Source organism: Hermetia illucens, chromosome 3 (assembly GCF_905115235.1).
Source record: "Hermetia illucens chromosome 3, iHerIll2.2.curated.20191125, whole genome shotgun sequence".
Classification (NCBI taxonomy): Eukaryota; Metazoa; Arthropoda; class Insecta; order Diptera; family Stratiomyidae; genus Hermetia; species Hermetia illucens.
The window spans coordinates 32,453,629-32,597,807 of record NC_051851.1 but is presented as its reverse complement, the minus strand read 5'-3'; the positions used below and the strand labels follow the sequence as shown (position 1 = coordinate 32,597,807).

The 144,179-nt window shown below is 44.4% G+C and overlaps 1 protein-coding gene across 1 annotated transcript; it reads right to left on the bottom strand.

Annotated features, from left to right (window-relative positions):
* Positions 1 to 45,063: 45,063 nt before the first annotated feature.
* Positions 45,064 to 124,213, bottom strand: LOC119651647. Its single transcript, XM_038055323.1, has 4 exons — positions 123,837 to 124,213; positions 123,593 to 123,735; positions 123,358 to 123,505; positions 45,064 to 45,322 (listed from the first exon to the last, which is right to left on the bottom strand). The coding sequence occupies exons 1-4, from the start codon at positions 124,058 to 124,060 to the stop codon at positions 45,085 to 45,087; spliced, it is 753 nt and encodes a 250-aa protein (XP_037911251.1). The 5' UTR covers positions 124,061 to 124,213; the 3' UTR covers positions 45,064 to 45,084.
* Between the last annotated feature and the right edge of the window lie 19,966 nt (positions 124,214 to 144,179).

The window sequence follows — 144,179 nt, the reverse complement described above, 5'->3', positions numbered from 1 at the left end:
AACGAAGACTTCTACTCATATATCTTGGATAATCAAGCAAGCATTTTTCTTGCATTCTTACTAAAACCTTTGCCTCATGGAACTATTCAGAAATCAATTAAGAAGAAAACTTTGGATTTTCAAAGAACCCATTTGCTACATACTTCTAATTTAGCGTTGCTCAATGTTTCCCTTCTCCAAGTAACCCCTATAAGAATTTCACTGTTACCTACAGCAACACACGTTCAATAACTAAATTCCTTAGCATCATTCCTTCCGATTCCTGTGTTTAGAACTAGGGGCAGACTATGCTTCTCAGCAGCGAACGCTAAAGAAGACTACTCTTCAAATTTTCATTAAAATTTTTCAATAATCATTATCTTCTCCTAAATTTAATTACTAAACGCAATAAAAGCTTAATCTGCAAATCTGAAAAAATTAAATTTTAAAGAGCATAGAAAAAATGGAAAAATTGTTGCCATGATATCCTTCACGGTCCATTTTTTTCATGACAAATAAGGGCTACAATTTTGAAACTTTCCTTTTTCATTTTTCCTCGGCCAATCGAATCGAGAATGGGAAAATTGTAATGCCCATACCCCTGTCCGGGTCATATCAAAAATGTAGCTATACATCAAACTTCAATCAAAGAATGTGATTTGTTGTACTTTGATATCAAGGCTCCTCTTAGCCCCTCCCTTCAAGCGGAAAGTCCATCTAAATCTAAACTTCAAATCTCATAGCGTGAGGTTTCTGGTGCCCGAGTGTCTGGAGTCTTCGGTATGACCTTTGTGTTGTTAAAAGGATTTTCCCTCGTTTTGTGGAAAGTTGAAGTTTTCCTCTTCCAAATCATGCAGGATAGAATATGAGGATATGGCGCTATGGCGCTGATACGATTTTAATGTGTTCCATGGCAGGGTGGGGTTCAGCGATGAGTAGAGAAACACAATGCAAGGACTCTTTGTCTCTGCTATGTTATATGCTATATGCATGCACACACTTCCTGCCTTGATAAAATATTTTCAAGGCTATTACTTATTCAGCGGAAGCTGGGATTTCCAGACTTGTCATGTGTAGAGCACATACATGGGTTGCATTCGCCAAAGTCGCCATAAATATTTGGTATTTTACTTGAAAATTTAAAATTTCCTGGTAAGCTAACGCTTCCAACCCAGAGGGAGTTCAACAACTCCGAACAGTACTGGAAATTGTTGAAACTTGGAAAAGTTAATGGAATGCAAATTCTACAAATCATCACAAAACGGGGACGACCTTAACGGTCTGGAAAATTTTCAGATCTAAGGAATATTTACAGACGAATTTGTCTCCACAGATTTAAGCACAGTTAAATGAGTTTGTCGAAATATGAAAAATTTCTTCTTGGCTGCATTGAATCATCGTTTAGATGTAGGTTAATGAAAAGCCAAGCAAATTTGGCGTGCGTCATAACAGAACTTACAAGAGGATCCCTCATGCTATCTCTGCAGGACCAACAATCTTTCTAGCTAGGCTTCCTTTTCAAACTCATAATAATGTTCATCCCCGGAAATGTTGTGAATTAGATATCAATTCTTCAGTAAGCAACTCCAAGGATGTGCCCGCCGGAGCACCTGTCATCATTAGAATATTCGGAACAGTTGCTTATATAAATGGATTAACCCGGCTCAAATAGGAGAATCCTTAGTCAAATGTTATTTTACTTAGTGGTGAGTGTAGTGGCCCCCACCTTGCTCGTTGTGTTGTCGAACAAGCACTATTTGACTATTACCGATATCTGAAAGTACACCAAGACCCCCTTTCCTCCTCCCTTTGCAAGAGCGCGAAGTTACGACGGTCACCTACAGAAAAAGTAAAAAGGACCACTGCCCTAACGGTGAAGGCGACTGGAACTGAAAAAGGGAGTGAAACCGTAAAAGCTAGTAGTGCTGGCAGCGAAAAAGAAGAAAGGCTGTCGAACTCGAGTTCGAAAAAGGAGCCACAAGAAAGGATGGCAAACTCCGAGCTACGTGGCTCCCCTTTGTCGGGAAAAAAGGATGACGAACTCGGGGTGGATGGGCTTCAGCTGAAAGACAAGAATGTAGGAAGAAAGACTACTCAACCAGTGCGAGGTGGACTAAGAGAAAAGGAAGGCTGCTACCATCGTCCAGCGAAACATCTCCTTAGATGTCAAAAATGGCGTAATGGAGATGGAAGAACTGCTGGACCGTATTGCACACCAGCAACTCCTGGATTGCAGCCAAAGAGGAGCTGAGGAAAAAACACATCGCTAGTGCAGCCTTAGTTGAACAAAGCACAATGTCTTCAGCCCGCTACAAGGAATCAAAAAATCGACAAAAAGAAGCGAGGAGAAAACAGTCAGGATCTGCCGACGAGGATGCAGCAGCAAGAATTCCACCAGTTGGTAACCAAACGCACCCGGCAGAGCCGAAAACAGGAGAAAACTCAGCAACTGCAATCTAAGTTCAATAGCGACAGCAGTAGCACATCAGCTTCAAAGAAGTAAACCACGGTCAAAGCGGATTCTCATTAATCTCTCGCGAAATATCTTCAAAAAGTATTACTACTTGAAGGGCGAAATCAAGAGTACATCTTACTTGATAGTCCTGGGAATTTTAGGCCCCAAAGCAGTGATTTCCAGCCTAGAACCCAGATGCATCTTTGAAATAAGGGATCTGGATTTTCTCAATAATACGGAAGAGGAGGAAGCAGTAAAAAGGGATTACGCAGATGTGAGCAATCTTAAGGTGGGAGTAACGTCTGTCAACTCTAAAGGACACAAATTGGCAAATTGTCACTGTCCCTGAAAAAACAGCAAGCCAACTTTTATATTGCAGGAAAATAAAGAGGGGTTAGATTATTTGCAGAATAAGGCGAAGGGCAGTTCCATCCCGATGCTTTCAATGCTGGCCATACCGACATATAGCAGGGATTTGCAAGGGACAGGACAGAAGCACTTTTTATAACAAGTGTGGCGAACTCGGCTACAAAGCGAAGACTTGCAATTCAGCAAAGTGCTGTATCCTTTGCGAGGACCGCGGTCTGCAGAAAGAAAATGTGGCTCATGGTCCCAGTTCTGGGCGTTGCCTCGTTTTCAAAGACGAGTTACAAAAAGCGAAAAGTGAAACACCATGATCCACATGCTGCAGACAAACATGCGTAGGAGTACAACCGCTCGCAACCTGATGGGTGCTTCCCAGCGAACAGTACCTAGATAGGAACTCACCATCCTTGTATTCAGATATATCTAGCACCACTGCCCTCTGGATGACAAACACAATTAACTTGCAAGTACGAGCCCATGATCGAGGAGACGACTTCGTTTACGTTCGTTGTGCCGAAGTGACATTTTTCGCCATTTACCTCACATCGAACGAATTCATATACAAGCTTTTTGAAATAGGCTCGCCGCCTTCAAGGACGAAATTAGAAACACGGCAGGGAGAATTCTAGTCGGAAGATACTTTGACGCCAGAGCCCTCGAATGGGGCATGCAACAACCAAATTCTTCAAATAGACAGATTTTGGAGATAGCCACTAGGACAAGACTCATTTTCCTACATACCAGTAGCGCTCCGACATTCCGATGCCCTGGTTGCGAGTACAGTATCACTGACATAACTTGCTAAGGAGCATTGCTACAGAGTATCAGCGGTCCAACGATGGAGGGTACTGGAAGATTTCATGGCCAATGATCATCAGTACAATTCCTTCAAAGTGACAAACGACTCTTCCCAATATTATGCCGTGCGGCAAAGTCCTACCGGATAGAAAACCGGGAAAATGGATTAGCAAAATTTGTCGAGGTTCTCTCAAGAGTGGTAAATAAGCGACAAGACTCAGGCGCAGATAGAAGAACTGCAACTGAATCGCTAATTCATTCAAAAATGAGCCTTATTACAGCAGCTCGGGAAATTACCCATGTAATAGTGGGCGGCCGAAATTGCAGCTATTTGACGTATTCAATGCATATTTGACAGCGTGTGTTTTCCTTCCCGCTGGAAGACTTGTGCTGATAAGCAAGGGCTCAGTATGTTGGACACGGCGGACTATTTTGAAAATAACATGGTTTGAGAGAGGGGCGATCCGCAATTGAGGAGGTGGTCCAAGCCATAAAACTTGCTGAGGCACACAGTCACTACTGTCGGCGAATGGTGCTCCTTGTCACCCTTGATGTAAGAAACGCCTTCAATTCTGCGAGGTGGTGCCACATGCTTGACGCTCTAGAGAACTATTTTTATACTCCATACTTGAGGGACTATTTAAAGGACCGTTCCCTCCTCTTTGAGACAGCGGCGATTGTAAGTGACATCAGGGGCAGCTCAGGAATCTTTCTTTGATCCGAAGCTTCCAAAGGTCTTGTACGATGGCCGACTACGACTCGAGGTGCCTAATGAATCGTATTTGGTCGGCACTGGTTACTGCACGCGCCGTTGAGCAAGTTCACCATACACTGGAAACGGTGGTGATGCGAGTAAGCAGATGAATAGATTCTCCCTCTCAAGAAAACTGAAGTCCTTATGCTGAACAAGGAGAAAATCTCCTCAGTCTTCGCTATTCAGTTGGGGAAAACATGGTTTTTTCGAAGCCCGCGGTGAAATACCTTGCAATCGATCCGCAAGACCGCAGACAAGGTTTGCGATTTGCCGGCTGATATTCAACACCGTTATCTAGCAAGTGAGGCTTGCTGATCAGTGTGGTTCAGTCCGTCCTCATTTACGGTTCCCAAATATGGACTGACTCCCTCAGTAAGCAAATGTGCAGGTACGAAGACAGGGGCTCTGTGAGTTGTGTCCGAAAATCGTACCGTCTTGGAGCCAGCTGTAATGGTGATGGTGGGAATTATTCCTATCGCTCTCCATACTGCCGAGCGGAGGCTTATATACATCAGGAAAGGCAAGAGAAATAGGGAAGCTGTCGCTTGTGAAGAGAGAACCCGTCGCGGCGCATGGCAGCAATCTTAGCAAACAGAATAAAAGAAGTGCGGCAGTGGTTCAATGGAAAACACGATGAGGTCAACTATTACCTAACCCAGCCGCATAGCGGACACGGGTATTTGTAATCTTACCTACAAATAATCGGGAAATCACGGTCACACGACTTTATTTATTGTGAGGACGTGATGCATGGTGCCTACCACAACTTTTCTTTCCACAGAAGGTGGGAGCTCCATCTCCATCACTTTTAGATACACTTGTGTCATGGGTACTCGGGCAGCATAATTAAGACCATGCTGCAGAGCAAGGAGACGCGGAGCAGAGTGGCATGTTACAATCAAGACATTCTTAAGGCGAAAGAAGGAGATTGATAGGAGAGATGTCAGGGTAGCTGCTCGCTCCTTGAATCCTCGGTGTTTTGCCCCTGTTCTATATAGGTCTGGCCTGAGGTAATGTGTCCTGGAGACTCCAGAAGGTGTTTTAGCCGATAATCTACCTGAGACAGCAGTTCGCCACTGAGTGCATAAATGCATTTCTTCGTGAAAGTAGGCGTAACCGTTTCTGAAAAACGTCCATATGACAGACAGGCAGACTTGTGAGGAGTTGGCAGATCTCCAGGTCGCTCCTGATACCTCAGTTTGCTCATCTCTGGCGCGTGGTCCAAAACGGCTAGGAGAAGGAGGAAGCTTATGGTGCATGGGCTCATGACCCCAGTACCGGCGCCTTTTGAAAGTGACCAAACTGGAAAGGTCTGGAGGGAGATTTCTTGCAATTACCCTTCGTTTAAGGGTCTTAGGGGGGTACGTCTTCACATCTTTGGAGGGTCAAGAATTAGAACACCATGAGATTTACCACACTGACAAGGACATTTAAACTATACCAAAAACTGGTTAACTTTTTAGACCAACACATCAACCTGGGCTGACTTCCATCACAAAAGTTGAAATATTGAGAAAGGATATCACTGTTATTAGATCATCGTTTGCGCGATTACTGTGAGCTTCTTGTCCCTTGTTGAACTCGTATCCTTTTCCAATTTTTTTTCAACATTATTTGCGGAAACGGAAACAGGAAATTAATTTGACCAAGTTCAATCTGAAATTTTTCAAAACCTACCTCACGTGCGAAGAACAATTCCCAGTTGACTAAAGTAGTACTTTTCATTACATTGTCGTACACACATATATGATAACATCCACCGCAACAAAGCCACATAAGCTTCCTTTCAATTTGGTTCTTGCTGTGGATAGTCCTGAATGGATATTCTACTTGGAACATGCCAATCGCTTTTAGATTACTTTCCAACTCATTCATCGCAATAAATCATTTTTAATGCCGGACTACTCACATCGATGGCTAGATTCTGCGTCGGTATCCGCTTTTTTTGCTTCTGATACACGAGTATATCAGTCATTGTCCTGACGCAGATGTATGTACTACGTCTGCACGAGATTTGGGCAGGATTATGTAGCTTCAAAGCTCACACCACAGAATTGCCGTATGACGTTCGAAATTACTGAGTACAATACTCTCTTGCTTTTAAATGGGAGGTCTGTTGGGTAGACAATTAGGAATTCTGAAGCTCCTTTTTGGCCGGCATTTCATTCGATAGCACAGTCTGGTTTTGTTCAATTCGATCTTAAATATCTTTATAAACGAATAATTGCTTTTAAATATATTTTAGTTAGATGAATGCTGCAAAGTTAGGAAAAAATAACCTGTGTAAATGTCCTGTGCTTCACAGAGGAGTAAACAGGAAATAAACTGCTGTTATCATCTTCCCGAGTAGTCCCCTTTTAGTTGTGAATCGTTTGAATGTGGTCAAAAATGCGATTCACACCAACCAATTCGAAATACAGCCTTATTTATGACCGCTGTCATGGGAGTTTTCTCCAAGGACTGCAAAATGTCAGAGGGAAAATTTACCATCCTTTAGGAATGCCTATGGAAAAAGTTGCTGCAGTTAACTCATGCTGAAGGGCTGCTTTTGGAGGCTTCACCACGTGCCCGTCCCCCAACGGAGCTATCCGTAGAAGGCCTGCTTTCGAACTGAATAGAAAGCTTGCTCGTCAACTCTCACTTCGGGAGAAACTGAAAATCAGACTACTGCCGGCACGCCGCGATACTACAGCTTAAATCTACCCGTGAACAGAAGATTAAGGTTCAGCAGAAGGGAACTTCCGCCACTAAGATGGTCTACCAGCTCAACCCTGCCCGTAACAGTTGTCTCTTACTCTTACCAGGAAGAGCGGAAGAAGCTGGTGACGCGGACGCTACTGGTTTAACGCCGGTATATGGAAATGAAGCTCAGTGGCATGAACACCGTGAATCTGGAAAGGCCCCAAGCCGGAGGCATGGAGAGGCGCTGTGGAAAATGCGGAGCACCCCGGGAATGAGGATGCTATAATGTTCAAAAATATCGGACGCCAGGAAGCAGAATTTTCGGCGTAAGATGAGGGGCAAACTGATAACCTCGGTGAGACCCTCATTGGATGGAACAGACTCCTCTGTCATCGTTAATGCGCGAAAAAGGGTAAGAACAGAAAATCCGTGTTTGGTGACGCGTTATTTTACTCCACACCTGGGCCTACATCTGCGTGTCCTCTAGGCATTAGGATCAGTGTGCCGGGATGTAATCAAATCAGGGCGAGACATCTTAACGAAGCTAATCCCTCCCACAGGAATACGGACACGAAAGCGGTCAGAGGGACAATTCACCATTCTCCAGGAACGCCCGTGGAAAAAGATGCTGAAAAGAAGATTTAACAATGAAGAGCGAAAAATAATGATGGTCACATAAGGTGCGCTTTCGCACAATGGAGCTGCGCACCGAGGATAATGCATAGAGGGGGGGAATACCCGTATGTTAGTAAGGGAAGCCAAAGAAATGGACAGAACTGACTTTATGCCAGTTTGTGCCGCGGGATCCATGCAAATCGCACACCGAAAACCAGTGAAGGTGTTAAATGGAAAACAGACGAAAGCTCTGTATGGTTAGATGAAACCATTCATGAATAACGACTTGGGAACTGCTGTAACTCCTATTGCGGCTATTCTCAAAGAGGGGATCATGTTCTAGCTGTATGGTGTGAGGGAAACCTGGTCACATGCCCACCGTGGCATACGCTTCTGTTTTCTACTACACATTAGACTAAGTATATGTCGAAAACATTAAAATTGGTCAAATTATCCTGCAGCACGTCGCAGTCTCCTCCTATCTGCTGGCAGCGTGACTGACAAGATTCATATTTTTCTGGTGCAAGACCCATGGGTTCGATGAATAGAATCTGTAGCATTGGATCAGTAAAAGGGCTAAGATGTTTTACGATGGAAGATCCATAAGACCGAGAGCTTGTGTCCTGATGTTACAATTGTTAGAGCAACCATGTCGAGACAGTTCTGTTCGCAAGATCCAGTTGCGTCACCTCACAATACCAGATAAATGGTGAGAGGAAAAACATCATAGTGTCCTCCACCGACGCAGAAACTAATAGATCTGATAGCGTGGTCTTGAACTCTAAATCGGTTGTGATACAGACGCTCAGCATATTTGTTGGGGCACTAGCAAGTGCAACCCTAGAGGAGAGAAACTATTCAGCGTGCGACCGTACATTCGTGGGACCGAAAAGAGGTGAAGTAATTGATCTAGCAGGGGCTAGACGAAATCTCCCTGTTAGATCATCGATATCTAGAATTTAATCTGACTATTGCGACCGAAAAGTCTTTAATACAAAGAAGGACCCCAAGGAAAACAGAGACAAAGTTCAATAAACTTCTTGGCAATAAAGTGCAGCTGCCTAAGCGACTAGAGGCTCCTTTGGTGGCAGAAGGTGAAATTGAAGCTCTGAATCGCGCACTTTTGAGAGTGGTATGAAGAGGTTTGTCCTTTTTCCCGAGGAACCACGAACTCCAGAAACTCAAGAAATCAATCAGGCACTATCAAATCGCGCTTATAAAAGCAATAAGAATTAAGACTGGTTAAACTTCTGGAACTCTCAGGACGACTATAGGCAACTCCTTAACTGTTCGAAGCGAGGCTCCCTTAGAGCATACCGTGAGGAACTGGAAGGCAAAAGAGGGACTTCATGCCGGTGCTGAGTTCTTGTGAAAGATAAGACGGATAATTTGGACTGCCTATAAAAACTCAGTGGTACTCTCATAAACATCAGTCTGGAATCATTGCAGACCCTCTTGGAAGCACACCATCCGAGAGAACTGGTGAGAGAGGTGGAAGGGAGAGAGTTGGCGGTTCCTACAACCCCCTCAACACGTTAGTGTTACAGGGTGAATTGAAACACTGCGAAATGGCTTGTTAGCTGCCATACTATCCTTTCTACACTTCAAAGTACCTGGCATGAATGACGTCTAACCAGCAGTGCTATAGGAAGGTATAGAGCAGTTAGGGCGACTCCCAAGAAAAATTTTTCTTTCATATCTTGCTTTGGGATACGTGCCTAGGTGAGTACCTTTCTCATCGACTTCCGGGGACTGAAAAATTAAAAACTTAATAGTCCCAGATAAAATAATCACCCTAGATTGCGAAGTAGCACGTAACCTTCGCGGCATTTGACTCGTCAGAGCAATGGCTAACTAATGCATTTATTTGGCAAGTGCAATAATCATTCAGCAACTTCTACACTGCTAGAGCTCGAAAATGCACTCAATTGCATGTTAATGAAAGCATATACATATCATTGGAAGGAAAATTATAAGACAATGTCTCAAATATATACAAATACGTAATTACCATGGCAACTATTTAGAGTTGAGGGAGATTTTGAATCAAAATTAAAATGGTTATTTACAATGAACATTTAAAAGGCCGTTCGTTTTTAAGGTTGTGCTGGCTGGAAACGATTCAGAAAACTGATGAAAAAGGAAAAACAATGTTCTAAATAATTTCTCAAATCAGGCGGACTCAAGGCACAAGGATGCATGTCCTGAGGCTGCGGGCACCATTATTATTATTCTGTTAAGGGAAAGTCGCACCGCGTCCTTGGAGAACTATTGTGCCCCTTTTACTGGTCATAGTGTACCTATTGATCATAGTATCTCAAGCAGGCCTATAACCGTTAGGAACTTTAGTATGTTCCCCACTTCTAGATGTTTCAGCTTTGCATTTGGTATTAAATGTTCTCCCATATGTCTCGACCTACTTTGCACAAGTGCCGGACACTGTCCCAGGACGTGTATAGAGGTTTCGTCGTACTCCTCACAAAACCTGCAGGCAGTGTACGTAGATATTCCTAGCTTCTCTAGGTGATAGTTCAGCCGACAATGACCAGTGAGAATTCCCACTATGATTCGGAGGTTCTTTTTGGTGAGGTTTAAGCAATCCTTTGTACGTATCGGTTCCTATCTCCCAATAAGCACCCTGGACTGCTCCATCCCTGGTAGGCCCGCCCAATATAGTTCCCTCAACCGTTTCTCTTCGTTTCTTAGATTCATAGCCATGAAAACGGTTCCGATTCCGCAAAAGGGTTCTGGCCCGTGTAAAGGCATCCCTGCTCCCTTCTTGGCTAGTTCATCCGCTCGTTGCCTTCCAACCCAGCATGGCCTGGAACCCAAAGTATCCAGACCTTGTTGGACGAGCCGAGTGTATTCAGTCTCTCAAGGCATTCCCATACCAATTTAGAGTGCACCTGGTTGGACCTAAGTGCCTTGATCGCTGCTTGGCTATCGGAATACCTATGCTCTGTCCCCTGTAGTTCCTCTGCAGATTAAAGGAGGCACATTTGTCTATGGCGTATATTTCCGCCTGGAATATGCTAGTGTACCTACCCATTGGCTCAAAGTACATCTTCCTTGGACCAATGACATCGGCACCCGGTCCCTCTGCTGTGAGGGATCCGTCAGTGTACCAAGTAATCAGTAGCTGGTTTAAGCCGTATGTCGCAGCCACGCTCTCCCAGTTTGCCTTGTTACTCCAACGTATTTCAAACTTCTTATCGAAGTGAAACCTCGTTGTCATGTTGTCCCTCGGTATCAGTAATTCGGGATACCGCGTAGAAAGGATATCAATCTTCCTTCGATTTAGGCAGTTCCCGGCCTCACTCATACTACCGGCCATCCTGAATATTGATCTCCTTGCCTGCATCTGTATGTGCAGATGGAGAGGGGTTAATCCCAGAAGGACCTCCAGGGATGCCGTTGGGCATGTCCTCATTGCCCCACTGATACACACGCAAGCCAACCTTTGGAGCTTATGTAATTCCCTGGCTTGTGTGCTGAGTTAGGTTCTCTCTGCCCAGATTACCGCTCCATATGTAATCATTGGTCTTACTATTACAGTATATATCCAAAGTAGTATCTTCGGGCTGCAACCCCATTTTTTTCCTGCTATGGATCTGCAAGTCATCAGAGCCCCCGTGGCTTTCCGACAAGTGTTTCCGACATGTGTCTTCCAGAGTAATTTTTGGTCTAGCGTGATTCCCAAATATTTGACCTCTGTTTCTCGTTTCACCTCCATTTCATGTAATGTTATGGCTTTCAGGTGATCCAGCTTACGCCTCCTAGTGAATGGTACTATGGTGGTTTTGGTTGGGTTGATCCGCAGTCCCACCTTCCAGCACCAGGCACTAGTAACCCTTAATCCAGTTTGGATTCTATCACATAGGGTATCTTCATATTTGCCCCTACAGATTAAAACAATGTCGTCCGCGTAGCCCTGGACTTGTATTCCAGTATTAGTTAACATGTCCAGAAGTTCATCCACTACCATACTCCACATCAGCGGCGATAGTTTCAGTTGACCGTCCTGCCCGGTAAGCGTGTTGACAGTGATGGAGGGGAATACGCTTTAGAACGTTAGTTCTAATATAGTTGTCTATGACCTTCTCCACCGTTTTGAGTACGAACGACGTTAGGCAGATTGGTCTGAAAGATTTAGGGTGAAAAAAATGCTTTTTACCCGCTTTCGGAATAAAGACCACTTTTGCTCGTCTCCATGCCCTTGGTATGTAACCCAGTGCTATGCTCCCCCTTACCACCCTCAGAAGAGACTCTAAGATAATTCTTAGGCCTTTTGGGATAAGTGTTGGGAAAATGTCATCTACTCCGGGAGATTTCATTGGTCTAAAAGTTCCCACTGCCCATCTTAGCCTAGCTTCTGAGCATACCTCTTTTGCTAGTTTCCAGCTCTCTTTCCTTCCCCTTTTATTCGTTGCTGGGATGTCAGGTAGATTGTTGTCGCCTGCCACCGAGGGGTAGGACCCCGGGAAATGAGTTCTGAGAAGCAGGTGTACCCTGTCCTCCTCATTTTCGGTGAATGTCCCATCTTCCTTTTTCAACCAGACAGAGGATATTCCCCCGTCTTTGGCTACCGCCTTGTACAGCCTGGTTGCTTCTGTGATCTGTTCAATCCCTTCACAGAATTCCCTAAAGCTGTTCCGTTTCGCTTCCCTGATCGCGTTGCTATACGCAGTCAGTGCATTTTTATACCACCGCCAGTCCCCGGTTTGTTTTGCCCGGTTAAAGAGTTTTCATACCTCTGTTCTCATTCTGGGTAGGTTCTTGTTCCACCATGGTACATCCCTTGATAACTTGACAGTCTTGGCCGGACAGCTGGCCTCATATGCGTCAATGACGATTGTGTTGAGGTTTTCCACCACCGTTTCTAATTCCAGTTCGCTCCTGATGTCACCGCCCCCTTGAAGGTGGGCAATGTTGTTGCTCAAGTGCGTTGTGTAGGATTCCCAATCCGTTCTCTTGGGATTCCTTATTATTCTTTTTATTTCGGAGTTACCCTGAATGTCGATTCTGATTATCCTGTGATCAGACATTGAGGGTTCATCCGACACCCTCCAATTCCTGACCATCCCGTTCATTAGGATATTTCCTAGAGTTATATCTAGTACCTCCTGTCTGGTGCTGGTCACAAATGTTGGAGTGTTCCCTACGTTGTATATTTCTAACTTATTACTAAGAATAAATTCGAGAAGGTACTGACCTCTACGATTAGTGTCGCTGCTTCCCCAGACTTCGGGGTGCGGGCACCATACTCCTAAAATACAAGATTTCAATTTCTCAAAAATTTTTGCATTTTTTCACGAGTTTCGGAACTTTTTCCACCATTTTTCGCCAGACTCTATCTACTAATGGGAACATCACCGTTAACAAGGTTTCAATAGATTCCTCCATTTTATGCTAATTGTCCAAACCTTCCAATCTGCTCCACAACCTATTCTGAGTAATTACTGCTGTACTCCTCACAAATTTACATAAGCAGGTAATAACGGCATTCAGCTGTCAGGAGTATTATCCAATTTCTTAGGAAAACATCAAACTAAGTTGGGGTACCAATTATGAGTTTAAGTACATAATATTCTATACGTCAAACTTAGGGTAAGCAAGGAGCATCTCCTAGGTGCAAGTTTGCTGGTGGTGCTATGAAGTTAAAAACTCATTTAAATTCCAGATGACTGGGAAGCGAAGTTTGATTAATGTGTTTCTGTATGTACAAATTCCAAAAATAAATTTCGAGAAAGATATCCAGGACATTTTTGGGCTGCCTATTCATGTTCTTTTTTCAAAACTCCTAGAAACTTGGAGTTTTTTCGTGGATGATGGAATTCAAATTACAAATGCAAATTGTCTCCCCTTGTGAATTCCACTGAAGCAGTTCTAACGAAGAAATAAACGGGACGAAGAGGTGTTGATGAAATTCTGTTTTATTGTTACAATTATTTTATGCATGAAAGTCCATTTGGACGATGGCATATTTCGAATACCTTCAGAATATAATTGTCTCGTTGACACCCAATTTTGCCGATAGCTCCCTTTTATTACAGTTTTATTGAAAACCAAACTTTATTAAAATGGTTTACTATGTGATAGTCTCTCTGCCTGTCACACGCAATTTGCTTGGAAACGATTGGACTTATTGACACATAATTTCGTGGGAATCTTTTGTAGCAACTGACATCATTCTATACTGATTTTGAGGGGGCTTTTAGTAGGACAGACCAAACGGCTCGTCACTACGAGATTTCAAGAACACATAAAAGAAGCGAAATACGGCGCAAGAAGAAGAGCAAATACAGTGGGATCGACGGTTGCTATGCACATTATCGAAGGAAAATATTTGAAAACACCAGACAACGTAAAATCAGTACGATATACACGAACCTTATACATAATGAAAGCAGAGAGCTTGAAAATATTGCCGAACCATCCAAAAATTTGAAAAAGATTTATCTGGATATACCGATGTGTCATTAATTAAGTGCTCTTGTGTAAACTGCATGTACTACCTGCCTAAAAGCTGTTGAAGTTGCAATAAGATATGATATATATGTGGTCGCTATGGATCGCTTCTGTCCTCGTGTCCAGTCCACTGAAATACACTTCAACTCTTTCCAAGATTTCCCAAGACCACGGCACTCCTCCTCTGTAGTTTCGCGTCTTGGTCATCTTGCGAGATTAGGTTCCCTATATGGCGTAGCCCGCAAAGGATTAGTCGCCTTTCCCTAATGCGTGACCTATACATTGCGACTTTCACCTTCTGACCACATCGCCCAGAGGTAACTGGCATGTGGGCTGACCAAGTGATTCCTTTCCAAATCCAGAGCCATTTGGCCAAGGTCCATAGATCAATGAGAGAGTAAGGAGATGTCATCTGCGTAGTGTAGGTATTTAGAGAAAGATGTCGTAGTTCATTAAATTCCCATCACATCCTCCGGACAAGGCAGTATGAAAAACTTCACCCATAACAGCCAAAAAAAAATAATATCGATAAGTTGCACCCATAACGGGCTCCGTTAAGGACTTTCAATTCCTCTAAAATTTTACCTCGATGTAGAATGTGACATTGTGCGGTATTATATGTCACTGTAATAATAGCTATTAGTCAGATGCACTCCCACTTCACGCTTTACACAATTTTCTCGAAATCGATGAAAAGCAATAGAACCAGAATCTAAACTTTCCGTACTGTTCCAAAATGATCCGCGGGATGCTATCGAAGTTTTCTTTGAAGTGTTCCAGGATTATTTGAGCTACAATTTTTGCGAATACAAAGACCTCTCCAATTGTCACCCTCAAAACTGGTACTCTTTTTGGAATGTTAACGACCATCCCTTTCTTCCACTCTATGGGAAACGTCTCGAATTCTAAACATTTCCGTTCGAGTGGAAGTGACGGATCTACAGTACCTGCAGTGATAAATAATTCTGGGTAGTGTGGAAGCGCTGTAGTGTGAAGCAGCTTAACCGAAATTCATCTGAACTCTACAACAAAGTAGCGCAACTCACCGCGACCGGAAACTCACCCGGCTGAGTGGCTCGCCTACTTGGTATGGGTCAATGACAGCCACTAGACCGGAGTAACCAAAAGGAAAAAAGTTTTTTCCGTCAAGAGAAAATAATTTAATTTAAAGATAATTTAATTATAACCATTCTCGAGAAGATTCAAATAATTTAATTTAAAATAATCTAATCACCGAATAAAATACAGAATGAAATTGGCCGCCGCCAGAGCTCCCAACGAGTTTGTAGCCGTGAACGTGCACAGGTCGGTAAACTTCTTTGCTAGAAAATTGCGGGACTTGTTGTGCCCCCGACGTTCAACTACCCGATCGCTCATTTCGTTTGGCGGACCGCGAATGATTTCGGAACCTACCTCCCGAACGTGAAGCTGCTACTATTGCTGCTTCCTTAGAAAAGGTAACTGCGAGGGTTGCTACCTTTTGCTGAAGCTCGGCAATTTGACCCATGGCCCCTTGCGACACTACACTTACCACGGGACGAGCAAACACCTCATCGATTTTGTCCGCGATATTCGCTAACATTTCCAAAGATCCGGAGTCCCTACAGGCCAAGATGGCCCGGCTGCTCTCCGGACTTCAGAAGTTCAACCCCAACATTATCCCCGCCCAAATGTTTCATCTCACGCAGCAGTTAGCTCATTGAGCGGTCGCCTAAGGTGAGCTTCGCTAGCAAGTGATTCAGCTTTGCTGACTCCGAATACTCCGAGTCCCATATTACCACCATCATCAACGGCGCATCCATCCATCTAGGCCTGCCTTAATAACGAACTCCAGATATCCCCGTTTTGCGCCGAAATCCACCAATTCGATATCCCTAAAAGCTGTCTAGTGTCCTTGATCTATGTCTTCGCTCCATCTCAGGCAGGGTCCGCCTCTTCTTTTTCTACCGTAGATATTACCTTCATATACTCTCTGGACTGGATCATCCTTATCCATACGGATTAAGTGACCTGCCCACCGCAGCTTGTTGAGTCGAATATTATCCACAATGAGACGGTAGTGGTATCACTCATAGATTTCACTGTTATATAGGCTACGGAATCGTCCATCCTCATATAGAGGGCCAAAGATTCTTCGGAGGATTCTTCTCTCGAACACGGCCAAGAGTTCGCAATTTTTCTTGCTATAAACCCAAGTCTCCGAGGAATACATAAGGACTGGCACGATCATGGTCTTGTACAGTAAGGGCTTTGACCCTATGGTGAGAAGTTTCAAGCGAAACAGTTTTTGTAATCTGAAATAGGCTCTGTTGGCTGCCAACAACCGTGCGCGGATTTAATCGTCACAGCTGTTATCGGTTGTGATTTTCGATCTTAGATAGAAGAAATTATCAACCGTCTCAAAGTTCTATCTTTATTGTTTTCATTTGTTTAGTGCGATTCGATGTTGTTCGGTTTGATTTTGGTTTTGGCGCTGACGTTACCACCATGAACTTCGTCTCACCTTTATTAATGTGCAGCCCGAGATCTGGCGCCGCCTGCTTTATCTGGATGGAGGTAGACTGTACATATCTGGTTGTTCTTCCCATAATAACAATATCTTCAGCATAGGCCAGTAGTTGGGTGGACTTGAAGAGGATGGTGCTTCTCGCATTTACATCGGCATCGCGAATCACTTTTTTCAGGGCCAAGTAAAAGAAGGCGCATGATAGGGCACCCTTTGTTTTAGAGCGTTGTTGATGTCGAGACCATTCGACGAGCAATCTTGCCGCTTTTATCTAGCCTCGCACATTTGTCAGGGTCAGCCTTGTCAGTCTTATCAATTTCGTTGGAATACCGAATTCTCTCATGGCCATGTACAGTTTTACCCTGGCTATGCTGTCACAGCTTTCGTATTGCGCATTATGTTCGGGCTTTTCTTATTGCGAAGAAAATTGAACTCGACCGGCGGAGGGATCGGACGGTAAGGGGTCCATGAACTAACAGCTTCCTTCCTCCGTTCCCCTCCCGTTGGTGAAACGAATTCCCAGACTTAAAAGCTCCAGAAGCCGGGAGAGCGAGAGAACCAATGTGTCAAATGGTTCCAGGCTAGCTCTGACAGGGATGACAGGGAGGTGTTTAGTTGGTAGTTCGACAACGTGCTGTTGTGGGAGTCCAACACTGTGTGCGTAAACGCATTTGAGAATATAACATTAGTCGATATCCAGCATTTTTCCATTCCATTGCTAGCTTATATTCATCGTCGAATCAGCCGTTCCGACTTTTTCTGTTTGTGGCCGTTCTTATGATAACGTTCTTCAGGTGATTGTGAAGATCATTTGCTGATGCTTCATCTCCAGCTCGAAAACATGCATCCCGTAACACCGCGATCTCTTCATTCCACCAATAGTTTGAACGCCTTTTTACGAGAACTCATCGGCATAGCAGCGTCGCATACTCTCGTTATGCGTCGCATCTCTACCTTTTCTGTAGCCACACCACCGGAATTTTGGCTTCTCAATATCATCTCTATGAATGCATCCTCTTCAAAGTTTTTCACCGACCAGCCTTGGTTTAAAGCTTCCGCATGGCCCATATTCGATCTGGGGGAAAATTGCCTTTCGGTCGCTGAGCATAATGCTCAGTGGCAAACCATGTCATTCTCCTCGCCAATGTGGTACTCACATATGTCAGATCGGCTATTGAGCCCGGCCCTGTCCCATGAAAAGTGGAAATATTTCCCGTATTGGCAAGCACCAAGTCTAGCTCCGCGAAATCCTCAAGCCGGATACGGCCCCTGATGTTCGTAGTACGACTGCCCCAATCTATGGCCCACACGTTGAAATCTCCAGCTATGATCTTGGGGTTTCGACTTCTTGCATCCGAGACTAGCATACCTAGCATTCCTGCGAATTCTGCTATCGTCGCGCATGGTGGAGCATAGGAACTATATATATAAATACCAGCTATTTTTGACCTGACGAATCCAACTTCTGGAAACTTCATCACTTCTTGGATGGCTTAATTTCCACACGCCCATATTACCGCCTTACCAGTTACATCTGCAGTCCAAACACCGCTCTTATTATTGCGATAAGGCTCGCTGATTATGGCAGTTTTCATTCCCTTCTCATAGATGGTCTGCGAGAGAAGGTCTTGCGCTGCGTCGCAGTGGTTGAGGTTGATTTGTATCAACCTCATTTCTTTACTGCATTCAAGGCTCTCCTAAACACTAGGCTTCTGCTGCTGCCTGCAACATGCCGATAGTCGACGTCCTTTTTCTCCTTGCAAAGCATACATTCAGGCTCAGCCTTGCACTCCCTGAACATATGACCTTCTCCCCCACATTTTCTGCGACTTTTTGACCTGTCACGGTCACCGGTGCATTTCGTCGCTTTGTGGCCAAATTCCAACATCAAATCTCCTTTTTGGGAGCATCTGATTCGGTTGACGTTTTCTCCAAGGTCCATCAGTTCAGGATCGGATTTGACCTTCCTGAGGATATCGGCGTAAGTCATATCACCTTTTTTGGAGATGATAATTAATTCGGGCTGTAATCTTCTTTTGCGTGTCATATTTTTCTATCCGTCAACCTTCGTCCATGCTTCTTTGGTTCCTTTTTGGGGCTTTGCCTCCCTTGGGTCGATTAAACGTTGATTTCGGAGGAGATCGCAAGATCGTCGAGCTCCTGCTAAATGGATCAAACATTAAGTCCTGCGGCATGTTCCGACCAGGTGTAGTCACCCCACTATGGGCTAATGAATGACCAGTTTGTAGGGCATTTTTTCGTACATTTTGAACAGGCGTTCTCAAGAGTGATATATTCCTTGTTAATGCCTCTTTCTCCAGGCTACTTTCTCCACCACTGAAGCACTGAAATCGAGGGATATAGACGGCCGGGAGCCTGCATGTCCACTCCCAAAAGTCGCCGGTACTGGGTTTCCGAGTCCCTGCACCGTAACTTTATTCTCCTTCTGTTCCTCCATGTTTAGTTTCATTTCTGGGTACCCTTCCCATAGCCAATTTTTATCCACGGATGGGCGTTTACTACCTACCTACCCGGCCTGCGCATAAGCATGCCCATACACGCACACCTCTAAATGCCTATATGCGGATATTCCCACGCATCCGCCGAGCATATCCTTATTCGCACGAAAAGACGCGCCTGATAGGAAATCTGACAACTCCGCACAGGCCGTCTGCCTGTCTGCCCCATCCGATTTACTCCGAAATTGCTCGACCGATTGTTACAAAATTTGATAATCGAAGGGACGCGCCTGATAAGAGATCTGGCAACTCCGCACAGGCCGTCTGTCCGTCCGTCCGTCTGTCTGTCTGCCCCATCCGCTTTACTCCGACACTTCTTGACCGATTGTTACGAAATTTGGTGAGAACATATGGTCCACACACATGGAGCAAGTAATGCCATTTTGTATTGAGTTTGAAGGGAAGCTCGCCATACATGCAAAAGGGGGGACAACATTTTTTTTTAAAGAATGTGGGGTATCAAATGAAAGGGCTCGATCAATACTTTCCGAAACGGATCTTATTTCTGATATTAGGTGAAACATAAGCGAGTGAGGACTAAAAAGGTGTGCCCCAAAAAGTGAAACAGGTCTCTAAAATTAAAGCTTATAATAGTATATTACCATATTTTGATAATTTACCGGAAACCCCCTTAAGTTAATAAAGTTATTGAAAGTCAAAGTATTGCACTTCGCGTAAATTTATTGCATTCTAGGATCTGATACCATCATCATATGTATAAAGTGAACTTATATGAACGGCGGGGTTCATGGTGACACTTTCGCTTTTCTTCTTTAGCTTTTTTAGAATATCAGTATCCATAACTGGAGACAGGCATATATGTGTATATGTATGTGCTAACATAATTTGCGAGTAGTGTTCAATAAGATGGACGGTGCTCAGAGTAAAGTGGAAATGCGTGAATATGAAAAACGTACATAGAGTGTTTCTCAGATAGATGAACACAAAACCTTTATATCTGAAGCGCCGTGGTTCCCGTATTCCAACTTGTTTTTTCAGTTTTTGTTACTTTGTTATTAATGGGAAATCATGTGAGGGAATGAAGTATCCACAAAAACCTCTCCACCCCACATTCTTCAACCGGGCTTACACAGAGGCAAGCAAGCTCGTGTCATCAAGAAACTTCAGAGACGCTTCGGTGTTTCTGGGCCGAAATTTACGGTCAATGTCACAATTTTTTTCTCTTTTTTTTTTTTTGGAATAGCTTTGCTCGCTTGGTTTACCTCAACCCAGTGGGATGGTCCTTGCCCATCGCTCAAACCATCAAATCATTACAGGCATAGAAATCACTAAGTTAACGGCGGGTACTATGAATGAAGTCCCACCTACCCTGACCATTCAGAACACTATCACTTTTGCTCTTCCACCGGACGTCCTTTGAAGAAGTTATTTAAATTTATGATATTTATGCGTTACACCTACACATCTATTTTTAATTACCTAATTTTATTAACTGTAACTCAACCGTATACCAGCTAATTAATGTACTTTTCTGTTATCTATTGACATTGCCTTCATTCCCTTGTTTTAATGCGGCGACGAGGACATTGCCGATATTCGTCCAATATTCTACCGTCGAAGTTTTAATTAACAAATTCCAAAAGACACTTAAGTTTCCGTCGAAGGACACGTCCCTCCCTCTGAAGTAAATACCAAGACATTTTTCTTGTATCCTTAAAAAAATAAACCAAGTGGAAAAGTAGCAAACCGCAAAAATGACCTCCAGCACCAACAACATAAACCAGAATTTCTTGCCGAAGAACATGTCAATCACTCTTTCTCTTTACGGTTCACTGGACACCATGATAGTTTGTAATTCCCTGAGCAAAACGTTACCCACAAATTAAGTGGTCTTAATGCGGATCGTATGATATTTTCTGTTTACGACCCCTGAGCACATGATTCCCTGAAATTTAGTGCTCGCTTGATATATCAGATATTAAATGGTGGCTAATTCGTAGTAATATTGTGGGAAATGGTTTAATGATGAAGAATATCTCGCCGGGCTATAACTGTCGTTACTACGTCGGGGGTAACTGCGAGATGGATATTAAGCAATAAAACACTTTCATTAACGACTGTCCTGTCGATTGAGGAAAAACTCCCATTCCGATCTCGTGCAGTTTTCCGGAAGTTTTGTGCGTGGGTGGAATTAACAGGAATGCGGCGAAACCAGCCAGTTCCCGAATTAGAATGATGATGGAATCGCGACTCATTGATTCCAAACTCCAAGAGCAGCTGGGAGCTTCTTAGCTCTAATTTCTGTTTATTGCTAATATATATCAAGAATTGTCTGCTTTCAATCAAATTGCACTTTTCAAGAAAATTGTTTTCATTCATTTCCACCGCCCTGAGCTCGCACCTCGTGTGCATGTTTTCTTTACCGCCTGCCTACCGCCGACTTTGATTGAGCCACATTAGAATGGAAATTGAGGGAGGAGGAGGAACTTAATTCATGTAATATCATTTCACAGTGAATTCAGAGTGTTTCCTTGTTTATATGGAAACAGACAAAGTGCTCGCCTAATTGAATAGCGGCGGAGAGAGGTTTATGGTATGGCCACCACGGAACGGCAGATGAAGCGTGGAGAAAGCTTTTATTGTAATTAATGGCCAATGTGTCCAAACAGATGGATGACGGCTATTTTTACAGCAGAAGGAACATGTTTCTGCTCTAGGATTTTCCACCTGATGATGACTTAAATATTTATGTAAGATGGATCTTTTCTTTGTGTGCCGGATAACTTTGATGTGCTAACATTGATGCCGGCCGACTTGTTGAAACCAGCTTTAGGCTTCTTGTATATGGACTGCTCCCAAGCAATATATTCTGGAATCCGAATAAATAGCAGGATCATTATTAAATTCATAAATCATGAATCATGGGCAATAATTGGAGTCGCCTTTGTTCTGCTGGTTGCTCTGATTTATAATGCGCGGTTCATTTTGTTTAATTTCTAATTAACTGGAATAAATGTTCTTTTGTCTTTTAATTGACCTCCAAGCGCTGATATCGTAAATGAAGTAAGATGAAGCAAAAGAAACCAATTCAAAGACAATTATCCTTTATTAACTGGAATTGTTTTCGCCTTGAAAAGATCACAATGATAGAGAGGACAGCTGATGTCCGAAATACAATTTGATCTCAAATTATTATCATCATCATCATCATCAAGGGCGCAACAACCGGTATCCGGTCTAGGCCTGCCTTAATAAGGAACCTCAGATATCTTAGGCAGGGTCTGCCTCGTCTTCTTTTTCTACCAGAGATATTGCCCTTATACACTTTCCGGGCTGGATCATCCTCGTCCATACGGATTAAGTGACCCGCCCACCGTAACCTATTGAGCCGCATGGTATCGTTCATAGATTTCGTTATTGTGTAGGCTACGGAATCGTCCATCCTCATGTAGGGGACCAATATTCTTCGGAGGATTCTTCTCTCGAACTGCTAAAACTGCTAAAAACCCAAGTTTCCGTGAGGACAGGCAAGATCATAGTCTTGTATAGTAAGAGCTTTGACCGTATGGTGGGACGTTTCGACCGGAACAGTTTTTGTTTGTTGAAATAGGCTCTGTTGGCTGCCAACAACCATGCGCGGATTTTTTCATCGTAGCTTTTCGACCCTAGATAGGAGAAATTATCAACGGTCTCAAAGTTGTATTCTCCTATTCTTATTCTTCCCGTTTGACCAGTGCGATTCAACGTTATTGGTTCTTTGTTCTTTGACGCTGATGTTGCCATCATGTATTTTGTCTTACCCTCATTGATGTGCAGCCCTAGATATCGCGCCAATCGCGATCTGGGCGAATGCAGTTTGTACGTCTCGGATCGTTCTTCCTACTTGTCAGTAGTTAGGTGAACTTAAAAAGGATCATACCTCTCCCATTGAATCAGCATCCTGGATAACCTTTTCCAGGGCCAGCTTAAAGAGATCGCATGATAGGGCAGCCCCTTGTTGATGTTGAATGGTCTCGAGAGTGATTCTGCTGCTTTCATCTGACCTCACTTGTCAGGGTCGGCCTAATCAGTCTTATCAATTTCGTCGAGATACCGAATTTTCTCATTTACAGTTTTACCTTGGCTATGCTATCGTGAGCGACTTTAAAGTCGATGGAAACAGTTGCAACAGTTTCCCATCATTTGTCACATAGAGAAAATCTGATCTAATTTGCCTGGGGTGAAGCTTCTTTGGTATGGGCCAATGGCCTTCTGGCCGTATGGTGCCATCCGACCTAGCAAGATAGCAAAGAATATCTTATAGACGGTTTTTAAGCCGAAGAATTGCGCGGACTGCTTCCTCTATTCTTGGTGGTTGCAGCATTTGTCCGTTCAATTGGTGGGACCTCCAACTCACCGATATTTTGGTGGAAGTTAATCAAAATACTCAACCCATCACTCCAATATGTACTTTCTGCCGAAAATCAGATTTCCCTCATTGTTTCGCCAGGATGAGCATCGAGGTGTGTAAGGCTTCATCCTCCTAATTTGTTGGTAAAACTTCCGCGCCTGGTGCACCTGTTGGTTCTCCCAGGCTTCCTTTTTCCATCTGCGAAGTCGCTTGTCCACATTTGTTCGCAGACCGCTTTCCTATCAAACCAGGTACTTTCAACAACCATTTCGTGAGATATTGCTAACCGACTAATCCCCAGTCCGTTATCTTTGGTATCCCTATGTAAGCTATGGAGCCGACGTATCGCTCAGATACCGGCTCCGTCCCTATTTGGCTGTTGAAATCTCGAAGTATGATTTAAATATCATACTAGGGACAGGCTTCGAGGGTCCGCTACAAGTATCTTTCTTCAACTCTTCAGTCTCCTCTGTAGGAGCGTGAACGTTAATGAGGCTTATATTTCTAAATTTGCCTGGCAAGCGCAGGGTGGATAGCCGTTCGCTTATGTTTTCAAAGCCTATAAGAGCAGGTTTCATTTTTGGCTGACTAAAAACCTACTCCGAGCACATGGTTTACTGGATGACCACGCATTTCATGCAATGCCGTTACATCAACCTTATATTGGGAGCCCACATTCCATGAGATAATGCGGAAATCGTTATTTCTTTGTCGTTGCCGGGTTCGTCGTTGTGTTATCAGTTCAGTTCGAAGCTCTTGTTGTGGCTTCGTAACAATTTGTTTTCCGTGTAGGGGTTCGTCGTTGTAAAGCCCATCCTAACCGAGGCTCCTTCTGAGGTTTCCTAACGTTGGTTTTCCGTGTACGGTTGTCAACTCTATCCACCCCCCAGCCTGGAGGACCAGTTCGTACAATTTGTTCCGTTTTTAAACTCGGGAGACTCGCCTTCATCCTTCTCCGTCTGTTGCTTTTCGTTAAGAAACAGCTCCCAGCTGCTTAAAAGCAGGACAAATTAGGATGGAGCTGCCAAATAGCTAGCCGGCACCCTGTCGCAATATAGGGCTGATGTAACAGCGTTGCAAGAGATGCGTTAGACAAGGACCGGTTTTCTCGAGAAGAGTCGCCACACCATATATTACAGTGGCCATCCAGTAAACCATGTGCTCGGAGTAGGTTTCTTAGTCAGCCAAAAAATGGAACCTGTTATTATCGGCTTTGAAAATATAAGTGGAAGGCTATGCACTTTGCGTTTGCGGGGCAAGTCTAGAAATATAAGCCCCATAAACGTTCACGCCCATACAGAGGAGACTGCAGAGACGGAGAAGGATACCTTCTACGAGGCAATTGAGCGGACTGTCGAGGCTTGTCTCAAGTATGATATCAAAATCATACTTGGGGATTTCAAGAGCCAACTAGGGAAGGAACCTGTATTCAAGTGATACGTTGACTCCCATAGCTTACACGAAAATACAAATGATAACGGACAGCGGATTATTCAATTAGCAGGGTCACACGAAATGGTTGTTGGAAGTACCTGGTTTGCGCGGAAAGCGGTTCACAAACATACGTGGGCCTCTCCAGACGGGACCACTTTTAACCAAATTGACCACTTATTGGCGTGGTGCTCCGAGCTCGAATAACAATACCACCTAGAATCCCCTCTGATAATCAGGTGAGAGTTAACACTGAAGCCATCCACAACACAGCCCTCCGCAACACCTGTAAGAGGGAAATGGCTGCCGCAATAACCGCATCAACAAATGATCTTCACAACCACCTGAAAAACGTTATCATGGATACGGCCACAAACATACTTGGCCGCAGCCTCAAAGGAGTCGGAACGGCTGGTTGGACGATGAATGTAAGCTAGCAACGGAACGGAAAAATGCTGCATACCGAATAATGTTGCATTCTCAAAGAACGCGGGCACGGGCACGAACTCCGGCGAGTGGAGAAGCGACTTCAAAGATGAAAAAAGAAGCCCAGGAAAACCAACAAGTCTGTGAATCAAGAAAGTAAAGGGAGCAATCCCGCCAGGGGTGGAAGTTTTACCAACTAGTCAGGAGGATGAAGCCTTATACACCTCGGTGCCCAACTTGCTGAATCAAAGAGTGAAATCTGATTTCCGACAAAATACGCATATTGGAGCGATATGTTGAGGATTTTGATGAACTGCTCAACAACCAAAATATCGGCATGTTGGAGGTCCCGCCAATTGAAGACGACGGACAAATACTGCCTTCATCAAGCATGGAAGAAACCATCCGTGCAATCCACCGACTTAAAAATCATAAGCTGCCAGAAGCCAATGGAATTATGACCGAACTGGTTAAATATGGAGGTGATCAACTATACCAAGTGGTTCATCATTTGATGCTGAAAGCATGGAACAGCGAATCAACGTCTGACGACTGGCAACGGAACATTGTCTGTTCCATACATAAAAAGGGAGATATCATGCAGTGCAGCAACTATCGAGGTATCACGTTGCTGAGTACCATCTATAAGATATTCTCCGGCATCTTGCTAGGCCGGGTAGCCCCATACACCCAGAACATCATTGGTCCATACCAAAGAGGCTTCACTTCAGGCAAATCAACAACAGATCAGATTTTCTCTATGCGGCAGGCGATGGAAAAACTGTTGGAATGTGGCCATCAGTTGCACCATCTTTTCATCGATTTAAACGCTGCCAATGATAGCATAGCCAGGGTAAAACGGTACACCGCCGTGGGAGAATTCGGTATCCCGACGAAATTGATAAGACTGATTGGCCTGACCCTGACCAATGTTTGAGGCCAGATAAAAGCAACAGGATCCCTCTCGAGACCATTCAACATCAACAACGGTCTAAGAGATGCGGATGTCTCTCCATACGTCCTCTTTAACCTGGCCCTGGAGAAAAAGATTCACAACACATATTTCAATGTAAGAGGGAAAATCTTCTTCAAATCCGCTCAACTACTGGAATACGCTGACGATATTAACATTTTGGGAAGAGCGATGCGAGATGTACAATATACCTTCATCCAGTTCGAGCAGACGGCGCAAGATCTCGGCCTTCCCATTAATGGAGGCAAGAAGAAGTAGAACAAAGGACGAACAACATCGAATCGTACTGGTCAAATGAAACAATAAAGATAGGAGACTTCAACTTTGGGACCGTTGAAAATTTCTCCTATCTAGGGTCGAAAATCACAACCGATAACAGCTACCATGATGCAATCCCCACATGGTTGTTGGCAGCCAACAGAGCCTATTTCAGCTTACAAAACCTGTACAAAAACGTCTCACTATAGAGTCAAAATCCTTGCTGTACAAGACAGTGATCATACCAGTCCTCATGTACTCCCCGGAGACTTGGATTCTTAGCAACAAAAATTGCGAATTCTTGGCTATGTTCGAGAAAAGAATCCTCCGGAGAATTTTTGGCGCCCTTCATGAGGATGGACGATTCCGTAGCCTACATAACGACGAAATCTGTGAGCGATACCAATAGGTTGCGGTGGGCAGATCACCTAATCCATTTGGATGAAAAGTCTATATCTACGGTAGAAAAAGGAGGCGAGGCAGGCCTGCGATGGAGCGATGGCGTAGGCCAGGACGCCAGGCAGCTGAGACCGGATACCAGTTGCTGCGCCGTTGATACCGAATTCAAGGTCAGGCGTGAACAGAGGATGCATATGAAGTGCTCTACCCAGGAGGAGCATTCCGGAAAAACCAATAGTTTTTATTAGAGTCCGCATTAACAGCGCTTCCGCTTTTGCTACCCTGTCTGCATTTTGCCAAGGTAGTTATCTCAACACCAAGGTCAAGTTGAGACTGTTTTGTGCTGTTATGTGGAAGTCGCAAATCTAAAGTGAACCCGTTGGTTACTCAAAAGCTCCAAACCCTTCTCAACATGTGCCTGCGTTGTATCATCGGAGTACGCTGGCTCGACCCTATCTGAAACAAAGAAATTGATTGACGCACAAGCCTGGTACTCTTACATTAAAGGGAGGCGACAATAACATCGCGGACCATACCAGCGACGAGTGGATCGCCCCAGGGCACTTGGCGCAGAAAAGTAGTCGTCCTCTACTGTGCAGGCATTTCGAGAAGTAACCGCGAATGATGGCGCGTAGGTGTGGGCGGGCATATTAAAACCGTTCTCTATACCTTTCGGCGTTTCATCAAGGAAGCGCCCTCTCACTTCTTCTTTTCGTGCTGCTGCTAATGAAATATTATTACCGTCGGACATACATTACTTTATGCATGGATGGATGGATAGATGAAGTGACATTTCACAACTGATATTCACTGTGATTGACGTATCGGCAAGCATTTTCCGCAGTGTTTTCCCAACTGTCACCCTCAATGAGTTCTGAAGATTGGCTGACTATAAAAGACAATGAACGGCGTTTCGCGCTATTGGAGACGAAGATGTTACGTTGGGTTAGTAACATGCCTTGATCACATCCGAAATTAGTTCTCGGTCGATATGGGGTTTAACCGATCGTGTAAAAATTACGAAAGAGATATCTCCGATGGTATGATCATATATTTCGCGCTAACGGTCTGATTGGTCTGAATATTGAAATCGATGGGAAAAGGATGGTCGAAACAACGGTGGCTTAAAGCGCTGGATAGGGATTTGAAAGCCTTCCGGTTGCATCCCAATCAGGCCCTCGACCAAGTACAAGTACAAAGTTTTATCCATAAGCGCCAGTTTAGAATATTGATTTCACTTAGTTGTTGAGACTTGATAAATGCCTGCTGTTTCCTAGAAAAAAATTCAATGAATAAAGGAATTAAAGAAAAAACTAAACACATTAGAAAGTTTATGTCTTGTTTTTCTTCTTTCTGTCATCTGTACATCCTTCGATTCGAGAAAACATACTTTCACCTTTATTCTAATTTAAAATCTATGTTAACAGAGGAAAATTAAGCGGATGAACAGACTTATTTGCCTCTGTATTCACCTTCCATAAACATTCTTGTTTACGAAATGGACAATTTACCAAAGACCAATCTCGATTACATTCAAGCGAATTTTCTCCAAATGTGACACCCAACACACGTAGAGCCTGCTGACGTCGCATTTGGACGAAACAGTTCCTTTGTCGATTCTTTGTAAACAGGCTGATGGCCGAGCAACGTCAATTTTCTCACAGAGACACATTTATTGCTTCATAAGTCAAACAGGAAACTTTACTTTGGGCAATATACTTGCCCTCTTTTAAACTCATACCAAAAAGGACGAATTTGGACTGGATGGGTACGGGTATGTACAGACAGTGACGCTTTCCATCTTTACAAAGTTGGGTTCAAGTTCCTTTAGAAGGAAGTCAAAATAGACCGCCGAGTTACCCAAGAAAGTATATTTAGTTTCTTTCGAATGACTTAAGCTCGTGGTGAATTTAGGGGAAGTTGAAAGTAGATAATTTGTGTTTCGTTGTAGAGTTTAAACGATTCAGTGGACCATAGAATTGGAATTTTTCAAAGCCCCCAACAAGCCGCTAAATTTTCTTTATTCACTTTAGCGAGATAGTTCTCTACTTTCTCTTTGATGTTGACTTAAATACCTGTAATTGACAATTTCAGGTCCTTGCATTCATTCGCCCGAGCCTCCTCACTTTCGAAACGGCTTTGACTCCTTCGTCCATCGCTATTTCGAATTTGCGAAAAATAAGTACTCTTCGTGGTAATAAGCGTGGGAGCTATGTTGTTTGGTAATATTTTCTGGTTCTGCTTCCATATTTCTTCTCTCGGCAGTACGAAGTGTAAGTTCAGGATAGCGAGGTATGAGTACATTATCCATCTAACTTTGCGAAACTTATTATAAATCAATCGCCGAGTCGAAATTTTTCATTCTTCATTATGCCTAGACAGGCACACGAGTGGAAAATTGCTTATCTAACGCACTTTAAACTAACTTATCAAATTGGAATGAACAAGTTGGTCCATCCCGAAGGATCATGTTAAAATGAAAAGAATGTACGCATCAAAAAGGCGAATAGGGGGTAATGTCAAAGTGTTATCGTTAACTTTGAAACTCTGAAGCTTTCTCTCTAGACGAAAAAATTTGAATTTCAAATATCAGAAATCCCACGGGACACTCTTAGAATATTCTCATGATACTCGTCCTTCCCCAAGGTCTATCGCTCACCTTTTATACTCTTACTTGATTTTCTTTAAGTAACTTTAAAAAAGTTCTGGCAATATTTCCGGGCTGTATGATGTGAATAGAATCTTTAAATCATTCCAGGAATCTCGCGGAGCTATGATTCCACTCAACCTATTGTGTTTGCCCTGGACTCGCAGTATCTTGTGTTTATGTAGCTTCGTACAGTGAGCCCAGCCTTTGTTTTGTTCTCTTATTGGGGGAAGGCGTGTACGTATAAATTAAGCCAATTGTTGATAAATACTGCCATCGAAACAAAAGGATCGATACGAAAACTGGAATAAAAGCAAATTGCTTGTTCCGAATGTGTTGACTATGACAATATTGACTAAGACGACGACGTACATGGAGTAATGTCCGAGGAGGTGTTTCAATGGTAACAAATTAATGTAAGAAACGAAGACGACATTAACTTCTTGTGTTCGATTTCAACCAATGAGGCGGGATTTCTTCTAAAAATGTTGCTAACAAATAGTGAACCATTCCTTTCATCATCGGAAAATTGTTAATTAGACCAACGTTACTTACACAAACGCTATGCCGTGGATTAAGCACGAAGAGTGTTCTTCTGAATTGCTTACTAAGCCGGATTCACAGCATCTTCCAACGTCTCCAACCAAATGGCACATACCACTACATGTCACATTCTTAATTTCCAGATGCGTCACCACATTCATAGCAAACGGTTGGATAGCCACCACATTTTCGATCAGAAATTTTATCAGGTAAAATATAGTGTCCGCGGCTTCATAGCATCAGTATCATTTCATTGACTTTGTTTGATAACAAGCGGACGAGAAAATCCATTTGCTAATACGCAACATAATCCTTTTCACGTTCACCTCCCTCAACGTCTCCATTACATACCTTCCAATTTCTTCTTTCGCATCCCAACATCCAAAATCATTAAACTATTTTGAAAGTTAATATAGAAATTTTCTAACATTTAGAAAACGATCATTAACTTCGTTTGTTGTTGTTTGCACATCGATTTAATCATGTTGCATATTACGAAATGCACTACCAACGTTTCTCTTTGACTAAGATGAAATTCATATGAGCGAAAATGATGTTGGGGTCTTTCTTTTTTTAATGAAGCTAAGTTGAAGTAGGCCGAATCTATACAAGTTATGAAAAAATTTCTATCAGACTTTATTGTTCCCTCAGCTGAGGTGGAATTTTATGGTTAAGGTGGACCCAAGAATTGGCGGTACATTTGGCAGCTGAGGAAGATGAACCGAGAGCCAGCTAACTCAAGGTACTGGTACTGAACAGGGGATTTAGTCACATTGCTTTCCAGTTGACCATTTGAACTATGTTCGCATCTGTTGAATTAGGGTTTATAGAAAATTGTTCCTACACACAGCACTGATAAATTAAAGTAAGTAGTTAACGGGTGCAATTCAGTCTAGACCTGTCTTAAAAAGGAACTCCAGACACCCCGGTTTTGCGCCGAAGTCCACCAATTCCATATAGGTAGCGTTTGAGAAGTCCGACCCTAGGATCGATTCCTGTGCTACCCCCGATGTGACCTCCATCCTCCTTTGACCCTCTAGTGTATCATAGAGCAGGGAGCGGTTCCTCCCTCAATACCCGTAAGAGATAGTTCGGTACGTGAAAAGTATTGTCTAGTGTGCCTAGAATGTCTTTCCATCTTACGGAATTAGGCAAGCGTTGAATACGCCAAGCAGTAGATCTGGTTGGAATACCAGTTTGTATACCTCTGCTGGAATGTCCCGGCGCCTTCTTGCTTTTCATAGAGAGGACTGCCTGTTGCAACACTTTTATAGAGAAAAGTGGACAGTCCTCACCGCTCTCCGCGCCGACGTGATTATCCCTTACGGGATGCGCAGGGAATAGTGCCCTTACAAGGCGGTCCATCTGCTCAGACTTAAGTGAACCCGGTTTCAGCAGAGACCCGATTTTTCTGGTTACCAGTTTCATCATTCATCTCATCGATCAGATCACGCTGCGTAGTCTCCTTTTGGCTAATTTGTACTCCATCATTATGGTACATACCTTCTCCTGGTCGTGGAGCCTGTGGCACTACTTCCGGAACTCTGCAATTTCCACTATCCAACAATACATAGAAGGTATGTCACGTCTCGATGCCCTCCTGGGTATGGGGGCTCCGCAGGCCATCGTTATCAGGTTCATAACTGAATTCACGACAGTGTCGGCTGCAACGCCACCGCCCCCAGGAGTATCTTCCAGCGCCGCCGCACCCATTCCAGGAGTTTCCACAAACTTCCCGGTGTTCACTTTCGCGACGTCCCATACACAGAAAGATCGCGGAGGTGGTGTACACCGAGAGTGTGTCTCCACCACTTCGAAGGCAATGTATTGGTGGGCGCTTACCGAGAATTCTTCCAGAACTCGCCACCCGTCCACCGGCGACACCATTGATTTCGACACGACGGTTACGTCTGGAATGCTTCTCTCGCAGCCCGGGCGCCGGAACGTTGGGGTGGATCTGGTGTTTAGAACTACCAGTCCGGTTCTCGCCGCCATTTCCAGAATTCGTTTTCCTCTGGAGTCTGTGTGAGCATGCCCCATTCAAGTGCCCTAGCACTGAAATCACCGCCGACCAGGATCCGCCCATCTGTGCCTAAGATAGCGTCCTCCAAAGCATCAAACCTCCGTGAAAAGTTCGGCATCGTCTCATTCGACGTAAGAGAGACACTAAAAAACATTATCCCTGATTACCATATCCAAACAAAGCCGTCCCCTTGCCTTGGGTCAAAACCCTAAGGAGGGTGCCGTCCGGAACCCAGATGGCAGCGGTACCTCATATGTCAGAGTGCCATGAAACTGGGTCCTTGTTTTAGTACTGCATACTGATGAGTATTAAATCAGCTTTGGTCTCCAGAGCGAACTGCGCTAGCAAGTCGTGAGCGGTTGCACTCCGGTGTATATTTATTTGTAGGATCCGGATCATGTTGACCGCCTCATAGCTCTTTCCAATTCTGCTCCGAAAACTGGACACCGTCCCGAGCCCGCGGTGTGCGCAACGTTCTCATCAGCCGTGCCACGGTCCCTGCATAGGACACAGCTTTCTTTTTCATTGCAGGTGCTTACTTTGTGGCCTGGCTTACCGCATTTACGGCATGTTGCCCTTCTGTCAGATCTCCGACAGGTTGCAGATGTGTGCCCATAATCTAAACATCTGTAACATTTGGTTACGTTCGTTCTTTTCTGTAAGGCAGTCAAGGTCTCGGATTTCCAAAGGAGACGTGGGTTCCAGGCTGGAAACCAAAGCTTTTTCTCCCAGGAGCCCCTTAACTGCTTCACATAACGTCACTTTATTTACTGTCTTCGGGCCTAATTCAACTAGGACTCCACCACCCTTCGTTTTACGAATGGAAGCCAATTCTGCTCCGTTACCTTCGGGTTTAACCTTGTAACGGATTTCACTGAGGACTTCCGCAAAAGTCTTGCCTTCCATCGGCTTAATAAGGAGAGCTGGCGGTCTAGTCCTCTTTCGTCTCTCCACATTTTCTTTTGGTGCTCCGTCCTTCGGGTCCGCCTTAATGTTAGGCAGGGGTTCTTCTGATGGCGTGAAGTGTTGTTGCCTCTTGTTCCTCTTCGCCTTCTTCCTTTGAGCCCTGGAGAGTACCTGAATGAAGTCTCCTTCAGATGTCCCTTCCTCACTTGTAGTGAATGAATGAAGAAGGCAACAAATTGTTCTAGAAACATCGATATTTTCTTATTAAAATAACTACTAGCGACGGAGATGGTGTTACGTTTTAATTTTCTTAAACATGTTCGTTTGGAACACCGCGCATCACACATTGATTATACATAGGATATCATAAAGGGGCATACGTTTGACGGAATGGCTCGAATGGTGACAGAATCGTAGGTGAAGGAGATGGAGAAAGAGATGGCTTCCACGCCGAAAGACATCTTAACAACTATTAGGGCATATCCGCCGGTTGTCTTGTCAAGCGCCGTGCAGTCTCTGTTATAAAAAAAGGCAGAGTAACCTTCGAGGAGTTCGTTTTTTCCCTAGTTCGCTCTGCAATGGGCTGTCTGCGATCCGTTTGGTGCTCGTAGTGTTCTCGTCGGGAGGCGCAGTGGTTTTTGCTTCCTGCGGATTTTTTCCCACTCTCCATGTCCGCCTATAATATGAAATCCTGTTCAGGAGCTTCTCCAGCTCCATTAGCTCGTTATTCTCCCCTGTGACGTTTTTCTGGAGAATCGTCGCAAATCGCATGCTCTTCACAACTGCGCGCATTTCTTAATAAGCCTTTCCTTTTCAGCTTGCCCCAGAGTAGTCAAAAGCCCTCCCACTCGGCTTATAATCGAAACCATTTGGTTAGTTTCTGCAGTTTCCTGGGTTCCTGTCTCCGTTGCAGATGCCGCATCACTTTGCGAGCCTTTCTTTCCATATGCGCGTCCCGATGTCTCGTCGGGTATTTCAACTCTTGTTACGTCCTTCGCTGGGCGCTGGGGCGAGCGGCGCATTTTCGTGCTACGTATAAACGCAGCCAGCTCACCTCCACTTCCACTATCTCCTCGTTTGATTTGAACCCGAACAGCCTTGAGGATAATTTCCCGGCAGTCCCGATCGCTTCAGCGAGTCTACTCCTGATAACTTTTCGGGCACTTCTCTGGCCGTGCCAAACATAACATTGGTCGCTATGCAGGTGACAGCTCCGGGTCTCGTTTTCCCTTGCTGATTAGCGCGAGTCTCGCTACTTTGCAGCGACAAGGAGGAATGCCGTCCTTCAGGTAAGCGTTGGACGTCCTAAGCAGCAAGTATGTCAGTCGTACACAATCCTGAACCTGGAGGACCGGTTTTTACAGTTTACTCACTTAAGGAGGTTCCTCCATTTAGACGATTAAATTGAATTCTTCTGGCTTTATTCAGGAGTCCTACAAATAAGCCGTCTCCATAAAAACCTTATAATCGACGTGTCAAGTGGGTCACTTGTTGCTTATCTTCGGACTTCGGAAGTGTAAAAAAAACTACTGGAAAATTTACCCCAAACCAAACATGTTCAACTTTCCAATATAAATGCAAATTTCCAGTGTTTTAGTTGAGGCGATTTTTTTTCTTGCTTTTGACACAGACGGGGTGCATATGGCATGCTCTCGGCGGCATTTTCAATCTCCCGAAGAAAATTTGCAATTCTAATCTTATGCTCGTTCGATATGCACACGTGCTCTATAATCCCGATCAGACGAAGTTCCTTCCCATAAACAGAGAAACTAAATAATGCAATGAATATCCTGTCATTTCCTTACGGGAATCGATTCACTTTCGGGGTCGTGGGACTTAAAGCCAGGACGAGAAACTGGTGAATTTATTGCAGATATTATTTTGAATACCCAGAAGTTTACTCCCAGGTGATATCTCAGCGACCGCAGTGACTGTGGTACAGATAAGCTCCTGGAGGTATGAACAGCTCCTGATTCATTGAGATTCGGTGATAAATAGTTTCTGGTTTGCATTAATTTCATTCGGTGATGAGCGGTACTAAGTAGGTTCTTGGTATTTGGTGGCTTCAGCTCATAGCCCCCACCCCTCTTCAATCTAAAAACCGATACAGATACAGAAGTAATTTACAGGAAAACGAAATTACCAATCTGAATTCAGGCTCGGAATGTGGAGATAAAGAGAAAATATTTAATTAGTACTATTTCGGGGAAAACGGTTCTATTTGAAAACCCAGTGAATATCTTTCTCCTCATTTTCCTGGAATATTTCGGCTTCATTGAAAATTTCAGCATTTATCCTTACATTGATGATTTTCCACGAATGATGAAAATTTTTTGGTCAAATAGTAACCAACGCAGTTTGTGCTCTCGCCCCCAATCGACCGTGTACTGCCAGCGTCACTTTTCCCAAATCTGAAGACATATTTGCAAGCATATTCCCAACAGATACTTGTATGTCTATGTATAATATAATAGAAAATAAATTCGCCATTATTTCGGACGAATTTAACGTTTGTTGTGCCAGGGATATGCTTATAGTTTCGCGCCATCCATCATATCCTGAAATTCCCAATTATTCTAAACATATGCTACCAAGAGAGCCTGGCTGAAGTTTCCTATTCGAATGGTTCCGACATTTTCGGATTGAATTGCAATTTATGTAGGATTTTCCACTAAGAATGAGAAGATGCCAAGACACAATAGCAGAAAAGCTGCCTGAGGAGAAGCCACATATTATTTTGATTTTAAATCTCGACGGATCTTTTCAATAATATGTCATATGATCCACAAGCGTGGCTCTGGAAAAAACAATTTTCGTTGACATTGTGAGCACATCACAGACGATCCGGCTCTATAAGAAAGGATACAGGAAAATTTGGTTTAATTCTCCGAAAGCCTTCGTTTTCTGGAAGTTGATCGATATTTCTAGTTAAATTTTTGAAGGATTCTGGTATTCAATGCTCAGGGTTTGGAGACACTCATCACGCTCGTGCAAGTCTTTCAAGGTTTGGCTGCAATAAATAGGCAGGGGCTTAGAGAACACATGAATATTGCGCTGGTAAAAACATTTACAGTGACCTCCCTTGAGAGCGGGAACTAGTTTCAAGTACAAGTAGGGTAGGTGAATGCGTTTAGAGTGTTGGACTCCCGCAAGAGTACGTTGCCGGACTACCAACTAAACACCTCCCTGTCCTCAGAGAACTAGCTTAGAATCGTTTGACACATTACTTCGGGCTAGCCTTCCCGCTCTCCTGGCTTTGGGAGCCTTCAAGTCAGGGAATCCATTCCACCAACGGGAGGGGAGGGGAGAAAAGGACTTGTTGTTAGCTCAGGGAACCCCATACCGTCCGACCCCTCCGCCGGTCGAGTTGAATCTTCTTTGCAATAAGAAGAGCCCGAACATGATGCGCAACACGATTCGAGCTGCCAGCGTTCTTCAGCATCTCTCTGACAATGTTGTCTGCCGACGAAAGCCATCCCACCTCTCGCAAGAGAAAAAGGTGTGTACAGCATCGTCCGCCACTCCATTGCCGAACACACAATCAGGAGATCGCACCTTCCCAATCCTGTGCGGGTAAGACTGAAAACCTCCATGACCGCTTACAAGTTGGGTAAGGAAGTAATCAATCCCACCGTGCGTTCAGTTCAGCTACGGGTCTAAATTGTCGATGAGCCGCGCAATCCATCTGCCCCTTGGCTCATTTTGCCAAGAGAGTTGCCACTCAGTAAGAGTGCGTTGTCGTTCTTCACGGGCGACCACCTCTCTTAACTTCTCGCCCGTACGACGGCAGATAGCTTTGCGCTCCTTGGCAAGGACGGCAACGGAGATCACTCCTGCGATCACCATCATGGCCGGTTCGAAGACATTGCGATAAGAAGACGCCACTCGCAAAGCTCCCCGCCTCTGCACTTGAGCAATGCGCTTACGATGCACCTCCTTATGGGCATCAGCCCACACCTCCGCGCCATAGAGCAGAACCGACTGCGTTGCAGACGTCTCCTAGTAGATATCAAGCCCCCAACATTCGCCGCTGCTGCTTTGATTTGCTCGAAGAAGCTCATCTCCAAGTCGAGCATTAGACCAAGGTATTTAACCGCTGGTTTTGACTCTATAGTCAACTCGCCGATCGATATGGAACACAGGGTCGCAATGCTCCTTCTGGTCAAGATGACTACTTCGATTTTTTCCAGCGCAAGGCTAAGACCGTGAGCGTCTGGTTTGCGCCTTTCCAACAGTGCGTCCGGCAACAAGTACCGCAGCGTCGTCTGCAAAACCGACCAGGCGTGACTCTTCGGGCATATCGAGTCTCAGCCGACTATCATAGGAAGCGTTCCAGCGTTCCTCAATATCCGCAAGAGATATATTGGCACGTGGAATGAGTTTTCTAATGTGCCTAGCATATCAGTCCATCTTACGGAATTAAAGGCATTTCTGGCATCAAGCGTTATGAGGAGTACTATCCGTCGTCATAGTGAGAACCGTTTCTTTGAACTCTCTCATTATGAAAAGTGAGCAATCCTCGACGCTATGCGATGCGGTCCATCTGGTCGGCACTTTCTATGCATGGCCTCCGTAGGGCCCCGATTTTCCCTCACGAGTCCTCATTCACTTCGTTAGCAAGGTTCTGCCAGCCGCCAGCTTTGCTTTTATTTATAACGCTGCGAAGTCTCCTTTTTGCTGATTTATACTGTGCCTTTATGGCGCATGCCTCCTCGTTGGCGTACAAACGTTGTGCCAAACGGGGGTCTTATGATCCTTCCTCCGTAAGTCGGAAATTTCTGCCATCCAGCAGTACATAGAAGGCCTGTCGCGGGTGGAGCCCCTCCGAAGAATGGAAGCCTCACACGCTGTCGTTATCAGGTTCATCACTGAATTTACGACGGTGTTAGCTGCAACGCTACTACCCCCTGGAATGTACTCCAGCGCGGCTCTGTCTGCCCCAAGAGCTTCGATGAACTTCCCGATGTTCACCCTCGCGACATTCCGCAGGCAGGGTGAGCCTCGCGTTGTTGCTCACCGGAAAGTAGCGTCAACCAGTTCGAACGCGATGGATCCGATGTTTAAAACTACCAGCCCAGTTCCGTTTCCCTCTGGAGTCTGACTGAGGCATGCCCCATTCAAGGGCCCTGGCATTCAATCACCGCCTACCAAGATTCGTCCCCCCGTGCTCGAAACGGCGTCCTTCAGATCATCAAACTGGCGGCGAAAGTCCGGCATCGTCTCGTTCGGCATAAGGTAAACGCTAAGAAACGTTATCCCTAAACACGGCAACGGCAAGAACGCGAAGTCGAATGCCGTCCCGAACCCAGATGGCACCGGTGCCCGATCAGTCGAGATACCATGAGGCCGGAGCCTTGTTTCGGTATTGCTCGCTAATTAGCACTAGATCAGCATTTACTTCCGCAGCGAACTGTGCTAGCAACTGGTGAGCGGTTGCACTTCGGTGCATGTTAATTTGCAAAATGCGGATCATGCCATTCGCACCCCAGCATTTTCCAATTCCGCTCTGAAGATCGGTCATCGTGCTCAGCCCGTAGTGAGTGCGACGCTCTCACCAGACGTGCCACGATCCCTGCAAAGAACGCAATTCTCGCTTTCATTGCAGGTCTTCGCTTGATGACCTTAATCCCATTTCTGGCATGCTGCCCTCCTGTCCGGTCCCTTGCAAGCTGCTGACGTGTGTCCATAGTCCAGACACCTGTAGCACTTGGTGGGGACTATCCACACTCATACCCTGTATACTACCCATTCAATTTTGATTCTCCCGCTGCTAAGGAGTTTCCTCGTAAATTGCTCAGGGAGTTTTTGGCCTCGAGCATTTACAGAGATGGTACCTATCCAGGCATTGGTTACCTCTGGATAACCTTCCCTCTTCAGCTTTAGCTAAGACGGTCGAATACACTTGCACTCGGTGTGTGTCCGGATCCAACTGCTCAAGATAAGCAATTTTGACTGGGCTTTCTTTCGGTACAGCGGCACTACAAGGTATTGGAGTTGCCATCTCCGTACGGTCAGTCGCGCCACTTGAATAAGACTTCCTCTTTATTTGGGTGCCCTGATGTCACACTTGTTAAAAATCATCCAGGCGTTATTCGTCAAAAAATGCCGTGAAATGTGGACCGGACATCTTTGTTGGGATGTTTGAAGCATGCATACCGGGAGGACAGTCCCAATAGCATGGAAACGACACAAGTTGGAGCTGTTGGAATATATATAGACCATCGTTACGGTCTAAGACATGGCTTACTGTTGCCAGGTCTTGGATTATGAAGAGTCTTTGGCTGTCATGTTGACTCCCATTGACTGCACATAACATTTGGAAACGCTGTCTAACTCGTTGGAAGAATTAGCCGTGTATACCTGTTCGTTGTTGGAATGTAAGTCACCTGCGAAGCGTAATGGCTGGCACAGCGGCTATTGTGACGTGATATGGCTGTTTTGAGCTGACTGTGAAAACGCATGGCCGTGCCATTGGCTACCGGATGGTATGCTGTATTTCTGATGTGGGTTATATCGGTCAGGTTGCTGAGTTCTTGAAACAACTTCGATTCAAACTATCTTCCTTGATCTGCGGTGGTCCGAAGTGGTATGCCGAACTTGGAAATCCTTGTGTCAAGGAACGTTCTGGGAACTGGGATGACTTCTTGGTCGGAGATTGGTCCTATTTCCGGCGAAGGTAAAAAACGGTCTACCATGGTCAGACAGTAGTAGCAGTTGCCCCTGGCTATAAGGCATAAGATCCAGATGAACGTGCTCGAATTAAGATAATGATGGCGCAAAAGTCCCGACTGATGCAATCACATGACGAGTCAGTTTTGCTCGCTGAGAATTACCGCAACCGTCCAATTCCTGGAACTGGTTTTGATAGATGACCAAACATACCTCTGTGTTACCAGTTTAACGGTGACGTTTATTCCTGAGTGGGATAAGTAGTGTAAGCTGTAAGCAGTTTTTCAGAATAGTTGAGTGATGTAAAAGTCGGATGGTACTAGTAGATATATCACACCATAGCTTGCAGTTGACCCCCGGAACCTAGAATTGTTTTAATCGAAGCCTTGTGTTTCCTTGTTGTAGCATTTTGACCTCTTCTTTCGCGAACTGATGTGCTGCAAGCTTCATGTAATCGATAACAGATTGCGACTCCTCAATGCGCGATAATGGGTCCGCGGCAACATTGTCGCAACTAGTACGTGCTGGATATCGCTGGTAAACTGCATAGTATAATCTAGATGGCGAAATTGTCATGGTGAGCATTCGTTCTTTTTGTGGAGGACGGAGGTTAGCGATTTGTGATCCGTAAAGATGGTAGCCTCCCTTGCCTCAACCATATGACGGAAGTGCTTTACCTTTAGGTATATAGCCAGTAGTTTCCGGTCATACGCTCCGTATTTACGTTCGGTTAGACGGAGTTTTCTTAAAAAAAACCAATAATTGCTAGCGGCAACTAATTCGCTGTTGAAGAACTGCTCCAATCCATTACAGAAAATGGTCAAAGGTACGTCACATTTTGTTTGCGCAAGCAGCGTCACCGGTCCAAGTGCGTTTTGGAAGTTTCAAAAGCTGCGGTAGATTCGCTGATCTGTTGATTTGTGAATTTCGTTTTATTTGTCCATGGATAATCTCATTGAGTGGTGCCTGTACAGCTGCTGCTCTGGGTATGAACCTTCTATCAAAAATTGACATACCCAAGAATGCTCTAAACTGCTTCGCGTTAGTTGGTTGCGGTTATGATTGGATCGCTTTGACTTTGATTGGCAAGGAACGTGTCCTCCCCTTTGAGAATAGGTATCCTACTGAACTCGCGCTGACCAAAAACATATCATTGGATTCACGATTACTCCGTATTTTTCTAACCTTTGCAACAGAGTTCTTAAATAGTTGGCGTGCTCTTCGCGTGAAGATGAAGCGACTAATATGTCATCGATCTAGACATAGCAGAAGTCCAAATCTCTCAAAGGATCGTCGATAAATCGTTGGAACGTTTACGCCGCATTCCGTAGGCCAAATGTCATAAACGGACACTCGTAAAAGCCAAACGGTTAAATGCTCTTATTACAGCTGTCTACAGTTTTACCATAGAGTGTTTGGGCGAAATCTTGGATGTTCCGAACTAGGTACTAGTCGGCGGAAGTCCAGGCGTTGAGTGCGCGACAATCTCCGCACGGTCTCCACTCGTTATTCTTTTTAGGCACCATATGCCCGCGGACTATTTGATGAAGACACCAATCCAAGCTGGATCACGGTTTTGAATTCCTTTTTCATGATGTTCAGTTTGTCCGGAGCTAATCCTCTGGGCTTTAAAGCAAGTGGTGGTCCTGACGTTGTGACTGTATGATGCCTAGTTCGGCGGCACCCCATTTTTCCAGTTTCGTCCGGACGAGTTATTCCCGGAAACTCATGTAGGATATTGTAATAGGGGGTCCCTCCAGTACTTGTTGTGATGGTCGGGATTGTACATTCTGCCATCTCTCCTTGGCAGGCAAGGACAGTTGTTGAATCGCGAAAACAACCGTGCTGAAGATCTGGAAGGAGTCCTCAATGTGCCAAAAAAATCCGCTCCAAGTATGGGTTTAGAAACGTCCGTTTTAACAAAATCTCCATAGCAAATCCCGTAGAAGGCCGAGGTTGAGTGTGAGGTTAGCGATTCTGTATGCTTTTACTGCTTCGTTTCCAGCCGACAGCTCGAACCGTACCTTTCAACATGGTCCTTGAAATTTTGAGCGCGAGCAAACGCATATATCGGCTCTTACGTCTATGAGGAACCGTATTCTTGTATTTTTGTCGAACATAAACAGGCGCATGAAAACGACGAAACAGGGTCGTTTATCCATTAATACGTCTTAAGATATCGTCTTCTCAATTTTTGCCGTTAGGTCATGAAGTGTTATCTCCGTAGATCTGCCTTTCTGGTAGGCATGTCGCCTACAGTGAAGTGGCCACCTACGGATATATGTATCCCTTACGAACCGATCGACTAGTCTTTCCTTTTAGCAGAAAGGAAGTTAGACTAATCGCTCGGGAGCTTTTTGCGTCGGTGTATCTGGGTTTCCCTGGTTTAGAAATAAATTTTACCTTTTCATGACGAAAATTAGTTGAAATATAAACGTCTGCTAGGCAAGCACGGTATATATTCCGAAAGTGTAGACACGAGGCATCCATTCCCTCTATTACTAGAGCAGGAATAATGCCATCCGGATCTGCAGCCTTGTATCTATGGACGGGGTTAAATGCCCATTTGACTCGTTCCAGTGAAACTACTTTGTATTCCTGAGTTCAATCTTCCAGTTGAGGACTGTGTGTATCTGTCAACCCCGAGATGAGATTTTGGAAGCCGCCTGGGAAGTGCACTTCAAGCAAATGGTTTGTCATTTCTTCATCGCTTTCTGTGTACCTCTAGTTATATAAACGTAGATAACCCAACTGTTGGCCACGTTCTTTGACAAGGATCCGCCTTAGCTTTGAGGTTGCCTGAAGGAAGTTGATCCCTTCACAAAAGAGAGAGTTTCTTAAGCACCTTTGTAGCGAATCGAGCGAGTAGCTGAATGCGACTTTAAAGCTGGGTTGAAGAGCACCCTTGTCGTTCTGTTCTGTTTTGCCAAATCCGAGTTCAACCATGATGTTTTACTCTTCTTTGGCAGCATGAGTGGACAGCTCTCTTCGAAAACTTTTCTCATGCCAATTGTGATTATCTGGCTTGTTTTCTCAATTCCAGTAATGGATTTGATGCATCTCCCAGGGGTCGTAACTCGGGTGCGCAGTTCTGTTTTGTACATTGTTCAATCTGTCTTACGTGGGTCCCGAAAAGAAGTTGGCGGAGGTCAAATCAATACGCTTGTGATCCGGAAGCATGATATAGTATGATACTCTCCACTCTCCGATAAGAGCCGTAATATCGGGGAATAACAACATGATGTCGATGACCTCTTACCAGACAACGTTGAAGAAAATAGATTTATTACCCGAATTGGGGATTCGATTCCTATCAGACACTCTAGTAATCTCGATTCTCTCGCGTTGATGAAAGTCCTGGGAGTTTAACGTGAGTACCTGCCGTGAAGGCATAATCCCACGGTCCTCTTCGGACACGGATTGATTTTGGGACCACAATCAGAGCCCCGCCATGCAAACACAGCGGTCCTGGTTTATACTGAGTGCAGGCTCAGCATTCATACCAGTGGATGCGAGGCCTATCTAACACCTCTGCCGCAACTAAGGAGTACGGCACCCAAGTTGTACAGCGCAACTCTACGCTCGAGCTCCGAGGAGCTCTGCCCGCGATGTAGGCATAACCACAACCACCATGAAACTCCCACTAGGGAGCCAACCGCAAATAACCGGGCCGAGAACACATCCTCCCGGAATTCTCCTGGAGCATATGCTCTCAGAGGGCCATCCCGGTTCCCTTGGTACCAGATAACCTCCGGTGAGGCTTCGTGACAGAGCCACTTCAGATGAGTCCCTTGCAGACTCGGGTCTGATCGCCCTCCTCGAGTACGTGGGGATGGAACTCCCCAACGGGTTAACTGGAATCTGACCGAGGCGGAGAACTCTCTCGCGTTGATGTTGGAAATTCCCCAGTTTATGTGGCGGGCGTATCACATCCTGCTATTATTTCCATGGCTTTACTTTTGGCATCGTTGTGGTGTCGCCATCATATAGGTCAACAAGATAGCTTGGAGGTCTTTTGAAATCACCATATAGGAGCGGAGTCTATCACTTCCATTCGTATCCAACAAGTCAGCATGTCGAAAGTCTAATTCCCTAATTTTCCACCAACAACCTATGGTTCTTGTTTGAGGTATATAAATGTTTTGCAGCTATTATTCCGATGTTAATCTGTTAATCTACCTGAGAGATATGGCACCCCATCTACGGTTCAAACGAAGATGCCATGGGCTGAATGTCCCCTTCGATGATTTTAGAAGCCGAAACTTGTGTAATGTGACCGCCGCAAGCCCGTAGTAGCCGGTAGCCCGCTTGTTCCCGAACCTTCTTAATATCAGATTCAGGAATGCCGATAGGGAAGAAAGTTCCCGGCCTATCGGCTCTTCGTCTTGCTTTGATGCCTAATAGCATGTAAGTGAAGGTGTTGAGGTTATTCTGGACTCTAAGTTGTTCCAGAGCCTCAGAACCTTTACGCTTTTCTTCTGCAAGCCAGAGAAAGGACTTTTTAAACGATGGTAGCTCGCTATATAGTACACACCTAACAACTCAAAGCGTAGTATAATTCCTGTCCATACAGCTAGAGGAGTTTCCTCTTGAGCCACTCACACTACTCCGAATAGTACCGGATGGATTGGTGTCTTCATGCAAAACCCACCCATACGATTTGCCAGGGATCCCCTTCGCCGAAGACTTTTTGCCCAGAGGCATTGTTTTACCCTAAGGCCGCTCCATAGGTAAATCTTTAGCCTCGACAAGTGGTGCCGATTGGAGCCCGGAGTCAGGAGTGTTGACAGAAGAGGATTACTACGGCTCGTCTATTAAGGACTTCTTGAAGTGGAGAATCTGAGTCTATACTCAGTTTCTCCATCGAAGAGCTTACGGCTGGCCCTTCGCTCAGGCCTGGATCGTCAAGGTCAAAGTATTGTTGTTTTCTGTTGTACTTTAAGTTTTCAATTTCTTCATAGTTGGCTACCATGGTCTTTGTTTTACCGGGGCATATATGTAGATCTCGGCAGAACTTCTTGTCGCCGAGACAAGGCTAGTTGAAACGGGGGTTCACCTGGTACGCAGAATTCACCGTTCACGGCCACGTCTTAATCCATGTGACCATTCAGCTCTCGTCACGGTAGTTACACCTTGGGTTGGGTGTGCACTCGAACTTGATTACTAGATACGGAGCAAGTAAGGCTTCAGGCTAAGTGAAAGGCGAAATTTTAAGGCTCTAATTTATGTAAACCCTTGCCTTTCCGTCGCATGGATTCTGTCCTGGAAGAAAAAATCTGAGAAAAACCCAACAGCTTTTAATAAACATATACTTCTTTAATCTCCCACAATATACGTAAAAATCGAAGAAATAACAACAATTGAATAAAGTACAAACACATTTATAGAATTCGTTTCAGCGCTGGAACAAAGCAGGTCCTCGTAACGCTTGCAATTATGAAAATGACGCTCTCTGGATAGAATCTGCACCACATTTTCAACAAAGTTCGCTGATGTCTTATGACACTTGATCTTCGCACTGTTGCCTATGCACTGCTCATAAGCATATCTGGAACTAAATTAAAAGATATTAGGGGTTAGATGCGGTATCCTGAATTTAAAACGTGGATAATTGCGACTGTATGTTGGGTGCTATGTTCCACAATGACTGGGAAAGGAATATTCGTTATTGGCTTTGCTTAGTACTGGCATACTATAGTCCGTCTCTCATTTTAACGGCTGCATTTTTTTGAATCAACCGAAATAATGCCGAATACCAGAATTTTCCAGAATTTATCAATATCCTATTTGAATCTTTTGATATACATACAATAATATAAAATTCAGTTTCATTTCGGTTGATTGAATTTCATGTATGCACAAAAGTATGTAAATTGTTATCTTTTCGTTATTAAAGTTCAGATACAATTATTTTCATTCTGCATAGAATTTATCTGAATATCTATTTATTTTTTTCGGTTTGTAACTGATTTATGTCATCCTATTTACATGAAAATGCATATTCATGAGCTTTGCTGCTGAGGGTGGAAGTATTCCTGCTTTTGTGCAGTTTTCGGAATTTTTCATATCTGAACTGATATTATGAAATGGCTGGACAAATTTCAGAGAAGTAAAAGCATACCACCGGCTGTATTAACAAAATTTTCCGCGAAGTGAGGACGTTTATTGGACATTTGTTGGCAAATTAAACAGCCACATAGTGTCCACATAGCACATAGCCACATAGTAGCAGTTCCGGGAAAGAAAATAAAAATTACATTCCACTTGAACTCACTACAATTCTCTAGTTTGGGCGGAAATGTTTGTTATTTAATTACAGTATTGTATTGTATGAAAACATTCCTGAGAACTGAGAACTATTATATAAAAAAACTGTCGAATTTCAAAACATATGTCACTAACAAACCCGCTAATTAGAGACATCCTTTCCGTTGGTAGTAGTTTTTTGTTAAGGCATATACTGATATTTCCTGATAAACGTTTTGTCCTTGTTTGTACAGACACTGAGAAATGGAAGAAGTTCTTCCCGAAATAGCAGTATGTATGACAATGGAAACTTTACCGAAGACGGAGAAGTACCTTGGAATGATCGCACGTACCTTTGCAACCATTTTGAGCGCCATGGCAAGAAACTGTATTACACGTACACGACAGGATCAAACTAGGCCGCAATTAAGGAAGAAAAGGTCACAAAAGTATTCTGGGTAAAATTGAATTTTCCGCTCTGTAGGCACAAAGTGACATTGATGGCGCTCACATCACAGACTCAGGGTCGAGCGGCTTGGCTTGATTATGCTTCAGGTGTAGGTTACAGCAAGTCCTCACACGACCAGATCACAGTGGCCACTAGAATCCGTCTTCCGACCTACAAAGAGTGTGTAGGGCTGGGGTGGGAGTAGGCTCATCCAACTGACGAGGCTCTGTTCGCTTGCTGGTCATGTGCTAAGGGCAACTGGATCTGGGGAGGGGGCGAGGGTTATGAGCCGATGCAACAGTCTGGGGATCGTGTTTCCTGCATTGGAGAAGATGTAATCAGGACCCCAAGGCAAGGTGGAATAGCATACGCCGAGGCCTACGTGACCAACATCCCTATTGGTGGGCGTGGCCTTTACTATGCGAACACTAAGCACTTTTGGCACCTTCAGACTACTCGAGGGACCAGAATATGGGCTCAATTAAAAAGCAAAAACAACGAAAAGCAGTCAGGTGACAGTGGCTGCCGACGTGAGTACAATCGGTGGCAGCCGTAGCACCGCTTTGCTGAAACCAACTGCAGGGACCACCCAGAGCATGTGACAGACGGACTAGTGGTTTCCACCTTGTAATCCACTGCCGTCGAGCTGGGGGTAGCGTCGAAAACGTCGACGTCGGAGGCCCAAGAAAAGTAAGGACTGACAAGAATGTTGGTCACCGGAAACCAGCTAAGAAACGAATATCCACTGCATCCTGCTCAAGAGCCAGTACCAGACTGCCTTCCATATTCAGAGCAAAATTGTTGCGGGCCCTTCGATCTTTTAAAATAATAAAATAAATACGGAAAATAATAAAAAAAAATTAAAGAAAGATAGAACTCTGCCGAAGCCAGTCCCAAGCCCGGTTGTGAAAGGAGGAGGGATGGATAGCTTCAGTCTGAATGGTTGTATGCCATCAGGGGGTAGGTGAGGAAAGTGCAGGAACTTTGCAGTCTTGCAGATTACTCACTAAGGAAGCTACCCCAACACCTGGCAGCTAGTGATAAAATGCACCACCAAAAATGAGAAGAAGAAGAAATTTGAGGTCTGGTACGGATAACCGTTGGGAATCATCTGACTTGATGACTGGATCGGGCTCTCGTAATGGACAGCACAGCGTTGAAACCGCAAGTCGTGGGGCGGCTCGACGTCTAGGCGCCACGACGACCAGGAGCACAGCTTCGCCTGCCCCATTTGTTTCGCCACAATCTGTAGCGACCACTTCGGCAGGTTCGCGTAGGAAGCGAATGAAATGGACTGAAGAAATGAACCTCTTCATCATCCGCTCCTACTACGAAATAACAGGGGCGGGCAGGTACAACACCTTACCGCCCCTTGTTGCACCAAAGATTCGTCGAGCGTTTCCCGCAATTCGCGCACGTGACTGTGCAGTGAGTCGCAGACCAGTACCGCTTTATTATTCGCAGCGACACAATCCCGGCCACCATCAGGGAACGTGTTCGACTTGAGGTCATCGGGGAAACTAGTGACCGAGAGTCGTTGGGGGCAAAGGCAGCGGCATCAACAACACCACGCCGCACTGAAGGCAACAGGTTCAGTACTCGCCGAAGCACTCTTCTCCACCGTCCAGCTGAGGTTTCCGCTGAGGTTCGGGACGAATTCCAAAGAGCGTGTATAGAATTCTTGGATATGGATCCTTTGCATAGACCAGGTATTCCCAGGCTCTATGCATCTCCAGCAACTTCGGGAATTCTATCTCTATCGTGTTATTGGTTTGAGTGACCAAAGAGATCCACCATGCAAAATTCGCCTGGATAGTCGGCGGGACTCACTAAGGCAGGACATTGCTAGACTGATTCAGATCAGCACTGGCAATGCCAGCCGACGGGTGAGAAATAAAATGCAGAGGGTTTACCGGAACTATGCCATCCCCAGTGAGACACCCGTAGTTGAAATTCTGGACACACTAAAACAGAAACTTTCTGTCATATGCAGTCGGTTACGACGGTATGGCGAAAGTTATTCCAGACGTGTCCAGAATGCAGCATACACGAGGAACCAGCGGAGCCTTTTCAGATCTCTCAACGAATCCCAACAGAGCGCCCAGACAATACAGTTCTCGGTGACATAAGCAAAAGAGTATTGGGGTGGACTTTGGGGGTAACCCGCCCAGCGTGCTGAGTGGGTCACCGCCGAAGGCACCCGCCATGCCAATACGCCTGGCATGAATTTTGCGGATGTTACCGAAGAGGAAGTTCGACGAGCCATAAACAGTTCGAAGAACTGGAGGGGTCCAGGTCTGGATCGGGTGCAGAATTTCTGGTATAAGAAATTTATCAGCATACACAGTCGGTTGGCACGCAGTATAGATGAGGTCATGAGTCGGCCGGAGGAATTTCCACCCTTCCTCACTGCGAGGATTACCTACCTTATCCCAGAAGAAGGACACGGTGCAGGACCCCGCAGACACAAGACCGATCACTTGCTCCCCAACCCTCTACAAATTTATCACGTCCATTATTAGTGGAAGGATCAATGCGCACCTGGAGACCAACAACATTTTGTCCGAGGAGCAGAAGGGCTGCCGAGTTGGGAAAAGAAAGATAGAAAAAATAATGTCGGAAAACAAAATAAATGCAATATCAAAATTAACGAAACGAAAGCAAAGAAGAGAAGAAAACTTTTGACCATTATCCCCAGAGCTCTGTGTGACGTAAGCTAAGTGGCTATCCTAAGCCACATATAAAAACTAGAAATGTTCTCTAATACAGGATAGTTTTCCGCGACGAAGAAGGACACTTAGAAAAGTTTACACGTCCTTCTCCAAATCGGTGATTAAATATGGTAGAAACATATTTAGTTTTAAGCTTCACTACTTCACTTTTTATTTCATTTTATCAGTTCATTGAATATTGATCCTATTAGTGAGAATCAGTGATCTCCTCTAAAAATTGTTGGACATTGCCAAACCCAGCGAATTGAAAATAATTTTTCATTTCTATAGCACAAGCTTACGATTCTGTAATTCACAATGTCTTTTACTCCCTGTCAAGACACAACTTCACTGTCCGATAATCGCTTAGAAATTCAAAACTTGAATGTGAACAATTTCTCTCATTTTGATTCACGGATTTATTTTCATAAAATTACCAATTTTCCAAAAGATGCATACTCTTTCTTCAGAGACACTATTTTACTCTCCGAGATACACTTATCGATTGACGACTCGGTCCAATTCATCAGCTGTTCCTCCAATGAGCCTGTACCCGGTTCAGCTAGTCTTTATAACAAAAACGCAACCTCAGTCGCCCTAACCAGACCAACCGTTAGCTCTGCATTCCGAAACATCTGAAACGGCCAAGTTTAAATATAAAGTCGATGTCTCCTTTTGACCAGTCATGCTACACTCAATATTTATACTCAATGCGTGTTCGGATATTTTTACCAGAAGTTTTTAGAAATTAAAACTCAATACCGTCTCCGTCACTAGTAGTTGTGTTTATACGGCATATATCGATATTTCGGGACCAACACCCGGTACTGAAGAAGGGAACAATTTGTTCCCGAAATATCGATATATGTCTAATATAAACTACTACTAATGACAACACTGTTATTATATTCAAATTGACAATTTGTATGCAAATATATAGACGAGCTTTCGAACTATTAACGAGAGGTGACAGATGGTAGGTTTTGAGAAATAAAATAATGAAACGATTGATTTTTAAATTTTAAAAGGTTATGTAAATGTTCGTCATCATCACCATCATCAACGACGCAACAACCGGTATCCGGTCTAGGCCTGCCTTAATAAGGAACTCCAGACATCCCGGTTTTGCGCCGGGATCCACCAATTCGATATTCCTAAAAGCTGTCTGGCGTCCTGACCTACGCCATCGCTCCATCTTAGGCAGGGTCTACCTCGTCTTCTTTTTCTACCATAGATATTGCCCTTATAGACTTTACGGGGTGGATCATCCTCATCCATACGGATTAAGTGACCTGCCCACCGTAGCCTATTGAGCCGGATTTTATCCACAACCTGACGGTCATGGTATCGCTCATACATTTCGTCGTTATATAGGCTACGGAATCATCCATCCTCATGTAGGGGGCCAAAAATTCTTCCGAGGATTCTTCTCTCGAACGTGGCCAAGAGTTCGGAATAAATGTATTTCGAGGAGGGAAAGAGGCAACTTGGAGTAGTATATTGCGAAAGGTAAGGGGTGTTAAAAATTGGCAGAAAAGAGGAAAATATTGTATGTATATGAGCAAATGTATTCCCTTTTTACTTGTCTCTGAAAAAGGCGAAGGAATACTACCGAACATTGGTGGGTCGAGGCAAACCCGACGCCTTCCACTCTCAAGGGAAGTTAGTTCTGTGCGGCTCAATGCAACTCCAATATGGGCAACTATGCTGGAAAATAACTTAAACTGCAGGAAATTAGGAATGGCGTATCCCGCAAAGTGCACAATTGGGTCTTGCCGTTTTTTCGTTCTTTCCTTGCCGATAGTACAATTCCTTGATCCCCTGCCGTTCTTTCAGCTCCTGCAAGTTGATTTCCACTTCCAGTCGGGCCATCTCGCTACTACCGTACTCCTGAACCAGGAAGAGTGCGTGCCACCTTCCGTCCTCTCCTTGACCGCCACGGGAACGTTGTACATACCATAAGCAGACTTGAAGACGGACTCCGATTCCGCAAGAGGAATTGCTATTGAGTTGGCTGGAGGCGAAGTATTGGGAACAGCCAGGTACACACGTCGGTTTCTAACCAGCCGAGATTCTTCTTCCGAAAGAGAAGAAATGACATTTTTTCAGTTCGACATGAATATCGAAACGTAAAGATTTCCGCTTGCATAAATGACATCGGAAGTCAGAAAGAAGTAAATATTGTAGGCAGCCAGATATACCACCTCTCTCCACTTCGTCAATATGACACAGAGGTAGAAATTTGTTTTCCGCCTTTCGCTACAAGAAGGAAAGGACCAGGCGAAAGTCTTCAAAACAACCATTACTCACATAAAATCCAGAAGAATGAGTTCTCAAAAGCATATATAAAACAACCTTTTAGCCTCCAGTAGACCAGGCCCGTATTCCTGGGGCTTAAGGGGGCCTCCCTTGTAAGACAGAAGGCCTCAAGGTCAAAACAAATGAAAGTCAGAGCAAGACACTTGTCAGCGCCTGGAAGCACTTTCAGCAACATCTGAGAGGCTCTCCTTGCATCCACACTTCAAACTCCAAGTCCAAGTTCACCGTTGAACCTCAACTAGATGACAAACTAAGGATTCTCTAAATTTTAAACAACATTTAAAGAGGAAACAACCAACTCACCAAAACGAAGTTGGAAACCCGAAAAGGGAATCAAACGATGTTTCGTCCCGAACCTAACGAATCATGGGCCCCACATTGGGCGCCATTTACAACAACTTCTACGATTAGACGATGGCAAAAAAACTATCCGACTTGATGGACTTCGGCCAACCTGGAAGGTCTTTTGGTCATATCGCAATAACATAAGTCGTAACTACTAAAGTGCAACATTATAGCCTCTCTATTCTGTCAAAGGTGGAGTCATTCTTGACGGATTGCATGAAAAAATAAATCTATCAGTTTCAGTGGATTACTCTTATCCTGTTCGTAGAATGTGACCTACATAGTGTACGTCTAGCCCCATTGTCCAAGGTGGGAATACAATGTATGTAAGGAAAGAAAAAGGATAAAACAAAGGAACTACTTTGACTACTGGTAATACGTGCAAAGAAGAAGGGTGAGTTGAGCATATAAAGTGCAGAGAAGTAATAAGGATGGATTCTATATCACAAAGAAGTCTAGGAAACGATATTTCAACGAGAGCGAATCCTCTTCGAAAGACACACAGAGAACGAATTGTATGTTTGCATCAAATAAAGTAATAAAATGAAAATTGAATGAGTTTTCGTATAATCATCACGGGTCATAGCAGCTCTAATGGCTTATCCTGTGCAGACAAAGGCATCTCCATGAAATATCAAATTTACAACTCCATTCTCTTTTCAAAGAAATTCCAGTCATTTTGACCAGATAAAATGTGCTCCAGCTGAAAAGCAAGCTGCACTTAATATTCATTTTGGAATGAGAATCAAAGGGAATGCAAATTCCGTTCGAATAAAACTATTCAGTTAGAAGCGGGGATAATTCAGAGCTCTTTGCTATAAAATTTCATCTAAAATGGTTCAAAAGTGATTTGGGTATAATGGCGCTTATCTAGCTTATCATCATTTTATAACGGAATAACTCATGTTTCCTTTTCTTGGAAAACTCTAGACTTTACCTGGATTTATGGTTCTGAATAGAAACATGGGAGATGCAGTGAAATAGTAAGTGCATTCAGATAAAAGATAATTTCGTTCAGTTGACATACACATATTGTATTGAAATCCTGTTTCAACTGTTGCGTGGGGTTTAAGTTCTTGGAATTTGTATCCAATAACTAGGATTTCTAGTGAGTAGAAGATTACTTTTGATACAGAGACGTCTCTTAACCTCTTGACCTTATGCTCAATAGGAAAAGAAGTGGTGACGTTATCCAAGAAGGTTCGGAAGCTCTTCATGTTGGATTGGATAGCATTTGCCATTTAAACATATTTCCTACATCTTGATGCTAAATGACTTGTAGATTTAACCACTTTGGGGACAGCACCCTCGGCAGACATACTGCAAATAAGAAACTGGACAAATTTTTAATCAAAGATAGTACAATCTAGCAATACTCTCCAATTTTTAAATTCTCAAATTGTTGTGAGGTATACCACGCCAACTATACTACCTCTGCTTCATCGTTGTCAGTTCCTGGCAAGGTGCTTCGACTAGTGATGAGTCTTGGCTTGCGTCCGACCTTTTCGTTGAGCTTCATTTTGGTTGACATCAGTATTCCCATATTAGGCGCAGACTTCCTGGGTCACTATGGGCTGATAGTAAAGAAGCAGCAGACATTCTTGATCGACCCCACAAGCTCTCTTCGGCCATCAGGGAAAATTTCAGCTTCCTCGAGCAACAAAACTCCCATTCTATCATTTTCGAGGATGTTGCCGATCCACGCATTCGCGTATTCCACCAAAAATTTCACAACATTACTACCGAACGTAATCTCTCTCAACCATTTAATCATGAAGTCCAGCACCACATTAACATTACTGATTCCTCAATCTTCTGGAAGGTGCATCCTCTACCACCCCAGAAGCTCGCTGTTTGAACATGCAGGGTATTTGCAGTCCTTTCAAAAGCAGTTGGTCATCTCCACTCCAAAGCCCAATGGCGAATGGCGGTTTTATGGAGATTATAGGCGCCTGCATGCTCAGATGATTTCGGAACGGTGCTCCATTCCACTCATACAAGACTTTGCGCAAATTGACGTTTTTTCTCAAAACAATTGAATCCCACTCAATGGAATTACAGCGCCCATGATCGAATTATTAGCTGCGTATCTGAGAATCAAGCTCTTCCGATATTCCCTTGATAACAGACCAAATTCGGCTCTTAGCCTACATCAGCCAGTTCACATCGAACATTGAACATGGCAAAAGTGTAAAGTCACTAGACATGCTAGGAAGGAAGTGGGTATATTCCGTATATCGATAAGGCGCTTTCACGCAGTACCCATCGACATTTTAAACCCTTTGTGAGACTCATAGAACTACAAAAATTGCCTCACGATCTCAGTAGTCTGAGGGAATACCTCCGAAGGACATAACAGCACAGTAATGTGCTGGTAGAGAGGACTGGGAAGACCCAGAGGAATGCGTGGCGGGATATACGGAAGTCTTCTACACCGATGGCTCAAAAACAGAAGAGGGTCCTGGAGCCGGAGTCTACCTCTCGAATAAAAACGAGAAGTGGACTTTTCCTTTGGGACAATATGCAACGGTTTTTCAAGCCGAAGTTGATGCGATCCTAAGGGTGGCAAACTGGGTGATTGACGAGCGGTTGAAGGGCAGGCGCATCGCAATCTGCAGTGACAGTCAAGCTGCACTGAGGGCATTGAGCAGTCCTTTGATCACCTCGAAAATCGTTCAGGAATGCAAAAACTGTTTGAACTCTATGTCTAGATTCAATACGGTGGAACTACTCTGGGTACCTGGTCACTGTGACATAGAGGGAAATGAAATCTCGGACGCTTTAGCGAAAGAGGGGTCAATCTCCACTATGCAGGGACCGGAACCAGCAATTGGGGTATCAGTAGCATCTGTTTTCAAAAACTGGGAACAAGTTTCCCATAATGACAGGTGGCAGAGCCTAAATGCTGCTCGACACACCAAACTTTTCCTGCCAGAACCCAACATACGTACCGCAAAGTTTATCCTGTCGAAAAGCAGGAGGACCTGCAGGTGTATTGTGGGCATTCTGACAGGCCATAATTCACTAGCTGGGCATATGTTCAGAATAGGAATTACCGAAGATGATACGTGTCCCTCCTGTAATGAGGAAGCGGAATCCATGGAGTATTTCCTATATGAATGTCCCGCCTATGGACGCATCAGGCATCAGATCTTTGGTGCCGATGTTCTCCAATTGCGACGGGTAGCATCACATGCGCTAGCGGAAATCCTGCGATACGTTAACGAATCCGTAATATTCCGTTAGACGGGGGTGGCGAGTACAATGGGCCAACACGGCCTGAGTGCTCAGAAGCTGTAGCTTCTCCCCCACCATACACACACACACACACACAATGTGCTGAAACCCTCTGACGAGAATGGAAAGCTCTTCGGATTCAAACGACAGTCGGCAACAGCGTACCACCCGCAGTTCAATGAGATGCCAGAACGTTAGCAGCCAATATATTGCGCGACATTCCATCCTGGTCGCGGGCCCCGCCTTTCGTTCCGATTGGCCTTCGTACAGTCGTTTGCGAAGAGTTTGCTGACAGCCTTGCGGAGTTAGGGTGCGGGGAGAACTTTCGACACACGGGGACCTAGTCCCCGACAAGGGAGACAGCTTTGGAGAGACCGGATTTAGATGCAACAATCCGACGAGGGGGCATCCCCAAATTAAAGTCTCCTCCACCATCTTGTCAAACCCAATCGACAGACCACACCCTTAGGAAACTCAAAGCTTGTACTTGCGTTCTGATGGGGACTGATGCCCTGCGGATACAGCTACAGCCACCATGCGCGGGCCCCTAGAAGATCCTCACTCTGGCCGTTGTTAGTACGCCCAAGAGGACCTCCTTGGACTGGCTGAAACCTTTCTTCTAGGAAGGTCATTTTGACGTCCACCAGTTGACCGAGTTTATCGTGTAAGGTAAGCCTACTCATTTTAACACATGAAAAAGTTTTGAATTAATAATACAATTTGAGATAAATTAATTTCTAAATCACTTAATTTTTAATTTCATCACCATCAACGCCCCGCAACAACCGGTATCCGGTATAGGCCTGCCTTGATAAGGAACTCCAGACATCCCGGTTTGACGCTGAGGTCCACCAACTCGATATCCCTAAAAGCTGTTTGGCGTCCTGACCTACGCCATCGCTCCATCTTAATCAGTTTTATCCACAACCAGACGGCCATAGTATTGCTCATAGATAGGCTACGCAATCGTCCAATCTCTTGAAGAGGCAAAAAAATTTTCGGCGGAGGATTTCCCTCTCGAAAGAGGCCAAGATTTCGCAATTTTTCTTGCTAAGGATCCAAGTCTCCGTGGAATACATGAGGACTGGCAAGATCATAGTCTTGTACAGTAAGAGCTTTGACGCTATGGTGAGACGTTTCGAGCGAAACAGTTTTTGTAAGCTGAAATCGGCTCTGTTGGCAGCCAACAACCCTGCGCGGATTTCATCATCGTAGCTGATATCGGTTGTGATTTTCGACCCCAGATAGGAGAAATTATCAACGGTCTTAAAGTTGTAGTCTCCTATTTTTATTCTCCTCGTTTGACCAGTCCGGTTTGATGTTGTGGGTTGGCTGGTTCTCGGTGCTAGCGATGCCACCATATATTTTGTCTTGCCCTCAATGATGTGCATCCCAAGCCATCGCGCCAATCACCATCTGCTCGATCTGGATGAAGGCAGTTTGTACCTCTCGGGTCGTTCTTCCCATCATGTCGATATCGTCAGCATAGACCAGAAGTCGGGTGGACTTAAAGAGGATCGTACCCCACGCATTTACCTCAGCATCACGGATCACTATTTTCAGGACCAGGTTAAAGAGGACGCATGATCGGACATCGCCTGATTCTGCTGCTTTTATCTGGCCTCGCACATTAATCAAGGTCAACTTAGTCGATTTTATCAATTTCGTCGGGATGCCGAATTCTCCCATAGCCGTGTACAGTTTTACCCTGACTATGCAATTATAGACGGCTTTAATGTTGATGAAAAGATGGTGCAACTGATGTTCATATTCCAACAGTTTTTCCATCGCTTGCCGTACAGAGATCTGATCTGTTACTGATTTGCCTGGAGTGAAGGCTCTTTGGTATGGGCAAATGATATTCTTGGCGAATGGGGCTATCCGGCCTAGCAAGATAGCGGAGAATATCTTATAGATGGTACCCAGCAACGTGATACCTCAATAATTGCTGCACTGTGTGATATCTCCCTTTTTATGTATGAGACAGATAATGCCTGTTTGTCAGTCGTCAGGCATTGATTCGCTGTCCCATACTTTTAGCGCAAGGTGATGAGCCACTTGGTGTAATTGGTCGCCTACATACTTAACCAACTCAGCTGTATTTCCATCGGTCCCTGGCCTTGCACGGACTGTTTTTTCCATATTTGGTGATGGCAGTATTTGTCCGTCGTTTTCAGTTGACGGTAACTCCAACTCGCCAAAACTTTGGTTGTTGAGCAGTTCATCAAAATACCCAACCCATCGCTCCAATATGCTCATTCTTTTCGAAATCAGATTTCCCTCTTTGTCGTGGCAGGATGAGCACCGAGGTGTATAGGGCTTCATCCTGCTGAATTGTTGGTAAAACTTCCGCGCCTGTTGCGGTAGCTCACTGTACTTTTCAAATTCACAAACTTATTGATTCTCCGGGCTTCCTTTTTCCATCTATGAAATCGCTTCTCTGTTTGACGGAGTCCGTGATAAGTCTCCGCGCGTGCCCGCGTTCTTTGAGAAAGCCACATTATTCGGTATGCAGCATTCTTCCGTTCCGTAGCTACCTTACATTCATCTTCAAACTAACCATTTCTTGCGGCTGGGCCAAGTGTGTTTGTGACCGTGTCAACGATAACGATCTTCAGGTCGTTGTGACGACCATTTGTTGATGCTTCATCTCCAAGACATCTGTCAGCGTTGAAGCATATATTTCCCTCTTATAGGTATTACGGAGGGTTGTGTTGTGAATGGCTTCAGCATTCCCTCTCACCTGATTGCCGGAGAGAATTCTGGGCGGTGTTGTTATTCGAGCTAGAAGTACTATGCCAACGAAATAATGATTTCGGTCTATATTGGGACATTGTTTTGTTCTGACATTCATCAAAGCTGAGAGGTGGCAGCGTTCAATCAGGACGTGGCCCATTTGGTTGAGGGTGGTCCCATCTGAAAACGCCTACGTATGTTTATTGACTGCTTTCCGCGGAATTGCGTGAGAAGTTGCTAACTGAATAATTCGCAGTCCAGTATCATTGGTATCACCGGGTCACCTCCGCCAAATGGTTCTAGATTTGGTAAGAGAGGCAAGTAGAGTTAGACTACAAATAAACCCCATCAACCATCGGTCTCTCCCCATCTGCATTAATAGGTAGAGCATCGAAAATATTTATTAATTTATATATCTAGGAAACGTGGTTTCAGCCAACGGTGGCACCGGACTGGATGTTGCCCGAATCATTAACAGCCCCAGATCAAAATCAGGATCAAGTTGAGATTATGTTCTTTCTGTGTTGCTATATGGGAGTAGCACATGGAAATGAAACCCCATTGTTACTCAAAAGCTCCAAGCTTCCGTCAACCTCCTGTCTGCGTCGTATCATTGGAGTACGCTGGCCTGACACTATCTCAAACGAAGAACTTGGTTGGTGGACAAACCTGCCACTCATACACACAATGATCGGAAGGTCACAAATTTTCAAACCCCTTAAATGACACGTGAGGAAGCGAAATGTTCGAAGAACCCCTACATTCAGCTTGGTTAGCAAAGAGGCAAGCAGGCACGTGTCGACGAAACACTTTGATGGAGCTTCAATATTAGCGGGCGATTCTTCATGGTCAGTTTTCTCATCTGCTTACGTTTCTAGAATAGTTCTCCCCCCCTTATTCGCCTCGGAGCACTTAGGATGATTGTTAACCATCGCTGATCGCATGCGGTTATTACACTTAGCTAATCTATTTGAAAGCTTCAATAAAGCTGCATCAACCACAACAAGAGAATCTCTGGAAAAAAATGAAGCCTAAATCCTTCCCAACCAACTAGAATTGGGGTATATCTTGCAAAGGAACCCAGCCCCTATTAACAACTACTCATCATCATCATCAACGGCGCAACATATGGTATCCGGACTACTGAAGGTGCTAAAAACGTGATATGATCTAAAAAACTGTTGGGAAGAATTAGAGAGCATCCACTAGGGCATACTCAACTTGAAGAATTTTTGTACATCAGTGATCATTCAGGGTCAAGTCTTTTGCAATTGTAAACTCCGACAAAACTGCACACCTAACATAGAAGGTAAAATTGCAAAAAAAAATGGGAACAAATGAGCATTATATGCAAGCATTCTTGGAGACATTAACATCATTTCTCGAGACCGCCACAAATCTTTATAAAGGAGAGAAATGCCTCTCTAAAGGTATTAGCAGTGTAACTCAGCCGCAAATCTTCAATACCTAAGAAACACACAAGGATATAATGTAACTCCAAGAACCAATAGCACTCATTCGGAAGACGCTTCCTTCGTGTCTAGGTATTCCAATTAGTCGCAAGATTAGGGATTTCAACTTTTCAAATGTTAGTCACTATTCAACGAGCCCAGGAGCCGTATTTCATCCAATTATCCACACGGCGTCTGCTGATGAATCTTTTTGGAGACGAGTTAGTTTATGCTTTCGAAGTCATCCAAGTCTTTGACACAATATATGGAACCGGAAGCACCAACCAAACTCTTCAAGGAAGTGGTGTATTGTGACTAGCACCCCTGTAGGGGAGTGTCCAACTACTACCATGTATACTTCCAACAAAATTTCCCTGAATGACATCCAACAGAAGCGATGTGACCAATTCAACACAAAGCAATCAAGTTGAAACCAGATTATTAAGCAACTCTCTACTTGCCATTCTCAACGACTGCTACCTGCCGACAGGGTAAAGTCATCAACACGTTTTCAATTTCAGATCCTTTTGTTAGATAAATTTTGAAAACGTGTCCTGCACTGAGTGGTGCCTAATATTGTACGGCAGCATAACTTCCTTTTTTAAAATGCGCGCCACTCAGTTAGTTGATGTCATAGCGGAGAGCTAGTGGTCTCGTTCAAGAGGGGATACTGTAAAGTTTTGTCCCGACATGGTTCAGTCGCCACCATGCGTTGGAATAGTGAGGAGCGTGCCTTTGCCGTTGAGATTTACTTTTCAAGCGGATGTTCGGTTATTGCAACACAGCGTGCATTTCGGAATCGCTTTAATTTAGCCCCGTTGGCTCCCGTCCCAGACCGCAAATCAATTGTTACATGGGTCACTACATTCAGACAAACTGCAAGTGCGACGAAAGGAAGAACTGGAGTCCCTCGGCCCGTTAGATCACCTGAGAACATTGAAGCAGTGAGAGCGTCAATGTTGCGATGGCCACGGGGTTCTGCGCGCAAACACGCATCTGCCCTTGGACTATCCGATCGTTCTGTGAGAAGAATTCGTCGTGATGATCTTCATTTTCATCCCTATAAGATGGCGATAGTGCAGGAACTTTCAGAACGTGACTTCAATTCTCGGATGAACGCGTGAGAACTTCTTCTTGATGCCGTTCCCGAGGGTGCTACTGTTTTTTTTAGCGATGAAGTCCACTTTCGTTTGTGTGAGTCGGTTAACAAACAAAACATGCGCTACTGGGCTGACACCAACCCTCGATAATTGCATCAAAAGCCTTTGCATTCACCCAAAGTCACAGTGTGGTGTGCAATTTCCTCAGCTGGAATTATTGGTCCCTGGTTTTTTGAGGAAAATGAGGTTACAGTGACAGTAAATTCGGACCGGTATGTAAACATGCTACACAATTTTTTTTTCCCACGGCTAGAAAATTTGAATTTGGGGGACACTTGGTTCCAACAAGACGGTGCAACAGCACACACTTCAAGAGCATCGATGGCTGTTTTAAGGGAACACTTTCCAGAGCGCCTTATCTGAATTAGAGGCGATTTTGAATGGCCGGCACGCTCTCCCGATCTGTCCCTTTGTGATTTTTTTCTATGGGGTTTTTTGAAATCCCGTGTTTATGTGAACCGTCCAAGAAGCCTACAAGATTTGAAGACCAACATCCAAGAAGAAATTGCCAACATAACACCTGCTATGCTAAAAAGAGTCAAGAGTCATGACAAACGCCAGAAATCGGTTTACGCAATGTATGGAGAATGGGGGACGTCACCTAACAGATTTGATCTTCAAAACAGTGTAAATAAAAACTTTAGACATGTACCTACATTATGGGGTCAAGCAGTGCACTGCAGGATAGACTGATGCGGAACATAGCTCCCTGTGGCCAACCTATCTTCCTCTAAGGATGAGTTGTCTCTCCTCTGGGACGGTGTGTGCCTTTTCAGGGGCCAAGCCTCTCGTCTACCAAGACCGTTAGTGAGTGGTGATAGCCACACCCTATACGAGGTGACCCTACTATTAACAAAACGCTACGGATCTAGACTGGGGAATCGAAAAACACCTCCCCAATCCAGGGTGTCATGCGAACCGTGCCCATTGGATAGTTTGCAGTCGGGGGTAACTGACTGTATTCGAACGAAGCCTCACTGATACCTGGTTGCCTCAGTGAGTAAGTTAGATCTTACCGTGCTACGGGGGGCTATGGCACGGCGGACCTCTTAACCCCCATACTCGTGGGAATCAAATGAGTACAAAACCAGAAAAGAAAAAAAAACCAAAAAGGCGGGGCCCCGTACCGCACCAAAACTGTTTAATCAGGCGGAGGCACGTCTCCGAATTACTGAAAGCCAGGTGACTACACCCAAGAAGGGAGAAGTTGGGACATCAAGCAGTGGATCCAAGGTGAGCATTGGTATACTGCGTGGACTACAGCCAACGAACACCACTGCTCAAAGAGCAGGGACCAGCAAAAGCACGTCTGAGATAAATATAACAGACGTCAGGAAGGAGACAGGTCTCAGTGGCGCCGGGGTTAAATGGTACCTGCGCTATCTGAAGGAAGGCCTGAAACCAGAAGAGGCCCTTAAGAAGGCTCAGGACAGACCTAAGCCATCTCTACCGGAGCCCAGAAAGCGGGGAGCAGCAGAGATCAGCCCGCATGAAGGGAATGCTCCCAAAAAACCCAGACCTGAACCCACGGGAGGAGAAAACCCGGGCAGATCAGGAGTGAAGGCAGGACCCAGGAAGCCCGGCATTAGCTATGCTAGTGCGGTCAAGGGCATTCGACTGGCCATACTGCCAAAAAGGTTTCTCGAGCAAATACTCACTCAGGAGGAACAGGAAATCATTGAAGAACTTGTCGTCAAACAGATGATCAAGGGTTGGACGTCGAAACTGGTGTTCACCGGGATACGCTTTCGACCAGGCCTTATACTGGTGGACTGCGCGACGGAAGGCACCGCAGAATGGGTTAGAACCATAATTCCTAGATTGCCAGGCTGGGAAGGGGTGGAACTGTCAACATGTGCTGGAGATGATATACCAGGAGCCCACATGGTGACAGTTTTTCTCCCAAAGGCCGCGGCAATAGTAACAGAAGACCTTATGAGACTCCTAATTGCTCAGAACGAAGATCTCCATACTCGACTATGGAGAGTCTTCAGAAGCAAGGTGGAGGGAAAGGGTAAACTCCTCACGATTGAGGTAGATGACCAATCCCTAGAGGCAATTAAACGTCGGAGTTGTCATATCAACTACCGATTTGGCAACATACCCGTGCATGTGCACAAGGAAAAGCCAAGGAAAGAGACCTCGGAGGAGGCATCGGGTGGAAAACTTACCGAGGTCCCTGAAGAAGTCGCGGAAGCCGTAGAGGCGGAAAGAACGGGATCAACCAGGGAAATAGACCTGCTGCCCAGTGAAGAGCAGAAGCTGGACGACCTAGACCTAGGACTCCTAGGGCTCGGGGTGGACAACGACGCGCAGGAAAGCGCCATGTCGGAGGAGGAGGGTGACACTCCGACAGTGGAGAAGAACTCCAAACAATAACGGAGCCAATGACCAGCACTAGGATAGCCCAGATAAACCTCCACCATGCGAGAGCTGCATCTGCAGTGATTGCAAGGGCGAATTCCAAGGAGAACATTGGAATAGTGCTGGCTCAGGAGCCCTGGGTGTACCGGGGGCAGATTCGCGGTCTGCAAGGAGGAGACATGCAGGTAATTTGGGACTCCTCTTGCGAAAAACCAAGAGCTTGCATAATTCTCAAACGTAATTTAAAATACATATGTCTTTCAGAGTTCTTAACCGGGGACCTTGTGGCTATCCAAGTCTCATTGGAAGCCGGGAGGAGCACTCGAGAGGCAGTTGTAGCATCGGGATACTTCCCAGGAGACGAGAGTCGGGCTCCACCGGAACAAGTCGCAAAGCTGACGGAGTATTGCGAGGAGAGGGCGTTACCACTTCTTCTCGGCTGCGATGCCAACGCCCACCACGAAGTGTGGGGAAGCAGCGACACTAATCGTAGAGGTGAGTACCTTCTCGAATTTATTCTTAGTAATAAGTTAGAAATATACAACGTAGGGAACACTCCAACATTTGTGACCAGCACCAGACAAGAGGTACTAGATATAACTCTAGGAAATACCCTAATGAACGGGATGGTCAACAATTGGAGGGTGTCGGATGAACCCTCAATGTTTGATCACAGGATAATCAGATTCGACATTGAGGGTAACTCCGAAATAAAAAGAATAATAAAGAATCCCAAGAGAACGGATTGGGAATCCTACACAATGCACCTGAGCAACAACATTGCCCACCTTCAAGGGGGCGGTGACATCAGGAGCGAATTGGAATTAGAAACGGTGGTGGAAGACCCCAACACAATCGTCATTGACGCATATGAGGCCAGCTGTCCGGCCAAGACAGTCAAGTCACCAAGGGATGTATAATACCAAGGTGGAACAGGAACTTAGCCAGAATGAGAACGGAGGTACGAAAACTCTTTAACCGGGCAAAACGAACCGGGGACTGGCGGAGGTATAAAAATGCACTGACTGCGTATAGCAACGCGATCAGGGAAGCGAAACGGAACAGCTTTAGGGAATTCTGTGAAGGGATTGAACAGATCACAGAAGCAACCAGGCTGTACAAGGCTGTAGCCAAAGTCGGGGGAATATCCTCTGTCTGCTTGAAAAAGGAAGATGGGGCATTCACCGAGAATGAGGAGGACAGGGTACACCTGCTCCTCAGAACTCATTTCCCGGGGTCCTACCCCTCGGCGGCAGGCGACAATAATCTGCCTGACACCCCAACAACGAATAAAAGGGGAAGGAAAGAGAGCTGGAAACTAGCAAAAGAGGTATGCTCAGAAGCTAGGCTAAGATGGGCAGTGAGAACTTTCAAACCAATGAAATCTCCCGAAGCAGATGGCATTTTCCCAGCACTAATCCAGAGAGGCCTAGGAATTATCTTAGAGTCTCTTCTGAGGGTGGTAAGGGGGAGCATAGCACTGGGTTACATACCAAGGGCATGGAGACGGGCAAAAGTGGTCTTTATTCCGAAGGCGGGTAAAAAGGATCCTTTTCACCCTAAATCTTTCAGACCAATCTGCCTAACATCGTTCGTACTCAAAACGGTGGAGAAGGTCATAGACAACTATATTAGAACTAAAGCGTAGTCCCCTACATCACTGTCAACACGCTTACCGGGCAGGAAGGTCAACTGAAACTGCTCTGTATCAGCTGACAGAGGTACTACGGGACCCAATAGAAACAAAAGAAATTGCACTGTGCGCATTTTTGGATATCGAAGGAGCATTCGACAACACATCGCACACAGAGATACAGGATGCCCTGAGCCGCAAAGGAGTGGGAAACACCCTGGCACTCTGGATGGGCAAAATGCTAGAAAGCAGACAAATAGAGGTACAAACAGGTACAAATTCTATTATCATGAACACCACTCAAGGCTGTCCACAGGGTGGGCTACTATCGCCGCTGATGTGGAGTATGGTAGTGGATGAACTCCTGGACGTGTTAACTAATACTGGAATACAAGTCCAGGGCTACGCGGACCACATTGTTCTAATCTGTAGGGGCTGAAGATACCCTAAGTGATAGAATCCAAACGGGATTAAGGGTTACTAGTGCCTGGTGCAGGAAGGTAGGACTGCGGATCAACCCAACCAAAACCACCATAGTACCATTCACTGGAGGCGTAAGCTGGATCACCTGAAAGCCATAACATTACATGATATGGAGGTGAAACAAGAAACAGAGGTCAAATATTTGGGAATCACGCTAGACCAAAAATTACTCTGGAAGACACATGTCGGAAACACTTGTCGGAAAGCCACGAGGGCTCTGATGACTTGCAGATCCATAGCAGGAAAAAAATGGGGTTGCAGCCCGAAGATACTACTTTGGATATATACTGCAATAGTAAGACCAATGATTACCTATGGAGCATCTCTGGTAATCTCTGCAGAAAGAACCCAACTCAGCACACAAGCCAGGGAATTACATAAGCTCCAAAGGCTGGCTTGCGTGTGTATCAGTGGGGCAATGAGGACATGCCCAACGGCATCCCTGGAGGTCCTTCTGGAATTAACCCCTCTCCATCTGCACATACAGACGCAGGCAAGGAGATCAATATTCAGAATGGCCGGGAGTATGAGTGAGGCGGGGAGCTACCTAAATCGAAGGAAGATTGATATCCTTTCTAGGCGGTATCCCGAATTACTGATACCGAGGGACAACATGACAACGAGGTTTCACTTCGATAAGAAGTTTGAAACACGTTGGAGTAACAAGGCAAACTGGGAGAGCGTGGCTGCGACATACGGGTTAAACCAGCAACTGATTACTTGGTACACTGACGGATCCCTCACAGCAGAGGGAGCGGGTGCCGGTGTCATTGGTCCAAGGAAAATGTACTTTGAGCCAATGGGCAGGTACACTAGCATATTCCAGGCGGAAATTTACGCCATAGACAAATGTGCCTCCTTTAATCTGCAAAGGAACTACAGGGGACAGAACATAGCTATTCTCACCGATAGCCAAGCAGCGATCAAGGCACTTAGGTCCAACCAGGTGAACTCTAAACTGGTATGGGAATGCCTTGAGAGACTGAATACACTCGGCTCGTCCAACAAGGTCTGGATACTTTGGGTTCCAGGCCATGTTGGGTTGGAAGGCAATGAGGCAGCGGATGAACTAGCCAAGAAGGGAGCAGGGATGCCTTTACACGGGCCAGAACCCTTCTGTGGAATCGGAAACGGTTTCATGGCTATGAATCTAAGAAACGAAGAGAAACGGTTGAGGGAACTATATTGGGCGGGCCTGCCAGGGATGGAGCAGTCCAGGGTGCTTATTGGGGGATACGAACCCATGCGCACAAAGGATTGCTTAAACCTCACCAAAAAGAACCCCCGAATCATAGTGGGAATTCTCACTGGTCATTGTCGGCTGAACTATCACCTAGAGAAGCTAGGGATATCTACGGACACTGCCTGCAGGTTCTGTGAGGAGGAGGACGAAACCTCTATGCACGTCCTGGGACAGTGTCCGGCACTTGTGCAAAGTAGGTCGATATATCTGGGAGAACACTTAATACCAGATGCAAAGCTGAAACTTCTGGAAGTGGGGAACATACTAAAGTTCCTAACGGTTACAGGCCTGCTTGAGGTACTATGATCAATAGGTACACTATAACCAGTAAAAGGGGCACAATAGTTCTTCAAGGACGCGGTGCGACTTTCCCTTAACAGAATAATAATAATACCTACATTATAAAAATAAATAAATATTTTCCGATGCATACAATAGTTTTTATTGAGTTTTGAGAAAAGGAAGTTATGCTGCCGCATTTGACTAGTCTGTATTTGACTAGTCACCTCCGTACGGCAGACCCGCTATTCCAAGGAAATCTAGTTTCAAACTTATTGAGTTCTTCTTTAGTTTCAATACTTATTGTTGCAATTATATGTAACCAATTTGAAGGAACATTTTCAAAGAAATGGTTGAAAAGATGAAGAAAATCAATAACTTTTTGTTAACCACCCTGTTCAGGAAGCAACCTGTAACCCTGTGTATTTTGTACGAGTTCCATTCGACCTTACATTTCAGAAGTTTTCATTCGTTTATCGCTACAAGGAATACTCCGAGATTTTCTTGCCTTCTATCACCCACTTATTAAAAAGTTTGTTAAAGCTAATTATCTGAAGTTTTTCGTATTGTTAAACTACCAACTTTAGATATTTTACTGACGGGATTCCTTTAGTAAAATTGATTGATTTCCGTCCTGTAGAATTTTTGTTTTGGAATAATTATGGAGGAAGTTGATAACATCATTTGCGAGGCACGTGCTATTAAAGGAAAAGATATTTTAATTGAAAAAGGAAATTCCAGAGAATTCCAGATGCAAATTCGCTTTTATTATGAACCGTTGCTTTTGTTTCACTTTTTCTGTTGGATGTTTGTTGCAGGTTGAATACTATTTCAAAGTCTCTGACTCGGCGTTTCTCACTTAACATAACAATTAGGTTTTCAAGTTTGTGAAATCAACCATTTTTTGAGAGAATAGATCCATATCTTAAATTTATGGCTTCGCCTATGCATTGAGAGGAGGCTCTGAGATACATACATAGGAAGGGTATATAAAGGCAACTGTGCAATTTCTCCTCTTATCATTCCGGAGCTCAACTAGTGTGTCTGCTTAAAAAAAGATTTTCGGATTAATTTATAAAAAAACTAATGGATCATTTGACCCTCCCAAAAAGTGACCTTCATAATGCCTAAATTCGAAAAAATAAAAAAACTCATCAAAGTAGAAGGTCTACGCAATGACCCATAATTGTGTAGAAAAAGTCGGGAAACCAGAAGCTGCATGCTGCAGGTATGAAAGACTTTGTGTAGGTTTCTCCCATTAGTATTTAGCACGACTTCCCCTCGAACTCCACCTTGTCGGGGTAGGAGAGCTTGTGGTAGTTTACTACTAACTAAGGGTGTCCAAAAACACATGAAGATGGAAACAAAAAGGATTATAACTTTCCAAGTTGTAAGAAGTCACAGACTTTGAGACTTTGAGATTTCCGGTTGTGGCCGAAGCATGGAATTTGGAGGCCTTACCAAATTCACGTTCCCCTACGGAGAAATCTGTGGAAGACAGGCTGTCCACTTCAGTGGAAAATCTACACCTAGTGTCCACGGCGCGGCCAGCCAGAAAGAATAGTACAGCAACTCCCTTAATTAGAGGAACTGGAAACCTGACTACAGCCAGCGTGTACCAGCAAACAAAAAGGCAAGCTGGCCTAATTCCAGCATGTGGAAACATGTCCATGGAGCCTGGACATCGTGAACCTGGGAGTACTCCCAGCAGACAACAACGGAAGGCATTGCGAAAAAGACGTCGTTTCTTGGGAATGAGGACATGGGCATTGCTACGTCACCAAATATGTCAATATCTAGAGAAATCGGACGCAAGAACACGCAAATTTTGGCGAAAGGTAAGGAAACCTGGTATCCCTGGTGAGATCCACACTGAACTCAGCAGACTTTTCAGTTAGCAGCGGTTTTCATATACACCATCATCAACGGCGCAACAACCGGTATAAGGTCTAGGCTTGCCTTGATAAGGAATTCCAGACACCCCGGTTTTGCGTCCGAAGTCCACCAATTCGATATCCCTAAAAGCTGTCTGGCGTCCTACCCTACGCCATCGTTCCATCTAAGGCAGGGTCTGCCTCGTCTTCTTTTTCTACCACAGATGTTGCCCTTCTAGACTTTCCGGGCTGGAATATCTTCATCCATACGGATTAAGTGACTCGCCAACCGTAACCTATTGAGTTGGATTTCGTCGCTATGTAAAAATCGTCCATCCTCATGTAGGGGGCTAAAAATTCTTCGGAGGATTCTTCTCTCGAATCCGACCAAGGGTTCGCAATTTTTCTTGTTCAGAACCCAAGTCTCCGAGAAATACATGAGGACTAGCAAGATCATTGTCTTGTACAGTAAGAGCTTTGACCCTATGGTGAGACGTTTCGAGCGGAACAGTTTTTGTAAGCTGAAATAACCTCTGTTGGCTGACAACAACCGTGCGCGGATTTCATCGTAATAGCTGCTATCGGTTGTAATTTTCGACCCTAGGTAGGAGAAATTATCAACGGTCTGAAGGTTGTAGTCTCCTATCTTTATTCTTCCCGTTTGACTAGTGCGGTTTGATGTTATTGGTTGGTTGGTTTTCGGTACTGACGTTATTTATTATTCTGTTAAGGGAAAGTCGCACCGCCATATATTTTGTCTTGCCTTCATCGATGAGCAGCCCAAGATCTCGTGCCGCCTGCTGGATCTGGATGAAGACAGCTTGTACCTCTCGGCTGGTTCTTCCCATGATGTCGATAGCGTCAGCATAGGCCAGTAGTTGAGTGGGCTTAATGAAGATCGTACCTCTTGCATTTACCACAGCATTACGGATCACACGGAACGATGTTGACGTCTAAAGGTCTTGAGAGTGATCCTGTTGCTTTTATATAGCCTCGCACATTAGTCAGGATAGCCTAGTCAGTCTTATCAATTTCACCAGGATGTCATGGATGTGTACAGTTTTCCCTTGGTTATGCTATCATAGGCGGCTTTAAACTCGATGAAAATATGGTGCAACTGATGTCCATACTCCTGCAGTTTTTCCATCGCTTGCCGCAGAGAGAAAATCTGATCTGTTGCTGATTTGCCTGGAGTGAAGCCTCTTTGGTATGGGCCAATGATGTTCTGGGCGTTTGGGGCTATCCGACCTAGCAAGATAGCGAAGAATATCTTATAGATGGTACTCAGCAACGTGATACCTCTATAACTGCTGCACTGTGTGATATCTCCCTTTTTATGTATGAGACCGATAATGCCTCGTTGTCAGTCGTCACGTATTGATTCGCTATCCCATCCCTTGGGCACAAGTTGATGAACCACTTGGTCTAATTGGTCGCCTCCATATTTAACCAATTCGGTGGTAATTCCATCGGCTCCTGGCGAGTTATGATTTTTAAGCCGATGAATTGCATGGACTGTTTCTCCTATACTTGGTGGTGGTATTTGTCCGTTGCCTTCAGTTGGCGGGACTTCCAACTCGCCGATGTTCTGCTTGTTCAGTAGTTCATCAAAGTTCTCAACCCATCGCTCCAATATGCCCATTCTGTTGAAAAACGGATTTTTTTCTTTGTCTCGGATGAATATCCAGGTGTGTAAGGCTTCATCTGCCTCATAGACGGTATCCTTCTCCGACTCTGCAGTCTCCTTTGTAGGGGCGTGAACGTTAATGAGGCTTATACTTCTAACTTTGCCTCACAATCTCAGAGTGCATAGCCGTTCGCTTATGTTTTCAAAACCGATAACAGCAGATTTCATTTTTTAGCTGAGTAAGAAACCTATTCCGGGCACATGGTTTACGGATAGCCGCTATAATATATGGTGAAGTGACTCTTCTCCAGGAAACCGGTCCCTGTCCAATGCATCTCCTGCAACGCTGTTACATCAGCCCTATATTGGAACAGGGTGCCGGCTAGATAGCATGGCAGTTTCATCTCTATGCAGGAAGCGCACCTTCCGTGAGAAAATGCGCAAATGATCATTCGTTTGTTGTTGCCGGGTTCATCGTTGTGTTATCCGTCCAGTCCGACACTGCTGTTGTGGCTTTGTAACTTCGGTTTTCCGTGTAGAGCTGTCAGCCCTACCCAACCCCCAACCTGTAGGACCAGTTGGTACAATTTGTCCCGTTTTTAGGTGCGGGAGACTCGCCTTCGTCATTCATCCATCAAGATCATGCTTGGAAATTTGAACAGCCGTATCTGCTGACAGAGTTCGTATTCAGGCGATACGTTGGCTCCCATAGTTTAAATAGAGATAAACAAAGATCAACAATCATTTCTTGCGACACTGATGGGTGTTAGAACATATAGCGACTAGACTCGGATCGTTGGCATGGTGCTCTGAGCTCGAATAACAACACCACCTCCAATTCCCTCTGACAATCAGATGAGAGTGAACAATAAAGCCAAGCGTAACTCTTAAAAGGCAGATATGGATGCGGCAATAACTGCAACTTAGAAAGATGCTGGAAATGAAGGATCGACAAACACACATCTTCACAATCACCTGGAGAAACATTGGTACGGCCACAATCATACTTGGACTCAGTCGCAAAAAGGAGTGGTGTATACTGAGTAATGTTGCATTCTGGAAGAACATGGGCACGCGTGGAGACTTATCACGAACTTCTTCGACCGGAGAAGCCACTTTACAAACAGAAACACGAATCCTGGGAGAACCAACGAATCTATGAACTCGAAAAGTACATGGAGTAACTACACCAGGCGCGAAAATTTTACCAATAAGTTAGCAGGATCAAGCCTTATAAATCTCGATGCTCATCGTGCCAATACAAACAGGGAAATCTAACTTCCGGCATTATGGGCATATTAGAGCGATTTGTTGAGTACTTTGCTGCTCAACAACCAAAATATCGACGAGGTGTAGGTCCCCCCAAACGAAGACGACGGACAAATGCTGCCACCGCCAAGCATGGAAGAAACAGTCCGCGCAATCCATCGGATTAAAAATCATAAGTCGCCAGGAACCGATGAAAGTAGAGCCGAACTGGCTAAAAATTGAGGTGATAAATTACACCAAGCGGCTTATCAACTTATGCTCACGGTATGGGATAGCCACTCAATGGCTGACAACTGACAACGAGGCATTATCTATCCCATATATTAAAAGGAAGATATCACGCAGAGTATCACATTGCTGAGTAGCATCTATAAGATATTCACCGCTAGCTTGCTAGGCCGGCTAGGCCCCATACGAATTTCATCGGCTCATACCAAAGAAGCTTCACTCCAGTCAAATTAGCAACAGATCAGATTCATTCTCTACAGCGAGCGATGAAAAAACTGTTGTAATATGGACATCACCTTTTCATCGACTTCAAGGCCGCCTAGCATAGCATAGCATAGCCATGATAAAACTGTAAGTGGCTGTGAGACAACTCTTCACCCCGGCCAAATTGATAAGACTGATTAAGCTGACCCTGAGCCCAGATAAAAGCAGCAGATCATTCAACGTCATCAACGGTTTAAGAAAAGGAGATGCTCAATCATCGCCCTCTTTAACTTGTAGATCAAAAAAGGTGTTCCGCGATGCAGATGCTGATGCAAGAGGCACCAACTTCCTTCGCCCAACTACTGGGCTATGCTGCCATGCTGACGATATCAACATCATGGGAAGAACGACTCGACATGTAAAGGCTATCGTCATCCAGATTGAGCAGGCGGAGTGAGATCTTGAGCTAATGTGCAGCTCAATATCTTACTCCGCCTGCTCAATCTGGATAAAGGTAGCCAAGAAGAAGGCAAGACGAAGAACATGGTGGCGACGTCAACGCAAAAAAACCAAAGAACCAACAATATCGAATCGCTGCGGTCAAACGAAAACAATAAAGATAAGAGATGTAATGAATTGTTAAAATTAGGATGATCACACAACCATGCTGAGTTGCTTCGAGAGTGGCTGAAGTCCAGCGCTGTTTCGCGCACCCTCTGATGATAGGTCGTTACCAAATCATAAAAAAAAAACTAGCAACAACCAATTAGAAGGTCTGAAAATCCTACAAACCTCAATACCACGAATTCTCAAGGTCTCCTTCCTCTCTCAATGTTCCACTCCTTGACTAGTTACTCAAAACTCGTTGATGGGCAAAGTGTCATCCCCACCTCAGAAATTGCGTAGCACAGGTGTGCAGGATAGCTACTGCCCAGAAACAAATAATAATAAAGAAATAATTCTTAGTCATTTGAAATTAGGGGACCCTTGAGCATGTAGCCGAATACCTTCATAATCCATCAAGGAACCATCTTAACCGCCACTTCACCCATACGGGGAAGAAAGAATCTTCAATTTTCCAAAATCTGGAACGAAGAGATAGTCGTCTAACATAAATGTAGGGAAAGACACTCCACAGAAGAATAATATTGAGAAACTTTTGTTTCTCTATCCGACGCAACAAAACGAAGTTGTGAGTCGGAACAGGCAATCTCCCACTGATTTAGGGAACCCGTAAATCAAAAATATTAGATCTGAATCAAGGAAATATTGGCCCCACGTTGGACGCCATTTGTAAGGAACTTTCAAGAATAGGATGATCAAATACCATCCTGAGTGGCCGAAGACAACCTAGAGAAGAGAGCTATCCCAAATCCTAAAAGAAATTCGCTGTCGACACTAGCCAAGCTCGACAGCGGGGGTGTCATTCTACAAAATTCACGTGTCTATACCGATGCGTAGGTTTGTACCGGATCTTGCAAATAATCGAACAAACATAGGGGTTCACATAAGTCTAAGCAGATAAACCAAAACGCAAGCTAAAATCACGACCGCGCGCGTCGAGCCGTAAACCACCGAACCCGTGTGCCGTGATCGAGGGGGAAGGATCTACCACGGGTCACAGCCTCGATCATTGCCTGCTCTGCCTCAGACATTCAATGAGGCGTAGCTCTTGCAGTCCTCCCTCTCTTCCTTGACATCCTCAGGCCATTATTTAGAGGATGCCTCTATTGTAATTCGTATGGGTGAAGATGATCCAGCCCAGAAAACCTATGAGGGCAATATCTATGGGGGAAAAGAAGACCTGGCATATCATGCCTCAGATGGAGCGATGGCGTATGCCAGCACTTTTAGGGATATCACATTAATATACCTCGGTGCAAAAGTGTGATGTCTGGAGTGGCTTACTAAGGCAGGTCTAGGCAGAGTACCGGTTGTTGTGCTTCTGTTTTAGTATAACAGCGAAGCCACATAGTATATTGGATTGAATTTATTATTTTGTACATCGTTATCCATCAGTTTCATAATTACTACAAATAATGCTATTCAAAGGATTTCCTAGCAGCGTGAGGAGTGCAGGCACATTTTCCAATACACACGACCCCACTACAAAGTGAGCTCGAAACTAGGAATCGATATCCTGACACTTCATCCTTAGCTTGTCCATCACAGCTAAGTGTTAAATCCTTGTGCTATAGTGCTTAACAAAATGTTCGCCTCAGGTCAGGGATGTTGTTTGCCTTGGGCTTGATCACGTAAACGTTTTATGCAAATTTACGTGTTATTCTGCGTTGTATTGTGTCTTGATAGAGATAAGATACAATTTGGGAGTATCTGAATTACGACTATCTAATGGCTTAATAAATCCACACTTTATTGCATTTATTGCTCCGTTGTTGCTAAGACCACCTGAAAGACGAGGATGCAATTCCAGAAATATCTGCAATGCTTGGAGCACCATCATAAAGTTATAAATACGTGGCAGAAAGTGTCCAGATTCTGATGCCCCACTTGGCAGAAGTAGCGACGAAGAAACTGATGTGATAATTAATGTTTAAAATTAGAAATGGCTTGGAAATTTTGGCACAGTACCGAGAAATTCAAAGAAACAATTTATGACTATCTCATCCTATAATTCTCCTCCCGTAGTTGTTGCTTTCGCATTACGTTGAAAAATTTATGTGCATATAAGACTGTGGTATGCTTCGTTTGGATGGAAGAAAGGAAAGTAATAAAAGAGTTTGGCAAGGTATTATCAAACCACCATGAAACTAGCTCCCCCTTACACAATCTTCACGCAAAAACATTCCATTTTTCACCATTCATCTTCCGCACGAGCACCTACCCCAATTTAGGGAACTTGTTGTTCGGAAGTCACTACCGGAATTGAACAAAAATGTATATCCTTCCCGGATCAGCTCCAAGTGAATTCATATGTATCCAGCCATTTGTATGTGGCTTGTTACCAATCAATAACCTTCCATCAAAAGTAATTCTGGTCATGAAGAGGAACATACCCCCAACTACACTCTCGATCTAGTAAAAGCCTGAATACCTTTCTTTCAAATTGGATTTACGAGAAAAACATGTTTACCTGGAATTTGTCACATTCAGAGCTTATTAAAATTCCTGGCAGAGTTGAATTCCGTCTGTGCCAGTAACCACGTTAAATACACCACAATATGGACAATTAGACAACTTACTCAACCGAGCCGAGGTTCTGTTACCACAGGATTGGAATTTTATTCAATTCGTTCATTTAATTTGGCCTATTGTATCTCGGAGCAGCGCTCAGATTTTAAGGGAGGATTTTGCAAAAGTAATTTGAAAAGTTCATCCACGCGTTCATAGGAAAGTATAATTTACTTTCTATTGTATGAATTCGGTACTTTCTAAAGGTGACTCTTGAAGGATATGAAGAATGAACTTCAATGTACATATGTGCAGACTGGGTAAATGTGCAAAATCCTCTTGCTGTCATATGTACATTGGAATAAAAACAGAAATCCAGAAATAAATCTGCGGAATAGAAAAAGGGAGGGTTTTTTCAAGCTGAACGTAGTTGAATGTGGTATTGATTGAGGATATGAAAACTTTACGTCATACAATAAGGTGGCAGGGTACGTGATTCCGAGGGTTGACTGTTCAGTCTATGTTCCCGCACTTTCCCAAAAGCCTCATGAACATTCACGCTTCTATAGGGGAGACTGCAGAATTGTAAAGAACACCCTCTGGGAGGCAAAGGAACGAACCCTTGGAGCCTTTCCCAGAGGTAACATCGAAATCGTACTGGGAAATTTTAAAATTTTAGTCATAAGCTGTTTTTCTTTGAGTACGTCTCGGAAACTCAATCGCCCCGTCGTTTCCGTAGTTTCGCACTGAGCAGATTATTTTGTTTCGTTTTTATCCGGCGCCGATTTACCCAAAATACCGACTTGCTCAAACCCTCAAACTCATTTAAACATTATTCTAATATAATACACAAATTCTCAAATATCAACATCCTTTTCTGTTGCCATTTCCCTGTAAGTTACATGGCCCAACTATAATATATATTATATACGCCCATGTTGCATGCCTGGAAATGGATTTTGCACAAGGGACGGCTCGTCTCGGGTAATTGCGAAATATTTTGTGCACGCGAATATTGCTGCGAAACGGCTGAGCACATGTTGCTCGACTTTGTCGTAAAGAGCTCGTATGATTACTTACGCGATGAAAGTAACACAGATGCTGTTCTTAATGTGACTGGACTGACTACACAACGACAACGGAATAACGATTTGTGCATTTTGTCATGGAACGTGCGTTCCCTGTACTGAGAAGGAGCTGCCAATCAGCTAGTCGATACCCTGTCTCAATATAGGACTGTTGTAACAGCATTATAAGGGATGCGTTGGACAGGGACCGGTTTCCTGGAGAAGAGTCACTACACCATATATTACAGTGGCCATCCAGTAAACCATGTGCTCAGAGTAGGTTCCTTAGTCAGCCAAAAAATGAAACCTGCTGTTACCGGTTTTGAAAACATAAGCGAACGACTATGTACTCTGCGCTTGCGAGGCAAATTTAGAAATACAAGCCTCATTAACGTCCACGCCCCTACAGAGGAAACTGCAGATTCGGAGAAGGATACTTCACGAGGCAGTAGAACGAAACCTCGAAGTCTATCCCAGGCATGATATCAAAATCATACTTAAGGATTTCAACAGTCAAGTAGGCATGGAGCTCGCATTTAGGTAATATGTCGACTCCCATAGCTTTCTTAAAAATACAAATGATAAGGAACTGCGAATTATTCAGTTAGCAGTGTCACACGAAATGATTGTTGGAAGTACCTGGTTTGCCCAGAAAGCGGTCCACAAACATACATAAGCCTCTGAAACGGGACACTTTCAACCTAATTGACCACGTGTTGATCGAACGCCGCCACCTCTTAACCTTGATGAATGCCATAACATATAGGGAGCCCAATATAGACTCAGATGACTATCTCGTTGGCATAGTGCCCCGAACTCGATTAACATCACCACCCAGAATCCCCTCTGACAATCAGATGAGAGCTAACACTAAAGCAATCCACAGCACAGACCACCGCAATACTTATAAGGGGAAATACATGCACAAAAGCCGCAGTCAACAGAGATCCTGGACATGAATCATCAGCAAATGGTCCTCACAACCACCTGAAGATCCTTATCATTGATACTGCCACAAACATACTTGGCTCTAGCCTCAGGAAAAGCCGGAACGGTTGGTTTGATGATGAATGCAAGCTAGCAACGGAACAGAAGAATGATGCATACCCACTTACGTTGCATTCTCAAAGAACGCGGGCACGCGCGGACACTTCCCACAGACTCCGGCGAGCGGAAAAAACGACTTCTCAGACGAAAAGAGGAAGCCTGGCAGAACTAACAGACCTGTGAACTCGAAAAGTACAGGGAGCAACCACACCAGGCGCGCAACTTTTACCAACAAGCCAACAGGATGAAGCCTTATACACCTCGATGATCATCCTGCGGAGACAACGAGGGAAATCTGATTTCCGACAGAATGGGCATATTGGAGCGATGGGTTGAGTACTTTGATGAACTGCTCGACAACTAGAATATCGGTGAGTTGGAGGTCCTGCCAACCGAAGCCGACAGACAAGTACTGTTTCCACCAAGCATAGTATGCATTTCATCGGATCGGATCAGATTGTCTGTCTGCGGCAAGCGATGAAAAAACTGTTGGAGGATGGACATCAGTTGCACTTCTCCATCGATCTTTTCATCGACTTTAAGGCCGCTTATGATAACATAGCCAGGATAAAACTGTACGCGGCCATGGGAGAATTCGGTATCCCGACGAAATTGATAAGACTGACTAAGCTAACGCTGAACAATGTGCGAGGCCAAATGAAAGCAGCAGGATCACTGACGCGACCATTCAACATCAACAGCGGTCTAAGACAAAGGGATGCTCTACCATGGGTCCTCCTGAACCTGGCCCTCGAGAAAGTGACCCGTGATGCTGAGGTAAATGCAAGAGGTACGATCCTCTTTAACTCCACCCAACAACTGACCTACGCTGACGATATCGACATCATGGGAAGAACAACCCGAGATGTACAGTCTACCTTCATCCACATCGAGCGGGCGGCGCGAGATCTTCTGCTAGACATCAATGAAGGCAAGACAAAATATATGGTGGCAACGTCAGCACCAAAACTAACTAACAAAGAACATCAAACCATACTGGTCAAACGGAAAGAATAAAGATAGGAGACTACAACTTTGAGACCATTGAAAATTTCTCCTGTCTAGGGTCGAAAATCACAACCGATAACAGCTACGATGATGAAATCCGCGCATGGTTGTTGGCAGCCAACGGAGCCTATTTCAACTCACAAAACCTGTTTCGCTCGAAACGTCTCACCACAGGGTCAAAGCTCTTACTGTACAAGACAATGATCTTGCCAGTCCTCATGTATTCCTCGGAATTTTGGGCTCTTATCAATAAAACTTGCGAGCTCTTAGCCGCGTTTGAGAGAAGAATCCCACAAAGAGTTTGTGGCCTCCTACATGAGGATGGACGATTGCGTAGCCTACATAAAGACGAAATTAATAAGCGATACCATGACCGCCAGGTTGTGGATAAAATCCGGCTGAATAAGCTGCGATGGGCAGGTCACTTAATCCGTAAGGATGAGGATGATCCAGCGCGAAAAGTTTATAAGGGCAATATCTATGTTAGAAAAAGAAGACGAGGCAAACCCTGCCAGAGGCGGAACGATGGCGTAGGCCAGGACGGCAGACGGCTTTTAGGGATATCGAACTGGTGGACCTAAGCGTAAACCCGGGAGTCCATTATAAAGGCAGGCATAGACAGGATACTGGCTGTTGCGCCGTTGACGATGATGATCATTATCATGAAAAAGACACAATCACTATCAGCGGCAGTGACCTGCCCAGGACTATCTCTCTATGGTTCTGAGTGATGACCGACTATAAAAGACAATGAGCGGCATCTCGCGGTAATGAAGACGAAGATGTTATGTTGGACTAGTGGTGTGCCACGTTTTGATTACATCCGAAATGAGGATATCCACTATTGATATTGAGTTGCAGTGATCGTCGAAAAACTACGAGAGAGGCCTCTTCGATGGTATGATCACGTAATTCAGGCTAATGAGAATTCACTTGCCAAGAGTATTCTGAACATCGAAGTCGATAATAAGCGACCATAGTGACTTGATACGCTGGATGGGGATTCAAAAGCCTCGCGATTGCATCCAGATCAGGCATTTGATAAAACCAAATGGCAAAACCGATCACGACGAGCCGACCTCGCCTGTGAACGGCACAAAGGCTGAAGAAAAAGAAGAAGAAAATGTCGGTTTCTACTGTGACGGACGGGTTATAGTTATGTTGAAATCTTTTTTTTTTTAAAGTCTCTGATACGCCGCAGTCTTCACCGTATTACGAGTAAGAAGGCAGCAATCAAAATTTTGTAGGAAAGCGCTTATGTAATTTGCGACCCCATGAATATTTTCGAAAGTGCAATTTAACAATAAACAATCCCCAAAATGGGTACGATGCAATTTCGTGATAGCTGTGGGTGAAATCCAGATCCTGGGGCATTTTAATTAAACTGCATGGATTCTAGATTGGTCATTACTTAATTGCATCCCGGGATAATTGCGAATGACTGTAGTGGCAGTACATTATGCAAAGTACATGTATAACTCAGCTGTGTGCAGAATATTCTCTGGTTCTCGAATTGCGCGATTCCTCTTGGGATATTTATATGTGTCCGCAAAAGTTCAGTCCGTTGCACTAGGTCCTGCTCCAAACGCATTTCATAGCTAGAAAGATTTAAGTTGGAACATAATGGAATACTATCAGTAATTTGTTGTGGGACTGGTTCCTTCGGCTTTTCAGCCGTTTGCGTCTACCGAATAGAACTTCAGCACAAACGGTCCGACACCCGTTTGAGAAAGAGGTAGGACTATTCACTTCAGTCGAATGGACGTGGAATAACTCTCTTAGAGTAAACGTCAAGATTTCATATGAGCAACTCAAGGCAATCCAGGAGAGGTCTCGTCATTGGTGGTACATTGTGTGAGAACCGAGCCTGCCATAGGATCAGTTGGGTTTCAACTGAACGACGACGTACAACTAAGGTGCACTGCTAAATAAGAAGGATCCTTGTATCGGCCTCGAACGTGACCATCACATGATGGTCGTCTGTTTTTCCTTGCGTATTGTGTCCACATCTTCTCTCACGGGTGGGGAGCTCCAAAAGCCCAATAGGTGAGGATCTCACCGGGGTTACGCTTTCTTGGGTCCGATTTCTCTGGATATCACCACACTTGGTATTGTAGCAACGTCCATGTCCACATTCCCAAGAAACTTTGCCTTCTTTGGCAGTGCCTTCCATTGTCGTTGGCTGTTAGCCCTCCCATGGATCTGCTTTTAAATACCGGCGTTAGACCGGTTGCGTCCACATTATCAGCTTCCCTTTCTTCCGTTTTTCCGGGTACCGGCGGAGGAGAAGGTTATGTCAGGCAAGCCTGTAGTCCCTTCTCCTTTGCGACTAAAGTTTCCGTCTGCCGAGCCGTCCTCTCCCGTATTTTAGAAAAGTTAGGCAACATTGTCACCGATAGGCCGGCCGTAATCAGATTTCCAGTTTCTTTCATTAAGCGAATTGCTGTGCTATCCTTTTTAACCTACCAGAGTAGGTTTTCCATTGAAGTGAAGGTAAGTTTTCCACTGAAGTGGAGAGCCTGTCTTCCACAGATTTCTCCGTGGGGAACGTGAATTAGGTGAGGTCTCCAAAACCCGTGCCTTGGCCTGATATCTGATCTGTTTCCATCTTCATGTGGTGGTGTCCGAGGGGGAGTCATTTAGGGTTACTCCAGGGCCGAAATCGACATGCTTTGTTTTTAAAATTTAAGTCACCATTCTTCCAAGAATTTGAAAACTTTAACTCCCCCTCCGAGCTATTTTCGATAATCAGAACGCTTTTTACATTCAAGGCAGCCAGCATGCTGTGTCCAATATTTTACCTCTTGGTGATTTTCTTCGCGATGATGGAAGCCTTCCAATTAGCCAACAAATCAGCTCAGCTTGAACTTAACCAGCAATTCCTTTCCATTCCAGGAAAAGTATGTTATTTTTCATACACACGTGGATTAAATCTCCCAAATGATTTCAGGAAATTTGAAATTAATTTTTTCTTCCGCGCAGAGAGAAGGGAGAAAATTGCCCCGGGTTCAAGTTCACAATTCAAATGTTACTTGGAAAACCTCAAGTAAATTGGAAATTATTTATCCATACATACCCTTAAGGAGACATCCTGTGGGAAAGTAGATTCAAGACTATTTCTTTCTGTAGATTTTGATGGATCACAGTTGATCGCAATAGGTACCACTGTAGAGCAATTTTACTGAAATTTTGGTTTGATATGAGCCCTCCCACATACGTACAAAGATACAATAAAATAGTCCGTTTCTACCCTTCTTAAAATGAATTGTATTGGCACCAAAAATCACACATTCAAGTTGAATTGAATCCATATAAAATGTTGTTATTGTTATTTCGAAACTGGATTGTAATTACATTTCAGGAAATTCCAGTTGTCCTAGTCCTCAGAAGGATCAAATGCGGAATTTCATGAAGTAATAATGAACCAACTTTCAACAAGTGGCGACATAAAAAAAACGTTTCACCCATATGAATAATTGAATGGAAAAGATAATGGAACCGAAATCCCTGATACGAGTAGATAGTAGATACTTTTGTATTCAATTTATCCTTGAATGGAAGATTTTACATTTTCACGTGGGAGTTCGAAAAAAGGCCTCTGATGAGAAGACAATTCTATCAATAGAATATTTTGACTTAAGTATAGAACAAGGTTCTGGTGTCTGCTGAATTATTCAATGGTTTCGAAGAGGCTCATGTGAGCATAACCTGAAGAAAAAACAAGTAACAAAGCAATGAAATTAAGTATCGCCAACATTTATCGTTGAAAATCGCTTGAATTTCTACTTGAAGTTACTGGATTAAGAAAGGTGTATATTGTAAACTGGGGGCTTCAAATATCAGAGGTTTTGTGGTTTTATTAGTTGTTTGACTCGGTGAATGTAGCAAAAATCGAAATCTTTTTCTTCTTTAACAATTCGGTAGCGGTGTCGACTCGTCTAGATCGAATTCGCCATGTTTCTCGATAAGAAGCTCTGACCGAGTGGAGTCAAAAGGGTCTCAAATCACCACCGAACGTCTTTGGGTCACTGCAAGTTACATGATCATATCGTCGGGGACGACTGTCTCCACAATTTTTCTACTATGTATCCAACCCTAGATCGATCACGAATGTCCTCATCCCGGATATGATCAAAACGTTTTTCACTTTCGGTTCAACGCAATATCTTCGTATCCATTACCGCGAGGCGCTGTTCATTGACTTTGGTGGTCGGCCAGCACTCAGTACCACAAAGGGAGACGAACTGAACGACACTGACGTCATTTTGAATTTCAGAGGTTCGTGTATAAGTCGACAACAAACAGTTGTAGAACGCCACTTCAGCCAGGTTCCGCTTATGCGAGAAATAATCGGACAGTCACTAACAATAACAGTTCCTATGCCAGTCGAGTCGATCATCAAAAGCTCTGTTTGATTCAGATTCAACCGGAGATGGTGCTGCTTGAGGTAATTATGCGACTTTTTGGACAAGCTACTCGAGATCAGGCGCTGGGAAGGCATAAAGCCGTGTATAGGAAGCTGCAAGTTCGACGACTCACCCGACGCATGCGAAGAGGAGCGGCGAAAAGGCGATTGCTTAATGAACACAAATGGAGATACAAAAGCGAGTTGATATACCTTCGAACTGTGTTCTTCGAAACACGGTATAGCTACTTAATCCCCGGCATAGATTCCTCTGACTGCCAGAAAGAATACCAAATCTGTTTGTACGGCGCATGCTCGACCCCCTTCCAAAAGGGCAATGTTGATATGGCGGCGCTTTTCTCGTTGTCATAAGTAACCGCGCAGCATTTATTGCGTAGATAATCCCACAATCCAAGACAAACCTGACATGTTTCACTGTAACTTGAACGATGTTCCCAACGTAATTTTCAAAAATGCGAATTTTCATGATGTCCTTCTCTTTTCAACTTCTACTTCTGGGTAAATGCGGGTGACGAGTGACTGTGGCTAATTTATTGGTGATAAAACTCTCTGTATATGTCCTGGACAAGGTTTCCACCGCGGCTCAATCTGGCAACTAAATTTTGGACCTGACTGGGGACTGACGGTTGTCTCTACTTCCGTCTGACGAGCTGGTTGCCTTGGTTTGTTGAGGTGACACCCGCTCATATGTAGATGCCTGCCTGCTGGATAACTTCAATGAAAGCTGATTTCAAATGTTCGGTATATACATTGATATGCCTTCCGTTGACTTCGATCGTATACACGTGGCTTAAAATGCTTCGAACAATCCAGTCAGGGCCAGTATACGGTGACGTAAGCGCTCAACATTCTGTATAAATCCTCAAAAATACATAATAGCAAAACTGGAGGCCCATACTGATGAATGTTAAATGTTTGCAACGGTTAGAGGCGTTGGTCGGAGGAGTAATTCCCCCATCATTGGTATAAAATTGACTGATGAACTCAATAACGTCGCCCTTTCGTTTGTCCGGTATAAAGAATTCCCTGGTAGCGTAAATATTTACCCGGCTGCTGGAGCATCGATGTTATCCTTATAGCTGCCACGCAATCCCAGCAGGACCACCGGAAGTGAGTCCACCCAATCAGAGTCTTTCTCGTGGTACATACCGGCGACCTTTAACGACCAGTGCCACCATTCCACGAGACCATTCGAAGTTGGGCGATAGGACAAGAATCCTGGTACACTGAAAAAAGCTGTTATGAATTGAGAGCCTTGGTTCGTAGTAGTCACGTAAGGTGCGCTGAAACGAAAAACCTAGAATCCTAATTGCAAAGGGACAGCTTCCGGCCACCTAGAAGAACTATCTATTATCGCCAGACCGTACTTATATCCTCGTGATGCGATTACAGGTCCCTCTATATCAACGAGAACATGCCTGAATCTCGCGTCCGAATTGGATGCAGCTTCAGCGATTTTGGCTAAGCTCAAGGACGTGATGTTGTTCCGGAAAGAAATCCGATACGTCATTATAAGGCATGTTGATGACTTCGATGTATGACAGAGCATCCGCTACATCTTTGCAACTTCCCGCAATATGACTACTGTTTTTTAAGAATTACGAAAATAGTTTAGCTGCCTAAACTGGCGAGGAGACACTTAATTGACCCTCTGTTGTAAAGCGAAAACCGGAGGTATATGACCCGTGAACAGCGTAGAGTTAAATCTCTCTAAGAAATATTTGAAGTGCTTCACACTAGGGGGAGGAGTTCTCTGTCACACACGATATAGCGTTCTTCCGCGTTTGATAACTTGTGCTGAAAGTACGCGAACAGCAACCGCCCTGCAACTGCTGCAATCAATATAGCGAGTGTGCTGAGCGACATAATATGGCGTCATCTACGGCCACGACGTTTTCACGATCAGGAATGTTTTCGCGTCTGCTTTTTTGACCAAATATAGTCATATTGGGTATCAAATAAAAGGGTTCGATTAGTACTTTTTGAAACCGGTGTTTGTTTTGACATTTGCTCGAAACGCAAGCAGTGCGGGGGGTCTAAAATGTTGATTTATTTAACGAACCCATTCTCAAAAACTACCCAACCGAAAAATCTGAAAGACGGAGATGCCTTTATACAGTGCCTAAGCCTCAAAATACTCCCCGTACCGATATCTAGTCAAATTAAGTTAACAATAGCATATTATTATGTTTTCGGGGAAGTTAACTAGAAACCCCCCTTAAATTTATCTAGAGCCACGAAAATTTTCAGTAATGTGAACTAGAGTATCATCATCATCAACGGCGCAACAACCGGTATCCGGTCCAGGCCTGCATTAATAAGGAACTCCAGACATTACAGTTTTGCGACGCGATCCACCAATTCGATATCCTTAAAAACTGTCTGGCGTCCTGACCTACGCCATCGCTCCATCTTAGGCAGGGTCTGTCTCATCTTCTTTTTCTACCACAGATATTGCCATTATAGACTTTCTGGGCCGGATCATCCTACCCATACGGATTAAGTGACCCCCCACCGTAACCTATTAAGTCAGATTTTATCCACAACCTGATGATCATTATATCGCTCACAGATTTCGTTGTTATGTAGCCTACGGAATCGTCCATCCTCATGTAGGGGGCCAAACATTCTTCGGAGGATTCTTCTCTCGAACGCAGCCATGAGTTCGCAATTTTCCTTGCTAAGAATCTGGCAAGATCATCGTCTTATACAGTAAGAGCTGTGGTCCTATCATGAGACGTTTCGAGCGGAACAGATTTTATAGGGGAAATAGGCTCTGTTGGCAGCCAACAATCGTGCGCGGATTTCATCATCGTAGCTGTTATCGGTTGTGATTTTCGACCCTAGATAGGAGAAATTGTCAACGGTTTCAAAGTTGTAGTCTCCTGACTTTATTCCTCCCGTTTGACCAGTTCGTTTTGATGTTGCTATTTGGTTGGCTTTTGGTGCTGACGTTGCCACAATATATTTTGTCTTGCCTTCATCGATGAGCAGCCCAAGATCTCGTGCCGCCTACTCGATCTGGATGAAGGCAGCTTGTACCTCTCGGCTGGTTCTTTCCCAAAATGTCGACATCGTCAACGTAGGCCAGTACTTGGGTGGACTTAAAGAGGATCGTACCATTTGCATTTACCTCAGCATCACAGATCACTTTCTCGAGGGCCAGGTTAAAGAAAACGCACGGCATCGACTTGTCGTAGACCGTTGTGGATGTTGAATGGTTTTCCGAGTGATCCTCCTGGTTTAAACTGGCTTCGAACACTGGACACGGTCAGCCTAGTCAGTCATATCAATTTCGTTGGGATACCGAATTTTCTCATGCCCGTATACAGTTTAACCCTGGCTATGCTATCATAGGCGGCTTTAAAGTCGTTGAAAAGCAGGTGCAACTGATGTTCATATTCCAACAGTTTTTCCATCGCTTGCCGCACAGAGAAAATCTGATCTGTTGTTGATTTGCCTGGAATGAAACCTCTTTGGTATGGGCCAATGATGTTCTAGGCGTATGGGGCTATCCGGCCTAGCAAGATAGCGGAGAATATCTTATAGATGGTACTCAGCAATGTGATACCTATGTAATTACTGCACTGTGTGATATCTCCCTTTTTATGTATGAGACAGATGCCTCGTTGCCAGTCGTCAGGCCTTGATTCGCTGTCCCACACCTTGAACACAAGTTGATGAACCACTTGGTGTAATTGGTCGCCTCCTTATTTAACAAATTCGGCTGCAATTCCATCGGCTCCTAACGACTTATGATTTTCAAGCCGATGAATTGCACGGACTGTTTCTTCTGTACTTGGTGGTGGCAGTATTTGTCCGTCATCTTCAGTTGGCGGGACCTCCAACTCGCCGATGGTCTGGTTGTTCAGTAGTTCTTCAAAATACTCAACCCATCGCTCCAATATGCCTATTCTGTCGGAAATCAAATTTCCCTCTTTATCTCGGCAGGATGAACATCGAGATGTGTAAGGCTTCATCCTGCTGACTTGTTGGTAAAACTTCCGCGCCTAGTACGGTTGCTCACTGTACTTTCCGAGTTCGCATACCTGTAGGTTCTCCCAGGCTTCCTTTTTCCGTCTGTGAAGTCGCTTCTCTGCTCGTCGGAGTTCGTGATAAGTCTCCGCGCGTGCCCGCGTCCTTTGAGTATGCAGAATTACTCGGTATGCAGCATTCTTCCGTTCCGTTGCTAGCTTATCGTCAAACCAGCCGTTCCGACTTTTTTGCGGCTGGGGCGAATTATGTTTGTGGCCGTATTTATTATAACGTTCTTCAGGTGATTGTGAAGTGATTCAGGTGATTGTGAGGTTGATGCTTCGTGTCCAGGATCTCTATTGACTGCGGTTATTGCGGCATCCATTTCCCTTTTATAGGTGTCGCGGAGGGCTGTGTTGTAGATGACTTCAGTATTCACTCTCGCCTGATTGTCAGAGGGGATTGTAGGTGGTGTCGTAATTCCAGCTCGGAGCACCATGCCAATGAGATTGTGATCCGAGTCTCCCCTATATGTTCTGACATCCATCAAGGCTGAGAGGTGGCGGCGTTCGATCAACTCTTGGTCAATTTGGTTAAAAGTGGTCCCGTCTGGAGAGGCCCAGGACCACTTTCCGCGAAAACCAGGCACTTCCAACAACCATTTCGTGCGATACTGTTAACTAAATAATCGCAGTCCGTTATCATTGGTATCCCCATGTAAACAGGCTCCATCCCAACTTGACTGTTGAAATCTCCAAGTATGATTTTGATATCATACTTGGGACAGGCTTCGAGGGTCCGCTCAACTGCCTTGTAGAAAGTATCCTTCTCCGACTCTGCAGTTTCCTCTGTAGGAGGCTGGACGTTTATGAGGCTTATATTTCTAATTTTGCCTCGCAAGCGCAGAGTGCATAGCCTTTCGTTTATATTTTCAAAGCCGATAACAGCAAGGTTCCTTTTTTGGCTGACTGAGAAACCTACTCCATGTACATGGTTTACTGGATGGCCGCTATAATATATGGTGTAGTGGCTCTTCTCCGGTCCCTGTCCAACGTATCTCCTGTAACGCTGTTACGTCAGCCCTATATTGGAACAGGATATCGGCAAGCTGTTCAGCAGTTTCATCTCTGTACAGGGAGCGCACGTCCCATGAGAAAATGCGCAAATCGTTATTCCTTTGACGTTGCCGGGTTCGTCGTTTTGAAATCCGTCCAGTCCGAGGCTCCTGTTGGGGTTTCGTACCAAGTTGTTTTCCATGTAGGGTTGTCAGCCCTACCCAACCCCCGACCTGGAGGACCAGTTGGTACATTTTGTCCCGTTTTTAAGCGCGGGAGATTCGCCTTCATCCTTCTCCGCCTGCAGCTTTTCGTTAAGAAGGAGCTCACTGCTGTCACCGCGTGGAGGTGGAGATAGGGTTTAGTAGTAGAGCTGTTGGCGTTGGTTCAGCAGGCGTTTCCCAGGTTTTATGCTCCATCGTGGGTACCAGTCCACTTTTCGCACTGGGGCCTATACTTCCTTTGACCAACATATGGAAATCGATGGTGCAATGTCAGGGCTGTAAGGGAGCATTTCATTTGTTGCGAGAAATACTAACACACGTTGTCGTGGTGCAATCTTACGCCATGAGTTTTTTCCTACGACGATTTTTGATTGCGCGTGTGAGTTTTTTCAAGGTCTTGCAATAACTTCTTGAGTTTATTGGGGCCCTCTAGGCATAAACTCGATAAGCAGTACACCACGCCTCTCTCAAAACACCGTCGCCATTACTTTTTTCACCAACAGCTTCTGCTAAAACTTCTTTGGTTTGAGCTATTTGGTGTATTTCCATTGAAAAGATTATTTTGTTTCCGAAGTAACGAAATAGCACCACGTTCCATCCCCCGTAATATTAAGACCTAAGAACCCCCGGATCAACCTATGGAGAACCGGGTTATGAAATCATTTCACGCACTAGCGCAAACTGGATTTGTGATTGACGTATCAATGCAATGTCGTACGCCCTGTCGCCCTCTATGATTCTGAGTGTTGGCTTACTATAAAAGACAATGAGCGGCGTCTCGCAATAATGCGTTGGACTAGTGTCATAATACATCATAATCAGCCCCGAAATGGGGATATCTCCGATCAATATGGAGTTTTACTGATCGAAGGTACGGTAATGTAAATCGCGCTTACAAGAGTTCCTTTGCCTAGATTAATCTGAACATGGAAACGATAAGAAATGACCAAAATGCCGGCGGAAACAACGGCGCCTTTATACACTGAATGGTGATTTGAAAGCCTTGCGATTACACCCAGATCACGTTGAGCCGACCCCGCTTCTGAACAGGATTGAGACTAAAGAAAAGGAAAAAAAGAAGAAGGAGAGAGGGGTCGCCCGGCACTCAGAGTTTGCAATGCGACCACACAGCCTTCGGCTAGGTAGTCACTCCTTGGTTATCTGTTACTAAGTAATTCTTGTAGCTCTTAACAATGGAAAAATATCGCCTAATATAATCCAAAGAACACCAGCTTCTTGAATTGATATCCTGTTTTCTGTCTTCTTATATGTAAAGCCTGGGAGCTTTATAGACTACTACTATTTGGGTTTGATTGTATTATAGAGTATCCTTCCGGCATTTTCGAACTTACCATCCATACATAAAATGAAATAATAGTATCAGATGTATTGTATCCCAGATTCTGCAAGGCTAGTAACAGATGAAAGCAATTAACCTGATGTAGGCAATAATAACGACGAGTGGTCTCTTTCAATAAGTAATTCCAAACAAGCTTTGTAGGATATTTGCAAGTTGATAATGGAGAAGCAACATATGTATTTAATATATTGCAAGATTCAATTTACTTCTCCAAATATTATTAAGTTTTCCTCAATATATGTGCATTTCCAATTTTCTGTTCACTTGGCTCATGAATTCCTCTACTTCATTAGACCCAATGGAAAACCGACAGCAAATAAACTATTAATTCGAAGTGGGTGAGTTTCCTTACAGTAAATGACTCCAATGCCGCTCCGTTCCGAAGAATGCTACATCAGCTTTTGGTTCTACCGCCTGTTTTTAATGGGTCTCATTTACATTTTCATCATGCTCTCCTAGATACACAAGATGATGCAAAATATTCATGAAATATTATGATTTTAATCTACTCCCAAAGTTTTGCTGCAGAGCCAACTTTTCATCATCTCAGAGCTTGAAATATAAACTTAAAACAATCTTTACTGCTGCAAACTGTTTTTCTTGGAAAATGCTCTTGTATGTAGTGTAGTCGACTAGCAAAACAGAAGTATAACTTCTTGAAATGTTACTTATCAGTGTGGGTTGTTTTGAACCTCTAATTGCTGTTAAGAAATTTGAGAAACTCCCCCACCAAATCATGGACAGATATTTCCAATGAAAATCATAATTACATCTTGTTATCTGCATTTGGCAAGAGAGGAGTCAAGTTTCTACCGAAATGTGATCCCCGTTTTAATGAGGTTTATCCTAAGAGTGTATTTATGAGTCAAAATAATTTTCAATAGATGTTGTGGTCGAGGAGGATACTTTAAAAAATGAAGATTACGAACTATTCCAACTTTTCCAAAACCAAGTCCGAACGACGCCCCAATAACGGCAGTACGAACAAAAAATTAACCACCCACCAAAACCTGCAAAGAGTTCATTAGAAGCTATCTTGCTGTGTACTGAATACCGTTTAAACGCCGACGAAGAAATAATAATAAAAATAATAAAACTACGCCATAGCCGGTCCCAAACCCGGTTGTTAAAGGAGGAGGGATGGATAGCTTTAGCCTGAATGATCGTACACCACCGCAGCGACTCAGGGGAGGAAAGTGCAGAAACTTTGCAATCTTGCAGATTACTCACTGAGGAAGCTATCACCGCACCCGACAATTAGGTATAAGATGCAAACCCAAAAATGCGTATTGTGGTGCAGTGACGGCTGTCAGGTTGCATGGTCAGAAGATTCGCTTTCGCGATATTGGTTTGGGTGACCGAAGAGATCCACCATGGAAAAAATCGTCTGGAACGTCGGCGGGACTCACTAAGTCAGGACATTGTTAGACTGATTCACATCAGACGGATGAGAAATAAAGTCCAGAGGGTTTACTGCAACTATGCCATCCCCAGTGAGACATCCGTAGTTGAAATTTTGGACACACTAAAGCAGAAATTTTCTATCCTATACAGTCGGTTACGACGGTAAATCGAAAGTCATTCCAGACGTGTCTAAAATGCAACATACGGAAGGAACCAGCAGAGCTTTTTCAGATCTCCCAATGAATCCCAATAGAGCGTCCAGGCAGTGCAATTTCCGGTAACGGAAGCGAAAGAATACTGGGATGTACTTTGGGGGTTACCCGCCCAGCATGCTTAGTGGATCACCGCCGAAGGCACCCGCCATGCCAATACGCCTGGCATGAATTTTGCAGATGTTACCGAAGAGAAAGTTTGACGACCCATAAACGGTTCGAAAAACTGGAGCGGCCCTGGTATGGATCGGGTGCGAAACTTCTGGTACAAAATGTTTGCCAGCATAAATCAGGTCATGAGTCATCATCATCAACGGCGCAACAACCGGTATCCGGTCTAGACCTGCCTTAATAAGGAACTCCAGACATCCCGGTTTTGTGCCGAGGTCCACCAATTCGATATCCCTAAAAGCTGTCTGGCGTCCTGAGCTACGCCATCGCTCCATCATAGGCGGGATCTGCCTCGTCCTCTTTTTCTACCATAGATATTGCCCTTATAGACTTTCCGGGCTGGAGCATCCTCATCCATACGGATTAAGTGACCCGCCCACCGTAAGCTATTGAGCCGAATTTTATCCACAACCGGACGGTCATGGTATCGCTCATAGATTTCGTCATTGTGTAGGCTACGGAATCGTCCATCCTCATGTAGGAGGCCAAAAATTCTTCGGAGGATTCTTCTCTCGAACACGGCCAAGAGTTCGCAATTTTTCTTGCTAAAAACCCAAGTCTCCTAGGAATACATGAGGACTGGCAAAATCATAGTCTTGTACAGTAAGAGCATTGACCCTATGATGAGACGTTTCGAGCGGAACAGTCTTTGTAAGCTGAAATAGGCTCCCTTGGCTGAAAACAGCCGTGCGCGGATTTCGTCATCGTAGCTGTTATCGGTTGCAATTTTCAAACCTAGATAAGAGAAATTGTCAACGATCTCAAAGTTGTATTCTCCTATCCTTATTCTTCCTGTCTGACCAATGCGGTTTGATGCTGTTGGTTGATTTGTCTTCGGTGCTGACGTTGCCACCATATATTTTGTCTTACCTTCATTGATGTGCAGCCCAAGATCTCGCGCCAGGTCATGAGTCGACCGGAGGAATTTAAACCCTTCCTCACTGCGGGGATTTCCTACCTTATCCCTAAGAAGGGCACAGTGCAGGACCCCACAGACAAAAGGTTGATTACTTGCTTTCCAACCTACTACAACTTCATAACGTCCACCATCAGGGGAGAGATCAATGTGCATCTTGAGGCCAACAGCACTCTTTCCGAAGAGCAGGCTGCAAAGCGCAACTCATTATCGACTTGGCAGCTTTTGGACAAGCAACTAGAGGCCTAAGAAAAATCTTTAGTTGCTATATCGATTATGCCAAGGCTTTCGACAGCGTCCCGCTTACTTAGCCAAACAATGTCCTACATCTCCATCGCGTTGATCCGAAACTAATGAAGTTTTTGGCGACAGTCATGGAAGGGTGACACACTACCTTATCAGTACATTTATTTGAGGGTGCCAATACCTCAGAGCCCATCAAAATTCGGAGAGGTATCTCCCAGGGGGATTCGTTGAGTCCCCTTTTGCATGGGTTACTGAATGATGCTAGAGGGCATGGTTTTGCAATCAAATATGACCTACGTGCTTAATATCAACTAACACACTTGATGTACTTAGATGACATCAAGTTGTATGCTGGTACTGATAACCACCTTAGAAGTCTGTTGAGAATAGTAGGTATGATTTGCGGATGGAGGTTGGATTAGACAAGTGTCGAATCCAAGCCATTCGCAAAGGTCATAAAGAGCCGCAAGTTATATCCGAGACAGACAGAAGTACCTAGGAATTCTGGAAGGCACCCATGCCCGAGTTGATGATCTGAAGGATGCTCTGCTGTCCAAATTCCTGCAAGGTTTAAAGTTGGTGCTGAAATCGAATCTCTCCGGGAAGAATAAAATAAGCGTATTGAATGTATATTTACTGGTTTATGTATTTACTGGTTTATGTATTCGGAAAATTACCGTAGACGAAGACCGATCTGGAAAACGTCCAGCGGTGGATATGGACAACTATGTCTAAATTCCGAATGCATCATCCAAACTCTGCCGTGGAGCGGATGAACCTGCCTCATGCCTCGTTACATCGGAGGTAGGGGCGTAGTTGACGTGGCGACACAACATCATCGCCAAATCAACTCGCTGTGCGCTTATTTTTACAGCAAGGAGCAAGTGAGTCCCTTACATGCAGCTGTCTGCAAGGCAGACTGTGGACCGACTCCACTTAACTTGGAGGATCGATCTTTCATTCCTCTGACTGGGGTGAAGTCGCACCAAGAGCGGATCGATGAACAGAACTCGAAGGCAATGCACGGTAAACACGCGAATTGTCTTTGGCAGTCATTTGTCGAACAGATGGCTGTGTGCTGGGGAGCTCTTTGCTGAGACGGAGAGATTCATGTATGCCATTCAGGACGCCGTGGTCGCCACCCGAGCTTATAAAAAGCTGATCTTGAAAGAGCAGATGGAGAACGACCAATGCAAAAGATGTGATTCAGCGGTGGGCACCTTGAACCATCTCTTTCTGGCTGCAGTGTTATGGCGCCGCTGCAATACACTACCAGACATAATGCTAGGTGATCCATCAAAACCTTGCATAAAAGAATGGGCTGATGACGGGAACATGTCCGGTTTACCGATATGGGCAGCAAGCAGTATTTGGTAGTTCGGTTTACAGCATGTATTAGGACCGGAAAGTTCTGAGTGGTCGCCACATATCGCACAACCCAAGGAGCCCAATTAGCGCTTTGATGCCACAAACTCCTAAGACCTTCCTTCCCCGCAGCTTCGGCAATGTGAATTGTAGGGTATGGTCGGCATGGTCCCCTATGGGCCAGTGCCCCGTGCAGACCGCCACACAGCTCTCGTGATCCGACTATGTTATAAGTGGACCAAATTCTCCTTAACTTGACACAGCTTGTAAGCCTTCGCCATCTTAGGTTCGCGGCTGCTAGGTAGTGTGAGTAGACCCGGCCCCCGACAACCGCCAGCGGAACACCGGCTTTATTCGCCGAAGGACTGCCAAGAGCAGAGCCTTAGCTGACCAATCCGTCAGCTCATTCCCCTCTATATTCCTATGCCCGGGAACCCAGAGGAGAGTGACCTTGAGCGTGCCGCCCAGATGGAAGATGTAGCCGCTGAGTACAAGGCCTTGATGGCCGGTTGGTTGTCAGTCAGAATGGTTATGTTACGCTTGGGGCTCGAATCTCGCTCCAGTCATCGACGCCAGTACTTCCGCCTGGAATACACTACCGAAACCTGGGAGACCATACGACTAGGATATACTATGTGCATTCGAGAAAACCCCCGCGCCGACCTCACAGGCAATCTTTGATCCGTCCGTACAGGATACTGTATCATAGTCTTGCAGCACGCCGCCGATCTTCCACTTTGCCCTGGTTGGAAGGTCCACAGCAAAGTTTCTCGTGAAGTTCAGCTTGCGTGTGGCATAGTCCGTGGGGAATGCCCAGATTTCCCGAAATATTTCATCTAGGATGTTGCTCTGACCAGAGACTTCGCTGTCCAGCATCCGGACTCACGTAGTTTGACGGCAATGCACACTGCAACGTATTTAATATAGAGGTCTAGGGGAGATGCAGGAGTATATTGAGAGCATCTGCCGGGCAGGACTGCAGAGCCCCAGTAGCACCTGCACACGCGGTCCTTTGAGTCCTATTAAGTTTCTATTGTATTTTTCCTTCAAAGCATGCCACCATATAATCGAGCCGTACGTTAGGATTGGACGCACTACAGCGGTGTACATCCAGAGAACCATCCTCGGACGAAGACCCCATTTCTTCGCAAACATTCTTTTGCAGGCAAAGAAGGCTATACAGGCCTTCTTAACCCTCAGTTCTATGTTCAATCTCCAATTTAGCTTAAGATCCAGGATTACACCCAGATACTTTACATTAGAGGAAAGAACCAATCTTTATTCATTCAGCCGTGGTAGATGAAATTCAGGTATCCTTGCCTTGGTAGTGCATAGCATCAGTTGCATTTTGCTTGGGTTTATGCTGAGTCCGCATCTTGCGGCCCGCAGGCGCACCTTTCGCAACGCTCCTTCCATGATGTCGCTCATAATGGACAAAAACATCCCTGATACTAATATCACCAGTTCGTCGGCATACGCCACCACCTTCACCCCGCTGCTGCCCAATGTACGTAAAATTCTGTCCATTACTATTAGCCAGAGAACTAGTGAGATGGCGCCACCCTGGGGCGTGCCTCTGTTCACAGCTCTGGTCAAGTGGTTACCTCCCAGATCCGACTGGATTATCCAGGTACTTAGCATGGATATAATCCAATGCGTGAGATACCCCTCCAATACCGGTCAAGGCTTCCTTGATGGCGTTGGTACTGACGTTGTTAAAAGCTCCCTCTATGTGCAAGAAGATAGCAAGGGTATACTGCTTGTACTACATCGAGCGCTTAACCGTGCCAATTGCGTCGTGGAGGGCGGTTTCAGTGGATTTTGAGGTAGGAGGAGGTAGGCGTTCTTTCCATAATCGTCCTTAAGTGAATGTCCTTCGCGGACTCATGACCGCGCCTGCCCGCTTTCGGTAATGAAAACCACTCTTGCGCGCCTCCAGGACTATGGTACGTATCCTGAAAAGATGCAGCTCTGGTAAATCTCAACAAGCCTGCTGCTTCTGTAGCATGACTGGCTAATGCCATCTGGCCCTGGAGGTTTTTATGCGGAGAAGCTGTTTGTAGCCCAGCTGATCCTATCCTCGGTAATAACCGATTTGATAGTCTGGCACAGTTGGGGTTGCCGCAATCACTCTAAGCAAGGTTCTGACTCACAGTCTTCCTCGCTGGAGGGAAAGTGCGTTTGAACCAGCAGCTCCAAGGTTTCACTAGAAGATTCCGTCCAGGAGCCTTCCGACCTTTTAAGAAAGGATGGGCTCTCATGTTCCATGGACAGAATTTTACTGATCCTCGCGGATTCACTTGTGCTTTCGATGTTCTGACAATAGTCCAACCAAGCCCGCATAGTAGCCATAAACCCATGTCCAACTTTCCAGAATGGCGTTGGCCCGTGTAGCGGCATCGCTGCTCTTTTCCGTCAATTCCTTCATTGCCCTCTAACCAAACGTGTCCTGGAATCCAGAATATCTAAACTCTATTGAGCGAACTAAGCGGGTTTAGCCAGTTAAGGGATTCCCACTCCAGTTTGGGTTTTACCTTGTTGGATCTAAGTGCCTTAATAGCCGTTGAATGTCGGTTAAAATAGCAATGTTCTCTCCCTAATAGTTCCTTTCGAGCTTGAATGGAGCGCATCTATCTAAGGCGTAAATTCCCATGTGAAATGTGCTGGTATGCTTACCCATTGGTTTAAAGTGCATTTCCCTCACTGGCCCCGGCTCCCGCTCCCTCTGCTGTAAGAAATCCGCCCGAGCAAACAGGGAGAACGTGGTATTGACGTTCTGTCTGCTCAGATTACCACCCAGGTAATCATTGGTCTTACCATTAAAGTCCATATCCAGTGCAGCATTTTTCGGGTGCAGTTCTCTCATTACAATATTGCTGAAGAGATGCTGAGGCGCATTGAAATTTGGAACCAGATACACATTACGTTCAGATCCTTTTCTCGCGAGAAAGACTGAGCGCCTCTAGCGGATGGGCAAGAAGCAGTTCTTGAAACTAGCAAATTTCCTTTCTCCTCTCCCCTCCCGTCGATGAAAAAAATCCTTAAAGCAGAAGAGCTAGCCCAAGGTAATGTGTCCTTGGTAATGGTTTCATGATAGTTCTTTGTCGACGACAAGGTATATAATTGATAACTCTCATCACTGAATTAAGCCACGGGCGAGGCTTTTGGCTTAGGCTGCACATACACACTATATGTATATTTGTAGAATAAGCTGAAGGAACGAGTTGCACAGAAAATTGCCTTAGAAACCAAATTGGAAATTGTGCGAATACAACGCAAGCTTTGCTTTCAACTCCTACCTTTGTGGTATCATCACTTCTAATAGAAAAGAAACTTTGACACAGGTACCACATTCATGCATATGAACACCCAATCACCCAATATACCAATATACGAAGCCACTTTGCAACGAACAAGGAGCAAATTAGGAGTTATACGTGAAGTGAAAGGTAAGCAATTGGTGGTAGAAAGCTTAATAATTCACATATGCAGTCACCGTCAGATGGATCATCACTTTTGAAGCCCTGACGTGAACAGACGGTACCGAACCAGGTGAAGTCACCAACAAGCATGATTAAAATTGGTTTGTTCGTCTTCAAAAGGAGTCATGAAATTGTATCCACAGGATTTGGAATTAAAACGAGAATCGTTCCCAATCAAAGCCATATGAAGGCAGCTTTGCAACCCCATGTTATCTCCAGGTGAAACATGAATGAAATATATGCAGTATGTGTAGCTGCTACACTTTGCAGCTCATGTCGTTCCACGTGAATATCCCAACTGCAAAATTTTTGACGTAATTCATAAATGCATGTTGACGAGTCCCCCTTGGAGCCCATGTTATCGCACTCAACCACACACATAAAACTCAAAAGCGGATAGTTCCCATAAAATAAATGACCCCAATGGCACTCAGTTCAAAGGGATGATGCACGGGGCTTTGCTCTATCGTCTATTTCAATGGGGATTATTTACGTTTTCATCATGTATGTATATTCACAGAATATTGGAGAACATTCGGATAATATTGTAATTATAAGTAGCCCCAAAGTTTTGCTGTTGGTTGTATTATAAACGATTGGTTTCATTTGGTAAATCTGCGTGGAGACCTGCGACTCTACCATGCCTGAATTCAACGTTCATTGGAATAATTTCATTCAAATTGAAAGCGAAGTCTAACTGGGGAACTTGGTAAAATGCGAAACTGGAAAGCCTTACCACAACCACATTGTGTCCCACAAAACGGAGACTACCACTGTGTGCGTAGTCCACCATAAGTTTTTTTCAGATTTCTCGCTGGCTGAAAACAGATCCTTGAAGTTATTGATCCCTTTCGGACATAACAATGTCAAAACTAATATCTGTTTCGGAAAGTACTAATCAAGACCTCTCATTTGATACCCCACATGGCTATAATTGGTGGCAAAAATTTGGCACTCATCTTTTATGTGTATGGGGACATCTCCAAAGCATGTGGCGTATCGAGGAGAAGATATTCATTCCCCAGTGGAAAGCACAACTACTGATAGAATAGTGAACTGGCCAGCCTTGCCATCAAGCCCAATGAACGGCTCAGAAGGCAGTGTGGGACCGATCATGGAGAAAGAGAGCATGCATATAAGCAAGCCCACAAAACCTTCCTACTTACCTTCGCCGGCGGATTAAGATTATATAAAAAGCTCTTCTAGGAGGCGGACCCTCATCATGAAAATCATCCAGGGGTTATTTACCCAGCATGGCGGAGGCACTGACCACTTCCAGCGACCTCGGAATGTGACTCCAATTTCGGAGAATAGGAGACATTCAAGTCCTGGGTCTGAACGTTATATCAAATCGGGCCCTTAAGCTTGCCATGAACACTGAGGGGATATTTCCTGCATCATGGAAGCCGCAAAAGCTGGTACTGCTACCATAGATTGGTAAACCCCCAAGTGAACCATCCTCTTATAGGCCCATGTGTCTTCTAAACACTATGGGAAAATATTGGGGAGAGTTATTTACAGTAGATTATTCTCGGTTACCTATAGCCAAGGAGGACTTTCAGATCAGCAGTATGGATTTTGTTATCTACCGCCGTAAGGGCGTGAAGAACGTGAACGCACCCTTACCGAGTGGCAACTCTCTTGGCAAAATGAGCTAATGGGCAGATGGACTGCGTGGCTCATCGACAATTTAGACCCGTGGCTGAACCGAACGCACGGTAATCTTGATTACTTCCTTACCCAACTTCAATGCGGGCATGGAGGTTTTCAGTCTTACCTGTAAAGGATTGTGTGTTCTGCAATGGAGTCATGGATGACGTTGGACACTACTTTTTCTCTTGCGGGAGGTGGGACGGCTTTCCTCAGCAGCTTTACGCAGACACACGGGAGCTCTCTCCAGACAACATTGTCAGAGAGATGCTGAAGAGCGCTGGCAAATGGAATCGTTGCGCATTACGTTCGGACTCCCTTCCTCCCCTCCCATCCGGTTGGTGAAAGCGATTGACTTGAAGGCTCCCAAAGTTGGGAGAGCGGGAGGACTAGCCTGAAGTAATGTGCCAAACGGTTCCAGATTAGTTTTGTGATGACAGGGCTGTGTTTAGTTGGTAGTCCGACAGCGTACTATTGCGGGAGTCTGTGCGTGAACGCATTCATCAACCCTATTTCCAAAAAAAAGTATGGGTTTTGCACTCAACCTCGGTCACCACCTTGTCGGTTAGCCTGTTACCATTACGCTAAGAGTATCCAAACATGAATATAGAAGCTATCCACCCGCGATCATGAGCAATCACATCGCGGCCGAGTTGCGAATTTTAGAGGCCTCACCACATTCTTGCCTCCCTAGGAATAAATCTGTAGAAGGCATGCTTTCAGACTCAATAGAAAACTTCCATTAGTGCCTACGGGAAAGTCAGCCAGAGAAATTAGCACGGAAACTCTAAACTTAGGAGAAACTGGAAATCTAACTATGGCCGGCCCACCCGCATTACTACAGTCCAAATCTACACGCAAACGGAAGAGGAAGGCTCGACAGAAAGGAACTTCAGCCACCAACAAGAGGGGACTACCGGCTGAAGTCTGCCTTTTAGAACCTTCTCCTTCAGCCTTATCGGTAGGAGCGGAAGAAAGGAAAGCTAGTAACGTGTGTGTGAAAATCGGCCCAAGCAGCCCGTAACTCATAAAACTGGGAAGGCTCAAAGCGAGGAGCAGAAAAAGGCACTGCGAAGAAAGATGAAGCACCTTGGGAATGAGGATATGGACGTGGCTGCACCACTAGGTGCGGTAATGTACAGATAAATAGGACACAATTGAGCGAAATCTTCGGCGTAAGGTGGGGATAAACTGGAAACCTCGATGAGACCCACACAGGACACACCAGACTCTTCTGTCAGTGGTAACGCGTGCAAAAATTGGAAAACCAACACATCTGCTGTGGGCATTGCTTTATTGTGCTCCGCGCTAGGGTCTACATGCACGCGTTCTGCGAAGATTAGGACCAGTGTGCCGAGGGTGATCTAGTCAGCGAGAGAGACCTCAATGAAGCTGGTCCCTCCCATAGGAATAAGGACACGAAGACGGAAAGGAAGAGGACCAACGCGCAAGCTGCAGCCTCAGTTCTGATTGCTGCCATGGGAATTTCCTCCAAGAATGGGAAAATGTCAAAGGGACAATTTCCTATCCTCCGAGAATGCCTGTGGAAAAAATGCAGGAGCCTGGAACAAAAAACAAAACAATCGAGGTTTTCACAATGGGTTCTCCATTTGGAGGTTACCTTAAAGCGACTCCACCTTACCTTAAAGCGGATTTGATTTCTAGCTGTCAGCCCAAGTTCACTATTGAGAACACTGAGCTGCGCAGTACAGAAAATGTCGGATGTTGGTTACCGGGCCCTCGAAAAAGGCAGGGGACATCATCCGCTTGTTGGGTGAACAAAACCCGAGCATGCACTTCGGATACTGGAGGATAAAGTTTATGAATACCAGGAAGGACAAATCTGCAAGCGTGAAGGGTTTTAGGTTGGTATTCGAACTGAGCCAAAAGAGTCTGAATGTGCTCAGGGGAAGTCACCATATCGTGCTCCACTTTTTTCTAGGTAGATTGAATCAATCAATCATCTCAGGAAACTGTATAGCATCATCTTCATTTTGAGAGTGACGAACAATGATGGCTTTCGACTCACAGAATATAAAAAGAATCGCAGCATCTTCGGAGTGCTTCCCCACAATGAAGCTGCGCCGAAAATACTGCATACAGTAGCGGGGGTTCACACTACTGAAGGGACTACAGAGTGAATCCTACCAGCAAGTATCGCCCCAAATACCATTTACGGAACAGGGAAAAGAAAGAGAAACCACAGATATGAACGAAACTGAGTTGATGTCAGTTCAAGAGTTCGAATCAATGCAAACCGGACACTGAAAACCAGTGAAGGTGTTCTGCGGGAGGAGATGAGACCTTTCATGGATAAGGACATGGGAACTGCTGTACTTCCAAGTGCGGCTATTCTCAGAGAAATGGAACACGAGGGGATCGAGTCTCCGGCGGTATGGTGTGGGAGAAACCCCGTCACACGCGGACTGTGGCATACGCTTCTAACAGTGTACCATTACACATTAGACTCAGTTTATGTCGAAAATCATAAAGATTGGTCAAATTAACTTGCAGCATGCAAAAGCCTCTGCCTATCTACTGGTAGCGAAGATGACAAAGCTGCAAGACTGCACTTATATTTTTCTGATGCAAGAGTCATGGGTTCGATTTAATAGAATCTGTAGTATTGGATCAGTAAATGGGGCTAGGATCTTCTACGATGAAAGATCCATAAGATCGGGACCTTGATGTCAAGACAGTTAGAGGCAACCATGCTGAAACAGTTCTGCTCCCAGGACTTTGTTACAGTCATCGTACAATACCAGATTAACGGCAAGAGAAGAAACGTCGTAGCTGCCCCCGCTTATGTACCCCATGATTCTTTGTATCTTATACCCACGCGAGAACTAAGGGGTCAATCAAGCGGTCTCAAACAATTAATAGGTTGTGGTGCGAACACTGAACACATAAGTTGGAGCAGTAGCAAATGCAATCCAAGAGGAGAGAAGCTGTTTAGTTTCATCACTTCAGCTGGTCTGACGACTGCAAGCGAAGGGTACGCCCCTACATTCGTGGGACCAAGAAGAAGTGAAGTAAATGGCCTAACAATCTGTATTTTAAAAGTGTTAGAGTTGATTATACACTGGCTGCTGCGAGAATCCTTTAAAGCGTATTGTGAGGAACTGGAAGACGAAGGAGAGACTTCAATGGTGTGCAAAGTCTTTACAGAAGATGAGTCGGCCAAGTTGGACTCGATGGTGATGTAATCCTCGGAAACCTGAGTTCTTAGCATGAACAATTGCAAAATCTTAACCGCTTTCGAGAGAGATCCTCCGAAGAATTTTTGACACCCTACAAGAGAATGGACGCTTCCGTAACCTATATAATGACGGTATCTATTTGGGATACCATGACCATCAGATTGTGGATAAAATATGGCTCAATTGGTTGTCGTGAGTGAGTCACCTAGTCCATATGGGTGAGGGTGAGCCTGGTCGAAAAATCTATAAGGGCAATGTCTATGGTAGTAAAAGAAGACGTGATAGACCCTGCCTAAGGTGGAGCGATGGAGATTGAGACCAGGACGCCAGACAGCTTTTAGGGGTATCGAATTGGTGGATCTCGACCCAAAACCGAGATGTTCCTTACTAAGGCATTCCTTGATCCGACACCGGTTGATATGTCGTTTATGATGTTGATGATTCTGTGTCCCGCAGTCGCTTTTAACAGCTAACCGTTGAGATATTTTTCAGCCATTGCACTAACTGTGTGTTCTCTTTTCACCACACCTTTCCTTCTTTTTGTTTATTTGTCCAAATGGCGGTTAATTTCCTTGTTTTTGACAATACAAAAAGGACCTTTATTTCATTCCTTAGTTATGAATTTCTCGTTATGTTAATTGCTATAAAGACAAATGCTTCTAAAGTAGAAAAGTATTTTGATTAGATGTGAGCAAAAGTGATGTTTCTACCAAATCAGGAATGGTTTTCCCATCAAACCATCCCAGAAAAGATATAATAACTACAAACAATTAGGGAAGCACATTTTACAAAGGACGATCACATAATACATTTTTGCATATACACAAATACGGATATTTCAACGAGAAAATACTGCAGGAGGATTTGAAAGCAATGCTGACATATGACAGACAGAAACACTAAATGTAATCTGCCAGTCAACAAGGTACGTATCTGACAAGAACTGCGGGATTAGTCGCGAAATTAAATGTTCAGTCAAAGCTGGTGATTGACTTGGTATCAAACAGGAAACAGGATGTGGAATTCCACGTAGTACTAGCAGGGGCGGAATTTCCCTTCCGATTTCAAGAATGTTTAATAACTGCGGATATTTGCTTTGAATTCTTGGCTTGGTGGAAAACCACGTTCACATATGTACATGTACTCTATATTGAATTTGAAACAAAAAATCAGAGGTTTGCGGTCTATTTGTGAAATATCCCTGAAACTCTGTTGAAAATACATGTGTGAATAAGTCTTCCCTCATATCACGCAGGACTACTTTATGTTAATGTTATGCAGGGTGGAGCAGCATAAATTCCTTTTTTAAAATGCGCGCCACTCAGTTAGTTGATGTCATAGCGGAGCGCTAGTGGTCTCGTTTAAGAGGGGATACTGTAAAGTTTTGTCCCGACATGGTTCAGTCGCCATTATGCGTTGGAATAGTGAGGAGCGTGCCTTTTCCGTTGAGGTTTACTTTTCTGTTTGGTTATTGTAACACAGCGTGCATTTCGGAATCGCTTTAATTTAGCCCCGTTGGCTCCCGTCCCAGACCGCAAATCAATTTTTACATTGGTCACTACATTCAGACAAACTGCAAGTGCGACAAAAGGAAGAACTGGAGTCTCTATGCCCGTTAGATCACCTGAGAACATTGAAGCAGTGAGAGCGTCAATGTTGCGATCGCCACGGCGTTCTGCGCGCAAACACGCATCTGCCCTTGGACTATCCGATCGTTCTGTGAGAAGAATTCTTCGTGATGATCTTCATTTTCATCCCTATAAGATGGCGATAATGCAGGAACTTTCAGAACGTGACTTCAATTCTCGGATGAACGCGTGTGAGCTTCTTTTTGATGTCGTTCCAGAGGGTGCTATTGTTTTTTTAGCGATGAAGCCCATTTTCATTTGTGTGGGTCGGTTAACAAACAAAACATGCGCTACTGGGCTGACACCAACCCTCGAGAGTTGCATCAAAAGCCTTTGCATTCACCCAAAGTCACAGTGTAATGTGCAATTTCCTCAGCTGGAATTATTGGTCCCTGGTTTTTTGAGGAAAATGAGGTTACAGTGAAAGTGAATTCGGACCGGTATGTAAACATGCTACAGATTTTTTTTTCCCACGGCTAGAAAAGTTGGATTTGGGGGACACTTGGTTCCAACAAGACGGTGCTACAGCACACACTTCAAGAGCATCGATGGCTGTTTTGAGGGAACACTTTCCAGAGCGCCTTATCTCAATTAGAGGCGATTTGGAATGGCCGGCACGCTCTCCCGATCTGTCCCTTGTAATTTTTTTCTATGGGGTTTTTTGAAATCCTGTGTTTATGTAAACCGTCCAAGAACCCTACAAGATTTGAAGACCAACATCCAAGAAGAAATTGCCAACATAACACCTGCTATGCTAACAAGAGTCATGACAAACGCCAGAAATCGGTTTACGCAATGTATGGAGAATGGGGGTCGTCACCTAACAGATTTGATCTTCAAAACAATGTAAATAAAAACTTTAGGCATGTACCTACATTATAAAAAATAAATAAATATTTTCCGAAGCATACAATAGTTTTTGTTGAGTTTTGAAAAAAGGAAGTTATGCTGCCGCACCCTGTATATTGCAGGATATTGCAGAGATATTTTCGGGGGAAAAATTAAGTTGGAGGACATGTGAACATATACGCACTTAGCACCGCAAACACCAAAGCGAACAGTCTAAACCAATCAATCATTTTAACACAAGTGTGTAATCCAATGCTGACCATGAGCATGTTCAGCAATCCGATAACAATAGTTAACTCATTAATCCATCAAAGCATCCTATCGAGTCTTAATACAAACAATCGACCTGAAACTAAATACACAGTTAGAAACAATATCTTAATATAAATCAATATCTTAATATAAATCAATGATTTGGGGGAGTCAAACACGAAAATATTCAATTTTAATTTACCTCAGGTGACTCGTAGAACGAAAGGCAGAGAGAAGAAAGAAGAAGAGAATTTATCAATTTCAATGGGGTCCTGCATCCTTTTCAACCCGAGCCTGAGATTTCATCTTTGCGACCCCGAACATGAATTAAACATTTTCACGTTCTAAAAGCAGCAAAAGGAAGCAATAGGCATGCAGGAAACTGGATATTTCAGGTACAAAAGGTTTTGTGAATTTTTTATATTATATCTCCATTATCTCTTTACTCATAGCGTACCTCTATTCTGAACTCGAAGGGCATCATTACCTCCCTTCTCTGATTCCGTGATTCCCCCTCCCTTTTCTGACTCCGTGATTCCGTGATTCCGCTACATAACGACAAAATCTATGAGCGATATCATGACGGTCAAGTTGTGGATAAAATCCGCCTCAATAGGTTACGGTGGGCGGGTCACTTAATCCGTATGGATGAGAATGATCCAGCCCGGAAAGTCTATAAGGGCAATATCTATGGTAGAAAAAGAAGACGAGGCAGGCCCTTCCTGAGATGGAGCGATGGCGTAGGTCATGACGCCAGACAGCTTTTAGGGATATCGAATTGGTGGACCTCGCGCGAAACCAGGATGTCTGGAGTTCTTTATTAAGGCAGACCCAGACCGGATACAGGTTGTTGCGCCGTTGATGGTGATGATGAATCAGGGGCTTTAAGTGTGTTAGAACACTTAATTCGAGACCGTAACGGTACACTACAGGATTGCAGTACCCTATAGGAGGCAATGTGGTCAGCATTGCACTCGTCCTATTCTAATTTAACTCAGGTACTCATTCACAGCTGAGTCGACAGGTATCCGACATCCAGTCATATCCAGACATCCAGACATATCAGCGAACGTCTTAAATCTAAAGTTTTTCGCAATGTCGTCCGTCGTGTCGTTCGCTATGGTTCTGAGTGTTGGCCAACTATAAAAGACCTTTTGATCACATGCGAAATGAGGATATTCGCGTTCGTTATGGGGTTGCACCGATCGTGGAAAAGTTGCGAGAGAGACGTCTTCGATGGTATGGTCATGTAATTCGTGCTAACGAGAATTCACTTGCCAAGATTGGTCTAAACGTCGAAGCTAATGGTAAACGACCAAAAGGCGGGCCGAAACGACGGTGACTTGACACGATGGATGGGGATTTAAAAGCCTCAAGATTGCACCCAGATCAGGCATTCGATAGAGCCAAATGAAGAAACCAATCACGACGAGCCGACCCCGCTTGTGAACGTGAAAAAGGCTGAAGAAATGGAAGAAGAATCGAACATAATATATGACGGAGTGCTCGGACTTCGCGTGCCAAAGGAAGCAGTTTTCCTTGGTTTTGCAGGCGAGTTGGCAATGGTAGTAGTTGCGAAACGCCACCAGGAAGTGGAATGAGTGAAACCATTCATGCCACCAAAGCTTGGTTCCAAATGGTGAATCTGGACCTGGCGGAAGATAAGACGCAGATTGTCCTTATTACCAATCGCCGGGTTGATTATCATGAAGTCGTCTCAAAATCGATCATTGCATACCCGGGGGTAATTGTCGATACCAAGTTGAGCTTCACGGGGCACCTGGCCTATGCGCGTGAAAAATGAACAAAGGCTGATACCTAATATTGGAATGCAGAAATCTAGTCGCCAGCTGCTTATTGCAGGGGTGGTGAAATCCATCCTGCTATACGTAGCTCTTGTCTGGGCGTGCGCACTGGATAACACAGTGAATCAGGGAAGAGTAAGTTTGACATACCGGCCAATCGACCTGAGGGTGTGATGTACCTATTGGACAGTATCTGGCGAGGAAGTGTTTGTCATCGCGAGAATGACTCCCTTGGGTCTTCTAGCGGGTGAGGTAGACTGGCTCTACCGGAGAAGAAGAGTAAATCCAGTCGAAGTGACTGCGGGCTTACAGAATGTCATTAAGAAGAAGCTATATAGGAGATGGCAGCAACGTTGGAATAATTCCGAAATAAACCGCTGGACCCATACACTGATCCCGTGTATTGAGAGATGGGTCGAGCGAAAACATGGAGAATTGAATTACCACGGAACACAGTTCCTTACGGGACACGGTGAATACTTGCATCGCCATGTGGATGAGTCCCCAGACTGTCCCGAATGCGCCGCTACACCCGAGGTCCCGGAGCATGTTATGTTCCATTGTCCAAGACCCGCGATTAAAAGAGGAAGGTTAAACGCCCTCAACGCAGTTATCGGACACCGCAATTTCGTGGAGGAGATGTTGACACTTCACGGTGTTCCCGCGGGGATATGGGCAGAGAGTGGTGTAGTTTGTGTGAGTGACAATCCCACACACTGCTGTAACCTGGCGCAGCAGCCCATAAAAAAAATTAGAATGAAGCGTCATTGTTATTATTTGGAAACGCTGATTTTAATTTAAAAAGCAAATATTGCCTTCGGTTTAATTAAAATCGAACCATAATTATGAGCCCCATTATGCAAAGCTTTGAAAAAGAATTATATGGTCAGCAATATAGGATCAATACGTATTTAAGCATATATACAAAGCTATTCAATTGAAACTTATTTAAAACATATGAATATAAAAAACTACCCTTATTACGACCGCATCCAATTCAGCATATCACTTTATACAAAGTACATTGTTTCAGGCATGATGTTTGAAATTCCCCCATTAATCATATTCAAAGCCACACATACGAGTATGCCACCAATTTAACTATAATATTGCCCCAGGGATGATGTAGTGTTGATTACATTTTGTCATTAATTCAAAATCTTCAAAATTCATTTGAACTTTATGAGAATTTCACACAAACGAATAAATGTTTCCCGGGTAACAAGAGTTAAGCTTTTGCTTTTTAATCGTAATGGATCCACGAGGGATACCTAAACAAATATTTAGTTATCAACTGAAAGAAATTTAAATAACAGAAAATGCAAAGGGGCGGAAAATTAATTCATCAAAAGAACAATAGCATGCGTTATATAATGTACGTAGTCTATTTAAAAAATGTCCGGTCTAAACATTTTCCTCTCCCCTTTACATCATCTCATGTTCAAATTTAATATGTCCCATCCCTACTCCAAACGCATAAGAATTAACGTCGTTTAAATTTCAATTTCGCCAACTTTTATTGTTGTATCCGCGGATAAAGAATTTCGAATTCATTGTCCATGGCAAAATTTAGCGAGACATGGCAGTTGATCCAGAAGGACCGGACCTCAATGACACCTGGTCGCCTCAGTGAGTAAGCCTGACCTTACCTATGGAGGCCTAAGGCACGGGGGACCTCCTTCATCCTATACTCGTCGGATTCCAAAGAGTACCAAAAATAAATACCAAGGACACACCAATTATGAAAGCAAAAAATGATAGGTTGAAAGGAGACCGTTGCCTGACTAAGGCGGTTTCAACACCCACCGCATTTGTTTAAGAGGGACGACCACAGAAAATACTCCGAAACCACCAACTTCACCCATTCACGAGAAGCTCCTCAATTCTCCAATCTCTTCCAATGCCAAAAACGGGAAAAAATAAAACGCGGGAGAGTACGTTAAATGCTACGGGTAAAGGCAAGGTGTACTTAGAACCACCAGCTTAAGCAGCGCGGAAAGGTTCGAATTGGATGAGTTGTCTGCCATCTGTGACAGCAAGATTCACAAAAGAGGTGCTTCAAGTGCCCCATGTTTGGACTGTTCGCGGGGACTCACCAGCGGCATTGATCGATTCGATCGGTGCAGAAGGTGTGGGAAGAAAGGACCTATTGGCAAGGAGTGCAATAGGGACCCCAAATGCCTATTGTGCGGAGGAAGAGATAACCGGCATATTGCCGGAAGCGATAAATGCCCGAAATTCAGGAAGGCGTTGACTACAATGAAAAAATAAGGTTTTTTTTTAAAATAAACCTGTAGTGTCGCCCAGGACTTACTTGAGCAGACCACCTATGAATCTCAGATGAAAATTGTCATCATAAGTTAGCTCTGCAGAAGCCATGACGAAGGTGTATGCGTCAGTGACTCGATTGGTGGCGCTATCCAATGCTTCATGACTAAGTCGACCATTGTTTTCGTGTGGGCTCAAATTAGCGACATGTACCTGTAATTCTGCTACCCCCACCTAGTCTCACCCAACCTTGTTCTCGATGCAAGGGGGCGAAGTCTAACGATAATTGCCGAGATTTCAACTCTTGGGCCCTCGAGTGGGAAAGCCGGGAGAGTAGCGCAAGGACAACACAACACAATTATCTTTGTGGAGGAAACCACAGGCCGGGGAAACAGGATACCTAAAGCCGTCTGCAAAAGCAGTGGGCGAGGGAAGCTTCTTGCAAGTGAGTGAGAGAGAGCTCTCCATGTCACACAATTCATCGCCAAAGCATGTGACGCGTCCATGCCTAGGTGGTGCTCATTCTCCAGTAGAACACCTAACTACTGGTGGAAAATTTAATTAGCCAGCCTTCAATCAGCCTGCTACCAAACCAGACGAACAGCTCAGAGAACGGTAGGTAAGAGTGACTAGAGTCACAAGGAGCATGTTTACAAAGTAGCCCGCAAAAGCCCTACTCTCTTGCTGAAAATCAGCCAGGGGTTATTCCCCCAACAAGAGAAGAGTACTGAAACATTTCAGAAATCTCCGAATATAACGACAATTTCTGCCGTAACCACGGACGAACTGTTGGAGATCTGCAGCAGAACATATGACAACAAAACTCCAGGCCTTGACGGCATTTGGAACAGAGCCCTTAAGCTATCAGGAGCCAACCCCTTCGGGATCTTAGTAGTGTGCATTGAACCGGTGTTACCCCGAGCGGGCGCTGATCTATCCGTGAGTTCCGGGATCAACTAATCGTTAGGACTCAGGGAACTGGGGTAGGGGCTTTGTCCCAGTGGGTATACCCTTTCTTGACTATTGCTGCCCGCTCTCTTGCAAACGATCCGCTGGTAAACAACTTAAAGGCGACAAGGAGATAGTGGAAATGAAGAGTGAGTTGGCTGCGTTTATACGCAGCACGAAAAAGCGCCGCTCACCCCAGCGCCCAGCGAAGGACGCAACAATGGCTGAAATACCCGACGAGACATCTTGACGCGCAAATGGAGAAAAGGATTCGGAAAGTGATCCGGCACTTGCAACGGACACAGGAAACCACACCTTACCACGCAGGGCTATTACTGCGGAAAGAGGAACAGTGAAAACGGCCAAAACTAACCAAATGGTTTCGAATATAAGCCGAGTGGGAGGATTGTCGACTACTCTGGCGCAAGCTGATGAGCAAGGGCTTATTAAGAAGTGCGTAGCAGTTGTGGAGCGTATGAGATGCGACGTTCCTCTAGAAAAATGTCATCAAAGGGGTGAAAACGGGCTAATGGATCTGGAGGAGCTCCTGGATAGGATGTAATATTATACGCGGACATGGAGAGTAAGAGAAAATCCGTGGGAAGCAGAAACAACCGCGCCTTCCGACGAGAACACTACGAGTACCAGACGGATCGCAAACAACCCATTGCAGAGCGAACTGGGCAAAAAAACGAAAAGAGGAAGGAACATCTGAGGGACTTCACTCAGGTACTCTCCAGGGTTCAAAAGAGGAAGGCATAAAGAAACAAGAGACAACAACACCTCAAGCCATTAGAGAACCCTTTGCCTAAAATTAAGGCTGACATGAAGGACGGAGCACCAAAAGAAAAGGTGGGGAAACGAAGGAAGACTAGACTAGACACTTTCGAATAGGCGCAAAGCAGACTTGACATATTGATGCGACGGATAAGCGGATGGATGACTACTCATGGCTTCGACCTTGCACTGGAAAAAACCGAAGTAGTCACCCTGACTAAACAGAGAATTCCGACCATGCGTCTCATATCGTTCGGCGGGTCAATAATCGAGTGAAAACCAGCGGTAAAGTACCTCGGGTTGACTCTTAACTCAAAGATGAGCTTTTTTGAGCAAATCAAAGCAGCGGCAAACAAGGCTGCAGCTAGGATTTCGGCGTTAAGTAGACTAACGGGGGCTTTGCGTATGGCGTCTGCGTACCGCACTGTCTCTGACCCGGCCGTGATGGTGATCGCGGGAGTGATCCCGTTTGCGCTTCTTGCGAAGGAGCGTGAAGCAATATACAAGCGCAAGGGATATGAGCCAAGGAAGGTTGTTGCTCGTGAAGAACGGCAACGCACCCTAGACGAGTGGCAGCTCCCTTGGGAAAATGAAACTAGAAGCAGGTGGACTGCGCGGCTTATCGGCAACTTAGGTGTGTGGCTGAATCGGAAGCATGGTGAAACTGACTATTTCCTTACTCAATTTTTAAGTGGGCATGGAAGTTTTCAGTCTTACCTGCACAAACTTGGAAAGGCGCGATCTCCGGATTGTGTGTTTTGCAATGGAGTTGTGGACGGCGCCCACCGCACTTTTTTTTTCTTGTGGAAGGTGGGATCTGGATCTCTCGCCAGACAATATTATCGAAGAGATGCTCAGGAGTGCTCACAGGTAGAGCCGTCTTACCCATTACGTTTGGGTCCTTCTCGTTGCTAAGAAGATAAAGCTCGACCGGTGGACGAGCCGGATGGCAGGGGGGTTCCTTGAACTGACAGTTCAGACACGATTACCGGGCTGGTCGGTCACCCGAAACTGCTCTGTATCAGCTAACAGATGTATTACGGGGTGCCATAGAAGCAACGTTTTTGGACATCGAAGGAGCATTCGATAACGCATTGCACACAGAGGTACAAGGTACCCTAACCTGCAAAGGAGTGGGAAACATCCTTTCTGGATGGGCAGAATGTTAAAGAGTAGACGAATAGAAGTACCGAAACGCAGGAATCATTTTGTCATGAATACTACTCAAGGTTGTCCACAGGGTTAGGTAATATCACCGCTTATATACAGCATGGTAGTGGATGAACTCCTAGGAGAACTAACAAATAGTGGCATTTAAGTCCAGGGTTATGCTGAGGACATTGCTTTAATCTGTAGGGACAAATACGGGGATACCCCATCCAAATCACTAGTTACTGGTACAGGAGGGCGGGGCTGCGAATCAATTCAGCCAAAACCATCATAATACCATTATGTCATATGGCATTGGGTGAAACGACAAACAGAGATTGAATATTTGAGAATTTGAGAAATTACACTAGACTAAAAATTGTTCTGGAAGAAAGCTACGAGGGCTTTGTTTTCCATAGCAGGAAAAATGTGGGATGGCACCCCGAAGACACTACTTTGGATATACACTGCAATTGTAAGACCTTATGAGGCTGGGCTATCTGGGCAGTCAGAACTGAACTCACCAAAACAGCCAGGGAACACTTCGAGAGACTGAACACGCTCGGCTCGCACAATAAAGTCTGGTTACTCTGGGTTCCATACCATGTTGGATTTAAGGCAATGACGCAGCAAACGAGTTGACCTGGGAACGACCCAACGACGCTGCTATACACGCCATAACTATTCTGTAGAGTTGGAAATTGAAGATGGAAGAGGAATAACTGAGGGAACTTTACTGGGCGGACTTATCAGAAATAGAACAGTCCGGTGTGCTCAAGAGGGAATACGAACCCTCAAAAGATTGTTCAACCCTCACCCTCACCAAAGTGGGAATACTCATTGGTCACTGAAGGCTAAACTATCACCTGAGGTAGAGAGATACGGGCACTATCTTTAAATTCTCTGAGAACAGTGATGAAACCTCCACACATGTTTTGGGGCAGTGTCCGGTAAAGTAGAAGTGAATATAAAATACCAGATGCCAGGCTGGGAACATGATAAAATTCCTGTCGGTTATAAAATTGAACGACATACTGCAGTTTATAATAATAATAATAATCGTTGGCGCAACAATCCACTTCACTTCATTCAAGACCGTAACGGTACACTGCGGGATTACAGTACCCTACAGGAGGCAAAGTGGTTAGCATTGCGCTCGCCCGAGATTATTCCCTGATTTGACTCAGGAACTCATTCATAGCTGAGTCAACTGGTGTCCGACTTCAGATCACGATACACATCCCACTGCTACCAGTGAGATTTGAACCGCAACCTTCCGCGCAAAAGCCTTCCGCTCTAACCGCTCACCTATCCGGCCAGTTTATAGGTACACTATAACCGGTAAAGGGGAGCAACAATCCTTTTAGGAGGCAGTGCGACATCCCTTGAGGATATTTTTATTATTTGATACTAAACCCCACGTACTCGAGGAGGGCGATCAGACCCGAGTTTGCAAGGGACTCATCTGAAGTGGCGCTGCCACGAAGCCTCACCGGAGGTTATCTGGGACCATGGGAACCGGGATGGCCCTCTGAGAGCATATGCTCCAGGAGAATTTCTGGAGGATGTGCTCCCGGCCCGGTTATTTGCGGTTAGCCCCCTAGTGGGAGTTTCATGGTGGTTGTGGTTATGCCTACATCGCGGGCAGAGCTCCTCGGAGCTCAAGCGTGGAGTTGCGCTGTACAACTCGGGTGCCGTACTCCTTAGTTGCGGCAGAGATCCCCTGGTATGAATGCTGAGCCTGCACTCAGTATAAACCAGGACTGCTGTGCTTGCATGGCGGGGCTCTGGTTGTGGTTCCAAAATCAATCCGGGTCCGAAGAGGACCGTGGGATTATGCCTTCACGGCAGGTACTCACGTTAAAACCCCAGAACTTTCATTTGATACTAAGACCCTCCTGAAAGATAGTAGGCAATATCCTCATAAGAACAGAAGACATAACAGCAACAACCTTTCAGCTCTGGAGTTGCAACTGATCTAAATCTGTAACGGACAAAACAACTAAAAACAAATTCATTAATCGCTTGTTGTTTTTAATAATTTTATCTCAATTTAAATTAAATATTTGGGCATATTGCTGAATTAATAAAATATTGAAACTATATGTGTATAAATTGAATGAAACTTTTGCCAAATTTAAAATAGAAATGCCAATCGGGAAACGTCACATTTAAATTGAAAATGCTTCCAAAGTAATCAATGACATGTAGAACAGAGGAGAGCGTGAAAGCGAGTTCGAACGTGGAAATGCCGTCAATGATTCAGAATGTTGATCTTCTGTAGAAATATTTCTCGTAAAATTAAAATAGATGAACCAGGGGACCGACAGCACAGGAATTTCCCCATGAAACAAAATGACATGTTTACATGGACGTGTAATTGTTATATTTATCCTCAAATTTTCGGAAATTTAGTTGGAAAAGGTCTTGCTCAATGGCCAGAAATGCTATGCACTTCTTAGTACAATCCAATTACTTAATCATTCGATTCCATTCATTGAAATGAATTTGAGCTACTAAAAGCTTTATGCCCACCAAAAAGTGTTCCTTAGATAAATTCCTTAAATTTATATGCGTAGGTGGCACGTAAAAGTTAAGCTTCGATTTCTGGTGAAGGACTTAAAGAACGTAAGACACAGTAAACAAAGCCACGTGTTACACTTCCTCTTACCCATACCTACAGCAACTATTTAGCACAGAATTATATTACGAACCCTAAAAGGGCAGACAAATAGAAGAAAGAGGACGTCCATCACCAGCACCAACGTTTGTTTGCCATTCATTTCATGCCTATCTAACTTCTACCACCTAAGCCTAGCGAATATCCACTTCAAATACATCAGAGCGAATTCGCACCTCAAAACTCCCAAGCAGGAGTTGCTGGGTAACACATATAAATTTTCTCGCCACCTTAGCTTTGTTATTTCCTTTCAACGACCCAATCATTGTCGCTTTTAATCTCATATCACAGGAGGATCTCATTATACCAACTCTAATTTCAGAATAAGATACTTGTGTCTATAGAAGAGTTCATTAAAAAGCGGAAATAGTCATACCAGAGTCGAAATTAACAAAGAATCACCAGCCAGACAAACAGGGTGGCATCCCTCAACCTAAAAGATACAGCACATCCATTAAGTTTTACTTTTCCAACGATGGCAATACTATTTAATGGACACATGTGAAATGTCATGTAAATCTGTCAACTATTAATCATTTACAGGTGTTCAAAGTTGACACGTTACAGTATTTTCTAATACGATATTATATCGCGCAGTGATAAAATTTTAACTTAGGGACGGTTTAGTACCAAAATAATGCATAAAACTCCGCCGTAGGCGGTCCCATCCCCAGCTGTGAAAGCAGGAGGGATGGATAGTTTCAGTCTGAACTCTGGCGCTGGGGCGTTTCAGGGGGTAGATGAGGGAAGTGCAGGAACTTTGCAGTCTTGCAGATTACTCACTGAGAAAGCTATCACCACACATGGCAGTTCGGTATAAAATGTAAAACCAAAAGTAAGGAGAAGAAGAAGGATCCAATACCGACAACTGAGATCCGGGACGAATGCTAATAAGCGTGTATATAATTCTCAGAAATGAATCCTTTGCGTAAACCAGGTTGTCCCAAACTCTATCCATCTGCAGCATTTCGGCTGAGTACGGATGTGTCCCTCCTGCATCTACAATCACTGTGTATTGCGGTGGAGTCGCGGCTGTTAGATTGCACGGCCAGAAAATTCGCTTCGGCGTTATTGACTTTAGTGACCGAAGAGATCCACTATGGAAAATCCGCACGGACAATACCAGCAGGCGTATTAAAAATAAAGTACAGAGGATTTACCGGAACGATGCCATTCCCAATTAGTCACACGCAGTTGAAATTCTAGGCGGACTAAAGCAGAAACTTTCTCTCATGTGCAGACATTTGCCACTTCTGACGTGCCCTGAATGCAATATAAGCGAGGAAGCAGCAGAATTTTTTAAGATCTTTCAACGAATCCCAACAAAGCCTCCGGACAGTGCAGTGAAATTGTATTGGAGTAGACTTTAGGGGTTACCCGCCCAACATGAGTGGTTTATCGCCGAAGACGCCCGTCATGCCACTATGGACACGAATTTTACGGATGTTGCCAAAGAGGAGATTCGCCGGGCCATAAACAGCTCGAAGAACGGGAGGGAAGACTGATCCGGAAAACATTAGGCGGCAGATACGGACTACTATATCCAAATTCAGAATGCATCATCCAAATTCTGCCATGGAGCAGATGAACCTGCCTCGTCACATCGGAGGTAAGGCGTGGTAGGGGCGCCACCGTCAGGTTGACTCACTGCGCGCTTATTTTCACATCAAAGGGCAGGCAAGTCCATTGCATTTGGCTGTCTGTAAGGCAGATTGCTGGCTAACTCCACTTAACTTGAAGGATCGATCTTTCAATCCTCTGAGAGCGGTAAGGTCAGACCAGGAGCAGATCGATAAATTGAACTCGAAGGCAATGCATGGTAAATACACGTTTTGACAGCCATTTGTCGATTTGCATTTATCGAACAGATGACTGTGCTTTAGGGAGTTCTTTGCTGAGACGGAAGGATTTATGTGTGCATTCAGGACGGCGTGGTCGCCACCTGAGCTTATAAAAAGCTCTTAATGAAAGAGCGAGTGGAGAACGATCAGTGCAGAATGTGTGGTTCGACGTTAGAGACATTGGACCCTCTCAGTTCTGGCTATACTATTATGGTGTCAGTGCAACACATGAACAGGCATAATGCTGTATGTAAGGTGATTCATCAGAACCTTTCATACAAGCATGGATTGGGGCAAGTCCGATTTACCAATATGAACCGCAGGCAATAATTATAATTCTGCTTTCAGCAATTCTAACTGGTCGCCATTCATCACAAAGCAAGCTTGACGTGCTATTAGTTGGAAAAACGAGTCACTCCGCGTATACTATTGACCTCGCATAGCAGGGGGAAGAGAGGGATGCCTCATTGCCTCCTCGGAGGTTGTTTTCTAAAATTTATTCCTGAATGTGAAACAGGATTCACTTTTACATTTGAAGGCCAAAGCCAAAAATGTATAAAATTTTTGCCTTCTTCCTCCATTCGGGTGAATTTTCGTTGCCGTGATCCATTCTTCGAACAAGTATAGGGCTTCCTTCTTCGATACACTTGGGAGCAGCGTTTTTACGTCGAAGGATACTAGTATTTCACCACTTTGTATCCCCTGGGCCTCCTTGAGTCCGGTAATGGCTTCCCTGTTGTTCCCCACTGCCAATTTTCCTATTTTAAGGCCTAACCTTTTGACCTCTTCCAAGAGCCATTTCGCAATATTTTGGGGTCGGTGAATTCGTTGCTGCTATTATCTCTTTGATCTCGTTGCCGAGTCTGGCAGAGGGTCCTTCTTGATGACGTGAAATTTACCTTGTTCTAATATTTTCCGTTCTAAGTCCTCGTATGCTCCTTTGTCCATCATGATCACTGCGTTTCCTTTGTCTGCTGGTAAATAGAAAACGGGTTTCTTTTCCAAATCTTTAATGATTTTGTGGTTGGACGATGTTCAATTAGTTGTGGCCATTCACTGGGGGTCAGTAGTCGCCTAATTTCTTCTCGGGTACCGGCTTTTTCTTCTTATGATGTATATTTAATTCCTGCCTCGATCTCAATTATGATGTCCTCTTTGAGGAAAGTGAGGTCCCTTAGGGCGAAGTTCAAGCCTTTATTGAGAAATGAAAGCTGCTCCTGGATAGTCTTCATTGGATTTGTTGATCACATAGTTGGGTATGAATTCTTCCTTCGGTTTGCTATTGTACCTTGGGCCGGTTGTGTTGTGGTGAGCGCCTTTAATCTCTTTTCCAGTATGCTCCTCTTTCTGGCATTTTCGCAGGTGTAGGCATTGATATATAGGTATTGATTTTTTCTCATATGTCGGTCATGTCGTCCTTTCTTCCATGAGTGTTCTTGCTGATTTTTAAGTGTGCGGAGTAAACATGGAGTGTGTTACATTCTAGCCTCGTGTAAAGTAACTTAATGCTGCTCTTCTTTCTTGGTGTTTGGCGTTGGATAGGGCTGATGAAGTATTGACTGTTTGGCTTTTCGGTATGACGTTCCGTTTGATGCACCCGCCGATGCTTGCTATTGCTCTTTTTGGATTTCAGAAGATTATTGAACTCTTTGTCTAACTTCGACATCCTATTCATGATTTGTTATATGTTGCGCTATATATTGTAATGTATCATTCATGCAGAAAATGCTTGTTATGAACCATTTACTCTCTGCGGGTCAAAGGGTAATATTAGTCCTCCAGGGAGCTGTCTCTTAACAAAAAGCTGCAGACGGGATAAAATGTACCAACTGGTCCTCCAAATGGGGGGCTGGGTAGGCCTGACAATCCTACACGCAAAACAACTTGTTACGAAGCCACAATAGGAGCCTCGGACTGGACGGATAACACAACGACGAACCCGGCAACGACAACGGAATAACGATTTGCGTATTTTCTCATGGAAAGGGCGCTCCTTGTAGAGCGATGAAGCTGCTGAGCAGCTAGTCGATACCCTGTCCCAATATAGGACTGATTTAACAGCATTACAGGAGATGCGTTGGACACCGACCGGTTTCCTGGAGAAGAGCGCTACACCGTATAATCTAGTGGCCATCCAGTAAACCATGTGCTCGGAGTAGGTTTCTTAGTCAGCCAAAAACCGAAACTTGCTGTTATCGGCGTTGAAAACACAAGCGAACGGCTCTGCACTCTGCGCTTGCGAGGCAAATTTATAAATATAAGCCTCATAAACGTTCACACCCCTACAGAGGAGACTGCAGATTCGGAGAAGGATACCTTCTACGAGGCAGTAGAACGAACCTTCGAAGCTTATCCCAGATATAATATTAAAATCATACTTGGGGATTTTAACAGCTAGGTAGGGACGGAGCCCGTATTCAGGCGATACGTTGGCTCCCATAGCTTACACCCAAATACAAATGATAACGGAATGCGGATTATTCAATTAGCAGTGTCACAGGAAATAGCTGTTGGAAGTACCTGGTTTGCGCAGAAAGCGGTCCACAAACATACGTGGGCCTCTCCAGACGTGACCGCTTTCAACCAAATTGACCACGTGTTGATCGAACGCCGCCACCTCTCAGCCATGATGAATGTCAGAACATATAGGGGAGCCAATATAGACTCGGATCACTATCTCGTTGGCATGGTGCTCCGAGCTCGAATAACAACAACACCCAGAATCCCCTCTCACTATCAGGTGAAAGTGAACACTGAAGCCATCCACAACACAACTCTCTGAAACATCTGTAAGAGGGAAATGGATGCCGCAATAACCGCAGTCAACAGAGGACCTGGAGATGAAGCATCAACAAATGATCTTCACAATCACCTGAAGAACGTTATCATGGATACGGCCACAAACATACTTGGCCCCAGCCGCAAAAGGAGTCGGAACGGCTGGTTTGACGATGAATGTAAGCTAGCAACGGAACGGAAGAATGCCGCATACCGAGTAATGTTGCATTCTCAAAGAACGCGGGCACGCGCAGAGACTTATCACGAACTCCGTCGAGCGGAGAAGCGACTTCACAGACGGAAAAAGGAAGCCTGGGAGAACCAACAAGTCTGTGAACTAGAAAAGTACAGGGAGAAACCGCACCAGGCGCGGAAGTTTTACCAACAAGTCAGCAGGATGAAGCCTTATACACCTCGCTGTTCATCCTGCCGAGACAAAAGGGAAATCTGATTTCCGACAGAATGAGCATATTGGAGCAATGGGTTGAGTTCTTTGATGAACTACTGAACAACCAGAACATCGGCGAGTTGGAGGGCCCGCTAACTGAAGACGACGGATAAATACTGCCACTACCAAATATAGAAGAAACATTCCGTGCAACTCATCGGCCTCAAAATCATAAATCGCCAGGAACCGATGGAATTACAGCCGAATTGGTTAAATATGGGAACGACCAATTACACCAAGTGGTTCATCAACTTGTACCAGAGTGTGGGACAGCGAATCAATGCCTGACGATTGGCAAAGAGGCATTATCACACAGTACAGCAATTGTAGAGGTAACATCTATAAGCTATTCTCCGCTATCTTGCTAGGCCGGATAGCCCCATATGCCCAAAACATCATTGGCCCATACCAAAGAGACTTCACTCCAGGCAAATCAGGAACAGATCAGATTTTCTCTCTGCGGCAAGCGATGAAAAAACTGCTGGAAAATGGACAACAGTTGCACCATCTGTTCATCGACTTTAAAGCCGCCTATGATAGCGTAGCCAGGGTAAAACTGTACACGGCCATGAGAGAATTCGGTTTCCCGACGAAATTAATAAGACTGACTAGGCTGACCCTGACCAATGTGCGAAGCCAGATAAAAGCACCAGGATCACTCTCAAGACCATTCGACATCAACAACGGTCTACGACAAGGGGATGCCCTATCATGCGTCCTCTTCAACCTGGCCCTGGAGAAAGTGATTCGCGAGCCGATGTAAATCCGAGGCACAATCCTCTTCAAGTCCAACCAACTACTGGCCTACGCTGACGATATCAACATCATGGGAAGAACAACCCGAGATGTACAGTCTTCATCCAGATCCGATCTTGCCAACCCTCATGTATTCCTCTGAGACTTGGGTTCTTAGCAAAAAAACTACGAACTCTTGGCCACGTTCGAGAGAAGAATCCTCCGGAGAATTTTTGGCTCCCTACATGAGGATGAATGATTCCGTAGCCTAGGTAACGACGAAATCTATGAGTGATACCATGACCGTTAGGTTGTGGATAAAATCCGGCTCAATAGGTTACGGTGGGCGGGTCACTTAATCCGTATGGGTGAGGATGATCCAGTCCGGAAAGTCTATAAGGGCAATATCTGTAAAGAGAGAGTTTGAAGAGGTTCTTATAACAACTACCAACGAGTAATGTTAACAATTCCTGTCACACTGTCTGCCTAACCGTTGCCTTAACAATACAATACCATACCAATTTTTTCAAAAAAATGCTGTACACCAAACTTATCTGAACTGTGGAAAGTTCTCAAAAATGTCAAGATGTCCTTTATAATTATATTTGTAAGATAAAATGGGTACAATTAAAATTGATCTGACACCACTCCAGTTTCCTATTTACTCATTAAACCCATTCATAATTTCCAAGCACACGAACATATCAATTAAAAGACGCTTTCGGTAATTTCAGGGGGGATTCTGGGGATGATAATTAAAAATCCAGGAAGTTTATGGAAAAACTTCAAAGGACTTTGGCATTGGAGGACAGAAGGATGTTACCAAATTCAATTAGGATCTCACTAAACAGTCTAATGGATATTTTAAAAATAATTTGCGTCTAAATTTTCCCTTATTAAGTAACTATTAAGGGCATCTTTGAAGAAGGAAGATGGAACATTTACCAAGAATGAGGAGGACAGGGTACACCTGCTTCTCAGAACTCATTTCACGGGGTCCTACCCCATGGTGGCAGGCAACAACATTCTGCCGGGCACCCCAACAACGAATAAAAGGGGAAAGAAGGAGAGCTAGAAACTAGCAAAAGAGGTTTGGTCAGAAGCTAGGCTAAGATGGGCAGTGGGAACTTTTAAACCACTGAAATCTCCCGGAGTAGATGGCATTTTCCCAGCACTAATCCAGAGAGGCCTAGGAATTATCGTAGAGTCTCTTCTGAGGGTGGTAAAGGGGAGCATAGCACTGGGATACATACCAAGGGCATGGAGACGGGCAAAAGTGGCATCTATTCCGAAAGCGGGTAAAAAGGATCCTTTTCACCCTAAATCTTTCAGACCAATTCACTTAACATCGTTTGTACTCAGAACGGTAGAGAAGGTCATAGACAACTATATTAGAACTAACGTTCTAAAGCGTAATCCCCTACATCACTGTCAACACGCTTACCGGACAGGACGGTCAACTAAAACTGCTTTGTATCAGCTGACAGAGGTACTACGGGATGCCATAGAAACAAAAGAAATTGCAATGTGCGCGTTTTTGGATATCGAAGGAGCATTCGACAACACATCGCACACAGAAATACAAGATGTCCTGAGTCACAAAGGAGAGGAAAAAACCTTGGGGTGCTGGATGGGCAAAATGCTAGAAAGCAGGCAAATAGAAGTACCGACAGATACAAATTCTACTGTCATGAACACCACTCAAGGCTGTCCGCAGGGTGGGGTACTATTACCGCTGATGTGGAGTATGGTAGTAGATGAACTCCCGGACGTGTTAACAAATACTGGAATACAAGTCCAGGGTTACGCGGACGACATTGTTTTAATCTGTAGAGGCAAATATGAAGATACCCTATGTGATAGAATCCAAACTGGACTAAGGGTTTCTAGTGTCTGGTGCAGGAAGGTGGGACTGCGGATCAACCCAGCCAGAACCACCATAGTACCATTCACTAGGAGGCGCAGGCTTGATCACCTGAGAGCCATAATATTACATGATATGGAGGTGAAACGAGCAACAGCAGTTAAATATTTGGGAATTCGCTAGACCAAAAATTACTTTGGAAGACACATGTCGGAAACATTTGTCGGAAAGCTACGAGGGCTCTGATGACTTGCAGATCTATAGCAGGAAAAAAATGGGATCGGATATATACTGCAATAGTAAGGCCAATGATTATCTATGGAGCGGTAGTCTGGGCAAAAAGAACCGAACTCAGCACACAAGTCAGGAAATTACATAAGCTCCAAAGGCTGGCTTGCGTGTGTATCAGTGGGGCAATGAGGACATGCCCAACGGCATCCCTGGAGGTCCTTCTGAGATTAACCCCCGTCCATCTGCACATACAGATGCAAGCAAGGAGGGCAATATTTAGGATGGCCGGTAGTATCAATGTGGCAATCGAAGGATGGTTGATATTCTTTCTAGGTGGTATCCCGAATTACTGATACCAAGGGACAACATGACAACGAGGTTTCACTTCGATAAGAAGTTTGAAACACGTTGGAGTAACAAGGCAAACTGGGAGAGCGTAGCTGCGACATACGGCTTAAACCAGCAACTGATTACTTGGTACACTGACGGATCCCTCACAACAGAGGGAGCGGGTTCCGGTGTCATTGGTCCAAGGAAGATGTACTTTGGGCCAATGGGTGAGTACGTTAGCATATTCCAGGCGGAAATGTACGCCATAGACAAATGTGCCCCCTTTAATATGCAAAAGAATTACAGGGGGCATAACATAGTTATTCTCACCGATAGCCAAGCAGCGATCAAGGCACTTAGGTCCAACCAGGTGAACTCTGAACTGGTATGGGAATGCCTTGAGAGACTGAATACACTCGGCTCGTCCAACAAGGTCTGGATACTTTGGGTTCCAGGCCATGCTGGGTCCGAAGGCAACGAGGCAGCGAACGTACTAGCCAAGAAGGGAGCAGGGACGCCTTTACACGGGCCAGAATCCTTCTGTGGAATCGGAAATGGTTTCATGGCTATGAATCTAAGAAATGAAAAGGAACGGTTGAGGGAACTATACTGGGTGAGCCTACCAGGGATGGAGCAGTCCAGGGTGCTTATTGGGGGATACGAACCCATACGCACAAAGGATTGCTTAAACCTCACCAAAAAAAACCTCCGAATCATAGTGAGAATTCCCACTGGACCTTGTCGATTGAATTATCACCTAGGGAAGCTAGGGATATCTACGGACACTGCCTGCAGGTTTTGTGAGGAGTATGACGAAACTTCTATACACGTCCTGGGACAGTGTCCGGCACTTGTGCAAAGTAGGTCGAGGTATCTGGGAGAACACTTAATACCAGATGCAAAGCTGAAAGATCTTAAAGTAGGGATTACACTAAAGTTTCTAACGGTTATAGGCCTGCTTAAGATACTATGATCAATAGGTACACTATAACCAGTAAAATGGGCACAACAGTTCTTTAAGGACGCGGTGCAACTGTCCTTCAACAGAATAATAGCAACTATTAAGGTCGCTCGATTTTTATATATTAAAATAAAGCACAGCCAACTTCTATATGTGGACACAAATGCGAAAGGATTTGAGACCGAATTTAAGACTAATCGACAGATTTCCCAATCATTGTGAAACATGACCCATGCCATAAACGTTACCAGCAAAACTGCATGAATTTGTTGCTGATATTCTTTGATCTGTTGTCAACACTATGCAGCTCCTCCGTCAAAATAGTTAGAAACTGTGAGGAGCATCGCTGCCAATCATCCTCTATGAAAACGAAGCACTCCTTGTGCCTCAAGTAATCTGCAAGTTTAATTTTATCTCGTTATCAACGAAACCCATAGTACCTTCTTATGATTAATCGTAATTAATTAGAACTACTTCACTGACCTGCTTGAAAATGGCTATCGTAGCAAAGTTTCTTCAGAAAACTTTTGGCTCCGAAAACTGTGCTATCGAAGAGTTTCCGCTTTTCCGCTTCAATACATTTTTTGGTATATTCGTCGATACACTTCATACCTTGTTGAAAGACACTAAATTCACGATAATTAATATTTAAAAAAATTGAATTGAAATTTCACTAATAAAAGGATGAAAATGACTTCCACCTTCCTCCACGAATCAAAACACTTACTCGCATTTTCCAACTATTTCACTCTTCGTAACCGGGATTTTTGAAATTGACAAAAATTTCAGTAGTTCCGGTGGTAAATTATTAAAGCAATCATTTAACACTTTCCGTGCATTTCCACAAACTATTGAACTGTTCCCTGAACTATCTGGTTGCTTATCGCTCAGAACGAGGGGGATTTGCAAGATGCCTGCTAAGAAGCAGATTAAAACTTGTTTCGGCAACATCACTCTGATACGTTTACCGGATGAAAGTATCTCACATATTCCTAACGGCCGACACAAGACCGGAATTTATAACTTTAGATAGCGTGGGTGCGACCAGGAACGGTTCAACGCCGGACAGAAACTGAAAGTGAATATTCTGTTGTCTTTACTATTAAGTGGTCTGATAACATGTGGTTTTCCAGATGGTGGAAAACCATTCCTCAGATAGGATCTTGTTTACATACAATTCGCAATGGGCGGCAATCCGGAATTTTCTTCTGTACAATTGTATCTTTCGGAAAAACTCGAAAAGATTTTTATGATACTCCCGGAAAAGAGCACTTTATTCAGTTCTCTCTTATCCCTACAATAGTAGTCTTATGAAGTAAGTCCGCCATCCCTGCCTCTTTCGCAACTGCAACGCAAGGGACAGGAATTTTGCCTTGGGGTGGGGAAGAAACTATAGCCTTTGGGCACTCAAATCGTGGTGGCCCATCGTGCTCGACTCCCTCGTCTAACGAAATACTCCGGATTCGTTTATGTATCGCAGGATTTCCTGCAGTAGACGAGATGCTACCCGTTGCAACTGGAGCACTTCAGCACCAAAGGGCTTATATCTGGGGCGTCCATAGGTCCATAGGTGGGGCATTCACTTAGAAAACACCCCGTGCATTCCGGTTCCAAATTACAGAAGGTGAACGTATCATCTTGATCAACTCCTATTCTAATTATATGTGCAGCTAGTAAATTGTCGTCTGCCAGCATGCTTACAATACTCCCGCAAGTCCTCCTGCTTTTCGACAGGGTAAACTTTACGATGTATACATTAGGCTCAGACAAGACAGGTTTGGTGTGTCTAGCAGCATTTATGCTATGCCACTTGTCATTATGGGAAGCTTGTTCCCAGTTTTTGATAGCAACAATACCCAATGCTACTGATGCCCTAATTGCCGATTCCGATCCCGACAAGAGGGAGATTAAACCCCCTTTTGCTAAGGCATCCTAGATTTCATTTTCCTCTACTTCACAGTGAGCTGATACCCAAAGTAGTTCCGCCGAATCGAATCTAGAGACAGAGTTCAAAGGGTTTCTAGATTCCTGAACGATTTTCGAAGTGATCAAAGGAGGACTCAACACCCTCAGTGCAACCTGGCCATCGCTGCAGATTGCGATACGCCTACCCTTTAACCGCTCGCCAATCACCGAGTTTGCCGCCCTTAGGATTGTATATACTTCGGTTCGAAAAATCGTTGCAAACTGTCCCAAAGAAAAAGTCCACTTCTCGTTTTTGTTCTGTTCTATTTTTAAGCCATCGGTGTAGAAGGCCTCTGTAAATCCCTTCACGCATTCCTCTTGGAATTCCCAGTTCTCTGTACGTTTCAGGGTAACTTCATATATTCTAACAGACAGAATCAGAGGGCACTGTAAAAACTGGATGCAGTTCTGCCACTAACTCTTCCAATGCTCTGAACCTTGTTGAAGAGGTTGCAGGAGCCGCCAACTCTCCCCCTTTCACTTGTCTTACCAATTCTTTCGGATGGTGTACTTCCAGGAGGGTCTGTACTGATTCTAGTTTGGAGTTTGTGAAAGCACCATCGGAGTTTTCTAAGAGAGTCCAACTTGGCCCATTCATCCCTTTTAAGGATTCTGCAAAGTCCTGAAGTCTCTCTCGCTTCGTTTCGAACGCTCAACGAACCTCCTCCAAAAGTTCAACCAGTATTCATTATTACTGCTTTTACAAGCACGGTTCAGAAGTCACCTGATAAAGTTTCCGAGTTTTTCCAATTACCGTTTTCACCAAGGAACAGTTTTTCCGCTTTGGCCTCAAGAAATAGCACAAGCCTCTTTATATCACTCTAAAAGTATGCAATTCAGAGTTTTCAATTCATCTTCCAAAGCCAAAGGACTACACTATTGCAAAGAAGTTCGTTGAACTTTGCCTCCGCTTTCCTATGATTCCGTCTTTGTATTACAGACTGTTTGCCTTCAATAGTCAGACTGAATTCTACGTATCGGAGACCTGACAGTGAGATTTCCTCTACCGCCCGCCAGTCTGTAATCAAATCTAACACCTTTGAACTACAGATTGTTAGGTCAATTTCTTCACTTCTTCTCGATCCCACGAACGTACCCTACGTTTACAGGCATGAGACCGAAGTGATGAAATCAAATAGCTTCTCTCTTCTTGGATTGCATTTGCTACTGCCCCAACAAATATGTTGAACGTTAACATTGCAACCTATTAAGAGTTTGAGACCACTTGATACTGCATACGATACCAGATCGCTACCAGTTCTTGTGGTGGTGGAAGACGCAAAGAATCATAGAGGACAAAGCTGTTCCAGCACGGTTGCCTCTAACCGTCTTGACATCAGTACACAAACTATCGGCCTTGTGGATCATCGTAAAAGATCCTAGCCCCTTCACTGATCCAATCCCACAGATTCTATTCAATTAATCCCTCTTGCACCACAAAAATATAGGTGTGGTCTTGCAGTTTTGCCAGCAATGCTGCCAGCAGATAGGAGGAGGCTTTGTCATGCTCCAGATTAATTTAACCAACCTTTATGTTTTTCGATATAAACTTAGTCTAATGTAGAATGGAAAACTGTCAGAAGCATATGCCACGGTCGGCGTGAGACCGTGTTTTCCCTTACACCATGCCGCCAAAAACTCGATCCCCTCGTGTTCGATTTCTCTGAAAATATTATACCCGCAATTGGAGGTACAGCAGTTTCCATATCTTCATTCATGAAAGGTCTAACCTCATCACGCAGAAAATTCGACTTTTTTTTGCAATTAACACCTTCACTGGTTTGCATTGCTCGGTTTACATAGATCCGATAACCCAAACTGCCATCAAGTCAGTTCCGTTCACGTCTCTGGCTTCCCTTTCTTCAGCCTCTTCTGTAAATAGTGTAGCAGAATTTACTAACATTTACTCTGTAGCCCCCCTTAGTATATTCCCGAGTTTAATTCATTTACATACGTAATAATGTAGCAGTGGCTCACCATTCATAACTACAAAATCCCAGTTGATACCTCAATATGGTTAAGACTATACTGTAAAAGTGGTAGATGATGACATCTTCCTCAAAAAAAAAATATTCTGCCGCTAATAATGGAACTGATGGCCACAATATCCATCAGGCTTGAGAACGGCTAACCATGCGGGCAATGCCCGGAAATAGTGGAACTGTTGAAAGCAGAAAGCAGCATTCTTAAAACTTAACGTGTTTTAACCATGGATTGCACCAGGATTGGAAAAACTAAAAATTTCGAAAAAGTCATGAAAATGTTCGGAATAAGAACGCTGACCTCAATAAATAGATAGTATTTACGCTATCTAAAAGAAAGTCTAGACTACGCCGCGGAATGGCTTAAGACTATAATCCCCAAATTGCCAGGCTGGTGAGAAGCAGAACTGTGCTGGGGATGATATACCAGCGGTAAATGATGACAGTCTACCTTCACAAAGCCATAACGATTAAGACGGGGGAGCTACTGCGCCTTCTAATCAACCGAAACATGGATCTGGAGAGTTTGTAGAAGCAAGGAGGAGAGCAAAGGCAAACCTCTCACGAGCGGGTGGATGATCGATATCTGGAGGAAATTGAACACCGAAACTAGCTCCTCAATATAGAGTTGACAGCTTACCTGTAAACGTCAACAGGGAGAAAGATAGAAGTGCAAAGAGAAGGACCAAGGAAGGGAAGTGTACCTCCAGCCCACAAAAGACGAGGAGCTGGACGACCTGAACCTAGATCTTCTAGTGCAGAAGTCGGACAGCAAAACAGAAGGAAGTACCATCTCGGAGGATGAGAATGATATTCCGACATTGGAGAAGAGTCCTACACACTAATGGAGGCAATGGCATACACTCAGATAACCCAGGCAAACCTCTACCATGCAAAAGCTACATCTACAGTAATTTCATTGGTAAGTTTCAAGGACAACATTGAAATTCTGCTGGCTTAAGAACACTGAATGTAACGTGGGCAGATTTGCTAAGCGAAACTATAATGCAGCAATGTTGAAAGACCTCAACAAAGTCGTCATTGACGCATATGAAGCCAGCTGACCGGCTAAAACAAACTTGTACCCGTTGCCAAAATAAGAACGGAGCCCCGGAAACTCTTCAACTGGGCAAAACAAATCGAAAACTGGCAGAGGTACAAAAGAGCACTGATGACGTATAGCAACCCCAACCCGGGAAGCAAAACGAAACAGTTTGAAGATATTCTGTGAAGGAATCAAACAAACCACACAAGAATTCCAGTTATAGAAAGCTATACTTAGAGACAAAGCAATTCTTCTGCCTCTCTGAAGAAGGAAGATAGGGCATTTACCAGAAAAGGGCAGCAGCGAAGGGATTTGTTCGGAAACTAGGGTAAGATCAGCAGTGGGAACGTTTAAACTAGTGAAATTACCAGCAGTCAATGGCATTTTCTCAGCACTACTAAAGAGAGGCCTAGAAATCATCCTAGGATCTCTCCTAAGGGTGGTAAGGGCAGAGTAGCCATAGGTAGTATCCCAAAGTACTGATACAAAGGGATGACGCAACAACTAGGTTTTATTTCGGTAAGCAGTTTGAAACACATTGAAGTAACAAGGAAAACTGGGAAAACCTAAACCTGCAACTGATTACCTGGTACACTGATGGATCACTTACACCAGAGGGAGCTAGCACTGGGGTCAATGGTCCAAGGAAAACGTACATTGAATCAATAGGTAAGCACACTAGTATATTGATAATAGAAATATACGCCATAGACAGATGTACCTCCTTCAACTTCAAATGGAACCATAAGGGGCAAAACATTGCTATTCTAAGTGAAAGCCAAGCCGTTATTAAGGCACTCGAGTCCTACCAGGCAAATTGCTAACGGATATGGGAATGCCTTAACAGACCGAACACGGTCGGCTCGCTCAATAAGGTCTGAATACTCTGGATTCCAGGCCACATTGGGTTAGAAGGCAACGAAGCAAGGACTGAGCTGGCTGGAAAAATTGTTTAAATCTCACCAAGAATAGCCTCCGGATTATAATGGGAGTACTCACTGGTCCCTACACCTACCTGGGGAAACTAGGGATATCTACGAACATCGTCTGTAGAGTCTGTCAGGCGAGTGATCAAACTCCACACATATCCAGGGATAGTTTCCGACACTTGTTCAAAGTAGGTTCAGACACTTGAGAGAGAATATTTAACACCAGATGCAAGGTGAAAGACTTGAAAGTAGAGAACATAATGAAATTTTTGTCGGTTATAGGCATAAACGGTTAATTAAGTTGCCTTTTGAGTCGTGCAGTCTAACTACATCTGCTAAGGTTACGAACTTATCCAAAACGCCTAAAAATAGCAAAAGGAGAAGCGTCTAGGTGAGCGTCCCGGGAGTATGGTAAAGAGAAAGATTTCTGAAAATTCACAAAGTCATCTTAATTCTTAATGGAAAGAAAGGAAATCTCACCGTAACGATGTAAAATAGCGAATACACACCCAAAAAGTAGGTCCTTTGATTGTAGACTGTAGACCACCACAGCGTTTAAGGTGGGCAGGTGAATAATGCGAAGATCTTCCGACGGCACTACCAAAAAATTAGCAGGTTTGCGTAGGCATTGCAAATTGTACTCCCCCCCAACGATTCATCGAGAGTTTTCCGAAATATGCACACGTGATTGTGGTGGCGGTTGTGGACCAATTTTCAATCCAAACCATCATCAAGGAGCGTGTTCGATTTGAGGTCATCGCGGAAACTGCTGATCGGCGACATCAACAATACCACGCTGCTTTACCGGCAACATTTTTACTACTCACCGAAGCACTTTTCTTCTTCTAAAGCCTCCGCTGAGTGACAAACTTCAAAGAGCTTGCGTGCGTCTCCTGCAACTCCGAGAATTCTAGCTCAAATCAATGATGAGATTGCATCTCGAATGTTACTGATATGTCGCTGTTGCAACTCACCTGTGTATGTGTCTGACGCATTTGAGGCTGTCAGGTCGCACGGTCTCAGTAACATCAACCAAGGAAAATTCATCGGAAACGTCCGACACCTGACTCATTACGGGATGCGATTGTTAGGTTGACTAAAATCAGCTCTGACAATGTCAGCAGATGGGTGAAGAATAAAGTGCAGAGGGCTGACCGGAAATATGTCATTCCAAATGAAACACCCGTAGTTGAAATTCTGGGCACACTAAAGCAGAAATTTCCTGTCGTATGCAGTCGGTTACGATTTTATGGCTAAATTCACTCTGGACGTTTTCAGAATACAATGCACGCGAGAAACCAGATTTTTGAAGATCTCCCAACAAATCCCAATAAACTATCCAAACGGTACAGCTTTCAGCAACGGAACTGAAAAGAATATTGCGGTGAAATTTAGAAGTTACCCGCCCAGCATGCTAAGTGGATTACCGCCGAAGGCACCCACCATGGCACTGCACCTGGCGTGAATTTTGCGGATGTTACCGAAGAGGAGGAGAACGAGCCATAAACAGCTCAAGAAAGGGAAAGGCGCAGGTTAAGGGCAGAAAGTTCACCAGTATACCAGTTGGCACAGAGCATCAGGTCATTAATCGGCCTGAGAAATTTTCAACTTTTCTTAATGCGGAAATTACCTACCCCTAAAAAGAACACGGAACAGTACCCCACAGACACAAGACCGATCACTATCTTACCAACCCTCTATAAATTTATAATGTCCGTTGCATGTGGAAGGACCAATGCATTTCTCGAAACGAACAACATTCTGTACAAGGAGCAGAAGGACTTCCAAATAGGGTCAAGGGGTTGCAAAGGCTCATTATCGACTCGGTAGTTGTAGGACAGGCAACTAAAGACACTTTGGTTGCAATATCCATTACACCAAAGTTTTTGACAGCGTCCCGCACACCTGGGTAATCGATGTTCTACATCTGTATCGCATAGACCCCAAACTAATAACGTTTTGGCTGCAGTCATCGAAGGGTGGCATACCCCATTATCAGTGCGAGGGTACCGACACCTCTGAGTCCACCCTTATTAGTGAAAGTATCTTCCAAGGGAATTCATTAAAGTCGTCCGTGGCTCTACATAGCTACTGAATGATGCTGGAGGGCATCATTTTGCAATAAAGTATAGCCTACGTGTAAATTGCGAGCCGACACACTTGATATACTTAGATGATATCAAGTTGTATGCAGTACTGATGACCACCTGAGAAGTTTGTTGCGAATAGTAAACATGTTTAGCCGTGGTATTCGGATGTCATATCTATTAGTCAAGTGTCGAATCCAAGCCATTCGCAAAGGTCAACAACAACATCAACATAAAAACTAGCAAATGAAAAGATAAAAGCGATTCAAAAGCTTGTAATTTTTATAAATTGAAGTATCTATTCGGTTAGATATTATTAATATCTAATTCTAATACAATATATTTTCTGAATATGCCCCTTGTAGAATATCAGAACATATTTTAGTACAATAGCCAGCAATACATTTTCCATCCAAGCCGCTACCCCTCTTCAATTTCCAAGGCATGCGCACTTTCCTCTCACTAAAAGCTCCACACCTTCGCCTTAGCATTTATCTCATCCAAAACAGCAACCGTCGTCAAGCTCTAGCTTTTACGATGCTTATTATTCATAATTGGAGCTAAGTAGTGATAAACCACGTGGATAGTATCCATATCCTCCCACCCCCTGTAGTTTATTCAGTTTCCGACCTGAATGAATACATCCTGCTCCACTCAGCATAGTCTGGGAAATCCACTTATATTATCCTTCTTAAGGTAGAATCCACTCCATTTAACATTTGGCATCTTCTCGTGCGACTTCCGGGAAACTGACAAAAAGGAATTATCTTTTAGATGAGTTGTCCGCATGGAAGGATAACAGAATTATCCCGACCGGCCTATTTTGTTTCCCTTCCTTTCTTAATAGTAAAAATGAAAGCATCTGATAGTATCAAATCTCAAAATCTTTTTTGTACTGTGATTTCATATCAGAAGAATGTGTGGAGATATTATGTGTAAAAGGTGGATGAAATCAAAAGGTGAACGATCTTAGATGTGAGTCAAGACTTTGATGGTGGAGAGGATCAATTTTCTTTTTTCAATCCCTTTCAAAACACAACATTACCCCAAACTGAATTATATTAGATGCGTGTCAATGAACTTACATAATTGTTCACGTGTATACATATGTAAGATACAAGTGAAAAATAATCCTTGGCCTTTGTTTTTCAAAGTCTTTGAAAGGATAGAAAAGATAAAAACAAGTCGAGAACCGGATACTCCACGCTTCAGGCATATGTATATTTCTTAGATAATAAACTTCGTTTACAACTGTTCTGTTTGATCGACGATGTAGCTAAAAAGATTGTTATGGAAAATATTTTATCGAAAATCGTCCACATGTGTTTTTATCTGCCTTCATGACAATAGCTGGGCGGGTGCAAAAAAAACAAAAAACAAAATAGTTGCAGAATCCGGGAAGAAGCTTTTTAAGGTTATATATGAAAGAAAACCTTATTAAAATCAATACGATATCTGTCTGTCCGTCCGTCTGTCTATTTGTCTATCTATCTGTCAGGCCCGATTTATTCGAAAACGGCTGGACCGGTTGTCACGATTGGTGAGAACGTGTGGTCTGTGAATCCCTTTACATTCAAGTAAGTGGCGCCATTTTGTATTGAGCTTAAAACTGGGAAGAGAGTGGGGCGGGTCCCATACATGCGAAGGGGGGGTTCAAAATTTTTTTCAGAGAATGTAACTATGTGGGGTATCAAATGAATGGGCTCAATTAATACGTTTCAAAACTCGTACCATATTTGATATCGGGTGAAATGTAGTGGCGTGAGGGCTCGAAATATGGCCTCAAAAAACTGTAAGTGTCTCGTTCTCAGAACCTATCCAATCGAAAATCTAAAAAAATCACAGCAGTGTATCTAAATTAAATCTAGGCCTCAAAATATATCATATCGCGATATCTGGATAAATAAAGTTAATAATAGCAAGCCCAACATATATAAGGACAATATAGGCTCCACATTGAAGCTATTTTAGTGAAGTTTGTTTTTCGTGTTTCCCCGTCTTTTGTAATGGACGTGAAGAGGAGCAACGTGTTTCCATTAAATTGAGCAAATCGTTCACGGAAACTTAAAAACAAATGCTGAAGAAAGCCTTTGGTGATGAGGAGTTCACAGTATCATGAGTGGTTTAAATTGTTCAAGGAAGACAGAACATCAACGGAAGATGACCCTCGTTCAGCAAGTCCTTCAACCTCAATTAACGAGTGTCATGTTGCCAAAGTGAATACCCTTGCACATTCCAATCGTCGTTTAACGATCCGAAAGATAGCAGAGGAGTGCGATATCTCATTTGTGTCATGTCAGGAGATTTCGACACAAAAATTAGAGATAAGAAGGGTTATAGGCAAGTTCATTCCATGAATGATAGCGGAGGATCAAAAAGTACATCGCCTGGAGGTTTGTCAGGAACTCTTGCAAATGGCCAATACTAACGAAAACTTCTTGAAAACCATCATTGCATGCGACGAGTCTTAGGTTTATGGCTACGACGTGAAAACCAAGGTGCTGTTGTCTCAGAGGAAGTCAAAAAATTCACCAATACCAAAAAAAGCTGGCCAGGTATGATCAACCATTACAGTGATTGTCATTACTTTCTTCGATACGAAGGGGGTCATCCACCACGAATTTCTCTAACAAGATGAGACAATCAATCGTTATCGATACTTCCAAACCCTGAGAACTTTACGCCAAAATATTCGTCGGAAGAGCCCAGAATTTTTCACCATGACAACGCGGCCTGTCACAGCGTGCTCCTTATTCGCAAGTTTTTTACCAAAATCTCGACGACAACCCTTCTTCATCCCCCCTAACCTCCTTACCTGGCTGTGTGAGACTTCTAGATAGCTGTTCCCAAAACTCAAGTATCCAATAAAAGGACAGCGAGTTCAGACGATAGAGGAAATCAAGGAGAAAACGCTAGAACAGCTGAGCAACATCTATGAAACAGAGTTTTCCTGATGCATGGAACAGTGGAAACACCGGTGGGAGAAGTGTATATACTCCTAAGGAGCGTATTTTGAAGGGGATAAATTAGAACAATTGTAAATATTTGTAATAAAGAGTTATTGAGAAAGTCCTGTAACTTTTTGATCAGACCTCGTATCAAGTACGTACGGTTACGTCGCCCTTCTCCTTTCACTCTTCCTGCAGGACACCCATATGGTCTTATGTTGCGGGGCTAGATTAATATTTATTCAGTACTTGTCTTAATATTCGTGTTCCTCTCTCGATCTTTCTTCCGACTGACTTCTTCCTGCCTAAGCTTCTTACGGATGGTTGCTATCATCTTTCCGACTTCAGTCCATATCGCCTTCGACTTCAACATATAATACATAATATTTTCGGCTTTTAAGTGCTCCCCAATTGTGCCTTACAATGCAGCTTTCTGAGCAGTGAATCTCGGACAGTAAAGTAAAATGTGTTCTGTATCCACTACAATAGTGGGGCTCTTTAAGCAATATGACGAATCGTTATGCCCAAATCGATAGAGATATACTCAATACCCTCCCTGCCCGCTTAAAAACCGGATTAGGTCGAAACCCACTTTGCCGCAAGGCCGCTAGATCCATTTCTAAATATGCCATAAGATTCTGTAGGTCCAGCGACCTTTTTTCCACTCGTCCCACTTCTCCTGCCATTCGACAAGAATTTAAGCTCGTGCAAGCTGCCGCCGATGAGCAGGAAATTCTTCGGTGAAATACGCTCGACCGTAAGAACGTTGTCCTTTTCTCGTCGAAATATCAGTCGGGATCATTCCTGGCATCACGTAGGCTGCTTCATCGTATAATGTTCGACAAGCGCAACATTCGGTACTCCATCCAGACCCAGAGCTTTGTTGTCTCCTATTCTACCACAGATTTCCAGTAGTTTGTCCCTGGTAAATGGTGGTATCGTTAGTTTTCAGTGCTCTCCTCTTGCTGGAGGAATAACCCCGGGTTGATTTTTAATAAGAGGGTAGGCCACGTGATCTGCGTAGGTAAACGTAGGACCTCAGAATCACCCCATCACAATTCTATAGGCGCTCCCCCATAGGTTAACGACCTCTTCCGAACAATACCAGAACTATTCCCTCTTGCTTCGTTGGATGACGAACTTGAAGGTTTTGCGTATTCCTTATGGGTATGTTCTTTCTGCCCTTGATCGATTCCACCTACCGCCCTCTGAATCACTTTTCTAACCAGTTCACTATTTCACCTTTAATTGGATCTTTTCCTGGAGAGTATGCATCTCCTAGGCATTGGCGCGTCACATACTTTGGTGATATATTGCATCAGATGAATAGCTCGTTCTGTAGAAGCGCCTGCTTTATTAGGTTGGTTTAAGCACACCTCTATGAAAACCAAAGCTTATGCAGATCAGCATGACCTCTGTCTCGGTTTCGGGCATGATGGTTCTCTGCCCTGTGGCTCCCCCAATAGTTCAAAGTGGATTTTCTAGTGATGAGAATGACGCACTAGGACATACCACGCGCCAGTGGTTAATAGGGCTGACAAAGATCAGATTTACGCTTGAGGCAGACCTCCCTTCAGAAAGCTGTTTACATCGGCATCGTTGGCCAGGAAAACAGGCAGACTACCCATCCAATCCGAACTTTACCAGTCGCCAACAAGCTCTGCGCTACCTCCACTATTCATCGTATCGTGGCTGTTTGAGCACCGCCATTGTCTTCTGTCAAAATGATAGCCACAAGTTCTTCTAACCTGAATTGTTCCGTCAAGACAGTTGAAATTTCTCCTTTCGATGTCACTTCATCGAGATCCTTGCACTCTATGAAGATCTCATAATTTGGGCACGTACTGCAGCATTTTTTCCAAGTTAGTTTTTAACTTGAATGCAAAACCAGACAGTTCTGCCCACGCTGGATCTTTTCCGTTCAAACATGAGAAACCCTTTCTGGGGGTTTCTCCTTTAGATCGGTATTAGCTTTGACCCTATTAAGTATCTTCGTATAAGATAGATAGCCCTTGCTAGAGATAATAATGGTCTCTTGGCGAATTCGCACTTTTGCTTTCATTTTCGCCTTTTTATTGGTAACCGTCCATTCAGTGTTTTCCTTTCCATTGGGTTTCACTACCCCTGTCGAGGTTCGTGCTTTGGCGATGTGTTTCTGCCCATCTTCTGAATTCATGTGTCTCTCCATACATGCAAAACGGGGTATAGATGTTTCTTTTCACAGAATATAGTTATGTGAGGTATCCAGTGAAAGGCCTTGATTGATACTTTTCAATGCCTGCCTCAGTTCTGATATTTAATTCAAAAGAAGGTAGTGCGGGGGCTGAAGATCGCTCATTTCTTTTGCGGAACAATTTTCAGAACTTACCTCTACCTAAAAATCTGAAAAGATATAATCAGATATAATCAGAACGACATACAATAGCGCGAAATGATACGTACTGCGTCGAGATAAAGCCTCGGAAGAGTTTCAAGTTCAATTTGGAGTCCGTGAAGGTGGCATTTGGTCACCGATGTTTTTTCTTGTCATTATTGGAGAACATGGAAGGATTCAAACGCCTACACTATTCAAAAAGGGGGCTCGTCCTGGGCGGAGGCAACTCATCTGACTTACCTCTGCCCTGGGAGCAGCGTGACCGAAAGTAACAACAGATGGAAAACGAGGCTTTATATAATCGCGTCTGATGAATTGCCTCTGCTCCGGACGAAAACGCTAGTACCTCTTTTTGAATGCTTGGGTACTATGCCCCAAACCAGGGGTCCGTGGACCAAGGAACATGAAGGTAAATTGGTCCCATTTGATCTGGTCCAACATCAAGTGGATGTTGATTTAGGATCCCTCATATTCCAAACAATAGCCAAGACTATGATAATGACCTATGCTTACCCTCTCACCGGGGCATGGGCTTTGGATATGATCCTGAATTTAAAAAAGGAGGCACAGAGAGTGAAAATGAAGGTCCCTTACAATAACCTCTTAATTGTTTTGGCTTTGATTGTCAATTACCGATTTCTCAAGAAGGCATTGGTAATATAGACCGAGTATTCATTCTACGAATTTCATTCCATTAATATTTTAATTAGAATTCGATTATGCAGCCGAATCAGAAGCCTATCAGCATTTCCAAGTTCTAATCAACTTGAAATTGTTCTGAGAAAATATTTTCTATTAGCGTGGAAAATCTGTTTGTTACACGCACGACAATGAAAACTGAACGAACAGTTAATTTGATTGACTGCATCAATCAATCGAATCGGGAGCTATACATTAGATGGCAATATTGGAAGAGAGGAAGGAATTTCACCACGTTTCCAGGAAGGATATATGAAAAATTGCAAACGGATGTGTCGGTGCCTGGGACATGATTTGTGAACTTCACCCGACCCCAATTTTAAATTGATAGGAAGCGCTTCACAGGAGCAACCAATAAATGCAGAGTGCAAGGACGGACGTAGCCGGAAGCTTGAATTATTTGAGTCTTCCTGTATGCAAAGCGTTACATAGGACAGGAAAAATGGAGGAATCGAAAGCAAATTGAGGCAGTCTCCCCACTGGGGACTTTAAAAATGTTAACAATTTACTGTCCTCACAGTTAGATGTTGGGCAAGTGTTCCGTGAAAAGTTTATTCGAAATGGAATTGGATATAAATAACGATTTGCATAATTTCAACTGAACGGCCATTGGTTAGGCACAACGAAGGGCCATTTTAAAAGCGAATATCAAACGCATTTAAATCATATTCATTGCCAACACCGCAATGTAATGGGAAATGCTAATTTTGCACAAATTCAGTTGATTTATTATCGATTTTTAATGCTATAGCAACTGAATAAATGTAAGTAAAAAATGGAGGAAAACCTTTAAACATCCCGAGTAGAACGTCAAGGACATAGTACATGTTGAAAGGGTAGTTCTAATTGCAAGTCAATTGAGAAATGTTCACTGCCCCTAGATGCGTGGTCACATCCTCAAAAGAGAGGTCAAGTTTCGAGCGTTTAGAAAGATTGGCAATAGGAAAATTATCAAGGAATGCGAGTATTTAAAACTACTCCGGAATCAGACCTTTAAAGTTTCCGAAAAGAGACCAGATACAGGTATCTCAATGTGCGGACCCTTTAAAAAAGTAGCTGCAGGGAAAGATGTCCAGAAAAGGAGCTAATCGTAAAGGCAAAGATAGGGAAGTTTTGTTGGGGTACTAGCCTTTGCAAACTTAGTGCCGTTGATATAAGGAAATGGGCAGCCAAACTCCCAGCTACAGTAGAACCTCATTAGTGGGAAAGTTAGCTAATCTCGCATTGAATATAACAACCTTTCAGAAGAAAGCGGAGAGGTTGCCTCAGAGAGTGCGGAAAGTAGTGAGGAATACCCGAAATAATATTATTTTAAGGGTTAACGTAAAGTGACCAAACGTTTTCCTTCCACTTAAGTACAAATTGGGGTCAAGCAGTGCACTGCAGGATAGACTGACGCGTAATATAGCTCCTTGAGGCCAACCTATTTCTCTTTGAGGGTGAGCTATCTCTCCTCTAGGGCAATGTGTGGCTTTTCAGGCGCCAAACCTTTCGTCTACCAAGACCGTTAGTGAATTGTGATAGCCACACCCTGTACGAGGTGACCCTAATATTAATAAAACGCTACGGATCTAGACTGGGGAGTCGAAAAACACCTCCCCCAGTCCAGGGTGTCATGCAAACCGTGCCCATTGGATAGTTTGCAGTCGGGGGTAACTAACTGTACTCGAACGGAGCCTCACTGATCCCTGGTCGCCTCAGTAAGTAAGTTAGAGCTTACCATGCTACGGGGGCAATGCACGACGGACCTCCTAACCCACATACATGACAATCAAATAAGTATCCGTAATAAAATAAGAAAACTACAGCCAATAAAGCGGGACCCCGTACCGCACACAAACTAGTTAACCTGGCGGGGGCACATCTCCGAAATACTGAGAACTAGGTAATTACAGTTGGAGAAGTTGGGACGTCAAGCAGTGGATCCAAGGTTAACATTGGTATACTGCGTGGACAACAATCAACAAACGCCATTGCTTAAAACGCAGGGATTAGCAGCCAGCACGTCTGAAATAAATATATCAGACGTCAGGAAGGAGACAAGTCTCAGTGGCGCAGGTGCTAAATGGAACCTGCACTACCTGAAGGAAGGCCTGAAACCAGAAGAGGACCTTAAGAAAGCTCAGGATCCATTTTTATCGGAGCCAAGAAAGCGGGGAGCAGCAGAGATTAGCCCGCATGAAGGAACCACAGAGAACTTGTAAATAAGCTGCGGGAATAGTTGAATGAATCATTTGCACAATAAACTCCTCAATAAGCACAAGGACAAGACAAGTTCAGCGACTGAAAATGAAAAACTAATGACGCCTGTACCTAGGAAAAGTGGTGGATCTGAAAGAGAGAATATAGAAGCCTAAAAACAAGTATTCAGCTCGGCAATTGCGTTGACACTAATCCGTTGATCGCTAACATTGAACATGAGGCTGACTAATTTGGTCAACCCAAGATCAAAGTCGATGCGTCGGATGCGGTTTATGTTGGGACAAAGGTGCGATCATTAACACGACGGGCAACTCGATTAGTTTCAAAATAAAGTTCCAAGGGGCACCGGGCGGTATGAAGGCGACGGAACACAAACCCGTAAGTGTGGAATCTTTTAAAAAGAAGTGTGATGCCAAACTGGAACAAATCGTAACGCTTTGAAGGTCGGCTACGAAAACAATGCTTTTCGCGAGCATGAGGGCAAACTGTCCCGGAATTGGAAGCGATACACCATAGACAATTTCTGCTGGTGAGACCTCAAGGTGTTCCTTCCAATAAAGCTGCCGGCAGCGCCTGTGGCCATAGTGTTTCAGGTGATCAGGTGACCAAGTGATCATTCGTTTGTGTACACTTCAACATCTTCAGGTTGTTTCGCGACGACAACCACAGCTAGATCATCTGCGAAAGTGATTGTCATGGCCTCCTTTGGAACGGGAAGGACAAGGACCCTATTTTACATCACGTTCCACAGGAGAGGACCCAACACTGAAGCCTGTGGTATTCCTGTGGGGACGGTGTACTGCTTGGATCTCTCATCTATATCATACCAAAGCGTCCTCTCCGAGAAGTAACTTTCAACGTCACACACGGCCTAACATTTATTAGACGACATCACGTCTCGAGGCAGTTTCAAAACAACGTCTACGGCATCTATCCTTGAGTGGGCTTGTCGAAATCCAAATTGTGGTTCCGAGCATCTATCCTTATATTCAATGCAAGGGAGCAGTCTATTGTATATGTCCTTTCGAGCATCTTTCCTACCATGTTGATGAGGAAAATCGGGCGGTAGAATGATGGATGAACTCGGTGCTTATTCGGCTTCGGAAGCAAAACTAGTTTTTCCCTCTTCCACCGGTCGGGAAAAACTCCTTCTACCATGCATGTTTCAAATACACTGATAAACCAGTCTGGTCTGGTCTTAACAACGAGTTTCGGTGCTCTATTGGGAACAGCATCTAGACCAGGTGCTTTGTTATCACCATTTCTCCAGCAAATTTGCGCAAGCTCCTCCTCAGTTACAGCAGGTATGGTGTAGACGTCCAATGCTTGCTTAGGTTGTTTACACTCCCCTTTATCCGGGGATAGAGCGCCATCACGATATCAAGCAGAAGATGCGGGCAGGTCAGTTGTGGTGTTTACCCTCCCATTTTCTCCTAACCACCCTGTACTCTTTTACCCGGGGACTTTGGTCTGCCTTTGCGCAAATTTCCTTGAAGCATGTTCGCTTGCTGGTCCGTGTAGCCTGCTTAAGCCTACCTCGAACATTCACATATACTTGCCGTTTCTTGTCGAAGTCCAGTCTTCCTCTAGATGGCTGACAGATCCTTCTAGCTCGAAAACCGTTTGTCTGTCACACGCATTTTTTTCGGAAACGGTAGTAGCAATTGACACCAAATTCGGTGGAAAGGTGGGAACACTCTCGCATACAGTGACTTACATAATTATAAGTCGAACTTAAGGCTGAATTTCCATATAGGGAGTTTGCAAGCTTTTTTTTCACCAAATATAGTCATGAGGGATATCACATGACAGGTCTTGGTTAGTGCTTTTCGAAGCCGTTCTTAATTTTGACATCTGTTGAAAAGGTGAGGAGTGTGGGTGGCCGAAAGGGACCATTTCTTTCACGGACCCATTCTCAGAAACTACTCAACCGTAAGATCTAAAAAAAATCCGTAGGCTGCCGCTATATGGTGCCTAGGCACGGGGATAAAAGGCTTTAACCTGGACACGGCAACGTTCTTGGGCCTGCCGTCGATGTCGTGCCTAGAAAAGTGCTCCACTCTACTTAATACTTCATATGGGCCCTCATATGGGTGCCTCCGAGAAGTATCCACGCGAACCGAGACGTGTGTGCAGACATCCCGGTTCCTTGAGGGTGTAAGCCTTGGTCGATAAATGACGGAATGGTGGGGGTGATTTTAATCTAGCCACGGTGTCCTAGAGCAAACGAAAAAACCCAATGTTGGAAAGGGCTGACCTGGTATCGAGCACAGGATCGCTAAGTAGTTTCAAATTCTCCCCGTACTGGCGGCAAACTATACACGATGGGCTGTAGGTAGGCCAAATAGAACGAAAATCAGGACTTGCGACCACGAAGAGTCCTCGCATGCCATTATAGTGGCGAGGAAGAAGCGAAACAAAAGTTATGCGTTCGCAGGACAGAGTGAATGAACCTCTGAAAAGTTTGCGCCACACTGTACAGACCAAGAGGCATCCATGTGAACTCGAAGAATCCTAAGTGTGTGCATATTGCCGTCTTCGGAATATTTTCTTGAGCTACAGGGATTTGACATTTCGCTTTGGCTAAGTTCAAGGTCGTGAAAACACGGCAGATAGGGAGGCTGCGCAAAGTCGTGGATGAATGGTCTGGGTTGTGGCCTGGGATGGTCTGAGCATTCAAACGTCTGTAATCGCGACATGGCCTCCATTCTCCGTTGAGCTTTGGGACCATCTATAGTGGAGAAGAGAGAGCTGGTACATTCTTTGCTTCTCGGCAAAAATGCGGTGGTAGCAGGACTCATTGTGGTCCTCACCGTACGAATAGTTGATCGCACATTTTGGTTGGCGGACCGTGAATGAGTTCAAGACCTACCTCCTGAACATAAAGCTCCCACTGGTGCCGCTAGTCACGAGGATGGTCACCGTCAGCTGAAGCTCAATAATTTGGCCCATGGCCTCCTGCGACACTTCACTGACCGCGAGGCGCACATGCATCCGTTTAAGGCAGTATTCATACTTACCAGTACGCAGCATCGCAAACACAAAAATATCCCTTCATATATTAAGTTGACTATTCATATTTGCAGACATTGAGCGTAGCGTATACGCAGAGGCACGCACAGCACATTTGAGAATAATCGGAAAGAATAACTAATAAACTATGTCTGCTGCACTACGGCCGTATACGTTACGTGCTGATAAGTATAAATGCAGCTTAACTCGCACACTGACAGGTTCATTATCATAATTAGTTACAAACTATTAAAATGTTTAGCATGAGTAGCATCAAGAAATGCTCCGGTTGTCATTTTGTGATAACCGATACTTCCCAATTCATGTTTATAATTTGAAATAAATACGCTTTGACATGGAAATTCAGGAAAATCGAATCGATTTCATGCCTTATCGCGCACTTTCCCTATATATGAACCTTGCTCTTCGGCCCTGTCAAGTCTTCAGGAATCATGTATTTCAAACTACATTTGTTGTTCGCGCTGTTCTTACTGTTGGTTGCACCAGCTGTTCTTGCCAAGGTAGGATATGAGTATAATCAGAATCCTTTGTAACTGCTCAAATATTTCTCCTTTCAGAATGAATGTGAGAAGAACAAGGATTGCCCGCCTGGCGCCAGATGTACCTACGCAGCATTCGGTGGAAAGATTTGTTGGCCGCAACGAAAGCCTAAACACTAGCTCAAAGTTAGCAGGACATAAAAAGCAGATAAAAAGGCTTTTAAGATAAAGTGATCAACAAACGTAAATAATATCATGCCTCCTGGCTTTTATTTATACCAGTGATGAACTTAACTATTATCTTTCGTGTTCCTATAAACTCAAATGAGTTTTGAATTAGGTACCTTATTTTCGGCAAAGATAGCTAATCAACTTATTTCCTATATTACCGCCTTTAATGTAAAATTATAACGAAATCCAAACTACTTGTCCGAGATACCGCTGTCTTTTCTTGTAACTGATACAAGCGTATTGTGGATTATCGACTCGAACGTTCGCCAACGATACACGATACATGCAAGAGATATGGCTCCTGGGACGAAGAATCGCCTTGACTTGACCTGGTTTGGTTTCGAAATTAGTACCAACTTCTCTTTCTCACTCAGTGCGAGGTTTCTTTAAAGTACATCGCAATGTGACAAATCTAGGGAACCTTTGAAAGTCACTGACCTCCTCAGCTCCTGGAAATCTGGCCCGTTTCTATTGCGTTAGTAAGTCTCCGTCCTTTAAGCGTGCTTTCCCGGGTTTTCTGATTTCAACCGACACTACGGGGCTACGGGGTTAGTGGTCACCAAATCACACACACAGTAGTCCTCTTTAGTTGATCCTTGAATAACACATCGCCCTTCCAGCCTAAATCAGGTCTTCGTCTTCTGGATACATTGCCTCAAACTGGACTGGCCAAGGATCTGCAGAGTCGGGCTGGGAATAGATTCATTCGACCGAGAATCCGTTTGCCTGTTGGTTATATTTTAAGAGCAAGCGAATCTGACAGTGGATGAACCGGAGGAGCAGCCCGGGAATCTTCTTCATCCCAAACAGTAGCGAGCGTGAGCCGCATCATCGCTGCGCTGGAACCCAGAGCAAAGACCTCCAAAACGGTGGAGAAGGTCATAGACAACTATATTAGAACTAACGTTCTAAAGCGTAATCCCCTCCATCACTGTCAACACGCTTACCGAGCAGGACGGTGAACTGAAACTGCTCTGTATCAGCTGACAGAGGTACTACGGGATGCCATAGAAACAAAAGAAATTGCACTGTGCGCGTTTTTGGATATCGAAGGAGCATTCGACAACACACAGAGATGCAGGATGCCCTGAGCCGC

Bases quoted from the DNA above. Each gene is read 5' to 3' on its own strand.
- LOC119651647 (XM_038055323.1), bottom strand. From the start codon at position 124,060: ATGTTGCCGAAACAAGTTTTAATCTGCTTCTTAGCAGGCATCTTGCAA. The intron at 123,506-123,592 runs GTCAGTGAAGTA...TTAAACTTGCAG, and splicing joins CGATAGCCATTTTCAAGCAG to ATTACTTGAGGCACAAGGAG. The intron at 45,323-123,357 runs GTAACGTTTATG...CTTTTAATTTAG, and splicing joins AAATTCATGCAGTTTTGCTG to TTCCAGATATGCTTATGAGC.